The 143,660-nt window shown below is 30.7% G+C and overlaps 13 protein-coding genes and 1 pseudogene across 19 annotated transcripts in view; 7 read left to right on the top strand and 7 right to left on the bottom strand.

Moving 5' to 3' along the window:
* Nucleotides 1-3,565, bottom strand: part of LOC114189890 (Inosine triphosphate pyrophosphatase family protein) — a 4,499-nt gene extending 934 nt beyond the window's left edge. Inside the window, exons 1-7 of the mRNA XM_028078611.2 lie at nucleotides 3,462-3,565; nucleotides 3,121-3,270; nucleotides 2,562-2,626; nucleotides 2,395-2,458; nucleotides 2,292-2,301; nucleotides 881-912; nucleotides 654-766 (exon numbers count right to left, since the gene is read on the bottom strand). Of these exons, the coding sequence (XP_027934412.1) occupies nucleotides 654-766; nucleotides 881-912; nucleotides 2,292-2,301; nucleotides 2,395-2,458; nucleotides 2,562-2,626; nucleotides 3,121-3,247 (411 nt within the window). The 5' untranslated portion in view covers nucleotides 3,248-3,270; nucleotides 3,462-3,565. The remainder of the gene's footprint in view (nucleotides 1-653; nucleotides 767-880; nucleotides 913-2,291; nucleotides 2,302-2,394; nucleotides 2,459-2,561; nucleotides 2,627-3,120; nucleotides 3,271-3,461) is intronic.
* A 9,563-nt stretch (nucleotides 3,566-13,128) lies between these two features.
* LOC146884559 (uncharacterized) lies at nucleotides 13,129-15,129 on the bottom strand. Its single transcript, XM_085675597.1, has 5 exons — nucleotides 15,099-15,129; nucleotides 14,686-14,948; nucleotides 14,304-14,574; nucleotides 14,056-14,117; nucleotides 13,129-13,458 (listed from the first exon to the last, which is right to left on the bottom strand). Exons 1-5 carry the CDS (start codon nucleotides 15,127-15,129, stop codon nucleotides 13,129-13,131), a joined length of 957 nt encoding a protein of 318 aa, XP_085531723.1.
* A 21,876-nt stretch (nucleotides 15,130-37,005) lies between these two features.
* On the top strand, nucleotides 37,006-44,599 carry LOC114192566 (protein PAM71-homolog, chloroplastic). Of its 4 annotated transcripts, none has more exons than XM_028082325.2 (11): nucleotides 37,006-37,280; nucleotides 37,825-37,987; nucleotides 38,574-38,624; nucleotides 38,948-39,131; nucleotides 41,380-41,427; nucleotides 41,841-41,937; nucleotides 42,897-43,060; nucleotides 43,158-43,223; nucleotides 43,517-43,567; nucleotides 43,928-44,032; nucleotides 44,112-44,599. In XM_028082325.2, the coding sequence occupies exons 1-11, from the start codon at nucleotides 37,160-37,162 to the stop codon at nucleotides 44,175-44,177; spliced, it is 1,116 nt and encodes a 371-aa protein (XP_027938126.1). In that variant the 5' UTR covers nucleotides 37,006-37,159; the 3' UTR covers nucleotides 44,178-44,599. The 4 variants fall into 4 exon arrangements, with proteins under 4 accessions (XP_027938126.1, XP_027938128.1, XP_027938125.1 ...); XM_028082324.2 differs by having other exon boundaries at nucleotides 37,017-37,280; nucleotides 37,795-37,987; XM_028082327.2 differs by lacking the exon at nucleotides 38,574-38,624 and having other exon boundaries at nucleotides 44,112-44,573.
* Nucleotides 44,600-45,826: 1,227 nt separating this feature from the next.
* Nucleotides 45,827-49,092, bottom strand: LOC114192280 (Core-2/I-branching beta-1,6-N-acetylglucosaminyltransferase family protein). Its single transcript, XM_028081955.2, has 4 exons — nucleotides 48,164-49,092; nucleotides 47,273-47,348; nucleotides 47,026-47,141; nucleotides 45,827-46,597 (listed from the first exon to the last, which is right to left on the bottom strand). Exons 1-4 carry the CDS (start codon nucleotides 48,777-48,779, stop codon nucleotides 46,086-46,088), a joined length of 1,320 nt encoding a protein of 439 aa, XP_027937756.2. The 5' UTR covers nucleotides 48,780-49,092; the 3' UTR covers nucleotides 45,827-46,085.
* Nucleotides 49,093-55,962: 6,870 nt separating this feature from the next.
* LOC114190010 (uncharacterized) lies at nucleotides 55,963-59,423 on the top strand. Its single transcript, XM_028078749.2, has 3 exons — nucleotides 55,963-56,180; nucleotides 57,335-57,723; nucleotides 58,350-59,423. Exons 1-3 carry the CDS (start codon nucleotides 56,143-56,145, stop codon nucleotides 59,222-59,224), a joined length of 1,302 nt encoding a protein of 433 aa, XP_027934550.2. The 5' UTR covers nucleotides 55,963-56,142; the 3' UTR covers nucleotides 59,225-59,423.
* A 448-nt stretch (nucleotides 59,424-59,871) lies between these two features.
* LOC114189877 (hydroxyethylthiazole kinase family protein) lies at nucleotides 59,872-65,422 on the top strand. The gene is made up of 2 exons (XM_028078597.2): nucleotides 59,872-60,377; nucleotides 64,812-65,422. The coding sequence occupies exons 1-2, from the start codon at nucleotides 59,934-59,936 to the stop codon at nucleotides 65,202-65,204; spliced, it is 837 nt and encodes a 278-aa protein (XP_027934398.2). The 5' UTR covers nucleotides 59,872-59,933; the 3' UTR covers nucleotides 65,205-65,422.
* Nucleotides 65,423-65,542: 120 nt separating this feature from the next.
* Nucleotides 65,543-66,547, bottom strand: LOC114189878 (dirigent protein 16 pseudogene; annotated as a pseudogene).
* A 1,741-nt stretch (nucleotides 66,548-68,288) lies between these two features.
* Nucleotides 68,289-69,477, bottom strand: LOC114192244 (dirigent protein 16-like). The gene has a single exon (XM_028081903.2). The coding sequence runs from the start codon at nucleotides 69,316-69,318 to the stop codon at nucleotides 68,578-68,580; it is 741 nt and encodes a 246-aa protein (XP_027937704.1). The 5' UTR covers nucleotides 69,319-69,477; the 3' UTR covers nucleotides 68,289-68,577.
* A 1,387-nt stretch (nucleotides 69,478-70,864) lies between these two features.
* On the bottom strand, nucleotides 70,865-75,559 carry LOC114190812 (Serinc-domain containing serine and sphingolipid biosynthesis protein). 2 transcript variants are annotated; one of them, XM_028079857.2, is made up of 13 exons: nucleotides 75,325-75,559; nucleotides 74,698-74,939; nucleotides 74,100-74,176; nucleotides 73,743-73,902; nucleotides 73,377-73,401; nucleotides 73,206-73,295; nucleotides 72,916-73,087; nucleotides 72,605-72,678; nucleotides 72,302-72,371; nucleotides 72,150-72,221; nucleotides 71,878-72,011; nucleotides 71,527-71,600; nucleotides 70,865-71,352 (listed from the first exon to the last, which is right to left on the bottom strand). In XM_028079857.2, the coding sequence occupies exons 2-13, from the start codon at nucleotides 74,933-74,935 to the stop codon at nucleotides 71,261-71,263; spliced, it is 1,278 nt and encodes a 425-aa protein (XP_027935658.2). In that variant the 5' UTR covers nucleotides 74,936-74,939; nucleotides 75,325-75,559; the 3' UTR covers nucleotides 70,865-71,260. The 2 variants fall into 2 exon arrangements, with proteins under 2 accessions (XP_027935658.2, XP_027935659.2); XM_028079858.2 differs by lacking the exon at nucleotides 75,325-75,559 and having other exon boundaries at nucleotides 70,869-71,352; nucleotides 74,041-74,176; nucleotides 74,698-74,941.
* Nucleotides 75,560-84,356: 8,797 nt separating this feature from the next.
* On the top strand, nucleotides 84,357-90,189 carry ING1 (RING/FYVE/PHD zinc finger superfamily protein). The gene is made up of 7 exons (XM_028081074.2): nucleotides 84,357-84,496; nucleotides 84,610-84,681; nucleotides 87,436-87,623; nucleotides 88,096-88,159; nucleotides 88,313-88,418; nucleotides 89,667-89,829; nucleotides 89,918-90,189. Exons 1-7 carry the CDS (start codon nucleotides 84,469-84,471, stop codon nucleotides 90,026-90,028), a joined length of 732 nt encoding a protein of 243 aa, XP_027936875.1. The 5' UTR covers nucleotides 84,357-84,468; the 3' UTR covers nucleotides 90,029-90,189.
* Nucleotides 90,190-90,498: 309 nt separating this feature from the next.
* On the bottom strand, nucleotides 90,499-95,073 carry LOC114191714 (chaperonin CPN60-2, mitochondrial-like). The gene is made up of 18 exons (XM_028081072.2): nucleotides 94,860-95,073; nucleotides 94,581-94,605; nucleotides 94,302-94,433; nucleotides 93,853-94,012; nucleotides 93,588-93,763; nucleotides 93,406-93,501; nucleotides 93,097-93,201; nucleotides 92,891-92,977; nucleotides 92,720-92,809; nucleotides 92,550-92,630; nucleotides 92,398-92,466; nucleotides 92,116-92,193; nucleotides 91,900-91,995; nucleotides 91,696-91,795; nucleotides 91,514-91,617; nucleotides 91,195-91,300; nucleotides 91,007-91,085; nucleotides 90,499-90,825 (listed from the first exon to the last, which is right to left on the bottom strand). Exons 1-18 carry the CDS (start codon nucleotides 94,895-94,897, stop codon nucleotides 90,720-90,722), a joined length of 1,728 nt encoding a protein of 575 aa, XP_027936873.1. The 5' UTR covers nucleotides 94,898-95,073; the 3' UTR covers nucleotides 90,499-90,719.
* A 1,749-nt stretch (nucleotides 95,074-96,822) lies between these two features.
* LOC114189647 (NADH dehydrogenase [ubiquinone] 1 alpha subcomplex subunit 13-A) lies at nucleotides 96,823-100,175 on the top strand. Its single transcript, XM_028078274.2, has 3 exons — nucleotides 96,823-97,147; nucleotides 99,704-99,775; nucleotides 99,873-100,175. The coding sequence occupies exons 1-3, from the start codon at nucleotides 96,933-96,935 to the stop codon at nucleotides 100,015-100,017; spliced, it is 432 nt and encodes a 143-aa protein (XP_027934075.1). The 5' UTR covers nucleotides 96,823-96,932; the 3' UTR covers nucleotides 100,018-100,175.
* A 16,097-nt stretch (nucleotides 100,176-116,272) lies between these two features.
* BLI (protein BLISTER) lies at nucleotides 116,273-135,388 on the top strand. 3 transcript variants are annotated; one of them, XM_028078270.2, is made up of 14 exons: nucleotides 116,274-116,758; nucleotides 119,558-119,756; nucleotides 119,985-120,254; nucleotides 120,397-120,902; nucleotides 122,202-122,321; nucleotides 122,887-122,952; nucleotides 127,591-127,701; nucleotides 129,591-129,667; nucleotides 130,560-130,627; nucleotides 131,545-131,649; nucleotides 133,447-133,625; nucleotides 133,797-133,865; nucleotides 134,245-134,400; nucleotides 134,714-135,388. In XM_028078270.2, the coding sequence occupies exons 1-14, from the start codon at nucleotides 116,681-116,683 to the stop codon at nucleotides 134,792-134,794; spliced, it is 2,085 nt and encodes a 694-aa protein (XP_027934071.2). In that variant the 5' UTR covers nucleotides 116,274-116,680; the 3' UTR covers nucleotides 134,795-135,388. The 3 variants fall into 3 exon arrangements, with proteins under 3 accessions (XP_027934069.2, XP_027934071.2, XP_027934070.2); XM_028078269.2 differs by having other exon boundaries at nucleotides 119,558-119,813; XM_028078268.2 differs by having other exon boundaries at nucleotides 116,273-116,758; nucleotides 119,558-120,254.
* Nucleotides 135,389-136,829: 1,441 nt separating this feature from the next.
* Nucleotides 136,830-143,325, top strand: HCAR (coenzyme F420 hydrogenase family / dehydrogenase, beta subunit family). Its single transcript, XM_028078272.2, has 19 exons — nucleotides 136,830-136,988; nucleotides 137,088-137,175; nucleotides 137,505-137,589; nucleotides 137,713-137,824; nucleotides 138,338-138,422; nucleotides 138,535-138,576; nucleotides 138,659-138,737; nucleotides 139,865-139,916; nucleotides 140,014-140,076; nucleotides 140,207-140,304; nucleotides 140,505-140,540; nucleotides 140,626-140,687; nucleotides 140,826-140,853; nucleotides 141,703-141,782; nucleotides 142,111-142,180; nucleotides 142,257-142,314; nucleotides 142,492-142,556; nucleotides 142,643-142,737; nucleotides 142,947-143,325. Exons 1-19 carry the CDS (start codon nucleotides 136,913-136,915, stop codon nucleotides 143,035-143,037), a joined length of 1,365 nt encoding a protein of 454 aa, XP_027934073.2. The 5' UTR covers nucleotides 136,830-136,912; the 3' UTR covers nucleotides 143,038-143,325.
* Nucleotides 143,326-143,660: the final 335 nt, after the last annotated feature.

Here is a 143,660-nt window from a genome sequence, read left to right as displayed (position 1 = left end):
TTAAGAGAGAAACTATTACAAGTTATATCAATTATCATCTGACATAGGTCTAGGTCAGGTAAGTCATAATCGAAAAATTCGATTCCTAAAACAACAATTGTTGAGGGTATACATATCACACATATCAACCACTTTCTATCAAGTCTAAGTGAATTGATCATCATAAGTGAAACTCGTTGAATAAGTGAGAATCATTCACTAAATAAGGAAAGGGGAAACCTGTGTTTTTATTCGTTGTAATGTTCATCAAACTTGGTTTTCATGAATTAGTATTCAGACTCAACAACATATTTTTAAACTTGTATTTTAGTCAACTTTGTTCTAGTGGCAAAAAACAAAAACGACACTAAACATTAAATTTAAGCACCACCAAAGGAATTAACTTTACATATTTTTAAAAGTTTGAAAGACTAATTCATCAATTTAGGAGTATATGGACTAAAATCAAGTTTAATAAAAATGATCAGATTAAAGAAGTGTTGAAGAAAGTGCTGCTAGCATTTTTCAATTTGGAAAAGCAGTTTATGTTAGTATTTGAATCATTTATTAACCAGATGGAAATAAGGAGATTCATATTATTACAACCCCAATATTAAACTGGCAAAGAAAATATATGAATTGGTAATTATATATAAAGGGATTCAAAGAAATACCGGAGTTTTTCCAGAAAATGTGATAGGTTCACTATCTGGACCTGCCGCAAAGGAAAATACACATAAGGCAAATGCTGATTTATCATCATATGCCATTAGCAAATTGTTGAGACCTGGAAAACGAATGAGAGGAATGAGTAAAATCAAATTTTGTGGGATATCCTTATTCCTGAAAACATGAACAAAAAATTCAAAACTGATTCAAAGTTATGCAGTTTAGGTGCAACCTTCATGGCCAATCTTCTGCAGAAACCACTTGCTGCATGATACATCAATGCAATTAGACAATAATCATTAGGAAGTAAAGATAATGAATCTAAAAAATCTCACTTGCTCAATGCCGATGATTTAGAAATTAGTGTAGACACTGAAGCTTAAAAGAACTCAGATGAATATTTCTATACTCAATATTGAATGAGAATGACCTACAAGGATGAGAATATTACATAAACATTAAACAGTCAGTTCTAGTTCTAATTGATAAGCACCCAAGCACTTGGTGAACCCACCGTCAAAAGCAGTATTAAGAGGGGGTTGGGGGGAGAACTAAACACTTACCCCATAATACCCAAGTTCCTATAACAAGGTTGCAAAGGATTAACTAGATTTGCAATATCATACTTTACAACCAATAACTTCACAAAAATGTTGACTTATAGATAGTGGTGGTACAAACCGCGTGACTCATGATTAAGAGCTCTTCAAAGAGCTCAACAAATTTGTCATTTCCAAAGTAAGAATTGGAAGTGGAGCACATATTGCTATGAGAGGTATATGAACAGCTACAGTTAAGAGTCACTCAGGTTTGATTTTAATTTTTGATGTCCGTCTTATGTTCATGAGATTATTCAAAATTTGTTGCTCAACTATTGGAGAAAGGAGTGAGGATACGGAGATCAGGATACTATGGAGGAAAATTTGCTTAAGATGGTTTTGCAGTATAAAATAATGAAATATAGATGTGTGCTGGACAAATGTGAGAATACAACATACATATACCAATATCCCTTTAATGAAGATTAGAGATAAACCCTAAAAGAAAGGTTGGAGACTACTAAAGAATCCATATACACCAAATCAAGCTCCATAGACCTATAAGGATCATGCACAATGGCAAACTAGAATCTCTAAAGCCAACCCCATTTAGTGGGAATGAAATATACTCGGTACTTCATTAGAGAATAATGGTGGAAAGAAGTCACAAAATTACTGGACAGAACACAGATTTTGAGGATCTATGCCTCCCAAAGCCCAAAGGACCCAATTTCCCCAAAAATCACAAGATCATTCTCTCTCACTCACGCTATCTCAACCTACCTTCTTATTTCAACCGGTCTCAGCACGATAAGCCCAGACCAATAATACAAAATGACCTAACATATATATATATATATATATATATATATATATATATATATATAAAAAAAAAATCTATTCTCTAATATCTATCATCATCAGTTTCCTACCATAGTTGCAGCCTATTTTAAGAAACCATATGCTTGTACTTTTCTACATCAGTTCCATGCTAAAAAAATACAGTATAAATGAATAACAATAATATGAGGGCTTGAAAAATTATGACAGAATAAAGGGGTAAAGTTCACTGAGTACAATGGTTAAGGGTGAAAATGAACTTACATGTAAGGCCCTGAAAAAATGTAAAACAGTCAATCAAAATCAGTCAGGTTGTATAATAATGCCAGCTTTCGTTGCATAAAAAAAAAAACAAAATAATATCCACCTGGAAGACCCTTCAAGGCATTGAAGCAGAGGCAAGTGTCTTCAACCAACACAGGTCCATTCACCTTGGCATACATAGCAGAAAAAAGTATAAAAACAATAAAACAAAGAAAAACAACCAAAAATCACACAAGGCCAAGCATATTTGAGAAAACTATAACAAGGTACCTGAAGGGCAGCCATTCGAGCCTTCTCTTTAGAGATATCTTCAGGCTCTCCTTGCAACTCGGGCACTTCATATAAAAAGCATGGAAAAACAAACTCTAAGAAGTATTATTAAACAAGAAAAGTAACCGAACACAAAATAATGGTCTCTTTGATTCACTCACTTCTCACGTATCAGTTCTAAAAGTTGTTTTTCTAAAACATTTTCAGACTACTGACCAATCAATTCCTTAGTAAAAAATGAATAAAGTTTTGAAAATTGTTTTCAAAACAAGTGTGTCAAAACCAAAAATGTAGAAGCAGTTAAAAGATGTTTTCTCATTTTTTTTTTCTCCCACTTTTTTCTTGCCCCCTGTTTACCGCACTCTGCTATACACCTTGTTCGAGAAACTTTGTTTAGTTGCATTTTCCAAACCTAAAAACAACCTTTGAAAACAGAAATCAAACACACCCTAAATGTCTCAACCAAACAGACAACATAGACAAGTAGGGGGAAAGCATAAACAACTCAAAATTGAAAATGTAATTTAAAAGGAAAGGTAAGAGTGATTATTATTATTACAATCAATTTTGAGGGACTGGAAAGGAATGGAATTCCCCAAGATGGCACGAACTTCTTCAAGCTTTTTGGCATTTCCAGTCACAAAAGTAACAGGACGTGACAGGACCAACCCTCTTGCAGCAGCCATTTCCCTAATCTCGTTTGATTTTTCTGGAAAGTAAATCAGTGAGAAAATCAGAGAGACCCATTATAGAAAAAAAAAACATTTCTTTTTCAATTTTTCTTCATGGGCATGACAAAATAATCACAACAAAAGAGAAAAAAAAAAACTTTTGGTAATTTTCTGTTCTATTTTTGGAAGAAAAGAACCAGGAAGTAGAAGTTGAAAAGAAATTACATACTGTAAGAGTCGACTTCCCACAACCCCGGCGGCACTGAAGGGCTTGCCACTGCTGACTCTCTTTTGATTATAAACACTTTTCACAATTTTAATTTTTGTTTCCCCACTTTAATAGTAAGATTTTAAACAATATGTAATTTTGGTTTATTTTCATAATTTAAGATGTTTATACTGCGTAAACAAAAGCGTTGTCCATTTTTTAAATTATATTAATAATTAATGATATTATAATGTTATTAAGTTAATGAAAAAATAAAAATATATTTATAAAATTAAAGTAAAATATATAGAGAAAATATGAGAAAAATAATTGTTAATGAATAGTAGGAAAAAAAAGAAGAAAGAGATGAGTAAATAGTTTTATAAAAGTTTGTAAAAGTAACCGTTAATTTTTAAAAATTTAATAAATAATTAAATTGTAAAGAGTAAAGTTGAAATTATGAAATATAGACGCAAAAGAAGAAATCTCCTTTATATATAATTATAGATAACAAGTGAAAACATGTGTATCCACTTTTTTAACGTAATAATAAAAATACTTAATTTTAGTATTGGTAATTAATTAAATTTTAAAAATAATTATCAAAATGGTAAAAAAGTCTGAACAATAAATTACAAAATCAATCATTTTTATTAATAAATAAAGATAAAATACATAATTAAAAAAAATATATAATATTATAAAAATAGTATAAAAACATTAAATAACAAAATTTATAAATATATTTATAACTATTTTTTCCTGACCATATCTCCTTACTAATTTTTCTTTCATTAATTTAAATTATTTTATTTTCTAAATTTTATAATTAGTTTTTAAATTTTAATTATATGTCTGTAGTGAAATTACACTTACTTTCATTAATATCAATCGATTTATTATTTTACTTTTTAAATTGTATGATTACTTTTTAAAATTTAACTAACGATCTAGAATAAAATTATAAAAACTATTTATTTTACATATACATTACTTTTAATAATTATGATTAAAAAGCATATACATGCACTACACATATTTGTTTCCAATAATTATAAAGATCACCTATCTTTATTAGTGTTTATATTTTGTCTCATATTTTACCCTTTATATAACATTTTCTTAAAATTAAATTATATATTTATTATTTTACAACCTACCATTTTTTAAACTTTAATTATTTTTTTTCTTGATTTGATATTTTTTTAATTTAACTATTTTTTAAAACTAAAATAAGTATCAATAATTAAAAATTCCTACAAAATAAATAAAATCTACTTACAATAAAAGATAATTCATATCTTTAATGTTTACATCTTGGTTACCTATTCTACGTTTATATAATAGTTATTTTCAAATTAAATCAATTTTTTATTATATTTTATTATTATAAAAAAAGTGAATGCATATATTTTAAATAGTAATTAATAAAAAAAAAATCACTATTTTGGCATAACCAATTTTTGTTCTGATTTTACATGTTTAATAAATTATATTTTTTAACTTAAATAATTATTCATAGTAAATAAATTATACTTTAATTTTATACTTTTTGGTAACTACTTTCATAAATCTAAATAATAATTTTTAAAATTAAATAATTATTTATAGCAAAAAGCTATTTGCAACATAAAAAAATATAAAAATTATTCATTTTTGTAAAAAAAATATTATAATTTTACTCTTATGTTAAAATTAATATAAAATAAAACCTAATTAGTTAAAAATAATTTAAAATAAAATATGGACAATTAGTTTTAGAAAGAAAAAAAAAAGAACAAAATCAGGGTGATTGTTATTATGGTCATTAATACTAATGGAAACATAGATGTTGTCTTAGTTCGCATTTTTTTTTTCATATAAATTTAAATTTAAATTAATAAAAAATATGTAATTAATTTTTAAAATAATTATAAAATTAAAAATTAAAAAAAATAAAATATGTACATAAAAAATTTAAATAATTATTAAAAATAAAAATATTTTTAAAATAACAGTTAAAATTAAATCATTTATAAAATAATTAATTTTTGAAATAATAATTAAAAGTAAAACTAAAATAATAAAAAATATATAAAAAAATATCTTTTTATATATTATTATATATTTAAATGACGAAGAGATATTTTTGTAAATACACTTATGATTCACACAAAAATTCTCATTTGAGAAAGGATTTCCTCTCTTAAATTTATCTCTACAAATTCATGTAAATTTCTGAAATCAAAAGTACATGTCACTCTTTATCCATTCTTGCCGATAATAATTCTCCAAAAGCAAACACATTTTTTATGTTGTCCATTCATTGGGTGAAGATGACCTCGCCAGCTAAAGATATTCACTTCGTTAAAGTATTATAAGGATTTGGGAAGGTTAACTTGATGAACAAGCAACGATGGTGGCCAAAAAAAATTATTTAGGAATTTCACTAGATGAATTCTTGTAAAGTAAAAAAATTAAGGTTAAAATATCTTTTTTGTCTCAATTTTCGTCAATTTTGTTCAATTGGGTCCTTTTTTGCTAACACCGTTTAAATCATTAACGGCCATGAACAGTGACTGCCACGTGTCACTTTGTGGTTTTTTTAATTTTTTTAATTTTTTTTTTTAATTTTTTTTAATTTTTTTTAAATGTACACATGTCAACACAGAAGCGTGTCACGCGTCACTTTGTGGTTTTTTTGAATTTTTTATTTTATTTTATTTTGAATTTTTTTAAATGTCCACGTGTCAACCCAGTAGTGTGTCATGTGTCAAAGTCAATATTCTATATTTAATTTGGTCCCTATATTTGTTATATTTGTTCAATTAGGTCCCAATTTTTGTTAACAATAACCAATTTGGTCCCTATCGAAGATGTGACCAAATTTAATTTTTATATCAAAGTTATAATGATGTGAATTTTAATATATTATATAAAAATATTTAATAAAAAATTTGAATTTTAATATAAAAATTAAATTTGGTTTTAATTTGGAGAGGGACCAAATTGGTTAATGTTAACAAAAATTGGGACCTAATTGAACAAAAATAACAAATATAGGGACCAAATTGAATTTAAAACATTGATTTTGACACGTGACACGCTACTGGGTTGACATGTGGACATTTAAAAAAAATTAAAAAAAATTAGAAAAAATCACGAAGTGACGAAAATTGGAACCTATTTGAACACAAAACCAAAATTAGAACTTATTTGAAAAAACTACGAAAATTGGGAAAAAAAATATTTTAACCAGAAATTAATAGTTCAATACTTCCAAATTTACATTTAATTATTTTGACAAACCAAACTTAATTTTTCAATAAAATCTTAAAATATTTAATTACAAAAAACACTTACATAATCATAACCAGACAAAAACAATCAATTACACCACCACACCGGTCCAAGAAATTTCAAATTCAAATTACAAGAAAAAAAAAATACGAAAATAGATCACCTTATACAATAAACAACCTATAGCTTGATTATTCTTCCCTTTATTATGCTCTTACAAAATAAAGATGGATTTTGCAGAGAAACTAAATGTGAAAAACTTTCTTGCCGAGAATAATGCTTTGTAACTTTAAAATGTATAAAAAATATGTTTTTAAATATGAGAGAGACTTTTTTATTTCTTAAATAAATTTTGAACTAAATATAATAATCAATGATCAATAAATATAGGAGTTAATTTGTCCGTTCATTAATTCAGACCTTCAAAATATTTTTAATTAATTATAGTTTAACTTAATCAATTATTTTAAAAAATTTATGCTTTTTAAAAGAACTTGAAATAATCTCTAATATTTCAACTTAAAAGATTATATTCAAAACAGTTTTGCAAAGTTTAATCAATTAGATGCCTAACTTTGAAGAATAAGAATGTATTCTAAACTAATTAGTTTAATCAATTATTTTATATCATAAAAAATTAAAAATACTGGTCTACCTTGATATAATTGATTATTCACTTAATCAATTAATTTTCTTATAAAACAGTTTTTCTGCTCAAGATGATTAAAGAAATTAATTCAAACTTTGAAATTTTACACTACTTTAATAATAGAGAGAGAAAAAAAAAACTAGAACCTTATGTAAACAATATTAAAAAGTGCATACCTTTTTTTACTTTCAAGGGTTAAATATGTTTTTGTCACTCAAGTTTTAATGAATTTTGAAATTAATCCCTCTTTGAAACTTTATACCAATTTAGTCTTTTATCTTTTAAAATGCATAGATTTAGTCCTTCTTATTAGAATTAATTGACGAATTAATTCTATTATGTGACTCATTTGAAATATTATGATGGTCCAATTGTGATTTAATAAAATATAAGGACCTCTTAGTTATTATGGGAAGTTATAATAAAATAAAATAAAGCTCAGGCCAACTTGATGGACGTTGACTTATAAAAGGATATTAGGGTTCTGTCCCTAGTTATAAGGTTCTCTCACAATAAGCCATCAAGAAAGAGAGTGTGAGAGGAGTAACAAAGACAAATTGATAGATTGGAAAAGGAGGTTGAAGAACAGAGATTGAAGAACGCATTATTATTAGATCTCTCATGGATCAAGGTTAGTATCCTATTACATATTATGTTATGATTTATGTACATGAATGTATGTTTATGTTTATGTGCGTAAATGTGTTATTATGGTGTGATTATGTGCATGAAGATGTGAGAATCATGAATCTTAAGATCCTATAGTAGTTTTCTATAATGAAGTAGTATTGCATGGAAACTACAAAATAATTTACATGTGGTATCAGAGCATGTGTTATTAGATCTATGATTCTCCAATTATGATGTTTTCTCCCAAACTGTGTTCTCCTGAAATTATTATAAACCCTAATTATGAATTTAGGGATTTTATGAAAGTATTAATCCTAATTATGAATTAGGAATTTTATGCTATAATAAACCCTAATTATGATTTAGGGATTTATGATATTATAAACTCTACTTACGTTTTTAGGCTTTTTTTTTACATTAAGATAAACACCCTATTTAGGGATTTTGAAATTTATATTTTTTCCAATTGTATGAATCCTAAGTATAAGTTATAAGTTTTAGGGATATATTGTTAATTGAAGAATTGCATTGTTATGTTTCTTTAATGTTTTTCTTTTATGCTTTAATTGAATTCAATGGCATGATGATGAAAGATTCTGTTGGTTACGTGTCCTCCATGGGCATCAAGTTTAATGATGGATCAAACAAATATTTAATGTGCAATTGTAATGTTTGTTTCCGTTGTGCTTTAATTGCAAAATAAAAGGCTTGAATTATTATGAGAAATTCTTGAATTAAAGAAATTGAATGTTTGAATTGCAAATTCCATGAATCAATTATTGTTGGATTAATGGTTTGTTTTTCATGGATCATGTAAGGCCCCCTTTTTATTTCTGCCTTAAAAGTTAGTGGGCTGCCCTTGTAAGTGGGCCTAAGGCCGGCCCAACAGATAAAGTCATTAGGTCTTGTTGGTATCGCGCAGCGGAATGACTAAACAATGGTAAAAAATCAAGAGGGGGGGTGAATTGGATTTTTAAAATTCTTGACAGGTTTTAAAATTTTTCTCAAAATTTAATTAATTAACTTAAAGTAATAGTTACTTTAAATGCAAGTGCAGATAAATAAGGAGTTTAAGGGAAGAGAATGCACACTGATATTTATACTGGTTCGGATCAAAAGACCCTACGTCTAGTTGTTAATCTCTTAAACAAGGAGATTAACTCAATCACTATAATAATCAAAATTACAACAGATTATATGAGAGAAAAGATTAGAAAACACCTCTCTTGAACAACCACAAGAGATGAACAAAACTCCCCCTGAATCTCACAGAGGATGACCAGCTTTCCTAGCAACAGCACAGCACTCAATCTTCTAAGAACTCACTTAGAAAAAGTTACCGCTCACTCACACTAGGTTTTTCAAGCTTTCTTTAAGAATCTCACAGAGCCACACTTTGCAGTCACAGCCAAAGAACTCTGAATCTTAAAAAGGTATGTTTGAAGTTGAACTGCAGTTCCTTAAATAGAGTTTTCGAAAATTAGGTTAAGAATTGAGCCGTTATGTTCCAACTGCCAAGGATAATCGATTATCAATAGTGATAATCGATTATCACTGTAGTTTTTCTAAAAATAAGAAACCTTCTAAAAAGACGAATGCCATGCTGCTGATTCTAAGTTTAATTAAACTATTCTACAATACACTTATTTTATTTTACAAGATAACATTTGCATAATTGAACACTTTGTCTTCATTAGTGCTTGATCATCATTCAAAATCACTTGACTTCCTTCTTTTTGCCAACAATCTCCCCCTTTTTGATGATGATCAAAAATATGTTTAAGGACTTGTTGCTACCTGCAATTTAGAGACTTGCAAAGAGAATGGTTAAAATAAAATAATGTGTCTTTATCATTTAAACTTATTCTCCCCCTTTTTGATCATATGAGAAAAGGGTAGAGCTCCCCCAAAATGAAATAATGCTTGAAATAATGAAATGATACTTAATCATTTATTGATTCAGAAATGAAAAGAGACTACAAGCAGTGGTAAAACACTTTTTTTTTTTAGAAATTCTCCCCCTAAAATTCTGCACTCATGTCATCATCATGAGTGAATTCCTCATCAAACCTATGTTCTAAGTTGGAAATTCTAGTATCAATCCCCCTAATGAGTCCGACAACTTCTTCATGACGAGAGTTAGACAGAAGAAATAATTCTTCTAGTCGTTTGTTCATGTTGGCTATGTTGTCTTCTATAGAGAAAGATGAGCCAGCACCACTTGAAGAGCCAACATTTTGTGTAGCAGGAGGTATGGGATCAGTAGGAGGAAGTTCTTCATCTTCAACGTCATAGTTGGGCATATCATCTCGATGGACATAAGTATCACCAAGAGGAACAAGTTTTAGCTGTTTGAGAGAACTTTCAGCAATTTCATTTGCACGTAAGGTACTTTGACAAAGCTCCCCGGTGGTATCAACTCCTTTGTATTCGCAAATCCTTGAAATTAAGAGGGAATATGGGAGAGGATATTGTGGGTACCTCTTTGCTTTGAGCATAATGTCTAGGATTAAACTAGACCATTTTATCGGAACACGATTTAGAATCACATACATGATGAGAAGGTCAGCCTCTGAGCACTGAGCATGATTGGTTCCTCTAGGACACAAAATCCAGACAATTAAGTAATGGATGAGTCTTTCATCCATTTTTAGTCCTCCAACCAATAATTGTCTCCCAACATCTTGTGCTGGGTTGCGTAAGAAAGATTGATAGGCCAAGATTCGATTGAAGCCATCAATCCCATGGAGAATTGATTCTGCAGCATCATTGATGGGAAATTTAGCCACATTTTCCCAAATATCATTGTCGATGATAATATCCACTCCCTTCACCTTTGATAAAGCAACTTCATCTCTGATCTTGAGATTATAGTAGAACACTCATACAAGATCAGGATAGTAGTTTCCATGCATTTCCACAAATGGTCTGATGCCTTGAAAATTAAAGAGAGCAGGAAACTCAAAACCTGCAGCTGTGAACGAATTCATCTCTTCGATCTTCATCAGAGATCCAACCTTCAATGGATGCTAATCTGATGGAAGGTTGAGTTGGACATGGAGCAGTTCGTCTACGTGTTGGGATCTTTCTGCGAGATGATTCTGCCATGGTGCTGATTGCAAGAGCAAAGGATGACACGTTTAGGGTTTTGTTTGAAAAGAAAAAGGGGGTAAATGATGAGAGGAGTTTGTTTCTGCGTGAATAGTTGAAATTTGGACTCAGAATTTATAAAGAGTAGGCTCCCAACGGCTAAAATGCGAAAATCAAAGCAAATCTAGCCGTTACAACGGCTATTTTTTCGAAAATTTTTACATACGTCGTGCAATAATCGATTATCCTGAGTGATAATCGATTATTGTTTCATAATATGATTTCCAGAAATGATTTGTATGAGCAGATAATCGATTATTGTAAGTAATAATCGATTATTCCATAACGATTTTGATTATTTTGATCAGGGTCATGATAATCGATTATTCTGCTTGAAAATCGATTATTCCAGGAATTTAGAACTTATTTTGGGAGAAGATAATCGATTATCATGAGTGATAATCGATTATTGAGCGTTGATTTACGAAAATATGAAAAATGAAGATTATTGCTCTTTCAAGAGACTTCTAATATTCCTAAATCTCTCCTAAGCTCATAAAATCTATCTTTGGCTAAAGGCTTTGTGAAGATGTCTGCCAATTGATGCTTGGTGTCTACATAGTCTATCACACAATTTCCTTTACTTATGTGATCCCTTAAGAAGTGGTGTCTAATTTCTATGTGTTTTGTCCTAGAATGCATTATAGGATTCTTAGTTAAGTTTATGGCACTAGTATTGTCGCATTTTAGAGGTATATGATTTAGATAGATACTGTAATCCTCTAATTGTTGCTTCATCCATAGGATTTGAGCACAACAATTGCCAGCAACAATGTATTCAGCCTCTGTAGTTGACAAAGCCACACAGGCTTGTTTTTTGGAGTGCCAAGAAACTAATGAGCTTCCTAAGAGATGACAAGTACCACTAGTACTTTTTCTATCTATTTTACATCCACCATAATCAGCATCAGAGTACCCTATTAAACTAAGTGATGCCCCAGAAGGATACCAAAGTCCAAAAGATATAGTTCCTTTAAGATATTTTAAGATTCTTTTTACTGCTATAAGATGTGATTCCTTAGGATTAACTTGATATCTAGCACAAACGCATACAGATTGCATAATATCATGTCTACTTGCAGTAAGATATAAAAGAGATCCTATCATACCTCTAAACATGGTTTGATTTACCTCAATACCTGATTCATCTTTATCCAAATAGTAGGAAGTTGCCATAAGAGTACTTGCTGCTTTAGCACTATCCATTTCAAATTTTTTAAGTATTTCCTTACAATATTTAGATTGAGATATGAATGTCCCTTCATCCATTTGTTTAATTTGCAAACCAAGGAAGAAGTTTAATTCTCCCATCATTGACATTTCAAACTCACCCTGCATTATGCTTGCAAAACCTTCACATAGAGATTTATCAGTTGATCCAAAAATTATATCGTCAACATACAGTTGAACCAATAAAATGTGTTTATCTACTCTTTTAATAAACAAAGTTGAGTCTATTTTACCTCTTTCAAAATCATTTTCGAGCAAAAATGTGCTTAAGCGTTCATACCAAGATCTAGGTGCTTGTTTCAAACCGTAAAGTGCCTTTTTCAATTTATAAATATGATTTGGAAATTTGTAATCCTCAAAACCAGGTGGTTGTTCAACGTACACATCTTCTTTGATAAAACCATTTAGGAAAGCACTTTTGACATCCATTTGATATAATTTAAATTTCATAATAGAGACATAAGCAAGAAGTAAGCGTATAGCTTCTAACCTTGCAACAGGGGCGTATGTTTCATCACAGTCTATACCTTCTTCTTGTTGATATCCCTTTGCCACAAGCCTAGCTTTGTTCTTAGTAATATTTTCATCTTCATCCATCTTATTTCTAAAACCCATCTTGTTCCAATCACTTGAAGTGATTCATCTCTTGGAATCAACTCCCATACTTTATTTCTTTCAAATTGATTGAGCTTTTCTTGCATTGCAATGCACCATTGATCATCTTGAAGAGCTTCTTGAACATTCTTTGGTTCAATCTTTCAAAGCAATTTCATTATAATCCTTTTGGTGGATAGTGCAGTAATCACTTTCAAAGATAACTTTGAGACCTTTGTCGCATAGTTGACTAATACTGAGAAGATTGTGCTTCAGTCCTTCTACAAGTAGCACATCCTTGATCTCCAAGGTATCTCCTCCACCAACATCTCCAATTCCAATTATTTTCCCTTTGTTGTTATCTCCATATGTAACAAATCCTTGATCCTTTCTTTTGAGATTCTTGATCTTCCTTTTATCACCCGTCATGTGTCTTGAGCATCCACTGTCAAGGTACCACAATGATTTTCTAGCTTTGGAAGTTAACTACAAAATAGGAAAAAATAATTTCTTTAGGTCCCCATTAACTTTATTGGGTCCTTGGGGTTAGAGAGATATAAAAATTATCTAGCAATAGGAATCCAAGTATACTTCCCATTTGGAACATCATAGTGTTTAATATTGCATTTATTTGATGTATGCTCCTTTTTCATGCAATAAAAACAAGTAGCTAAACAAGTATTTCTATAGTGAGCAGTTCCTTTTTCTACCCACACTCTACGAGTCCTTTTATTTTTAGGAACATATTTATTTCTACTTAGATTCTTCTTCTCAAAAGCATGTTTTTCAAAAGATTTATTTTCTAAAGCATCTTTAAGTTGTTTTTCTAAAATCATTAACTCAAACATATAGCTTTTGCAAGATTCACATTCAACTGCCTCAATTTCTCTATTTTCTAAACTTAAGATTTTACTTTTCAAAACATTTTCTTCTTCTAGAGATTTTTCAAGATTGTCTTGTAATTCTTTAAAATCCTTTTTTTAATTTTTTGTGAGCAATATCTAATTTACTGGATTTAGCAAGCAATTCTTGAAAAGCATCATAAAGAGAATCATAATCATTTTCATTGTCAGAGGAGCTTACCTCACTGTCAGAGTGATCACTATTGGCCATTAAGCAAAAGTTTGTCTCTTCCTCATCGGATCCTTCAGAGTTGGATGAACTTGAGGCATTATCTTCCCACGCTATGTATGCCTTTTTCTTATAATATTTCTTGCTTTTCTTTTCATCACTCCTTTTTGAATTTGGGCAGTCTGCTTTTACATGACCAGTTTCTCCACATCCATAGCATTTAAAGTTTGAGGAGCTTCCTTGATTCTCCTTCTTATTACTCTTGAATTGATTTCTTCCTTTGGACTTCATGAACTTTGTGAACTTCTTTATCATTAGACTGAGATTCTCATCATCATCAGAATCTTCTTCCTCTTTTTGCTTTTTGCCTTTGACAACCTCGGTTTTGAATGCAATATTTTTCTTTCTTCCTTGATCTTCTTCATCATTCAGTCTTCCCAGCTCAAGCTCGTGCTCTCTCAGTTTTCCAAACAGAGCAGCCATGGTCATTATTGCAAGATTCTGTGACTCCGTGATAGCCGTCACCTTTGGCTGCTAAGCCCTATTCAAAGATTTAAGAATTTTTATGTTAAGTTCATCAATATCAAATGTTTTACCTAACCCATTGAGATGGTTGACAATGTGTGTGAACCGCTTCTGCACATCGTAGATGGTTTCTCCCTGCTGCATTCGAAACATCTCATATTCTTGTATCAAGGAGTTCTTTCTAGCTCGTTTAACATCGTCAGTTCCTTCATGAGTCACTCGAAGGATTTCCCACATCTCACGTGCACTGGTGCAAACAGAAATTCTGTAGAACTCATCAAGAGTTAGAGCAAATGATATAATGTTTCTGGCTTTAACGTCATATTGAGCTCGCCTGTTTTCATCAGCAGTCCATTGAGCAAAAGGCTTTGGTTCTTGCACTTCATTAACAATGTTAACAGGCACAAATGGTCCATTCAAAACAGCATCCCAAATACCCCTATCAACTGATTCTAAAAATATTTGCATTCTGACTTTCCAAAACGGATAGTTTTCACCCGTGAAAAGTGGAGGTCTATTGATAGACGCACCTTCAACAAAAGTTTGATTTGACCCTACCATTTTCGAAAAATTTGAATGACTATCAAAGCATGCTCTGATACCAATTGTTGGTATCGCGCAGCGGAATGACTAAACAATGGTAAAAAATCAAGAGGGGGGGTGAATTGGATTTTTAAAATTCTTGACAGGTTTTAAAATTTTTCTCAAAATTTAATTAATTAACTTAAAGTAATAGTTACTTTAAATGCAAGTGCAGATAAATAAGGAGTTTAAGGGAAGAGAATGCACACTGATATTTATACTGGTTCGGATCAAAAGACCCTACGTCTAGTTGTTAATCTCTTAAACAAGGAGATTAACTCAATCACTATAATAATCAAAATTACAACAGATTATATGAGAGAAAAGATTAGAAAACACCTCTCTTGAACAACCACAAGAGATGAACAAAACTCCCCCTGAATCTCACAGAGGATGACCAGCTTTCCTAGCAACAGCACAACACTCAATCTTTTAAGAACTCACTTAGAAAAAGTTATCGCTCACTCACACTAGGTTTTTCAAGCTTTCTTTAAGAATCTCACAGAGCCACACTTTGCAGTCACAACCAAAGAACTCTGAATCTTAAAAAGGTATGTTTGAAGTTGAACTGCAGTTCCTTAAATAGAGTTTTCGAAAATTAGGTTAAGAATTGAGCCGTTATGTTCCAACTGCCAAGGATAATCGATTATCAATAGTGATAATCGATTATCACTGTAGTTTTTCTAAAAATAAGAAACCTTCTAGAAAGACGAATGCCATGCTGCTGATTCTAAGTTTAATTAAACTATTCTACAATACACTTATTTTATTTTACAAGATAACATTTGCATAATTGAACACTTTGTCTTCATTAGTGCTTGATCATCATTCAAAATCACTTGACTTCCTTCTTTTTGCCAACAGGTCTGCCCTAAACATTTCACTTCTTCGCATTTTCAGAAAATTGTTATCCTTGCATTAGAGCCGCAGTCGTCTTCTACCTCTGCTAGGGTTTGGGGACCATCGTGAGCACGCCAGTTCGAACCCGTTTTCCTTCCTACGTAAGTGCTCCTTCTGTTTGTGTCTGTTTTCCCCCACTGTCACCCTAAGTAACTAATGTTTCCGCTGTTGGTCATGGTTCCCAGCTCTTGGAGTCGCCTCTTGAGGACTGCGTTCCGCTGTTTAGGGTCAAGCTTGTGTCGGGTCTTTTGCTAGCTTAATCCCAGGTAAGGGAAGCTAGAACCCTATTGTTCGGTATAAAAATGGTTGCTTTGATGTTATTCCGTGATTTTCGTGCTTATATGTGACTGTGAGTGTATGGTATGAGCTGATTTGTTGTTTGGGTATGAAACTGTGCTGATGGCAGAGAGGAACAGTGGCGGAGTTTGATAGACTCGCCCAGGCGAACCTGTTTCGCCTAGGCGAGAGTTATAGGGGCTCGCCTAAGTATTTCCTCACGAGGGGTCGCCCAGGCGACCCACTATACGTTTTGGGCGAGCGAACATCTTGCTTAGGCGAGGAGGGTCTCGCCTAAGCGAGAACGCGCGTAGGGTTCTCATGCTGGAAGTTGAGCTCTCGCCTAGGCGAAGGGAGCTCGCCTGAGCGAGGGTCCTCCTCGCCTGGGCGAGACCTTTCTGCATGAGTGAGATGCTGGGCGAGAAATGGGTTGGTCTGGATGTCTCTTGGATTTTAAAAAGTGAACAACATGCTTGTATGAGTTTTATCTTTAAATTTATGAACTGGATGGCCTGTATAAATGGTATGGCACATGAGTTGTGAGTTATGAGTTTTGACGTGACGGGAACATGATAATTGTATGAGATGATTCATGAAATTGGAGTGACAATTTTGGTATGAGTAACAATAAATCTTGATGGTTGGTAAACCAGTGGCATGGTTATGTTATATGGAGAAACGCCTTACTCATGATTGGGAATAACGAGTTGGTAATGATTCAACATATGAGAAATGGGATCTTGTCATGGGTTTTGGTTTGAAATCTCATGTGCAACGTATGTATACTTTCTTGGTTGTTTATGTATGTTAGTCCGTGTCAGTGCACAATTCCTTGGGGTCTCTAGGTGAGACTTTCAGGGTCGCGCTTCAGTGGTCGGGACGTAATTCCATGGCCCCTGTTAGTGGGTGTTCATGGTGGTGCCCCATCGGTATAACTAGGTAAGGATTCAAGTTAAGGTTGCATCCTGACACTCTAAGGAGCCAGTTAGTCTCACTTAGAGCGAACTGACTCTTGTGGTGAGAGTAGTAGGAGGCCTGAAATTCAGTAAGGGCTAACCTTGTGGTGAGGGAAATTCGATTCATTGTAACACTTGTAAGACACAACTCGGGTTGAGTAGCTCGGGGTTGAGCAGAGGTATCCACCACAAGTGCAAGCATCCGCTGAATCCGACCAAGTTATACGTATTCGGATGAGTCGAGTCGAGTCGTAGTGTATTGATGTAAAAGTCTTAACATGCTTGGGTGTTATATTAATATTGGATGGGAAGGTATATTTAACTGTATGAGATAAATGTTGAGTGACTCTAGCTTACCCTTTCTGTTGTTTGTTGTATGTTCTGTGGTGTGGCTTTTTCTGTTGCGATGATCATCAATTTGATTGATGGGAGCAGATGGGCGATGTTCCAGAGGTCAGCAAAGAGATGGAGATTCCGCTGCATAGTCCGCGTGGACTGGTTTTTATGTCTGCATGAGTTTATTTAGGGTTACGACCCATGTATCTGTTCGTCCTTAGATTTATGCACTCTGGTTAACTTTTCCCTCTGGTTTCTTTCGGGCATCGTGGTGTGCCATGGGTTGTATGGAGTTGAGTTTAAAACTCCCAGACCGTGCTTTTATGTTATCTTTCCCGTAACATTCCTTTAATTTTACATACTTAATTAAATGAGGTGTTACAGATCAAGTGTGGTGATATTATTGAATTGTGTTAACAATTAACGTTAATATTTTTATTATATGAATAATGTATTTTTAATTTACAATAATGTGTATGTTTTGTTATTATTAAATTAAAAATTAATGAGAATGCTATGTATGATTTATAGCAATTAAATGTATATTTATTTATTTGAGATCAAGTATGATAAATTTTGTTAGTCACCAAAGTGGCCAAAATTTTAAGTTTTTTTTTTTTATTTCAAATTATTAATGATTTTATTTCAATTACCCATGGTATGGATGCTAAATTATGAATAATTGATTTATGGGTTAATTGAAGTTCATTATTATAAGACATTTCAGGATCGTCCAAAGGTTGATTAATTGTTCTTATAATTAATGAGCATGATGGTAGATAATTTTGTATGTGTCACTAGTTTTATTTATATACCCAAAGGTAGTAGGTGATTCTAGTTGATGCATATTTTAGTTATCACTAATGTTATATAATATGATCATCATCATTATGTTTATGTTTGTGTATTAGTGGATCTCCCAAAGGAGAACATTAGTATGCATAGAATGGTTATTTATGTCTGAATCTGTATTTAGTTTAGTTTTTATAACTCAAAGCATTAATGTTAGGCATGTGATAATTGAAATCTTTATTCTGGTATCTTTATATGTTTGTTCTAGTTTTCAATGGGTCGAATTTCCCTGACTAGATTTTATGTAAATGTTTATGCGAATGAGCATAGCAAGCAACATTAAGGTTGCTCTTCCCAAAATTGATAATGTGAAAAGAGTTTAAAAAATTTGGGGAAGAGCGCTCCCAAACTGCTGATAAGTCCCTTACTGGGATATTAATGAGCACGTTGACCACCATGAAGTTTGATAGTTTGCGTACTATGCACGAGCACGTCATTGAGATGACAAATATCGTAGCAAGACTTAAGTCTCTACGAATGGAAGTGGATGAAAATTCTCTCGGGTGTTCATTATGCGAAGAATCAAGGAGCTTGAGAGAAAGTTGCAAAGAAACATGGAAAGGGTAAAGGACCATTAAAGATTGACGAGTCCTCAACCAAAATCCAGAAGAAAAAATGGCAAATGTCATTTCTGCGGAAATTCTGGACATTTCCAGAAGGACTGCATAAAGCGTAGAGCTTGGTTCGAAAAGAAAGGTGAGCATAATGCTCACATATGTTTTGAACCAAACTTAATTGAAGTTCCCTATAATGCTTGGTGGATGGATTTTGGATGTACGATTCATGTTTCTAATGTGATGTAGGGATTTTTTTTTCAACCCGAACCATAAACTCAAATGAGAAGTTCGTCTTCATGGGCAATAAAGAGAAAATTTCAATGGAAGCTGTCAGGACTTATCGTCTAATCCTCGACATTGGATATCACTTAGACCTTATGGATACTTTTATGTACCTAGTATCATTAGAAATTTAATTTCTTTGTCTAAGTTTGATATTGTTGGATAGTATTTTACGTTTGGAAATGGTTGTTTCAATTTGTTTAAGTGTACTTGTATGATTGGATCTGGTACACTTTATGATGGTTTATATAAATTGAATTTGGATAATTTATATGCTGAAACTCTTATGACCTTACATCACAATGTTGGCACTAAACGTAGTTTACTGTATGAAAGATTTGCTTGCTTGTGGCATAAGCGTTTGGGATATACTTCCAAAGAAAGAATGCAAAGATTAGTAAAGAATGAAATCCTTCCGGATTTGGATTTTACTGATCTAAATGTGTGTGACGGGATTGTATTAAAGGCAAACAAACAAAACACATAAAGAAAGGAGCCACAAGAAGCATTCAGCTTCTAGAAGTCATACACATCGATATATGTGGTACGTTTGATGTAAATTCCTTCAATAAAGAGAAGTATTTCATCACTTTTATTGATGATTTATTGCGTTATGGACATGTCTATCTACTCATACACATTATTGTAAATTAAAAATACATTATTCATATAATAAAAATATTAACGTTAATTGGTAACACAATTCAATAATATCACAAGATGAAGCCATGAAACTAGTGGGAGTGAAACTTCACGAAATGTGGTGATTAAGGAAGTTAAAGTACAAGTTCCTATAGCTAGTACTTCTTTATCAAGAGTTGTTGTTCTACATGTTGTAGAAACTCACAACAATCAAGAAGAACAACAAATTAATGATCCTAGCGTTAACAATAAGCTGATAGTAGAACAACCATAAGAAGTAGTATTAAGAAGATCTCATAGAGATAGAAAATCTGCTATTTCGAATAACTATGTGGTTTATCTACAAGAGTCATAAATGACTTAAGTATTGATAATGATCCATTTTCATTTTCAAAAGCCATTAATGGTGATAATTCTGATAAGTGATTAAATGCCATGAAAGATGAGCTTAAATCAGTGGCACAGAATGACATACGGGACCTTGTGGAATTTCCTGAAAGATGCAAGAGAGTTGGGTGTAAATGGGTCTTTAGACTAAGCGTGACTCTCAAGGTAATATTGAATGTTACAAGGCCCGACTTGTTGCCAAAGATTTTACTCAGAAAGATGGTATTAATTATAAGGAAACTTTTTTGCCTGTTTTTAGAAAAAGATTCTCTTAGAATTATCATGGCATTAGTAGCTCATTATGATCTTGAGTTGCATCAAATGAATGTTAAAATTGTCTTTCTGAATAATGATTTAGAAGAGGATGTTTATATGGGCCAACCAGTGGGATTCACCAGAGAAGGAAATGAATACATGGTGTATAAACTTAAGAGATCAATATACGGACTTAAGCAACCTTCTCGACAATAATATCTTAAGTTCAATGATACTATTGTGTCCTTTGGATTTAAGGAAAACACTATTGATCGGTGTATATATATGAAGGTTAGTGGGAGCAAGTTTATATTTTTGATTTTGTATGTTGATGATATATTGCTTACGACTGATGATCTTGGTCTATTAAGTGAGACTAAGATGTTTCTCTCTAATAACTTTGAAATGAAAGATATGGGTGAGGCATACTATGTGATAGGAATAAAAATATTTCTTGATAGATCACAAGGACTGTTAGGTTTGTCTCAGAACGCATACATTAATAAAGTTTTAGAGAGATTCAGAATGGATAAATGTTCAGCATCTCCCGTTCCAATATAGAAAGGAGACAAGTTTAGTCTCATGTAATGTCCAAAGAATGATTTGGAATGGAAAACAGATGGAAGATATCCCTTATGCATCTGTTGTTGGGAGTTTGATGTATGCCCAAACATGTACGAGGCCAAATATTAGTTTTGCGGTTGGTATCCTTGGTAGATACTAGAGTAATCCAGGACTGGAACATTGGAAAGCTGAAAAGAAAGTTTTAAGATACCTACAAGGAACAAAGAATCACATGCTTACTTATGGAAAATATGATTATCTTGAGGTGATAGTTTATACAGATTCAAACTTTGTCGGTTGTATGGATACAAGAAAGTCTACATTTGGTTATGTGTATCTTTTAGCCGGAGGAACAATTTCATGGAAAGTGTGAAGCAGTCTGTCATTGTTGCATCCACCATGGAAGCTGAATTTGTGGCATGCTTTGAGGTTACAGTTCAGGCTAATTGGTTGCGGAACTTTATTTCAAGACTTGGAGTAGTCAACAATATTGCCAAGCCGCTGAAAATTTATTGTGATAATTCCACAACAGTCTTCTCTTCTAAGAACGACAGTTATTCCAAAGGTGTTAAGCTTATGAAATTGAAATACTTTATCGTTGAAGAAGAAGTTCAGAAACATAGAGTGTCAATAGAACATATTAGCACAAATCTTATGATTGTTGACCCTTTGACAAAAGGGTTACCACCCAACTGTACGATGGCCATGTAAAAAGAATATGGACATTATGTCTACTATTGAATGTTAAATGTTGAATGTTAAAGTTATTAATGTTTATGTGACACTCTGAGCTCTTTGAGCTCTTTAATGTATAAGTTTCTAAAGTTGTGTTTTCTTCTTTATGTTTATGCATGCAAATTATGACGAAGAAAACAAATTATGTTATGTTATTATTGAAAAACATATGGCATTATGGTTGAACTCATTAAGGATTTCTCATGCTAAAGTCATATTAAGGAGAAATGGATGATACAGTAGTACATAGAAAGAATCATGTCGAGTGAATGATGTGTGACCGCCATGACTCTTATTATTTCTGTATCGTTGATTGTGAATAATGATTGAACCAATTCATGTAAGGTCCTTTAAGGCGCATTATGTTTTTGTGTTAAATCACATAATGTTATGACATCGTATGAGTCAAGTGGGAGAATGTTAGAATTAATTGACGAATTAATTCTATTATGTGACTCATTTGAAATATTATGATGGTCCAATTGTGATTTAATAAAATATAAGGACCTTTTGGTTATTATGGGAAATCATAATAAAATAAAATAAAGCTCAGTCCAACTTGATGGACGTTGGCTTATAAAAGGATATTAGGGTTCTGTCTCTGGTTATAAGGTTCTCTCGCAATAAGCCATCAAGAAAGAGAGTGTGAGAGGAGTAAAGAAGACAAAGAGATAGATTGGGAAAAGGAGGTTGAAGAACAGAGATTGAAGAACATATTATTATTAGATCTCTCATGGATCAAGGTTAGTATCCTATTACAAATTATGTTATGATTTATGTACATGAATGTGTGTTTATGTGCGTAAACGTGTGATTATGTGCATGAAGATGTGAGAATCATGAATCTTAAGATCCTATAGTAGTTTTCTATAATGAAGTAGTATTGCATGGAAACTACAAAATAATTTACACTTCTTACCAAATTTTGTTAAGTTTATTTGACATTTTAAATGCATTTTATGATAATATTTGATTTAACATTGAAGTGAAAATGTGTCAAACAGTGTAAACAATTTAAATACTATCCTGAAATGCGCTTGAAACATAAGATAAACTTAATAAAATTTGGTTAAAAGGACTAAATTCATGTATTTTTAAAGATGAAGAACTAAATTGGTCTAAAATTTTGAAGAGGGACTAATTCTAAATTTCACTGAAACTTTAGAGACTAAAAACATATTTAACCCTACTTTTTAATTGTGTTTTATCAATTTTTATTTTTAATTGTGTTTTGCCAACACATAATATATAAGGAGATGCATTGGGAAGTTATTCAATGTCTCTTAATATACAATGAGATCTCTACTTCAAATTTATATATTTTTGTTAAAAATATTGTGGCCAATATCTTTCCACCAAGAGGGATGAATTAATTATTTTGTAAATTTGGTATTTTTTTTATCTTTCAAATATATTTTTCAAAAGCTTTCTTAATCAATTAATAAAATATGCAGGAAATGTTCAATTAGGATACACTAACTTTACAATCGTCGCGATTCAAAAATACTAGAAAATAAATGATGAGAGATAATAAAAAAAATTAAGAGACAACAAATTCAATTTTTTAGGAATCTACATCTAGTTATCTGACAACCTTAGTTAAATTTTCACTATTAAAATTAAGATTCAAAGATTACAAGATGCAAATCTCTACTCCAATACTTTCATAATACAAAAAAAAAAAAAAAATTCTTTCTTTAATTTATAAAAATTTGTGTTCTAAGCTTTAAGTTGATGCAACAAACTCTTTTTCTATTTACACATTTTTGTGTTGAATGTACCAAGCTCAAGGTTTTACTTTAAAAATTGTTTGTTGGTTCTAATTTTTAAATTCTCAAACTCTTTAGAAATATTTTGAAGTTTTAAGTTTTTGAGAACTTCAATCACCTAAAAAGTATTAGATATGAAAGTTTGAGTAATAGATTGAATGTCGTTTAAATTTGTCTTTATTAATTAGAGTCATAAAATAATTGATCATATTAATTATTTTTCATGTGAGTGAAAGGAATTAAGATTTTCCCACATAGATAAAAGATTTGTTTGATTTTTGTCAATTTCTTCCGAGAAGAGATATAGAAAATTTTGACATAATATAAGTTATAAATTAACAGTCACGACATTATTTTTAACCAAAAATCTTAAATATTAATTTGTAAATAATTTTTTTGTTTGACACTCAATTTATTTATTTTTTTACTTTATAAAACTCTTATCACGGTTGATTTTCGTAGGTAGTATCATTTTGATCTTGAAATAGTGAATGATGTGATACTATTATTTGGAAGATGAAATCCGAACAACATTTAAAAAAAGAAAAACTAGAACAAAATGAAGGATATAGTAGAGAATGCTTTATTTTGAATAGTAGAACTTATCGAAGGAATAAATTGTTTGGTTAGAACATAATGTTAGGAACAACAACAATTAGCTCCCTTTGTAAGTGGAAATGGAATGCATTTGCCGAAGTCATACCCTAATAATTTGCAGTGACCATTGCAATCAGGAAATTCGGTGCATGTTCCTTTGCATATTGCTTTGTTGCTCGTCACTCCTACATGTTCACGGGTTATTCAAAATTTCAATTAACAAAAAATTATCAAAACCAAAAGTACATGAACCTGATGTTAATTTGGAAAAAAACGCATCATCAAATAAAATTATTATTGTCTCTATACCCAAAGAACAAAATTATTATTACGTGTAATTATACAAAATAAGTTCACATAAGGAATATTAATGTGCAAGATTTAAATATTAATTGAAAAATAAAAATTTACACGATTAGTCGTGTAAATTTTATAAAAGTAATCTTGCATATTTTATAATATTGTCATTAGTAACTGTTTATAAAAGTTAACGAGAGTTCTCTTATTAACTTTTATATGTCAATCCTTTGAAACTTTGCATATTTTATAATGTTGTCATTAATAACTGTTTTTTCAAAATAATAAAAATAAATAAATAAAAAACATACTGACAAGTGATATGGCAGTTAATAACTGTTTCTTCGATAAAACCTAATTGAGATCATTTTTAAAAAAAATATAACTTAATTGAAACAGAAAATTAAGCAGGATTCAACTAGAAAATTTTCAACTAAAATGAAGACTAAGCGAATAACTAAGCCAAATTTAAATTATTATACAACTTAGTTTCTAGAATAAAAACAGTATAACATGTTTTATGTACAATATTTACTGAAAAAAAATCTAATACTATTGATGGTCAAAAACTATTGATAATCATAATAATTTGTTAATAAAACAAAATTACTGACGATTTACTGATGACCAAATTCTTTTTTTATATAATAGTCATTAATAAATTTTACTTATTGAAAGAAAAATTTGTCAATAATTACCAATAACTAAAAGTTTGTCTGTAATTACCGACAATAAAAAATGTGACTATTATCTATAGTTTAAATATGTTGATAATTATCCGTTAGTAAATATTTTTTGGTGGTAATTATTGACACATTATCACTACAACCTCCTCTTCTTCTCTCTCCTCCTCCTTCTCATTTTTCTCTTCTTCTTACACACTTTTATGTAATTACAATCAATGTTTCATTAGGCTCATTAGAAAAATTAGTAATCATTTTACCAACAAATTTATCAATGGAATTACCAATGGATTTAAAAAAATTGATAATTTTATTAATGAATTTTCAAAATATAATTACTAATAGATTCATCAATGAATTTAAAAAATATTAAACTACTGACAGATTTAAAAGAAATCATTATTGGCGAATTTTACTACAATATGGTCAAAGTTAAGCAATAACTTTGAAACCAATTTCACAGACGAAATTTACCAACGAAAATATTTATTGGTAGTAAAAACTCCAAATTATCAAAAGATTTTGCTGATGAATTTTATTGATGGATTCATTACCAATAATATTTTTTTTTAGTGATTGTGACACCATGAAAGTAATAAAATAAATTTGTGTCGATGCTCATTGTTAGAAACTATAAGAAAAAAGTAATAGTGTAAGGAATTAGTAAGAATTAAAGATACCATGCAATGACAACATCGTTGGATTTATAACTTTTGGATTGTTAAGTGGATGTAACCACACAATTAAACTTACTATTTGAAATATAGAAGTTCTATAAAAGGTTAAATATGTTTGTAGTTCCTAAATTTTGACGTGAAATTGAAATTCGTCTCTATTATAAACTTTGATATATTTTGGTCTCAAAATTTTAATAATAAATGAATATAACTTTTTTTAACCCAATGATATTAGTGTTTTTTGTGACAAAAAAAAATTATATTTATTTATTTATTATTATTATTTTCTAAAATATACTTATAAAATTTAGAGACAAAATTATACAATGATATCTAATTATACTTAAAATATTAACATATATACATTTACAATATTGTATGCATCTCATATCCATATCATTTAGTACATCTTATATTTATTACACTAGAAGAGGAAAAATTGTTTGTTTATTTATAGTTTCTCCCTCATGTACTGGTTTCAAACAGGTGGAGGGAAAATATTATGGATAGGATTCAGTTGGACTGTTGCGGGTAAATAGAAGGTAACTCTGATTTGTCCTTCGATGACAATCGGTGCGTTTGGAGCAAAAAGAAAAGTAATAGTAGAGTTTCCCGTTCCTGAAATGTTACAGAATTATTTACTACATTGATCTGCCATGCATTCCCCCGAAAAATAGCCACAATGTCGGCGAAGGAGGGATCAGACATGTTGGGAGCAATCATCTATGATAAGGTTATAAAATTTTAATTTTTTGCACACACAATCATAAAATAGGGAAGTGAGACAAATATCACATAAAAAAATACAGCATATCATAATAAAATAAAATGAAAATTCTCTCAAATCCATAAAATTGAATTTTTATTATACTTTTATAAAGATTAATTTTGTAGTGACTAGTCGGGATAAATGAGCTCATGGCCAACAAAGTAACTCAAGAACATCTCATCTTGAGTAATACTAACTCGTTTAAATTCCCAAGGTCATACCTCCAACTACAATAATCAAATCTTTATTTATCATAAATTTTATTTCAATATTAAACCATATAATTATATAAATTAATAAATAGATAGGATAATGAATAATTAAAATAAATATAAATAAATAAAAAGGACAAGTACGTAACTGGAGATAAATATAAATAAGTAAATGAGAGTAAATATAAATTGAGTAAATAGGACCAGTACATAACTGGAGATGAATATAAATAAATAAATAGGAACGATAACTAAATATAAATTAGAATGAGGTTAGAGACACCTCACTTATAGAGATAAAAAACTAATTATGAACAGATAAAAATAATTAAAGTAAAAAAAATGATAGATGTCTCCTTCCCTTACCTTAGTTATTGTGAGAATTGTATCAAGGTTGTGCGGAGACTTTGATGATATATAAAATTTTTTCCTCTTTCTTTCTTCTCTCTTTCTTCTCACACACCCCGACTCTCTTCTTCTGTTTATGTTTTATTTTTCTTCTCTCCCCCTGCATTCCATCACCACCTATTTATACTACTTTAAGTAATGATTAGTGTTAGTTTTATTTGAACTAAATTTTTTCCAACACTGTGCCAATTACATGACTAACTAAATATTCATTCATGATATTTCATCTTCAGATAGACGTGCATTTATTGTTATTCTTTCCATGCTTACGTGACTTTAATACATGTGTTTCTAGACGTTCCATATATATATATATATATATATATATATATATATATATATATATATATATATATATATATATATATATATATATATATATATATATATATATATATATATATACTAATTAAATTTATTTATATATATTTTGTTATAAATAACTTTTGAATATTTTTATATCACACCCATTCATTTTATTTACGTTTCTTCTATTATTATAATAAAAATATTCTTTCTTATTAACATTCTAAAATATTTAATATATTTCTTATAAAATATTCAATTATTTATATATTTTGGATATTTATAATCTTTACATTTATATGTTCATAATTTATTATAATAGATATATTATTATTTTTAATAATATGTATATTATATATATATATATATATATATATATATATATTAATTATAAATACATACTAAAATGCTTATAAATAAAGTAATATATTATTTATTGATTTATGGATGTTACATTTTTTACGTGTTGAAGGACAGACTGCCATTAAAGTTGAACACATATCAAATATTGTAAACAACTCAAATGTCAGTCTAAAACGTAATTTGACACGTCAACAAAATTTAACTCAGTTGGATTAGGAGAATTATATCTATTCATTTCTTAAATTTAGGAATCAAACCCTATAAAAATTTGGGACAATAACAAATTTTAATTTCACATCAAAATTTAAGGACTAAATAAAAATATATTTAATCCTTTTATAAAATACATCTTTTTACTTGTATATTAATATAAAATTCCAACAATTTCAAAAGTTAAAAATTATTAACGCTGAATAAATCTATATTCCTGTCTACTTTTAACATACCAAAGAGTAAAAATAACAATAACAGTGTGAAGTAAAGAAAAATGTTAACCCAATATTTGAGAACTTCATCATATTACTTGATCAAACATTATCGTAAGTTGTACTAAGGGATTTTTATTAAAATTATACATGTTTTTCATCCTCAAATTATTTTTAAAATTGTGTTTTGTTCTTAAATTAAATTTATTTATACTTTACTTTTATATTTCATGAAAGTCAGATAAAACATCTTTCTAATAAATAACATGTGAAGCTATGAATGATGCTTTGTGTCACTTTAATAAAATACGAAAGGAAAATCTGTATAGTTTAGGGATGAAATAAATTTTGAAAATGGCTTGAGTATATAAAAGATACATTTAATCCTTATTATCATGAGTAGAGATTTACTACATGTAATTTGCTTAAGAAATGAAATAAAATTTCATAGTGAATTCATTGAGCAAGTAATGCCTTTTATTTTAAACAGAGAGAGAAATATTATTGAAGGAGATACAGAAAAATGTGAAGTAAAAGAATTATCAAACATCTTGAGAGCAACAACATCTAATTTTCCCTTTTGTTGGAAATGGAACGCATGTTCCTCTCTCGTACCCAACAAATTTGCAGTGAGCATCACACTCAGGAAACTGAGTGCATGTTCCGCGACAGAACTGTTTGCTGCTATCACCCGCGTGTTATTCAAATTTTGAGATTTAAAAAACGTTTTATAATAATATTTGAGTTAACATCAAAACGAAAAATATATTAAATAAGATAAATAATTCAAATACTATTATAAAATATATTTAAAATATTATATAAATTTAATAAAATTTAATTTAATTAAAATGATTAAATCTATACATATTTAAATATGAGAACTAAATTGGTTTAAAGTTTTAAAGAATAATTATATTCACAAAAATTGATAAAAGTGAACTGTGTTTGATAAAATTATTAACAAAAATTATAAGTTAAAATGAATGAAGAGATAAGTATATGTTCTTAAATATACCAGATGAAACTAGGAGAACAATTGTGGCTGCAAGTAGAACTTTCGTCAAAATCATGGAGATTAGTGAATAATGAGACATTTTTCGTATTTTTGTGATTTTCGCTTAATACTTTATATGATCTATCAATCTGTGTAAATTTTTGTTTCTATATATAAGAATTAAAATTGATCATATTCGACTAGTCAACTTGAAACTATATTTTCATAATAATAGTTTACCAATATAATCGAATATAATTTCTTACATATATTTAATGAAAAACTTAAATGCTATCATTTATATTTTGTAGATTGTTGTTATTCATAATAACTTGATTTGGGGTATTAATGGGTAACTTTTAAATATCAATTGAAAAATACTTTTTTTTTTGTAAAAGTCAATGTATCCTTTAAAAGGTCAATGAATCTTTTAAAATTTTGTCATTGACGAAGATTCATGCGTAATTGTATAAAATAAGTTTATTTCTGAAATATTAATTTTTGTTTTAAATATTACTTAAAAAATAAAATCCTTTATATCTTTTATTAATTTTGTAAGAGTCCTTCGAAAGATTCAGTGTATATTTTAAAACACTATTAATAAAGATTCATGTGTAATTAGATAAAAGGAATTTATTTATGAATTATTAATGTGTGTAATTTTATTTTTCTATAAAAAGAGTAGAAATTTATATGACTTTCGTTAATTATGTAAAGGGTTAAATATGTTTTTGGTCCCTCAAGTTTCAGCGAAATTTAAAATTAGTCCCTCATCAAAACTTTTGACCAATTTAGTCCTTCATCTTTCAAAATGCGTGAATTTAATCCTTTAAACCAAATTTTGTTAAGTTTATCTGACGTTTCAAACGCATTTCATGATAGTATTTAAATTATTTACATTGTTTGACACATTCTTGCTTTAATGTTAACTCAAATACTATATTTTAAAATATATTTTAAATGTTTGTTTACTTCAATCTTTTAAATTCTAATAAATCTCTTTTTTATACACTAATAAAAGTTATAATACATCATTTGATCAAAATGATACAAAGAACATAATTGATATTTTAAATGTTTGTTTACTTCAATCTTTTAAATTCTAATAAATCTTTTTTTTTATACACTAATAAAAGTTATAATATATCATTTGATCAAAATGATACAAAGAACAAATAATAATCATAATAAAAGTTTAAAATAAATTATAATTGTTTACATTTTAGATTATAATACCAAATAAAATTTCATGAGAACCAACACATTTATTAAATTTACAAACATTAATGAAACCTAGTTGATAATATTTAAAAATATTTTTTAAAAAATATAAACGAAAAACAAATATTCAAATTAAAATATATTTTAAATGTTTGTTTACTTCAATCTTTTTAATTCTAATGAATATCTTTTTTATACACTAATAAAAGTTATAATACATCATTTGATCAAAATGATACAAAGAACAAATAATAATCAAAATAAAAGTTTAAAATAAATTATAATTTTTTACATTTTAGATTATAGTACCAAATAAAATTTCATGAGAACAACACATTTATTAAATTTGCAAACATTAATGAAACCTAGTTGATAAAATTTAAGAATATTTTAAAAAAATATATAAAAGAAAAACAAATATTTAAATTAAAATATATTTTAAATGTTTGTTTACTTGAATCATTTAAATTCTAATGAATCTCTTTTTTATACACTAATAAAAGTTATAATACATTACTTAATCAAAATGATACAAAGAACAAATAATAATCATAATAATAAAATTTTAACATAGATTTTGTATCTTTTGAACTTCAATTATGTTGGATGGTGATAAAAAAATATTAATGACAATTACACTAAATCTTTTATATTGTAGTAAATAAAAGTTATTTATACAATTATAGTGAAAAAATTACAGTATGATTGATAATGAGTTAAAAAATAAAAAATAATTAAATAAAATATATTGAAATAGTATTCTACATAATGAAAATAAACAAGAAATAAAAATATTAACAAATTAACAAATGTTTACAAACAATTTGAGAGACTATTGAAAGAAATCGCACAAAAACAAATGTATAATTAAGGAGATGATAAGTTGAAAAATATCTTAGAGATTTAAGAAAACTTTTCAAATATCAAGATATATACTCAGTGGTTGAGAAATAACAAAAAATGTTTTAGTGAAATAAAAAAGTTATTCAAATGAAACAAAAACTAATAATAAGAATAATAAGTAAACGATTTTTTTATATTACCTAGTAAATAAAATGTTTGTGCTATTAAATACTTAAATTGAGAGTATTAAACATTTTCATGTGAAAGAAAAATATACATTAAATAAAAATATTAAAAAATAATAGAAATATTCAAATGTGAGACATAAAATTTTTTAATTAACATACATATTTTTAACATAATTACATAAAGGTTATGATAAGATGAAAAATATAATTGAAATGCCAATGAGTTTCATGACAAACCAAATAATTAGAATATATATATATATATATATATATATATATATATATATATATATATGGCTATTTAATTAATTAGGAATATTTTAGTAATTTAAACGGGAACGGGTAATATGGCGGAGATATGTACATCTCCATACCCATCTCCATACCCAATTGAAAAGGTCGGGGATTCCCCATACCCATACCTAGTCAATGCGGGAATTCTCCGTCAAAACGGGGACAGGTTCGGACAATACCCACGAGGACGAAAATTATGATGTATTTTCAAATTTTATTCAAACAATATAAAATCATAATTTTATAATTATTCAATTTTGAATTAAAAAATAAAATTATAATTGTTCAAGGGTTTAAAGGCAATATTTTTTCTCTCAAAACTAATTAAAAATCTATTTGGTTAAATAAAAGTGTTATTTGAGAAAGTTTGTATGAATTTTATGGATATAAAAAGTAATGTATTAGTTTTATTGAAGAAATTATTAATTACGTGATATTGTTATGCATTAGTACTTTTATTTTAACTACAAATTTTAATTTTAAGTTTATGTGCTACCATGATAACAACTATAGACTAACCTAAATGTAAATATGTTTAAAGTTGTTGTTTTTCGAAAATATTATTTAAAAATTTAAACATGACAATTATATTTTCTCACATGTCAAATAAAATAAAAAAATTTCTCCAAACTAATATTTTCTTAAAGTATTTATTATTAGTTATCAGCATTTGTGTAACATCCCAAGTTCAGCAGCTTAAAACTAATAAAAATAGGGAGTTTCATCATAGTTCCAAAACAGATAATCCAGTGTACCCAATATATCAATACAGTCTTACAAAAGGTATGACTATAAAAATATATCACTTATACACTTAAACTAAACTAATAAACTCTGTACTACCGACCACTGCTAAAGCTCCCACTAGAAACCTCCTCTTTAACACTAACATGATGGCTCTTCATCCTCCAGAAGTGCCTTTGACACTGCAACCATATCTGCTCCCACCGAATAGGTGATCATCGCAAAAGGAAACATACAACACAAGACAGGAACACAAAAAGCAAGGGTAAGCTAATCTGATTAAGGAATCATGCAGTTCAATTATAAACAGAAACCATGCAATCTTTCTCATTATCACCAGAATCATATAGACCACCACAACACATTTACATGACTCTAGACTCAATATCCGGATTATGTAAGCGACATCGGATCTCTTGGTGGCTTGCACCTACGACGGTTCCCAAACTCTGCAGAGTTTGGACACAAAGGGTTATCACCCAACCACTCCCAAGGTAAGTCCCATCACCTCTATGGCGGATCGGGTCCATAGACCAGGACCTCCTGCTACTCCTCCCGACATAATCCATCATATTCTACATGAGTCTTAATGGTTACTAGGAGCGTCAGGATACCAACCAAAACTGAGTCCTTATGTCCTTACATACACTAAAACATTCCTCTTAGAATTTCCCTTGATATCCTAATTCAACCACTTCTTCTCATATTCCAACTTCATGCAATTTCACCACACATATTACCAGTCATAACAATTCATGCATATCATAACTAAGTTCATATTTTAACATTCAAACATAGCTTCATCCATTAGAAACAAAGAAATAACACTCAACTGCAGGGGTTCTCGCCCAAGCTAGAAGGTCCCGCATAGGCAAAAAGGCTCTCTCGCTTAGGCGAGTCATTCTCGCCTGAGCGAGGCTCAAAACAGAGAACAACCCAAACTCTGGGCGAATTCTCGCTCAGGCTAAGTTGTCTCGCTTAGACGAGAGTGACTCTCGCTCAAGCGAGACTGGCTCGCCTAGGCGAGATCTCGCGCAGAAATAGGGGATGAGTTTCTGGTGTTTTCGCTCAGGCGAGAGCTGCTCGCTTAGGCAAAAATACCAGATTCCCAATCTGTTCTCACATGCAACAACAAAGAAATCTAGCACAATCCAAGCATACACTCAATTACGCAATTCAAGCACTGATACAATAATCAATCATGCAATTCAAAGTCATCAGAGTGATTTCTAGATGAAATTCAAGTAAAACAGTTAGCTTCCCTTACCTGTTATCATGTTTAGACAACTTTATAAACGTCGACGCCTTAAAAACGTCAACACCTCTAACTCCACAGGATGCTCTATCTACACATAGAAACATCACAAGAATGATCAGGACATACCGTTATGATCACTAATCAGCAGAGACTCATACTGATGATTAAAACGTCGCATGAAAGCGGAAGAGGGCCTGCATGCAACAAAAAACAGAAAAAGACTAAAAAAAAGAGCGAAAACTGAACTTACGCGAACAGAGAAACTGATCGGTCCAATTTGAAGAGCTCGCCGAGAGGATCAATCCTACAGTCTCGGTTCTTCAATCAGACGACCAGAGAGACAGAACCTCTAGAGAGAAGTCAGAGAACTCTAGAAAAGTGGTTTCTAGAGAGATGGTGTGTTTTAAAATAATGAAACTCGTTTATAACAATTTTATTTATACTAAAACCTTTTAATATTAAAATAATCGAGTCTCACTATTTTTAAACCACTATCACTTTTAAAACGCCATTTTCTAGGGTCTTACAATTTGCCTTAATGGTGTTCAATTTCCAACAATACAAGAATATAAAATTAACTTCCAAAACATTGTTCTCCATACACATTACAATAAGTTGTCTCTCCCAAGATAGAAGTTATAAGAATTTCTCAAAAATAAAATTATTATAGTATTATAAAATATAAAATTATGATATCTTTTCGATTTTTGTTCAAATAATAAAATCATAAATTTATAATTATACAATTTTGAATTAAAATAATAAAATATAAATTAAACAATTATAAAATCATAAGCTATAAAATTATAAATTAAAAAAATTTTAAAATAATAAAATGACATGTGGTGACATATCAGCAAAATGACATGACAAGATAATAATCATGTCACTCTCTTAACAGTCACATCATCCTATTAATAGAAAAGGTTAATAGTGGGAACTCAATTGAAAAAAAAAACTAATTTTATTGAGTATTCAATAGAGCACAAAAATTTATTAAACACTCATATGAAAGTTTCCAAATTTATCAAAGGCTTAAAACATAATTAAGCCTAATAATAAGTTTAGTAATAATAATAACATCTATCATATTTTTTATTTAGAAGTTAATTATCCAAATTTTATTTTAAATTAACTTTATCTATATAGATTTTATTTTACATTAGTTTTAACAATAAAGGTAAAGTTGAATCTTATGTTTTAATTTATTAAAACATTTTTTTTTTCTATTGCATCTATCAAATCATCCATAAACTCTTAAAACAAACAACACCATAATTCTCTTTCTATCCCCTTAAATTTATATATTCACTCTCCTTCAAATTCATCCTTAGAAGATGAAATCTACCAAAAGAAAAATCTCCGATGCTTAAATCAATAAGATCATAAGAAAGAATAAGAGTATAAGGATGAATATAAGAATTAAGTAAGTATTGTCTCTAAAATTATATTAATTGTGTTTATAGACCTGTTTGAATTTGACCTAAAATGTGCAAAAGATATAAAAAATAAATAAAATATATGGTTAAATACGTTTTTAGTCCCTAAGTTTTGATATAAAATTGAAATTCGTTTATGCCTTAAACTTTAATACATTTTGGTTTCTAAACTTTTAAAATGGATAGATATAATTGTTTTAATCCAACAACATTAGATTTTGTTTGACGTGTCACATTCCAGATGAGCATTTGAGTTGTTTGACATGATCCCAATTCAAGGTCAGCAGGTAACACCATTTAACATGTCCAAAAAAATTAACATCATTGGGTTAAACGTATTATATCCATGTATCAAAGTTTAGGATAAGGACCAATTTCAATCTCGCGTCCAAACTTAGGAACTAAAAACATATTTAATCCTAAAATATTAATTTTGTTCACATAATATTTATATTTCAATATAATATTATAACTTGTTTATATTTCTTCCAAATTTTGTTTAAAAAGTTGGGAAAGTAATAAGCAAGATACTCGAGTCTGCTTCAACAACCACTACGATTATCTCTCCATCTTGATACCAACATAGAGGAGTTCTGCATCTTCTATCATATAAAGTTTCATATTGGGTCATACCTATACTTGTATGATAGTTGTTATTGTTATTGTAGGTGAACTCCATCAAAGAAAAAAGTTAAACCCATGCACCTAAGTGATCCAACACGCATGTAGACTAAGACACCATGAACCACAAAAGAGGCAACAACGAACTTACCTCAAACAAAAAAATTTATCGGTTGATCTTGATTAACTTGTTGCAAGGAGCAATCCTAGTGTGTTTGATCTTCAAAAGAGTAGAAACATAGTCACTCTTAAAACACAATTTTATAGATCTTCACACTTATTCTTTGGATAAGATTATAAAGTGTTGCTTCTTGTAGATTTAAATTATTTGTTTTGATTGACTCAATGATTACATATTTGAAATAATTGTATGATAAAGTACATTTTATAAATAATCTATATCTATTTATAAAGGATATTCCATTTTGTTCTCCATATTACTATTTTCAATTTTACCTTATAATAAATAATTATTTTTAAATTAAAATAATTATTTTACTATTTTTATGATTTATTAAATTATAATTTTTTTTTATTTAATTTTTTTAAACTAATCATTTTTAAAATAAAATAAATATCTTTAATAAAAAAATTATTTATAAAATAAATAAAAAATATAAAACATTATTTATATCTATTTTTAAAATTAGAAGAAATAAACACATATACATACGCACATATTTTCATTAGTAAATATAGATAATTTAAATACAATACCAGGATAAAAATTATAAAGCATTATGATAACTAATATATAATGATTTTATCCAAATAATTTATTTATTAAATTTATTTAAAAAGCAGAATATATTATATATCAATTAATTCTAAAAAATATTCAATAATATTTTTTATCCTTATTATTTTTTAATATTATTATTATCATTCTAATTTAATACAATTAATCAAGATTTTATACACTCCAAAATTCATTACTACAATAAAGTATTAAATAATTACACAATAAATCGTGTGCATTGCACAAGCATGAATGAATGCGTGGCTACTTCATCCATAATTTCTCTCCCCGTTGCATACGTGTCAACCTTCAAGAACTCTCTTTCTTGTACCAGCCTTACCTCAACTTGTTTCCTTCAAAGTTTCTGAGTTTTGCAGAACCCAGAAATGAAACTGTAGAATCACTTTCACAGAAAATATGAGAGGGTTAGGTCCTCATGCCCCTTTGCTTTCGAGGGGAAAGCCTCCTCCTTCCTTGGCAGTGGTGGATGCGTTGCCTTCCTCTTCTCATTTCACCAGAACCACCACGCTATACCCATGTAAGTTCTAACCAACATCTAACTTCTTTTCTTACACCCCATTTCAAAAGTTTTCATTTTTATCAATTATTCGATCTTTTTTGGTGGTACTTGTTGAATGGGTTTTCTTCATGTGACAATGAACAGAATTTGCTTAGATGGGTCAAGTCCAATTTGGTGGGTCAGTTCCAAGATTTTCTTCCTTTGGGCGTTTCATAAGAAAATAATGTTTTTCCAAGTAATTATGATAACAAATTTAAGGTTTTATGCTGTGGTTTTTACTTTTTATGTTGTAGTTTGAAGTGATGTTGCCTTGTCTTCAATGCTATTACCTTTGGTAGTGAAATTGGTGAGATTAATGCTCAGTGAAAGTAGTTGTAGTTGTAGTTGTATTCCTACGTTTACCTTAATTCTAATCCTTGAAGTCTGAATCAAATCTTATGAGTGGATTTTGTGCTCTCTAACTTTTATCAGGTTAGCTACCTAGAGCTTTTTACGCAGATTATACTGTTTGTACTTATGTTTGTTGGCTTAGGGAGTGACATTATGCCTGAATTATATATAGTAAGACGCAGACAGAAATCAGGGTTGAGCTTTGCCCGTTGCACAATTCGAGCCCTAGCATCCAATATTAGTGGTGTTGAACCCGGAGATTATGGAAGCAGTAATGAGAAAGATGGCCACAATGTCTTTGAAAAGAATTCCGTAGAAGACAGTTCTTCTAAAGTGTGAGTTCCACTGTTCCACTTGATTGATTTCATTTGCTATGCAACAGATGGCCATATAGACCATCACACCATAAGATGAAGGGTAGCTCTAGGAACTTATCACAATGTAATTTTAGTTTTAGAACTTTCAGTGGTGTAATGTTCATTTGCTTTTATGATTGTGTTCTCCCTTGAAATCTCAGCTTCTATATGTGAAATTAGGCTGTAAACTTGCTATACAGATCACATATATATTTATGATTGAGGTGTGTGTGGAATTACATGCTTCAGGTCTTTTTATTTATGTACTTGATATTAGAGACTTACTGTTGAGGTTTTTTATGGACAAGGTTGCCAGCCACAATCCTAACTCCTAACATAAAGTCTGAAGTTGGTAACATGAGCTTTTGGTCAATAAACCTGGTTCCTCTCCACCACATTCTTTCTCCACCCTAATTATTTGTTATCAGTCTGATACTCAAGCATGGCCATTTTACGTTACTTTTGTTCTAACAATCTTAGATGATCCTCTGCTTCATATTAGATCAAATGAAAAGTTTGGATTTGTGCTACTATTTTTTTGAGGGAATTGCATTCCTCTGTGCAGTATAACACTTACCGATTTCTCATACCGACTTAGCCTGACGAATCTATTAAGGTGTGAAATGTATTCCTCTTGCAGATCAGATTTAAAAGATTTGTACTAAATTAAGTAAAAGTTTGAAGAGAAAATTGGCAGTATTCATATCACCATTTAAAAGATTAGTTATTTAAATCAAGCATGTGGTTGCATTCAAAGGGAAAAATTCTCCAATTTATTTTAGCAGATTGACGTTAGAGTCTAAATCCATTGTTTAGTTTTGTTGTGTGAATTAACATGTCACTGAAATCTTTTCGGTTGCTTTTTTTAAGCATACTATTACTGTGGTTGTTCATGACTCTATGATAATTCTAATGTATATATATTTTATGGGTTGGCAGTGTGAAACCTCCTACTCAGATCCCTTATCCTCTCTCTATAGCTTTTGTGCTGTTGGGATGTGCTTTTGTATTTTCACTAATTGCCTTTGTCAAAGGAGGACCTTCATCAATTTTAGCAGCAATTGCAAAGTCAGGATTCACTGCTGCATTTACATTAATATTTGTTTCTGAGATTGGAGACAAGGTATTTAACTATTACTGTTTAGACTTTCTCTTGGTTCTTTTTGTTTACATTAACTTCCCTATTGTTCGTATGTGGCAAATTATTATTTCTTAGATGTTCAATATGGTTTTTCAATTTCCAATATAACTCATGCCAAAGACTTTTCCAAATATGCTCTAAATAATTGGATTTTAAATCCAAATGCATTTTTTTTTCAAACCACCAATTTGGATATTTTAAAACCAGTTTCAAACCTAAAATAATAGTTTGGTTGAGACAGGGTTTCAGAATTAGTTTTTTCTTCAAAACCAGTTTCAAACCAAAAAGTAGTTTTTAAACCAGTTTTTTTTTTTTCTCAAAAAATAAAATAAAATAAAAAGATTATTTCAAAACAAAATTAATTTTGAACTGATTTCAAATCGGAAATGTTCTCTTTAAAAAAATTTAGTTTTAAAATACAGTTTAGCAACTCCATTCAGCTAACCGTCATGACACTTCAAATCTACCAGAGGAACCTAAAATAAGAAAGCAATTGTTTATTACACGTGATATCAATATTTTACTTGCTTCTATCACTCTGACATAAATTTGAGAAAATAGTTATGGTTCCATTTGCTGTTATTTCTATCAAAGAGGTCTAGCCCTGTTGGTTGAACAATAAAAGTAGAGAATAAACAAACTAGTACATTATCAACAAGGTTTTTGATACTCAAGTAGGTCTCAATTGAGTTAGACTATTTTGGGAAAATGACTAACCAATGATGTTTCTTATCATTAAAATAAAAAATATAATTAACTTATAAAAAAATTCATAAAAGGCAATTATAATAATAAATATATATAATTCCCTTTATTAATGTTATAAAATAACTATAAATATTTTTTATAAATGTATTGTAGGTAGTTTTTATTTAGTTTGTAGGTTTTTTTTATTATAGGTAGTTATTTTAGTTTAAAAAAATGGTTACTTTTTAATAATAAAATGGTAAGAATTTGTATACATAGGAGAAAATCTTTATTGATGTTATAGATAAAAGCTATTTTTTTGAGATATTATTCAATTTGTTTTAGATTTTATTCATTTTAATATTACAATTTTCTTATAACTATTCAAAATGGCTTTTATTAATTAGTTGAAAAATATTGAAGGTATTTTTATTATTATTATTGTTTTGTATTTACGATGTTTTTTTAATCTAATTTTTTTATTGAATAAAAAGGTGGAAAAATATTAAATGAATATGAAGCAAAAGGAATTGAAAAAGAGAACTGAAGTTAATTAATAGAGATGGTCAAACTTTTCTACTTTTTAAGATGAAATACTTATTTATTTAAATGAATTAATATTTTTTGTTAAATAATTATTATCTTATTTATTCATATTTGTAGTAACTCAGTATACTTTTTTAGAGTATAAAGCTAGAGAATATTATGATTTTGATAACGAATCAAAAAATAATATTTTTGTAAGATATAAAATATATATTGTGTTTTAGACATGGAATGGACTCTTACTATTGTGACTTGTGCTTGTCAGAATACAAGACATTAATTCACCTTCTATCTTGCTTTGTGTGTTTTGTGTTCATTCGCTCTCAGTAGATGTGTTTTCGCAACCAGTGTTGCACTCCATATCTCATTGTTCTTGAGCTCATTTTGTCATGCTGTGCACAATGCTCGTGATATTTTAAATTTGTGAAAATATTATAAATTATATTTTTGTTCCCATTGACAACATTTTCTGTATTTGCCATTGGTTCTATCCAAATATTCTTCACGGATGCCACTTAGGCACTTTTCCCTCCTATGAAAAGGAATTTCTGGTTCTATAGCTGACAAATTAAAACAAAATGAGCAAGTATATGAATAGTTTAAGTTTTTCATATACCCGGATGAGCAGATATCATATCTATCTTAATGTTCATAGACTAATATTTGGTAACATATTTTTGTTTTTTTATTAGTCATGCGTGGAATGTTTTTTGTGTTTTTAGTTTTGTAATGCTACAAACTTAACCAAATAACAAAATCTTATTCAATAGATATATTTGTTTGTCCAAATGGATTTCACTAAGTTTTCCCTCTCCTGCATCAACTTTGTTTAGAATTTTTATCATTATTGCATTGAAACTGTTTCATTGCTTTTTACCCTATGGATTTCTATAACCATGACAAGTGCAGGTTTAGTAGTGTTCTAGTCTTTTATTAAACATTTGTTACCCCTGTATGTATTCATGAACCTAAAGTTGGCATTTATTCCTTTGACCAGACATTCTTTATTGCTGCACTCTTGGCAATGCAATTTGAGAAGGGATTGGTGAGCCTTCTGACTTCTTTATTGCAATCCAATCCATCATTGATGTAATATTGTCTAGTTTTCTTTGTTATTGTTTTAATTTCTTGGCTTATATACTCCTAATTTTTAGAATTGGAATTATTCTTCTCTCTGGTTTATTTTTCCTCTCTGTTCAACAAATTCTTCTGTTTCTGGTATATTATTACATATGTCTTTACTGTTTTATTGTAAAAGGCTAGACAAACAAATTTACTCCAATTCGATTTCTTAACTTGTGTACACTAATTTGTTTGTCAATTCGGTATTGAAATAGCATTTGTTTAATCTATAATCTAGTGGTATTCAAAGTTTGTAGTTCTAATTAATTGATTATCAAGCAGTGTAATTAGCATTTCGAAACATTTATTTTAACTGAGATGTTATGTATTGACCAGGTCCTATTGGGTTCAATGGGTGCTCTTGGACTCATGTCAGTCCTGTCTGTTGTAATTGGCCGAATCTTTCAATCAGTGCCTGCTCAGTTTCAGACAAGTAAGTTGTAGCATATGGTATTTCTTTGACTTTTCAGATTTACCATATTTTAGCATGTCCATATAGTGAAGGAACTTGACTCAGCATTTTAGGCAATGCATTCTGTTTTGAATTACTGGTTTAGTGTAATCTGTTTGATAAACATAGATTAAAGTTTGCTAATGAATAGATATTGTGTATGAAATGGAGTAAGAAAATCACTATATATTGTATCTTATGCTTTTCTGAAAATTTTCATAAGCTTTATAGTTTAATAAGAACCAGTTAGTGGTTTTTGTCATTATTTTCTTTTTCACACTATGGCTTGCTTTAACTTCTCCAATTATATCCACAGATTTGTCTCTTGTTTTAAATCTGTTTTGATGTACAGAAGTCAGTACCAAATGTAATTAACTTCCTAATTTTAAATGTTATTATTCCCTATAAGGCTTGGGTAGTCCTCTCATCTTGAACCAGCTTTTGAGATTGGGCTCAGTTAATTTCTTTCACAGGCATTAGGAATGTATGTAGAATTAGCCATTGAGAACATTACACCAATAGAAAATAATCAATTTTTTTGTTCTTACGAATATTAATAGGAAGTTGTTTTAAGTCTGAGACTGGAAGCAAGTTACAATTACCTTCTTCAACATTGATATAAACTGACCTGCCATGTTGGTCCTTCTGGAGTTCCAGGACAAAAGAGCTTAAATTTAATTGATCTGCAATAAGTAGCTTTTGGGTTTTTTCAGTGTATCTCTCTGTTTTTATTAACCGCACTTTTTACATCAAATAGAAATATCTGAAGTATGTTTTTCATAATTTTACTTCGTCTTTGTCCTACTTTAATCCAACACTTTCAGTTTCATGTAATCTCTGTTCTGTAGTATTTAATTATCTTTTCACCCTGGCAGAGAGTTGATATAGATAATTTGTTATGCTAGTAACTGATGTTTGTGCTTTATGTGGTCTACCTACAGCCGTGCCAATTGGAGAATATGCAGCAGTAACCCTTCTTTTGTTTTTCGGCCTAAAAGCAATAAAAGATGCATGGGATCTTCCATCTGATGTGGCTAAGAAGGGTGATAACAGCAGTCCTGAACTTGATGAACTCGCTGAAGCAGAGGAGCTTGTGAAAGAGAAGGTTAGAAACCCATGCATGGCCAACACTATTCTACCTTCAATTTTGCAATTCAACTGTCATTTATACCCTTTAACATTTCTTTCTGAATTATCTTCAGGTATCAAAAAAACTTTCAAATCCTCTAGAGATTATATGGAAGTCATTCAGCCTCGTATTTTTTGCTGTAAGGCTCCACTTTTTCCTGTTTTATCAAGGAATAATTTAGCATAAATTTCTGATTGTAAAATCACCACTATAATGAAACAATTGTGTTGATGCATTGTGAAAATCTTACTGTATGTTGCATTTGCTCAAAATGTTCCCCCTGATCTCCATGAATACAGACAGCCTGAAATTACTTGTTATTTTATACTCCTGAATTCTGAGTCTGTATAGGTAGTCATTAATCACACTTAATTTGTGGAAGCAATTCTGTTATCCAGCATGAATTTTAATTTAGTTACTGGGACTATGTAGGAATGGGGAGATCGCTCTATGCTTGCTACTATTGCACTAGGAGCTGCTCAGGTGCACTTTTAAATTCTGTGATGACTCATAACACTTTCTGCTTTATATATGTGTGTGTGTGTGTGTATATATATATATATATATATATATATATATATATATATTTTGTTGGAAATTTAAGTGTGAGTTTAAGTCCTTCATTGAATAAGGATAAAGATTTATAAACTCATTGCCTTAAGATTTTGGGTTTGAGGTGGTATTAATTCCTTATATGTGAGATAGGCTCATATCTAACTGGTATTGTATCTCTCGGTAATCCTCTCTTGATTATATATATATATATATATATATATATATATATATATATATATATATATATATATATATATATTAACTTCAGTAATTTGTTATTTGTTTCAGTCTCCTTGGGGTGTGGCAAGTGGAGCCATTGCTGGACACCTAGTCGCGACAACTATTGCCATTCTTGGAGGAGCATTCCTTGCTAACTACATTTCTGAAAAACTGGTACAAATCATAACTTGATTGAACATGGAATGCTTGAATTTGTAGTTAAATATCTAATATTGCAATTTACTTTCATCAGGTTGGTTACTTGGGTGGAGGGCTGTTTCTAATTTTTGCTGTGGCCACCTTTTTTGGAGTTTTCTGATTCATTGTTGTCTATGCTTACACCTTTGGGGTGTGTAATCTATCATTTATGGAGTTGGAAGGAATAAGACATGCTCATAACACAGAAAGATTGCTGAGAGAACAGAGAAAAGCTCATATTTTAACTTTGTTAAATTTGTTTATCAGACATCAGGAGCAAATTGCTCACATTGTTAGAGAATAAGAAGCATAAAATGTGGCATTAGAGTGAGGTGCGAAGAGAAACTTGTGCAATTCTTTCTGGAGACTACCTTTTGTGGGGTTGTGCTTATTTGTTGTATTAATAAAAATAGTAGGAATGTGCTGATTTGTTGTATTAATAAAACTACATCACAGATTCAAAACTGTCAATCAAAACAACTCTTCTCGTGTTAGAAATGTAAGCTTTTGTACTGAATATATTTTAGTTGTCACTTGTTAGGATATTATGGATGTTCGGTTTTAGGGTTTTTGTGAATTATAGGAATGTAAATGTGTTATCTATGTTTCATGCACAATCTATAATTGGGTGAGGAAATAGAAATATAGTCACAAGTAATGTTACCGTGGCAATCTACTATGGCTTGCAATCAACTTGCGTGCATCTCTCCTCTCTACATATTTTACTTGATACATTGTCAATAACCGTTGTTATATGTCCTGCTTCTTGAAAATATTCAAACTGGTCTTTAATTTTATCTAAATTATTATAGAACAATTCAAACTGGTACAACAATGGTTAAGGTAATTAGGTTTAAACATATTGGATACATGACATAAATTTATCTTGCTTGTTTATTCCAATGTTTTATGATTTATTTGTTTTGAAAGCTTTTGGATTTTGGCATATTTTTCTTTTAATGATCCTTTTATTAAAAAAAAAACATGTGAAACTTATTTTGATAATATAAATTATTTTAAACACAATCAATTTTATATATAAATGCAACTTAACCATTTGAAAATTTTACTTATTTAAAACAATAACTAAAATTTATTTTTGTAAATTCATAAAATAATTGAATTTATTTATTCAATTTAGTTTTACAAATATATGGTATTCACATAGTGTATTTTTTAGATGAGTTCTGTTAATTTATAAAGAATTAATATATTTACTTTAATAATACTAGTGTAAACACAGGCGCTATCGCGCCTGCGTGTACGCATTTTTCGAATTATATTTATAATTGATGATATTGTAATGTTATTAAGTTAATGAACAAAATAAAAGTATATTTATAAAAATTAAAGTAAAATATATGGAGAAAATATGAAAAAAATAATTGTTAATGAATAGTATGAGAAAAAAGAAAAATGAGATAAATAAATAGTTTTATAAAAACTTGTAAAATTAACCATTAATTTTTAAAAATTTAATAAATAATTAAATTGTAAAGGGTAAAATTGGAATTATGAAATGTGGACACAAAAGAGGGAATCCCCTTTATATATAGTTATAGATTAATGACATTGCTAGTTTAAATAAAAAATACTCTACAAATTTTATTTATTTTTGTTTCAAAATTTAAATCAATCGATAAAAGAAAAATACACAATGTAGAATTAAATTAGGTTTAAAGTCCACCTCTTAACAATATAGTATATTTTAATGTAAGGTGTGGTACTCTCATATGCATGTTCTAAAGCTTTTGAATAATCCATCTAAGATTTAGTTGCAAGTAACTTGGAATTTTTGTGTACTATATCCAGCAACCAAATGTGAAGGTACATGCTATATTGGCATTCATGTTAAATCATAGAAAAGCAAAAATTTTAATCATGCTAACATAATGCATACCCATACAATACACATACCTATCTTGTGTAAAGAACCACCCAAAAAACTCCATACCCTGACCATAGAGTTTCAACAGACAAGGCACAGAAACCATTCTAGTAGTGTTAAGATGTCAGGTTGGAGTCAGGTTCATTCGTATATGCACTGGCGTGACCGGAAAATGCCATTTGCCAGCAATTCAACGATCGCCTTCTCGAGCCGTTGAGAACCTGCACCAGGTCTTAAGATCTTGGCATCACCCCAAGTTAAACAAGTGTTGTTCCCAGCCTCACCTAAGCACCATCCACCAGGAACAACTGATCTAGGTGTTCGACCCAGAAGATTTTGGTCGATGAGATCGAGCACCGGATCGTCTTTGTGGAACTTTTCAGCAAAGATGGCTCCACTCCGAATCATGTCATCAAAATCTGTGGAGTTAAGTGGTCGAAGATCATTTCTATGGCTGTCTTGGACACCATATAATAAGTTTTGGTTTATGACTGTCCTGTTAAACTGCCGAGAATTGCAGAGAACTGTGGGGAAATAGTTGGACAAGGATGAAGGTGTGTTTGCAAAATACATCAGTAGAATCCTTGGGAGGTTGTCTTCTCCCAAGATGCAGAACTCCATGAAACGGCGACTTAAGATAGAAAAAGATGAACCTGCACCTAAAGATGTTAACCCAGCAACTAGACAAAAGAATGTCTCATCTCAGATAACATTATTTTTTTGTTTCTACTTTGTTTCCAACTTTTTATGTCTTCTATAATAAATTGACACTCTGGAATAGTAAGGAACATATGAGTGCAGTCCCATGATTCCATCCAGAAAGATGTGCCTTAGAGCAAAATTAAAATCAAACAATTTTCTCATCTTCTCCTGAATACATACAATCCAATTTTGTCCTTAAAAGTAAAAACATTTGATGTTCATGTTTTCTTCTTTTCTCATGAATGTCAAGTATTCATCATCAGTATATTACCACTACAGCTCTTTTCCACTCTTGCTGTTACTGGCACACTAACTAAATAAAATGAAAAGCCAAAAATATGCAGAGACTCAAATACATTGCTCTAAAACACATTAATACCTGTGAACACGCAGTAAGCACTAGGAAGTTCTCTCTTCTGAGTAGCATAAAACATTTCAGTCCCTTCGGATAGATACAGTCCCGGATCAACAATAATAGGTTTCAATTTCCTTGCTCTACATCACCAAAACACATGGGAAACAAATTTCATTCTTGCATCACCGTATAACATCAACCGCTAATCACTACAGTTACAATGTTGAACAAACAATAACAACAACAAAATCACACAAGAACACAAACTTACTCTTTCCATCCGATATAGCTTGAATGATTCACAAAGTTCATATCCTTAGGCAGAAACGACAAAATGTGGAGAAGATCTGACACACCACAAAAGATTCATCATCAAAATATCAAACATATTGTTTTAGGCAACATATAAGAACAGCAAAACATTATTTTAGCTCCTTAAAGACAAAAATCATCATTTTCATCCCTGAAAAATGAAAATTTCAATCATTATAATCCTTTGTTTCAACATCAATTTCAACACTCCAAATTAGTAAATTGATTCACATTCTAATCTTTTCACATGTTAAAATCATGATTCCATCTTTCAAAGACTACAACAGACTATAAATCTTTCATTACCAAGAAGTAACAGTAATATGGCATTGTCAGCACGACTCTACTATATAGTTATTATGAAAGTGAACAAACTTCTCACATACACAATTTGTGGTTGAATTAGACTTTACAATCACTGCTTACTCAAAGATATAATGGCAATCACATTAGTCCAAAAGCTCCAAAATCTGAAAAACGCCATTTTCACCTCTCGAGACTAAAAAAGTCGATCCATAATCCCCTATAGCTCTACATTCAAACACCAATTCAGTCCCTAAAAACAACTAAACCAATCCAACTCTATGTTTCCAGAAGAGAAGCTCTCGAAAGCACTTTTACCTCCTAACTAAACATGTCCTCAGTCACATTGTTCCAAAAGACTAATTTCCTCGCCTCAAAATTAAAAAAATCTATCAATACAATACAATCATCTAATCTCAACATCTAAGTAGTCTCCAAAGACAACAAAATCCATACACACTTTCCTCTTTCAAAACTACCACCACCACCACATCCAAATCTTTGGGACCAAAATGGCATTTCACCCGAATTCATTCACAACCCATACCATCTTGCGTAACAAGAGGATAAGCATCGGCGCTGAGGCTAACGAACCAGTCCCAGTCCCGCGAGAGGCGGAGCAAGACGGAGGCTGCGTGGAGGCGCAGCGAGACAGGGGAGGACCCTTTGGGGTAGGAGAAATCGGGCTTCCCCACGACGTGAACGTTCTGCGCGGCCTTGAAGATGGGGTTGGACTGCACGGTGACGGCCACGAGCTCGCGCTCTGCATGAGGGGCGGAGGCGTCGAGGTGGAGGAGGTAGACGTTGAGAGGGTGGTAGGTTGCATCCAGGAGGCGGAGGATCCGTGCGGCGTCGCCCCGGGAGCCGGAGATGAGGTAGGCGACGGCGGGCGGCGGAGGGGGAGAGGGTTTGTGGGGGTCAAAGACGAGACGGTGGGCATGGGTCGGGTGGAGAAACGGGTCGGGTCCTGAGTGGGTGTGGATGGTGGAATGGGAGAGGTAGAGGATGAGTGTGAGGGAGAGTAGAGAGAGGAAAAGGAAGGTGTAGAGGAGGATGAGGGTGGGTTTGGGCTTTGGATCTCTTAGGTTGAAGAAGGTGGAGGAAAACGACGATGATGACGACGACGGTGGTTGTGGTGGTGGCGGTGAAGTTGGGTTTTGCATTTTCTGGTTCTTCTATGTGGGGTGTGTAAAAATGGTTGCTTTTTGGGTTCTTCTGGTGAGATCTCTCCCCTTTCTTCACCTTTGATATTATCAAAGGTTGGTTGGTTCAGTAGTGTTGTGGAATTTAATGTTATGAAATCAAATGTTGTTGGTTGATTCAGTTGTGTTTTTTTTTTCCAGCATCTGTGTTTTTCTGGTGTGATGAAATGAAATGGTTCAGTTGTGTGTGTTTTTTCTCAGATGTATGTTTGCTTCTAAGTGTGGGTTTTGGATTGGTTCTTTGCTTTGTTTCCTAATTCCTAATTCTATAACTTTCTGATTCTCTTTACCTTTTTGTTAAGGACATGGTCTATTTAGATGGAAAAAAAAAATCATAATAAAATTAAAAAATAAAATGAAAAAATCATATAAGTTAAAATTAATTTGTATGTAAGAAAATTTGTATAAAATAATTAATTTTAACTTCAAAGATCCATTACAATTTTAATTGAAGGGTACCTTAACTTGAAAACAACTCCATTCATGGATTCTTGGACGATGTTTTTAATGGATACTATATAGGATAATGCTTATAAGTATCCTAAGGACATAATCAATGAACATTGAATTTTGAATAACAATAAATAAATCATAATTTTAATAATTATTAATGTACTTTAAAAAACAAAATTTTTCATGAGAGTTATGTATTTTATAATTGATAATTTAGTTGATAAAAAAATAAAAAATAATTAAATAATACAATAACTATATTATGATATTATTAAAAATTAAAATATAAATAAACACACAAAAATTAACAGAGAACATAAAATAGTTTTTTTTTAATATACAATATTATGTTAATTATTTCTTTATTGAAAAACAAATGATATTTTATTTTTCTGTTAATTTAATTTTCTGTGTTCAAATATATTTTAATTTACAGTTATCTTATTATTTAATTACTATTTTTTTGTATTAAATAAATTATTAATTATAAAATAAATAATACTCATGGGTATTTTTATCATTTAAATAAAATAAAAGTATACTCATAATTAGTAAAGTTATGATTCATTAACATTACAGTTATCTATAAATTTTTACAAAATTAACTGCGTCTTAAACTGTGCATTTAGACCACTGATTACAATAACCCTATTGTATATTATTAGATTTAACAAAGATTGATATTAATACATTGGTATTTTCAAATTGCACAAAGATAACAATTTATTACAATTTTTCTCTCTCTTTAGATATATGTTTTTAAAATTGTGAGGATGTTTTTAAAGTTGTGAGGACAGGATTCAATTATGAATATTTGTAGTTTAACTATGTATTTACTTGAGAACTGAGAAAGGACAAGATTATTTATATTTGTATTATGTGTGTTTTCCAATATCATGTTCTTTGCATTTTAATTTTGAAAAAAAAGAATGTGGAAAAATTGTATTTAAAAAAAAATTGATCGAATAATTTCATTTAAATGGTGATAACAGATTAACAGTTAATGAAAGTTCACTACTTGTTTAATTAATGCATAAAAATGTAAAATGTTAAAAAAAATAGAAAACCTTCTTTTATTATTTTCATAATAAGTTAAAAGTGATAAAAAATATAATTAAAAATCAATCAGAAGTGGATAAAATTGATGGAAAATAATAACATGTCATAAAAGTATGTTTCTTTGTTCTCGAAATTATTCTGAACGTACTCTCTTAATTCTATTGACTATTTAGTAGCAAAATTAGGATATTTTATTCCTTAAATTACTATTGAAATTAAAATTAGGATGATATCATATGTGTGATTTGGTATCTAACAATGGTGTTTATTGTATCCTCATGTCATGTATATGTCAAACTTTGAAATTAGGTTGGAGTAGTTCAAAATATTCATTTCATTTTTCTTTTTATTCTTACTGGTTGAGTCTTTCTTTTCTTAGAATGTATTACGGTGAAAGAGTTTTTTTTTTTTTTATAATGTAAATTAAATGCATTTAAAATTAATTATTATTTAAATGATTAACTATATTTATGCTTTTTAAACTTTGATGTAAAATTTAAATTTCTTTATGTTTTCAATTTTGATATATTATCATCTTCAAATTTTAAAAATAATAGATATAATTTTTTAATTCAATAAAATTAAATTTATTCTACATGTTAAATTTAAAAAATGTATGATTTGGATTAAAAAAACTATGTCTATTTATTTTAAAATTTAAATATCAAACTAAATTACAAATTTGAGAAAGAAACAAATTTTAATTTAATGATAAAATTTAAAAACAAAAGAACATAAAAATAATTATAACAAATCCTATAGTTATGGTCAATTGACCAACCTTTGAAGAAATATAGGGAGGTCATGGTTCCAAAATTTTCATATCTACATAATTTAATTAATATATAATTTAAAATATATATTTTAAAATTAATATTTTTAATATATTTGATATTTTAATTTTTTTTAAAATATATATTTAATATATTTCTATTCTTTTTCTTGTTTTTCACGTTCTCAATTTTACCTTTTTAATATTTTAAAAAAATAAAACTAATTATTTTATTAACATTATCTTTTAAGTTATCAATGATTTAATTTAACCATTTTTTTTATTTGACTGTTATTATTTAAAACTTAACCATCATAAATGAAAATTAATTATAACAAAATTATAAAAATTATTTGTATTTATTTTATAATTTTAATGATAACAATAATTATAATCTTATTACTTTTTTTTATCTTGAAAAAAGTAAATACTATATTTTTAGCGGTTTATATAAATATTTTGAAATTACTCTTTTGATTTTTAATTTCGTTCAAAAATGTGAAGTTAGTTCTTCAGTTTCTTTTAGTCCCTTAACTTTCAGTTAATTTTAAAATTAGTCAATTTCGAAATTTTGAACTAATTTAATTATTCATCTTTTGAAATACGTGAATTTAGTCTTTTTAATAAACTTTTTGTTAGGTTTATTTGATGTTTTATACACGTTTCAGGATTGCATTTAAATTGTTTATATTGTTTGACACATTTTTGTTTTAATGTTAAGTCAAATATTATTATGAAATACGCTTGAAATATCAAATAAACTTAACAAAATTTGATTAAAATGATTAAATCCACATCTTTTGAAAGATGAAAGACTAAATTAATCTAAAATTTTAAAATAAACTAATTTTAAAATTAATTGAAAATTAAGAAATAAAAAACATATTTTACTCTAAATTTAATTATTCGGAATAGTTCACGGTTTATGAGTTTATGATATGGTCAGTCCTGGATTATCTACCGTCAGATTCAGGTGTGGTTGGCGTGGCCTGCATGCTATCTGTTTGTCTTTTTTTGGAGTATTTTTACTTTTAAACATCTTCTCAATCTTAAGATCAAGACGAAATTCAACCATTGCATTTCCAAAATTACCTCACATAAACAAAAGGTTCTAAGATCTAATAAAAAAGTTCAAATTAAATCAGAAATTCTCAAGTTAAAATAAAATAATTAAATAACTAAATAAATTAATATGTGGAAGAAAAAAAATGCCCACCAAACCTTATAAAGAATTATAAACAATATAATAATGATATGATACACATATAGATTTTACTGATATTTTTCGTTTCATCCGCTCTCCCTCCATCAAATAATTTAATTATGTAGTTAATTCAACAATACACATATTTAATTTAAACATTTCTTTATTGAGGAAATACATATTATTTTGGGAAGCTTAGCCACTTATGTTTTCACATTTACATAAATACTAAAAGTGAAAGAGAAATGAAAAATGTGTTTCTTATGAAACTATGTGTAGCTACCTAAAGTTATGATAATTTGGAGTTGAGTTTTTTATCTTTGATTTTTCTAGTGAGAATCATTAGCTTAAACTATATGGATAAGGTTGAATCAGCTTGACCTTGGTCGAATCAACTTGACATTTAATCTAAGTCAAATTAGTTCAACCTTCGATCTAAGTTAAATCATTTTGACCTTCACTCCAAGTCGAATTAACTAAACATTCATTCCGAGATGAATTGTGCTTCAGTTCTATGTCTCACATCACCTAGGATAATCAATGGAGTGAGTGTTAGTGACTATATAATGGGCTATAAGTCTAAGATGTTCTTTGCCCTGAGTCAAAGACACTTCAAGCTTGTATTTGACTCTTCTTATTCTTATTTCTTATACTCTTGTAATAAGAGTGTTATGAGGTTTGAGTTAAATTATTGCTTTGGAGAGTGTGGGTACTTGGGGTCAAAGGCATAAGAGAGTTGTCTATGTGTTTATTTTATTCTCTATTAATAAAACGGTTCTTGGAATTTTTTCCAACACAACTTTTAGTCGGATGACTCGCATCGACTTTTTCAGGCCGACTCATTTTGACCTTCGACCTGATCGACTCGACAAGACCTACAGTCTGGGCCAACATGCTAATACTGGGGATGTAATAAACTCACTCTGTTACGCATCTCATTACTCGTCGAATATCCATGAAAAAAAATATTCATAGGTATCCTTGAATATTCACGAATATATATATATATATATATATACACAAATAAAACTTACTAATAATCATTTCCTAAAAAAAAAACTTATGAGCGAGTAGCGGATATCCATGGGTTGAATACCATAGTACCTCTACCCGCTCCATTAGTAAACGAGTAATTAAATATCCGTACTCATTAGTCGTAGATATCCATTTAGTATTTGTTACATATTTTATCCACGATACAATTTTTTTTGTCATCCCTAGGCAAGACCTTCAATCTTGGCCTACTTAACTCGAACTTCGGTTTTGACCACTTGTCTTGACAATCAACCTGATTCGTTCTATGATCCGACTCAACTCGACCTTCAATATAAGTAGACTCAATTGAGCCTTCTGCTTAAGTCGACTATACCAACTCTTTAATTTTAGTCAACTCGACTTAATTTTCATGAGTGGAATGAGAAAGTTTAAAAATATGATAAATTCAAATTTCTTATTTTTTTTATAAGAATTGAGTTTCTTCTATTTTATTCACTTGCAATATTTTTAAAATTTTTTGAATTTTAATTTCTTCCTAATTATTTCTCAAAATAAACTATTTTATCGTAAAAAAAATTAAATTCTTCAAACAAATAAAATATCTTTTTAAATTACTTCATTCAACCTCTACATTAACACCTCAACCACAAATTAGTTGAAACGCAATCTTTATCAAAGTAACCCTTACAAACTGATATGAAATAATAGCTTGGGGTGTTCAGAATAGAACCATTTAAAAAACCGAAATGCTTAAAACTCAAAATCTTTTATTGCTAACATATCGTTTTTCAAAACTGAACAGTTTAATTTAATTTACAGTTTGGTACTTCAAAATCAACCGAAACCAAATTAAACCATAATCAACCCAAGACAAACCAAATTGAAATAAACTATTTAGATATAAACATCGAGATTTTTTTTTTAATTTGTGTAAACAAATTAACAAAGAAGTAATCTTAATTTCTTAAAAAATATATTACTTTTTTCTAAATTTAAAATATATAAGTATATTAATATATTCAGTATATAAATAAGATGGATAAAAAATATATATTTAAAAAACCCTAAAAATTGAAATTAACAAGTATAAAACAAAATTTCAATTATCTTTTTTATTATACACATAAATTATGTACTTTGATAAACCTTTAATTTTACAAAATCTATTTTATTAAAAGTCTTCTGAATATATAAATAACAGTTTTTGACAATTTACTTATTAATATTTATTTTCCATAGTATTTGAAGAAAAAAATTGTAAACTCTATCAATTTATTTTCAGAAAGGAAAAGAAAAGAAAATTCAAATAATTTAAATGATTTTTAATAACTAAAAGTGATATTTTTTATAGAATTATAATAATAAATTTTGTATATTATAATTGTAATTATTTTTTTAAACAAACTAAAAATAAAAAATAATATATCTTAGATTATAAAAATTCACCCACTAGACCTGGAAATAGTATTAATGTTTTTTATACCCATATTTATATATTATGTTGAATTTACCATACTCATTCTAAATAATAATAATAAAAAATAATGAAAAAATTAAATATATTTTTAATTTTTATTAAATTTGAAATTTGTTTGTGCAACATTTGATAGATTGTAATCTTAATTTTTAAAAATAAATTAATATAATCTATTTGGTTAATGTCTTTAGATTAAAAAACTATATTTATTTATTTTCAAATTTTGAGAAATTAATAAATTTCAATTTTAAATAAAAATTCATAAACTAAAAATATACTTAATTCAATAAAATCTTTCTCGCGGGAAAATCAATAATACTACATAGATACATAGAGGGATAAGTCTTGAGCATAATGTTGTTTACACAGAAAAAACAAAAATAAGATAATTTTGTTTACACAAGAAAACAAAAATAAGATAAGAGTTGAGCATAAATTAATTTATAGCATTTTGGGTATCTTTTTATTAAAAGCATAAAAATGGATTTCATCATGTAACGAGTGAAGTAAATTTCATTCTTTTTTAAATATGGATCCAATTAAATTCGGTTCATTTAACTGATTAGTTAAATGAGTTTAAATTAGATTGAAGGTAAGTTGATTCACAATCTATCAATAACAACACTATTAACCTTTTTTACATTATTTATTTATTTATTATAATTATTTATTATTTTTTATATAAATTCACAAAATTTAATATTTTTAAATATTTAAATGTTGTTATGTAATATTTGAATATTTAATTTATTTATTTATCAAATTATATACTTTTGATATTTAATTTTTACCTGATAAGATCAAAGAAACACTTTTGATTTTATTATTATAACAAATAAATTATAAATGAATTAATCCATTAATTCAATAAGTGATTAATCAAATGTGATTATAGAATTTTTAACTACGATTCAAATTGAAGTGACATTTTTATAAATGAGTCACATTTGTTCATCATGACACCCACTTCTTCCTATATCCTCTTCTTCCTATATCAGATGGTACACATGTTAAGATGTTCTGATAAATTTATTCCAATAATAAAATCTAATAAAAATCATATTTTTATAATTTCTTGTACTTTTATTTTAATTTTGTAATTTAATTATATAATTAAAAATATTTAAAAAATCCTCGAGATGCTCTTAATCCCTTCTCTACATAACATTGATTCCTGAAACATTCTTTTTCATTCTCAAATGGCTCATAGTCTTGAAACTCAGTAACACTGTCTCCGGCAACCTTTGTGGTACTTTTTCCTTTCATTGTTCCGCTGTGTGCCCTCCAATTTCTTTTAGTTCTGACATTTCCAATTTTCGCATATTTGTCTCAATTAATTGGCGACCTTTTTCCTCCTTCATCTATGGATCTCTCAGACACTGAACCTGTCACTCCAACTAGGTTATTTTTCACTCTTTTTCACTCTTTGTTTCCTCTTTTACTTAGTTTCTCTTTTGCACTCCCACACTTGTTAATTTGTCATTCATTTCAGTCTCTTGTTAGAAAAATATCATCTTTTTCATTTTGGGTTGCTTGCTCTGGTTTCTCTTACTGCTAAAGAATGTGTTCAGTTTTGAAATATGAACTTGGTTGAATAGACTATGATGAGAGAAGCCATGCATGGCTTTTTATTTATATTATGTTTGAATATATGTGTTATGATCCAGAAACAGTTGTTAAACTTCTGGAAGAAGAATTATAGGAGGGGAAAATCAGAAAAAAATGCATTAGATGTGATATGTTTTTTTTTATTTAACTTCTGCATGATTTAATTTAACTTTCCCATGAAATTCATTTCATTTCTTATTTCTCTCTCTTGGGAGTTGGGAGGACTTCTGTAAACTTGTCCAAACAAGCCCAGAAGGAAAAGAATGAAAAGTTTTTTTTTTTTTTTTTAACCTTCGAAGGAAGTTAAACATTCATTTTATAAAGCTTAACATCAGCTTTTAGGAAGAAAAGAAAAAAACTAATATAAGAGACCCGAAGGAGCTGCATGCAAATTAGAAGAAGTCAAGAGATCTTTACTGAAAATATAGTTTTTGTTTTTCTAACATAATTCTCAAAAACTCTTATACTTTTGAATTCATACTTACTCAAATTAACAGTTTGTTTGGTTTCATAAATATTTTTAGGCGAAATAATTAAGAAAAAAAAATGAGCATGTTTCTTTAAATTAGTTTATGTATACGTTAATTAATTGACATATTTTAGTAAAAGATGATCTCTAATTTGTGCACAAACTTATGAAGTTTATTCAAGCAAAACCTCTTGAGTCACATTTCTTCATAGTTCTTGATTATTTGTTGATTTCTCAGTTGTTGACCGGAATTGGGTTGTTCATGTCAAGTTCTGTGTTATGTGAAGATTCAGTGAAGGTCTTATAGTGGACGTAATGGTTACCATCATGTTTGAAAATTTTTGTGCTTTTATACAAGAATGTTGGGCATTGAAAAACAGTCTTGTTGTAAGGGTCGTGCTTATTTCAATTGAGTTATTTTGTAAATCACTCTTTCAATGGACTCTTAAGCAGTCGACATTGTGTTTTGTTATTGCAGTTTTAAGGATGAAAAAGAATCCTTGAAGAATGAGTCTGCAATTGGCAGCAATGCTTATAAGGATGTGGCAAAGGATAAAACCTCTGATCTTCAACCTGTGCCACCTCACTCTTCTGGTCAAGGTTTGCCATATGCACCTGAAGGGTGGCCTAATGCTGGTGATGTATGGGGCTGGAAAGTGGCGGCAAGGAGTTCCAAGGTTGGATATTTTACCGATAGATACCTTATCCCTCCACCATCTCTTCAGAAGGGTTCTCGCAGGATAGAGTTTTCAAGCAAGACTGCTATCCAGAGATATCTTCAATCAAATTTTCCTAACATGGAACCTGAAGCATTCTTCGCTTTGTTTACCTGGCAGATTCCTTCAGCTGCTCAAACCCCCACAAAAGGTTAGCCAAAACAGTTTCACAATTTTCTTTTTCAACCCTACGCTGTTATTTTCTCATTCAGCTTTTCCTGGTTTTTTCAATTGTTCTTATTTTGGTATTGTTTCTATTGGCTGTAGTTTAAGTATTTCAATTTTTTTCCTGCATAAAAAAGCCCTTCTGTTTGTCTCAGTTTACTTAGTCATAGTTGATACTTTTCCTCCATGATTATCACGAGCCCCTACATTGTTCAACATTTACTTACTCCCACCAAAATGGTTCACGACTTTTATTATTTCTTGGTGGACTTTCTTCTTTCTTCCTTCACGCTTCTCCTTGTGTGAGGGTGAGTACTAGGAGGCCAGTGATGGCTCATGTTTTGTATATTTCCTCTGTTTTTTCTTATTGTTTGGTGGGTCAGTTGTTTTTCACATTGATGAGATGATTTGGGAGCTTCTTATTTGCTAGAAAGGAGCAAAGCAAGAATCTTTTTGGTCTGAAGTTTGTGAACTAAGTCATTGTCCTCTTATCTGCTACGTAGTAACTTGACTTCTAACTCGTACCTTTGCAACTTTTGTTGCCCCTCTATCTTATGTGTTTCTCTTATTGTGATGTATATGGCCTTCTAACCTTACACTCACCGGAGACAGTACAAGATGATGATACTGGCACCCGAAGAAAGTCGAACCGGAAAACAAAAAGTAGCGGCGGCCCGGCTAAAAGAAGTGGCGGTCCGGCTAAAAGTAGGGGTCGCCCGACTAAGAAAAGCTCCGCCCTAGTTCCTGTCGGCTCCCTTGTAACACCTCTACAAGTTGCAGATTTTGATGCTTATCTTGATAACTTGGAGGACATGCTTGATATACCTGTTATTGAAACGGCAGCATCAGATCACCCTACTAATGCTACTGCATTGGATATTGAAACAATAGAGTCTTGCAAGAAGAAGCTTTCTTCCCTTCTTGCTCTAGATTTCGCTTCATTGATCAAAAGCAATGATGTTGCAGAAGTTGCTACACTTGCATCGCAGATTCGTGAAGATCCCAATCTCACTGTTGATCATCTGTTTAAGTTAAAATTGGTGGAACAAGTTCCCTTGGCTGGTGAAACCTTCCTTGAGGCCATGGGGAGCATTGAAGAGGCAGACAAAGCCATGGCTGAGCTAGAGGCAAAGAAACTCAAAATTCCCAGTCTCAAAAACGAGTACAACGATTTGAAAGAAAAACTGTCTGAGACAGAAGCTGAAATGGACATAAGTGCTTTATCTATCAAAGAAATTGATGATGAAATTCAGCAACTTCAAGCAAAACGGAACAGGATATCCGGTGCCCTTGAAACCATGCAGAAGGATAAAGATAAGATCACTTCTGAGCTATCAAACGTTGCCAACTCAATCTCAACCCTTGTTCATGAGATTCAGTCTGGAATGTCCCAGAAATCAAAATGGGATATGAAGAAAGCCAGCAACGTCCGACGTGTAGCTGAGATACAAGAAAAGTTCGTGACCTTAAGAGGGTTAACGTTTTAATCAAACACTTGTGGAGTTTCTGGTTGTGTTCAGAACTCTTTAGGATGGTAACTATCTATGGCAGTGATATATGTAATATATGTAGGTATGTTTCTAACTAAATGGGTCTGCATCTGTTGGAGGCTTTGTGATATGTGGTAACTTCTGTAGTTAAGTTAAAACTGCATAATCACTTGTTTTGCTGACCCCTTTATTTTAACTTGCCTTTCCTTATGATATCTTTTTCATTTATTTTTATTTTTATGTAGATTTAATATTTGATCAATGATATATATATATATATATATATATATATATATATATATATATATATAGTTAGAGAGTAGTTTTAATGAAAAAATTGTCTAAAATGTAGAAAACATTGTAGAAAGAAACTAAAGGTAAAGCAAAAGTTATTTTTCGATAAACACTCTTCATGGTGTTAAGAGGGTGTGTATACTTTAATTTTTAAATTTTGTAATTGATCTCACATATTAATACTTAAAATATCTTTTTTATTAATTTTTTATCATTCAAAAGTATAATATCTCTTACAGAACGAAATTTTTTAATTAACACTGGGTTAAAAGATTTAATTAAATATTTATTATTTTCTTTTTTTATCAATCACGAGTCTTGTACTTTTAGTTGATTTAAGAAAAAACTAGGTATTCACATTTTGTTTCTCTGTTTTCTTGTATTCTTCCACACACCTTCTCTATCTTTGTCTATGGACTCGAATCAAACCCAGTGGGGTTCCACGGCATGGCATCTTCTATCTCTGGTTCGTGCTCAAACCCCTCTCATCCAATGCATCACCAACTTCGTCTCCATGGACATCGTCGCCAACACGCTCCTTTCCGCCGGCGCCTCCCCCGCCATGCTCCACGCCGTCGAGGAGCTCCGTGATTTCACACCCGGCGTCCACGCCCTCTACGTCAACGTCGGCACTCTCTCCCCCTCCTGGCTTCCCGCCATGACCACCGCCGCCCAAATCTGCAACACGCACCGCACGCCCTGGGTCCTGGACCCCGTCGCCGCCAACGCCTCTGCCTTCCGCTTCGAAGCCTGCCGGGAACTGCTCCGTCTCAAGCCCACCGTCGTCAGAGGAAACGCCTCTGAGATCATCGCGCTCTCACTCGATTCCGCGGAACCCAACTCTAGCGCTTCCAAGGTAATCAATCAATACAACAATTTCATTTCTTAATATAATAATGGTTTAATTATGTCTGTGGTCCTCATTTTGGGGTCAAAATTTTAAAATGGTACTCAAATTTTTAAAAATTTTAAGTTGGTCCCTTTTTTGTTAAAGTCGACGCTGTTAGAGGAAATGTTACGTGTCAGTTCCTCGATTTTTTGAATTTTTTTTATTTTTATTTTTGAATTTTTTATTATTTTGAATTTTTTAAAAAAAATCAAAAAATTGTCACTTGTCAAGCTGTCATCATGCCACGTGGCAGTGACAAAGTGATGTGACAGTGACACGTGTCAGTATTACGCCAGGTATCATTTCCTTAGTCTCAATATGGTCCCTTTATTTTAATTTGTCTCAATTTACTCCAAAATTTTTGTAAAAATTAGCAATTTTGTCCCTTTCCAAATTGAAATCAAATTTAATTTTTATATAAATGTACACAAACATTTTCCTCAAAATTGATATTTCAGGTAAATATTTTTAATCAAATTAAATTCATTTAATTGATATTTTACATTGAACTTTATTTAAAATGGTTTATATAAGAAATTTATATTACTTTTAACCAAATTTTTTAAAGCATGGATTTATATTGAACTTTATTTAAAATGGTTTAAAAGTTGTTAATAGAAAATAATGTTAATAGAAAAAAATTTATAAATTAACTAGTTCATGTAACAATAAAACACATATAAATTTAAAATTTGGAAACAATTTGAAGTAAAGTTGAATTTGAAACATAATTTTAAATAAACTTAGTTATGTTAAAAATATATAATAAAATATTAAATTGAATAAAAATATCAAATTTAATAAAAATATTTGTATAACATTTATATAAATTAATTTTTGTTTCAATTTGAAGAGGAACAAAGTTGCTATTTTTTACAAAAATTGGGACTAAATTGAGATAAATTAAAATAAATGGACTAAATTGAGACTAAGGAAATGACACCTAGCGTTTACTGACACGTGTCACTGTCACTGCCACATCACTCTGTCACTGTCACGTGGCACAATGACAGCTTGACACGTGACAATTTTTTGATTTTTTAAAAATAATTCAAAAAAAAAAATTCAAAAAATCGAGGAACTGACACGTGACACTCCCTCTAACGGCGTCAACCTTGACTTAACGGAAAGGGCAAACGTGAGACGTTTTAACAAAAAAAGGGACCAACTCGAGACTTTTAAAAATTTGGGTACCATTTTGAGATTTTGACTCCAAAATGGGGACCAAAGACATAATTAAACCTATAATAATAAATAACAGTAAATTATTATTATTTTCATTTCTAAAATTTTTTTATATTTAAAAATAAAAAATAATTAGAAAAAGGTATAATTACTCCTATAGTATCCAATTTGGGGGTTAGTGTGTCAAATAGGTACTCGGTTTTAAAAAATTGTAAATTGCATCCCAACTTTTGAAGAAGTGCTTCAATTAGGTTCCTTTTAAACGGAGTTGACTAACGTCGTTAGTCAACGTGCCACGTGTCAGTCTGTGATTTTTTTTTTTAATTTTTTAAAATTTTTTAACCGTTTTTTTTAATTTTTGAAAGAAAAATAAAAATGTCACGTGTCAAGTCCATGTGCGTGGCATTGTCAGTGCCACATGACATCGCAATGCCACGTGTCAGTGTCACTATCAGATGTCATTGTGTTGATTTCGATTTAGTCTCCATATATGTCTTTTTGTTTCAATTTAGTACCTAAGTACGTGTATCTGATTCAATTTTGTCCCAATTTTTTTAAATAATTAAAATATTTTTGTAATCCATTTTTTATAAAATTAAAAATAATTAAGTATAAATATTTTTACAAAATTGAGTACTAATATTTATATTGTTTCTCTCAATTTCAGACCAAATTTATTATTTGTATAAATGTTATACTAATATATTTTATTAAAAACAACATATTACTTTATTAATTACTTTTTTATTAAGTATCATGTTTTGTTAATTTTTATTTTTTTTTCTAAAATAGAACAATATTATCTTTTACTAATTTTAAACCAAAATTTCTATAGGTATGAATGTTATACTAATTTTTTTTATTAAAAATGAGTTAATAAAATGACTTTTATCCCTAAACTTTAATATAAATATCAAATACTTGATTTTTGTAAAATTTTTATATTTAATTACTTTTAGTTTTATAAAAAATGGATTTTAATTATTAAAAAATATTAGGTCAAAATTAAATCAGAAAAAACATAAGTAGGTACTAAATTAAAACAAAAAAACATATATGAAGACTAAATCGAAATCAACATAATGACATCTGATAGTCATACTGACACTTGGCATTGCAATGCCATGTGACACTAACAATGCCACGTGTCACACACAGAGACTTGACACATGGGATTTTTTTTTTCAAAAAATTTTTAATAAGAAATTTTAAAATTTTAAAAAAATTAAAAAAAAAACCAAAAAAATCACATACTGACACGTGACAGTTGACTAACGGCGTTAGTCAACTCTGTCTGAAAGAGACCTAATTGAGCACTTTTTCAAAAGGTTAGGATGCAATTGACACTTTTTTAAAACCGGATACCTATTTGACACATTAGCCCCAAACTGGGTACTATACGAGTAATTATACCTTAAAAATAAAATTTTTATATTATTTAAATAAATTTATATACATAAACAAATTTTACAAACAAAAATTTAAAACAAAAAAAAAATGCGAACTGAACCGGTCCGTGTTGGACCAAAACCGGCCGACCATCTTGCCACCCCCTAAATGAAACAACGTTAATGTGGTAATACTCACTCAAGCCACACTGATTACAAGGAAAGGAGAAAAACGAGGAAAAAAATAACAAATAAAAACATTTCAAACAATTACAAATTTTTAACTACCGGTCAATTATTTTCAAAATAGAAAATTTAAAATTCTTTTAAATCTGGAGACAAGGAAATATTTTTAAATTTAAAATGACAAATTATTTTTAAAAAAGAGATACGACTTAATACGTATGTGACTTATGTGACTTATCACGAGTGTACAAATGAGTCAACTTAATTTGAATAATAACTAAAAAAATGTTTTAACTTAATTGAAACCATTATTTTGAGCCCTTATGAGTCGGTTGGTCAATTAATTTAAACATATTTTGTATATTTATCATAACATTTTAATTTTAAAAGAACAAAATTGTTAATGGAAATAATTGTAATAAAAAAATATTTTAATAGATCAGTTCGATATTTTATCTTATTCAATATTAAAATGTTATTCATTTAAGAAACTCGCTTTTTATCATCATATATTGAACCTTAACGAGTTATCGACACTCACAGAATGATATATCATATTTGAGTAATCGATATATAAGTTTGTTTCATGAAGATTAAGTAGTTCATACATTTTTACTTGTACTTCAATTTTAAAAAAATTAAAATTTGATTCTATAGAAAATATAAAACTCATTTCTAAGAAACTCTTTGTATAAATTGCTCGAATTAGAAAACATTTAAGATATCGAATCTTAAAAGGATATTCATGGTTTTGTTAAAGATTCTCTAATTAGTGTAAACTTGTTTTATGCTTACGAGTCCTATGTTTACACTTTTAACCGATAAAAAATATTGTTTCCATGGATTTTAAGTAGTCAATGATAATGGTTTTGCCTCATTGAAGTATAAACTAATTTTCATAAAAAAAAAATAGTGTGTAGCTTTTTATAATTTATGTAATTTGTTATTGGTTTATATGGTTAATTTTTACACTACAGTACATGAAAACTAAACTATATTTTTATATTTTCAATTTTATTTTTGGAATTTATAAAGACAAAAAAATTGACTAATTTTGTTGGCCCAAATTTTGTCATTTGAATTAACAAACATATTAAACTCCTTCATTATTTAGAAAAAATATACAAAAGTAAGCATATACATAATATTCTACTCTTTTCTTTTACAAATATTATGTATTATAATTGTTCTTTATTTTCAAATCGTCTAAATAACCACTTGATTTATGTAAAATGGAACTGGTGAAAGGGTTCGTGGGATTTGTTTTGAGCGTGATTGTTTCTTCTCGGTGATTATTTCTGGGGTTTAGAAGCCACAATTGGATCACGAGGGTACTGAACGAGATAATTTACTAGTGCAGGCAGCATTTCTAATAGGCTGTATCTCATAGATTATCTAATAACCTTTTTGTGGGAATAAAACATCATTTTGGTCTCAAAAAACATTGGCACCATTGGTTATTTCTGTTCCCTGATGGTATAAAAAAGAAAATATAGTAGTTGAATTTTTACAACTCAGGTATGGGTAAATTTGCTTTGTCCGGTGTTAATACATAGTTAATGATGTCAAGGGATTGATCTTTGTCTCCCTTAAATCTGAGAAAATTTGTTATTACGCTATGTAATATAGCTCCATTGTCAAGGGTGTGGACAGTGTTCACGAGTCAACGACTGCAGTTGAAGCAGCAAAGCTCTTAGCTCGGACAAGTGGTGCCATAGTTGCAGTGTCAGGAGCCACCGACATTGTGACGGATGGAAATCGAGTTGTTGGTGCTCACAATGGGGTGGCCATGATGCAGAAAGTAACAGCAACTGGGTGTTCAGTCACTGCACTGATTGCTGCCTTTGTTGCTGTTGACAAAACCCATGCTTTGGATGCGGCAGTGTCAGCATTAGCAGTATTTGGCGTTGCTGCTGAGCTAGGAATGAAGATGGCCAAAGGTCCAGCATCGTTGCGAATGCACTTGATCGATGCACTCTATGGACTTGATGAAGCTGCCTTGCATTCTCATGTTAATATCACCAGTCTGTCTTGAAAATATGAAGATCCTGCATGCCAATTGGTAACATTTGCATTGGTAGACTAGTGTATGCATATATGAACTAATAAGTGACATTTTCTTCCATTTCACGATTCATATGCAGTAACTCTCTTTCATTGTCTGAATTTTTCTTGATTATCTTTCATCATGCTTTTCTTTTTTTTCTTTGCAGCTTATGTTGACACAATACAATAGCTAATGCCTTTAGAACACAGTGATAGCTTATTACTGATTTGCTTCATTTTTTTAGTTTTACTTGTAAACTGCCATTGACTGAGTTTGAGGCATTTATTGCTACAACTAGTATTAAAAAATAAAAACTCGACCAGAAATACTTAAAACGCCACAGTGTATCATTTTCTGTAAAAAAAAAAAAAAAGAAGCAAATCAGCATATCTTTTCTTGGGAACACAACTAAGATTTGAAATACATTCTGCAAACGGTATCAAACTGACAATATAAAAGACCAATCTCAGTCATCAGTGATCAAACAGCACCCAGTTTTAGTATTTCAAATAGATAGTGATCCTCAGCAGCGTTTCTGCACCATCAGTGGAAATCTGTCCCGGTGGGATAAGAGCTCTCAATTCTGCAAAACCCCTTGCATTCTTGAACTTCCCTGTGCCCCCTAGCACAGATATTCTTGACATTGTGCTTCCTATTTTATACAGGCCATAAAAGTTCAAGCTATCACCATATTCCCCTCCTTCAAACAGGGCTGTAAAAGCCATCATCTGTCTAGTCCCATCAGCTGAACTTGCCACATATACTCCTTGAGCCTTCCCAACTAGTTGGGACCCCTCTTCAGGTTGAGAGGTTAGCATATCATCAATGACAGTAATTGTACCAAACCCTAGTCCCAGTCCATCAGGTCCTAACTGCAGCTGGGCAAGGTTTTGGTTGTTATTGTTATTGTTACCTGAGTTTGGTGCAAATGAAGTACCAGCCAATCCAGTTCCTAATGGAATACCAAAAACTCCATTGACAGTGGGGTTAGCACCGTTGGCATTGGGGATGGGAATCGCACCTTGAGGGGTGTTGAATCCTACTGGCGTTGCAAAGGGTATCTGACCACTGTATATGCTTCCCAGCAACCCTGTCACTGGTCGAGCTGTTGGGTTACTGCCCCCCAGAATGTCGTGCATGTATAGCTCAATAACATGTTCTTTCCCAGTGGCTGCAATGGGGTCAACTGCTGCAACAGTTATGGCCAAATCTGCACAGGCAAGCAAAATTCCAAGGTAAGCTGCAGTTAATGATCCCATAGCCATCTTTTTTCCAAGTGTTTCATAGGTAGATGCCATTTCTTCTATATGGTAATGAGTTTTATGAGAGGATGTGGAGTACAATGCATGGCTTAGTGTTATATAGGAGGGAACACACAGTGTGTTGGAGTGGTTGAGACATAGGTGATAATGAAGTTGTTGAGCTTAACAGGGAAGTAGATTAGTTGTGCCTTATACTCAACCAAATGAGTCAACATTTGTGTTCAATGGCATAGTTTAGATGTAACGAAAGAAAGTGCCTGTGCTATGAGGTTCATTGTGTGGGTTTCCATGGAAGAAAAATAAGAATGTGCTGTGTCACAAACCTCCCTGTTAACCTGTAGTAATTAAACATAAAAATGACAAACCATATATTTTAATTACTTTAATGTAAATTAAAATATTAGGATAGCTTTCTGTTACAAAAAAAAAAAATCTAATTCTATGTATAAAGATTAAAAACATATTTAAGCCCAACTTATATCATCTCAGGGACCAAAACAAATTAGAAACATGAAAAGTCAGAGATTTTTCCTGCTAACGAAAACTGTTAGAAATACCAGTAGCACTGTACCTCTGAATGTAAGAAAATAACCATCGATCCAAGACTGGTCGATCCAGACAAAAGGTCGAGACGAATTGATCTGGATCAGAATTCCAATAATATATTTGAAAAAATTAATATTTTTATATGTTTAGGAAAAAAAGTTTATGAGCTACTCTTGACCCGCATAGTTTTTGTGGACATTTTGATTCTATAGACCTTTTCAATGGAAGACTTTTTAGTTTTGTGGATTTTTTTGGTCTCAACCCACATGTGTCAAGGTCCAGTCTCTGGACTGAACCAAATTGACAGGTCTAGTTATCAGGCAGGCGAGTTCATCTTTAGATGAAGATGCAGTGCTTATTCAGAAATCAAGCTTCAAATACCAACACTACCATCCTCCCCTGAACTGGCCACGTTATATCCTAATCAATAGAAGTTAACCTGTGTACTCCCCCTAAATGATTGTTGACCAATTAACAATAAAAACTACTCATTAGATTTTTGGTTCAAACAAAAAAGGTGAATTATTTTCATGTAAATTAATCATGTTTATTGTTGGTTTAGGGAACAAAAGGACGTCATTGACTGGTTTCCTTCAAAATTTCAACTTCTATGGAGTTAGTTTTCCTTATGTAAGGACCACCAAAACCTATTTCAGATGGCATTCTAGTTACACCACATCTTCCCTCCATTAATAAAATAACTATAGTCATTTTTATGGTATAGAACAATATAATTATTGGATTTAATCACAATAACAGATAGTATATACCATGCAGACACTTTTGTAATTCTTATATTAGTCTAAATAATGTACTGAATTGTTTTTTTAAGTTTAATTTTAAAAAAGTGAACTAAAAAATAGTTTAGTTCACTTTTCAACAGAAAATAGTTCAATTTTTTTATTATTTAGTTTGGTTTAGTTCAATTGCCTACTCTCTTTTTTTTAGTTCAGTTTAGATTTTTTAACTTCCCTAATTCATTTATCTCTATGAAAGTTATTAATTATTTTACCTTAAGTTTATAAACTTAAATATATGTCATTTGGAAATTGGTCGAACTATACATTTCTAGAAGAAGAAACTATTATTCACACTCTATAATTTTTCTATCATATTACATGGTTTAATTTAAGAACGCCAACATCTCAACCCATCTTCAAAGTAAAAGGAGAAGGAAAAGTCTCATGCATCAAAGATGTGCATCTCAATGAAGAATATGAAGTTAACTAAAATAATAAGAAGGAAATGATATGAACTAAACATATGCAAAGTAAACAAAGTTTTGATTATCATATCATAGCCTAATTAAAACTTGATTAATTTTTTTTCATTTTAAATAATACACCTTGGTTTCATTCAATGTTACAATCTGGTGACCTGTGCCACTAGCTTTCAAGTTGTTTGCCATTCCAAAATAAGATTTAATATTGATCATTAAGTCATCCCATTAATCAATCATACTATGATCCATAGTCAACCAAATACATTGACAAAAACACAAGACCAACACTGATCACAAATGCATCCACATCACATCACCATAGTTCAGTAGTTCAATTCAAATGAACAGTGATTCTGAGAAGTGTCTCAGCACCATCAGTGGAAACTTGTCCTGGTGGGATAAGAGATCTCAGTTCAGCAAACCCTCTTGCACTCTTGAACTTCCCTGTGCCTCCTATCACAGACAATCTTGACATGGTGCTTCCTATCTTATACAAGCCATAAAAGTTCAAGCTATCACCATACTCCCCTCCTTCAAAAACTGCTGTGAATGCCATCATCTGTCTGCTCCCATCTGCTGAACTAGCCACATACACCCCTTGAGCCTTCCCAACCAGTTGTGATCCCAACTCAGGTTGAGATGTCAACACATCATCAATCACAGTTACTGTGCCAAAACCAAGCCCTAATCCATCAGGTCCTAGTTCCAATTGTGCATTGTTTTGGTTATTGTTGTTGTTGTTTGGTGCAAAGAAAGTGCCAGCCAAGCCAGTGCCTAGTGGAATGCCAGTGACTCCATTCACTGTGGGAATGGCACCATTTGCATTGGGAATGGGAATTGCACCCTGTGGGGTTTTGAACCCTACTGGGGTGGCAAAGGGCACTTGGCCACCATATATGCTGCCTAGCAGCCCTGTCACAGGACGTGCTGTAGGGTTACTGCCCCCAAGAATGTCATGCATGTACAACTCCATCACAGGTTCTGTGCCTGCCATGCTTATTGGCACAGCCATAAGTGCAAAGGGAAACAGCATTGCAACACAGAAAACTGCTGTGGATGATCCCAAAGACATGTTTTTGTGCTTAATTTGTTTGTTTTAGGAGAATAGATCGGTTATTTTGGATTGAGGGAAATGGAATTCAACTCTTGGTCTTAAATAGTACTAAGGAATCAATGTATTGTGTGTTTGTGTTGGATTAGTTGTGAGAAATGGTGGTAATGAAGTTGTTAATGCTATGACAGATTAGTTGTGCCTTAGCAAATTTGGATGAACCAATTTTAGTTTGGTTGCACTTTTGAGTGATTTTCTACGTTGAATAAAAATGTCAAAGTTAAACATTGTATAAAAAAAAACTCGTAAACTCAATGTTTCGTAATGGGTTAGACTCTGACACATTTATATATTATCTTTCCTAATGAACCTTGAAAAGAAAAACTCATTGTAAAGTAATTATGGAGTTTTTTTCTTCTTGTAAGTGTTTTCTTTTACGCACGGAAACTTCAATGTTTTAGGCTTTAAAAATTGTGAGTTGATGGTTAATTTATACGTTGTAATAGGCCATTCATAAACAATATTTTAAACTTTTTTATGCACAATATATTATACGAGTTGAAGCCCTTCATCAATATATGTATATGATCTGCAACTTTAATCGTCAGATAAATTTAAACTTCACTCAAATGACTCCATTCCCAGTAAACTGGGTTATTTTTTAGTACTATTTTTTTTTTTTTAAGTTGGATGATTAAGAAATTAAAATTTTTATTTTAAATATATGATATTATCCATTTTCATATTACATGGAATTTTTTTTTGCAAATCTGTTAAAATATTTGCAAGAAAATATTTTTTCTTGTCATTTTTTCTAAGAACCTTAATTGACAAATAATTCCTTCGTGAGTAATTATTTCTTACAAGATTATAAAATTTGTCAGTATTTTTTACAAAATTTGTTGCGAAAAGTATTTTATACAAAATATTTTACAAAAGAATTGGTAGTAATTTCTTGTAAATTTTTTTTCACAATAAAATTTGTAAGTATTTTCTACCAAAAAACTTTTAAAACAAAATTTACAGGACATATAAATATTTTTAGTAGGAAATTTGAATATTTTTAGTATGATCATTTTACGCATTTATAAATTGAAATAATTGTTAATTATCTGAAATACTGAGAAATGATATGTATTTAATTTTATCCGAAATAGTGAGAAATGATATGTATTTAGTTTCTCCTGATACTTATGTCATCAATAGCGGTTATGATAAAAATTAAGTTGAGTAACCAAAACAACAACTTTAAAATAATTTAGATATTGTAAGAGCTAATAAATAAATAAATAAATAACAGTTATATATTTTGATCCAAAAGTTATTATTCAATTTTATAATTTATTATTCAGCTGTGTATTCAAAACAAATACCAGTTATATATTTCGATCCAAAAGTTATTTATGCTTTAAAACTTTTACTTACAAGTAAAAAAAGTTCCATACATATCGTTACCAAGTAAATAAATAGCTTTTATTTATAATCTATATAAAAGCATAATTGTTGGGAGAATTTATATCAGAAGTTGTCAACCATTTTTCTTAACATAATCCTGATGTAAATTTAAATAATGAAGTCAACAAACACTTAACACAAATTGCTGCCAACTAAACCATTAGTTCTGTGGTCCACAACAGCTAAACCAATCACAACTTCTATAACATTACATCAGATCATATCATATAACCTTACTAACCATGATTTGAATTTAAATAATGTGGCTATAAGAACAAAGTGAGATATCAGAACCATGATTATATATTACATTTGAAAATGTATTTCAATCAGGTCTACCACGTAAAGCAAAATATTTTATCATTTTATTTCATTTTCCACTTTTTTGCCTTTCAACCATTAAAGAAAAAGTGGGTTGAAGAGTAAAATATACTAAGGAACAGAAAAATTTAAAAGGGAAGAATTTTCATTTTTCTTGTAAGAATGTTGATGATTTTGTGTTTGTTAATCATGGCATAACCGAGTCAACTGTCTCCTGCACAGTTCTATCATTACCCATGACTTTGTTTTGTCTCACAATTGGTGAAATCAGCATCCATACTGTTACCATCAAATAAAAAGAAAACAATTAATATGGGAATTGGAAAATATGTGAAAAATTGTACAGAAATTTATAATTTTTATGAGAAAAATTGATATTTTTATTGTGTTCTTAACATGAATGAATGTATTGAAATTTTGGAAAAGACTTTTTTGTTGCAGTAAAGCACTTACTGTAAATTGTTGCAGCAAACCACTCATTGATAACTCTGACCCATGCACTCATCCAGCCAACATCAATGCTCCACCTGGTGCATCATTCATAAAAGTGAAAGAAGATATAATCAATTAAGAGTCATATAACCGGTATGGAAAATGATTTTTTGACTACTAAATTTTGACAATTTTCTCTTATAATCTTAGGTGACATCTTCTAAATGGTTCTTCATTTTTCTATTTTCTCATTCTCAATATTCCAAAACCACTTAAAAGATGACACATCATGTTGTAAGAGAAAGTTATCAAAATTTAGTAGTCAAAACATCATTGTACGATGAGTATTATAAGATAAATTAGGTTCCTCACTTTCTGGCTGAGTTATTCAGATCCCAACTGATGAATAACATTGCAAAGTACATTGCTCCTAAGGAGAATACCAAATGAAAAAATCCATAACTGTAAGGAATATCATCTTCCTCTTCAACTATCTCTTCTGAAAACTGAAAATGACCACACAAAAAACACTTCAATATGTGGGAAAAAAAAAAAAAAAAACATCATTCAACTTGCAAGCAACGTGCTTGAGTTGTCTTGTTAGATCAAAGAATGGAGATTAAGTTCAGAAGTCCTTAAAATACCCGAAAGGATTTGGAATCAATGCCTGTGGAAAAAGCTGCTATCACTATTGCAAATATGGCAATAAGGAAGCCCTGTTAAGAAAATAACATATGCTGTAAAATTAATTTAACCTGGTTTATAAATTTAACGAAGATAGACTGAAAAAACTTACAATTATAGTTATCCAATCGGTGTTTCCTTTGTCTTGATTCTTTGTCTGACATGTTGCATTTGCAGGCTCACTGAAACTCCATGATGGAGATCTATAAGTATACCATCTCTAGAAGGAATTTCCAAATATAATACATGATTTCAAGTTCACACTGAATCAAGCTACCACATACATAATCAAATTGAACCCTTTTTAGAAGAATCAAAGTAATGATGATTATGGAATCAGCCACACATATGAGTATATTACACTCCAAATAAGAACCACATTTTGATGTGAAAAAATGCTATTCAGAATGTTTACCTTCTCAATGCACACCAACAAAGAAAAACAATGTAAGAAGCCATAATCCCTGAAGATAAAAGACCTCTATTAACCTGTAATAATTCAACATATAAATGATAAGCCATATGTTTCAATTATTTTAATGGAAATCAAAATATTAGGTCGCTCTGTCAGAAAAAAAAAATCTCATTGTATATATAAACATTAAAAACATGTTTTAACCCAACTAATATATATTCTCTGAGGGATAAAGAAAGAAATTAGAAACATGAAAAGTGAGAGACTTTTTCTGCTAATGCAGACTGTGAGAAATTGCAGTAGCAGTGTACCTTTGAATGTAAGGAAACAACCATAATTGCAGCTAGTAGAATTGCTGTCCATGTGATGAAAAATAGATTGAGAGAACATGAAGCTCTTGGAGCATATGTTTTGTACAGATACACAATTCCACATATAGAGACAACATAAAACAATGTTGACATCAAAACTCCAAAGGACCACCTGTCACAAAAACACTATTATATACATTATATATATCTCTTATTTGAAAACATGTAAAAATTGATTTTTGAAGTTTTGCTATGAATTTTTGCAACAATAATAGTGTGTAGCTAGCTACCTCTGCATCCTTTCTTCATCTGGAATCCAGTAATTATTCCACCAAATGATAAATTGGATGACACTCACAAGTTGTAGAAGAAGAAAAACTCTGTGTGAACATGAACAACCACATGCATGTAAATAACAACCTTGTATTGGTAAGAGAAAAAGTGAAAGATTTGAAGCTTACCCTGCACCAATACGAGCTACCTCACCTGCAAGATTGTGAATATGTTAACATTCTTATATGATGGAATTTTTGTTTTCTTTTGAGATTCATTAGGAGAGAGATTATATAAATATGTGACATGATCCCAATCAACATAAAGAATTAACACCACCTTTTTCGTGGTATGGTATTTAACTTTGTCATTTCTACTCCTAGATTATTCGGAACATTATCAATGATGTTCAAGGAAAAGGTAAAGAAAGAGAGGAATTATCCTTTCTGAAAAATTATATTGTACTCAAAGCTACTTGAATGATAACCCCAGTTTAGAAGCATTGTTGTTAGTAATGTGTGACAATCAAAATTATGAAAAAGCAAGAAACTTACCATATATTTGAACAAGTTCTGAAGGGAAAAAGAATGGGAGTGCCATTGATACAAGCAGTATAATAAACTTCACTTCCCAGTAGCCAGAATGCCATAAATTCCAACTTTCATGTAATTTTCTTGTTTTGACTGTTGTGAGAAACATAACTGAGAAAAATATCTATTTCATTGTTAAGGAAGATAGTTCTTGTTATAAATCATCATTGTAGCATGTTCTGTTGGCAGAAGATACTAGATTACTACATAGTAAGTTAATGAATAAAAATTTCTTCGTTTAGAGGGTTATATCCAGAGATACAGTAGTAGCAGTATATAATGATTGGTGAGGGAGCAGAAACTCTGATAACTGAAAGATACATAGCATCCTAAACTCACGCGAAGAACTCCCAGTGCATGAATACATTCTTCTCCTTCTTTTCCACAAGCTTTCATATCTGTACAAATTACAACAGTATCAACAACAACAATGAGTGACAAAATGACCCTAACATCTTTCACTTTCAAGATCTCCAGGTTCATGAAAAATGATTAATGGATAAATCTTCATCATTAATAAATTGGAGTACATAACGTTTTGCAACAAGTGTGTTTATTTTAAGATTTTTCTGGGAGATATAAAATCATTTCCATGACCCTCCTGATCAACTTTGAAGTAACTATTTAAACACGGCTCTGATACCACTGACGAATCTATCGAAAAAAGAATTCATTACGGTGACATAACACAAATGAGAGGTGAGTTCATATAAAGGATTAAAACTGTTTTCCATCAAAACCTTATTGGTTTATGAGTTTTCTATTGTATATTGTATTCAACTTTCTCATTTGTACTGGTAAGACTTAGACTCGTATTTGAAACCCAACATCAATATATGTTATAGGTTAATGTACAAAATTTCTGATAGCCTGAGACTAGACTGGAGAATGGAAATGGATAGATAGAAAATTGACTTACGAAGAATAAATGGCAGAACACCTTGTCCATAGTCACGGAAAAACCAGGCAATAAAATTAATTATCAAGAATATAATGCCAAAATAATAGCGAGCTCTCAGTGATTTCTTTCTTCCCTCTGCATAATCAACCCTGTTTAACTCCAAAGAAGCAATCACCTGTACCTGAAGCACACTCTGTGAATCCCTCAGATTAGCATGTGCTGCTGTTGCTTCAGTTGTCACTTCAGAGGCACTCATAATTCTACAACCAAACCAAAAAACTTGATCAACCACCATCAACAACACTTATCAAACAATGGCAATGTCACATACAACATTGTTTCAAATTTTCCCAACTATCAAAATGTGTGGTAAAACATTAGCCAAATGTTGCACTAGACACTAGATTTAAGTTAAAAGATAGTGAAGTGTGCTCAAAAGAAGGAAACACCCAACAAAAATGCTCATCTTACAAACTACTAAAGAAGAACAAAGCCAACTTAATGATGCTCACACAAGAAACATTTTCAATAGTTAACTCAAGGAAAAAAGAAAAAACTCTGATTTCAAGAAGATCATGGAGTAAAAGTTATGAACTAAATGCAGGAAATGCCTGTTATTGCATGAACCAACTACAAAGTTCTCACCTTATTTTGCTTAAGAGTGCAATCTCAGAAGCAAGACAACACCAGAAATGGAGAAATAGACAAAGGGTGTTGTTGATCCTACTTGTTAAAAGAAAATGCAAAGTTTGAGCTACAGAAAACAGAAGCAGCAGGTTGAGAAGTGTATTTGAAGACAGAAGAAAGGTGAGTGATGAGTAGTATCTTGAAACTTGTGTTTTCACACCCGTTGCAATGGCTTCATTGAAGCAATTTTGTTGGTGTCCTCATTTGACATGTTGTCATACTTTTACACATCAAATATTTCTTTTGTCTTTTCTTTTTGACTTCTGCATCAATATTCTAGTAAATCTTCACATTTTGGTGCAGCTCACTTGTGTAGAAGTTTCCTCTGCTTTCCATGATATTATTTTATACAAGTTTGCAGAAAAAAATAAAACCAGCAAAAAAATATAACGGAAAAAGTCACATAATTTTAATTCATTTTCATGTCTAAAATCACTCACTAAGAAATAGTAACAAGAAACAAGTAAGAATGACTAAAGTTGCATTATTTTTTCCTTAAAAAAAAATCACTGCTCCCAAGAAATATAATGTTTAAGAAATCTAAGTACCTTCTACAAGTAGAAAACGCCAGCTGTTTGATGAAGTTCTTATGCTAGCTCAAACTTTTATTATAAGACTCACTCAATTGCTGTGTTTTAAACTTGATAGCAGCTAAAACAAGAAATTATTGGGTGGTTTAGAACTATGACCCTGCTATGGTCCCAACCAATACACCTATTTAGTTTATGATAAAAGTTAAGAACATTCAATTACATGTCATGTAGTTATAGCCAGCAATTTTATGTGACATGTATTGAAATTTTTTATTTATGATCAAAGTTAATAATAACATTTAATTATATGTCATATGTGCAGATTATTTGGGATCATGGTAATATATGATCATCTAATCATTTTTGTACTAAACAGATTTCAGGAATCTATATTTAATATCCTAATAATATGGATATACACCTTATTTGTATAGTTGTTAAAATTGCAACCAAAGTTTATATGACTTATACACTAAGATGATTAATATATGAATAAAACTATATGATCATTTTCTTTTAGTATTTACATTCAAAAATTATCAATAAATTTGTCTATAAAAGAATAAAAATTCCTTTTTAGCTCTTTAATACAAAAGAAGGGTGATAGTTAACTCATTTTTGTTGAAGATTCTACATATAGTAGAGCTAAGATATATTCAGATAAAAATTTACTTTATAAATAAATTTTGTTAAGGTAAATTAGACTTAAAATCTACTCTTTAGTATCATATCACAATCATTCAAAATATATCTTAACTACATTTGTCTAGAATTAGACTTATTTCTTAAAAATCTTGAAAAGAAATCTTAATTTAACTTATTTTTGTAAAATCAATTTGATAAGTAGATGTTTGTATTTATTTATATTATACAATCTTGTTATGTTTTTAGACATCATGAAATGTGTAACAAATTAATTTATACTTTTTTATATGGATTAAACCAATTTTTTTATTAACTATTCCTTTAATATTTAAATACTAAATTGTTGAATTATTTGAAAGTTTGAAGTTATGATCTAGATGGAAATGTGGCACATGCATGATTGTTAAAAAGATTGGAGAAAAATGAGATGGGAAAAGGTTAGTTTGAATTAAAAGAGTTTTGGACATTAAAAATAGAAATTGGAATATAGACAAAGAAGGTGAAGACAAAAATGGGTAGCCACATGAAGACCTTTTGTAGCATTCCCTATATGATTGAGAAAAATAGGTGGACCCAATCCAAACACGCCCTAACGCGTATTCATTAGGGATTAGTAACCGTTGAATGTATCTTTCGCGTGCTAAATTTCATTTATATTTACTTAAGTTCTTAAGCTTCCAAAACAAATAAAAACTTTAATCAAATTTTATGTAAGTTTTAAGATGTATTATATCAGATTGATTTTATCCACATATAGGCACATGAAAGAGTATATCTACTTATGATGTCGATATATATAATAAGATCACTTATTTTTTAAAAGAATTTAAAGGTTTAACTTTTACTTGGGTATCAACATTTATAAATTTATAAGGTGTTTAAATATTCATTAAGTTAAAAATGAAAATTATATTAAAAGTGTAAAAGAAAAGCTATCAAGTTCTAAAATTTTAAGTGATGAATAGGACCCTTTGTATTAGTGATGACATCCACATAAAGGTTACTCTTCATTCATTATTCTCCCTTCTCTTCTTCTATCTATTACTAGTTTTATTTTAGGATTAAATATGTTATTGATCACTTAACTTTCAGTAAATCTTGGAATTAGTTCATTTCAAAACTTTTGATCAATTTAGTTCTTCATCTTTTGAAATAAGTGGATTTAGTCTTTTTAATCAAATTTTGTTAGGTTTATTTGATGTTTCGTATGTAGTTAAGGATTGTATTTGAATTGTTTATACTATTTGACACATTTTTGTTTTAATGTTAAATCAAATACTATTATAAAACGCGCTTGAAATGTCAAATAAACTTAACAAAATTTGATTAAAATGACTAAATTCACGTATTTCGAAAGATAAAAGGCTAAATTGGTCCAAAGTTTTGAAATGGACTAATTCCAAAATTTACTGAGAGTTAAGGGACCAAAAACATATTTAACCATTTTATTTTATAACATGTTCCAACTAAGAATAGGGATGGTAAATAAACATGTCTCCATTTAAATTATTAAAATATTCACAGTTAACTAATAACCTTATATATATATATATATATATATATATATATATATATATATATATATATATATATATATATACTAGCGTAAACACAGGTGCTATCGTGCTTGTGTGTATGTATTTTTTTAAATATGCATGATATTATATTAATAGATGGTGATATTAAAATGTTATTAAGTTAATATGCAAAACACATTTTATATTTATTAAAAACAAAATGAAATGAATGAGAAAATAATTGTTGATGAATAGGAAAAAAAACAAATGAGAGAAAATATATAGTTTTATAGAAAACATGTAAACATAATTGTTAATTTTTAAAAATTTAACAAATAATTATATTATAAAGGGTAAAATTGGAATTAAGAAATATATAGATATTATATATAGTTATAGATATATTACTACAAACTTTTTATTTTTTATTTCTTCAAATTGTTTGGTTTGTCATGAAATTCATTCGCGTCTCCAATATATATTTCATCTCATCGTAATCTTTATGCAATTATGTTCAAATGATGTATGTCAATTAAATATTTTTTATGTCTCACATATGAATATTTCTATTCTTTTTTAATATCTTTATTTATTATATATTTTCCTTTCACATGGAATGTTTAATACTCTCAATTTAATTGTTTAATAGCATAAATATTTCATTTACTAGGTAATATAAATGATTTATCTTCTTTACTAAATTATTATTAATTTGTGATTCATTTAAAGAATTTTTTTGTTTTGCTAAAACAATTTTTGTTATTTCTCAACGATTGACTGTGTTGATATTTTTCATCTTATAATACCATTAATTATACATTTGTTTTCTTTTGTGTGATTTCATTCAATAGTCTCTCAAATTGTTTGTAAGACACACATTTAATAATTTTTTGTTTATTTTTATCATGTAGAATACTATTTTGATATATTTTATGTAATTATTTTTTATTTTCTAACTCATTATCAATCATGTTGTAACTTTGTCACTATAATTTTATAAATAAATTTTATTTACTATAATATTAAAAATTAATGTAATTGACATCATTTTTTTATCATCATCCAACATATATGGAAGTTCAAAAGATACAAGATGTACGTTAAAATTTTATTACAATTAGTATAATATTTTTTCTTTGCGTGATTTTGATCAAATGATGTATTATAACTTTTATTATTGTATACAAAAAGATATTCATTAGAATTTAAAAGAGTGAAGTAAACATACATTTAAAATATATTTTAATTTGAATATTTGTTTTCTTTCATATTTTTTTAAATTTTATCAACTAGGTTCCATTTATGTTTACAAATTTAATAAGTGTTTTGGTTTTCATTTAATTTTATTTGGTATTCTAGTTTGAAATGCATACAATTATAATTTTTTTCTAAATATTTGATATCGAAGAAATAACTATCCTCTTAATATTGAATATTTGATGATATTATGTTTTCTTTACCGTAATTTTTTATTATTTTATACAAATTAATTAATTAATATTACAACAAGAATTCATTAAACTAGGACTAGAGGAATCACATTGGATTTGAAGTTCTTAGTTATAGGCTGCAGGAATGGGCCTACATCTACCTTAGAGTACTTCCAAGACATTGATTAATTTGTATAGTATAGACAAAATCACTACTGGTGTAGTAGAACATGTGATGAAAATCAAGCATGGCCTCCATTTCACTTAATTTATATAATATATACTACTATCAATATTTTCATACAAAAATCCTAAAAATAAACTACCAATATACTTGTTAAATCCTTATAAATACAATAACTCTTTATTCGATTTACAATTGATTTTGTGCACTTACCAATAGGTTACACAAGTTGATAACTCTTTTAAAACTTGATATTGTGTGATGTTGGGGCTTTTAGGGCTTAAGCTCAATGGACTTAAAATTCTCAGCCAAAGTTTACCCATATCAATGAATCTGACCACTAGTAAGTTTACCCATATCAATGAATCTGACCACTAGTAGAGTCAAAATCATCTCATTTCAGTCTCTATTATAAATTCACTACATGATACAACCATGACAGTATTCCCACCCTAGGAATCACTACTTCCTCCTTCCATTCAATTCATATCAATCATAACAAAAACTACCATATTTAAACTATTTATATAATTTCATATTAGTATATTCTCACTCAACGAAAACATGTCTCACTTAGCGAGTGTTCCCTAAAAGGAACTCGCCTAGTGACCATACTGCTCGCCCAATAAGAAGGCTACCTTGATGCTTTCCGATTTTGCTTAAAACCTTCTCGTTCAGCGGCATACATGCTCACTCAACGAGAGAGTCATAGTGAGACTCTTGCGCTCAGCAAGGCAAGTGCATACCTTGCTCTAATGTTTTCAGCAATTTTAGACTCGCCCAATCAAGCTTTGACTCACTCACCGAGTATACCCAATGGGATTGCTTTTGATAAGCTCGCCCAACGGAGAATGACTCGCTCTATGAATCAAAACGTTCGAGCTCTCTGACTAGCAAATTATGCATTCTTGTTTAGTGAGCATCGAGCCATATGCTCGTCTAGTGAGTTTGCATAATTATGTAGTTCAATTCTACTAACAATGTATTCCTGACCAATTTGTCAAAGCTTTTTAATCATTTCCCCTAGAAACATGCATAATTTACTTATCAAACAACCTTAAACAAATTCAATAAAGTCACACAACTAATTCACATGTACCATCAAGACAAACAACTCAAAAATCACTTGTTAGGCAATCAATTCATCAAGGCACTTTATACATGCAATTTATTATTCTAAAACAAATTTCACACATCCAATTCATCACAAATCATCACCATATCATTCATGATTCATCAATCATGAGTATAATTTAATTTCAAACTAGCTACCCTTGCCTATTATAGAAACTCCCTATTTCTCTATAGGTACTCCTAAAGCTCTAAATCACACAAATCCTCTAACTACCTACACAAACATCATATCAAATAACTAAGTCTATCACTAGGATCAAAATTCAGCATAGATTCACTTTGCGCATATTTAAGGCACATGCATGTTGGGCTGATGAAAATAATGCATCTTAAAAAGTCTTAAATCACCTAGGATATAAGCAAGAGAGTGGGGATAATAGTTATATAATGGACTCTGTGTTTATGGTGTTTCTAGTCCTTGTAAAAAATATTTTAAGCTTGTATTTGACTTTTCTTATACTCTTGTAGTATAGTGTTGTGAGATATAGTTAAATTCTTGCTTTAAGGGGTGTGGGTGCACTTGGGGTCAAATGACATGAAAAAGTTGTTTATGTGTTGTACAAATTTTCAGATATTATTATTCTCTAGTTGTCATTAGACATTTTATCTAATTTTGGAGTTTCCATGTTATATTTTTATGTTTCTTATGTTAATCTTATTTCTCTCTATAGGTAAAGTGATTCTCGAAGGTAAAAGATGATGATGTTCTTCATGATGACACGTTTTTTCTATCAATACATGGTCATCCTAGCCAAATGTACCTCAAAATGCTAAGATATCTCTAAAATAAAATAAAAATGAACTCGTCATATTTTCAATTCTAATCAAACAAATATGAAGAACTCTCTACAGTGATTTCACTAGTAGTTTTTTTATTATCAAAAGAATTAACGATTTGATCAGAAACCTAGAAAAAAGATAGAAGATGTTCTAAAAAAATTTTTAAGAGAAAAAAATAATTTTATAAAATGAAACTCGATTATTATAAAATTATTTATAATTCAATATTTTAGTAAAAAAATAATCGATCATCATTTTTAGAAAAATATATATACCACTTTTTATCCTCTTTTCTAGATCTCAAAGTTGAGAATAATTTAAATAAAAATTGTATAAATTAGTTTATGTTTTAATTTATTAACTATTTTATACTTTTTTTTTTAACTATGAATTTAGTTTGAATGACATGAACATACATGATAAAACTCTAATTTATTCAAAATGAAAAAAAAAATCAAAATAATTGTAGAAACCTCAATTAAGTCTGTATATTTTTTTTATTTGCATAAAAACTTTAAGTTTCCTTGCTGTATACTTTGCCGTAATTCTTCAACACAATTAACTTATTTGTAAAGAATTTGAATATATGTTGAAGTTAGGTATGAGTCAGAAAACTTGCAACTGAGGAGTTTATTTGTGAAACCACCCAAAGTATGTTTGGTGAGAGTTGATAAGAATTAATTTCAAAAATATGTTTATGAAAAGTAAAAAGTCCAAAGGTAGCAAGTATTTTGATTAATTTAAGAAATAAGAAGGAAGAAGGTGAAGATGAAATCATTAATCTTTTCTTATGTGTTATTATTTTTACCTATTTTTACTAAAATTATAACTTTAAGTCATTTTATTTTTCTTTATTAAATTATAACTTTAACTCATATTTGACAATAATAAAAAAAAAGCAATAAATCTTAATATTTTAATAGAGAAAGAATAGTTATATATAACACTTTTTATTTTTATTTTTATTATTTTTATTTTTCAATTCCATCATATATTTTTTTGTTAAATCGAGTTAATCTAATTTTTCTCATTAAATTAATAATGATAATTAATCTATAAGAATTTAATGGATAATGTGTAATGACTAAAAAAAATGATACATGTGTCATGTATTATATTATTATAATTATTATCTTTGAAAAAAATTAATCGGAATATGAGACAAAATTAATATATATATATATATATATATATATTAATTTTATTTACTCTAAATATAATGATAAAAATAAGTTAAAAATAATATTTACCCAGTAATACTTATACATGTATAAGAATACAGAAGATTTGTCTGTCAAAATCTATTACGTATATGGAAAATCAATTATAAAAGATACTTGTCTTTCACTTTTGATTCAACATATAAAACATAAACATTGTATCAAATCTATTTTTACTAGAATGTATTTAAAAATTAATCTAATTTTAAGAAAATCTTGTAATAATTTGTAGTATTTAGTATATTTTGATTATCTAAATTATGTAATTTTATATTCAATTCCTGACAAATATTTCTCGTCCATAATATTTTGTTATCTATGATAAAATATTAGTATTCAGAATACTATCTAAACTAAACAACAACAACAAATTATTAGGATTAAAATTAAAAAGTATAGAGACAAAAATACAAAATATAACAATTTATAAATAACTATAACCATATTTTAATAAAAATTATGTTATAGTATTTTCCATACTTATCATCAAAAACATTATTGTCTTTATTAAATAACGAATCATTATCAATTATATCCTCATACAAGAAAATAATAGCATTGACTAAATTATTTTTAGATAATTTTTACTAATTAATCAACTTTTTCTATATAATTTTTCAATACTGTTTTTATAAAAATATATATGTTTTTAAATTATATTACTTTTATATTTTTAATTAATTATTTATAAAAATAGTAAAAATATATAAATTATAAAATTATATTAATTCTTAAATTTATATTATTTTGACCTACACAATATGTAAAGAAAATCATTTGGTAACTTCTTTTTATCTTCCTGAAATTGGATGATTTTATTCTTTAATAAATAAAAATAATTTCATTTCATTTTATAAAATAATAATTGTATACTTTTCTTATTTCAAGATAATTAAATAATTTTTCTTTCAAAAAAAAATGATTACATATTTTTTAAAATACTATTTTTTATAAAACTATACATATACACATTAAATTGTATTATCTCTTTTTATTAATTAATTAGTCATAGAAATAATAGAATTATATATATTTTTAAGGAATAAAAAAATTGTGAATATACAATATGCTTTTACCAAGTATAATAAAAATATAAATATGAGTTCATTATAGGTTTATATGTTTTGGTTAGTTATCTACATCATTCTTAAATTTTCTTTTCATGTACATAGTAATTTGTTTTTTATTTGTTTCACTATTTTTTTTAAATTTATATCTTAAATTAAAAAAAAAAAACTTTTTTTTAATGTAACTTTTTTTCAAGTTAAAATAAGTATTTATAGTAAAAAATATCCATAAAATAAATAAAAATTACCTAGAATAAAATTATAACAATTATTTATATTCATATTTTTATAATTATAATAATTACATTTTTATTATAAGAAGAAAAAAAACTAAACACAAATACGAATATCATGGATGTATTTTTATTTCTATATAATTAAAATGTTAATTCTTACAATAATTACCTAACCAATATTTGGAATTAATTTAATTAATTGCAACAATTGAATGTATAAATCCAATCCTTAAAATTAAAATAATGAAGATTCTTAAAAGTCGTGACTCAAAAGAGTGAGGCAGAATTTACATTTAATATTTTTTTCATCTTAAACTAAAATTGAAGTTATCCCCTCAGCCCTGTTGCAAACCCTAATGTCGTTCCTTGAGGAATTTCAAGCCAGTAATTCCTTCCTCTATCTCTCACCATTTCTCTTTTGGATTTTTAGGGTTTGATTGTGTTTGTGCTTTCAATTTCGCAACAACAAACGTCTTTTGTTCTGTGTTCTTCTGTAGATTTGGATTCACTGCCTGTTATACTTCAAAAGAAGTATGCGTTGTTACGTGACTTGGATAAGAGCTTACAGGGTAATTGTAGTGTTATAATTCTATTTATTTATGCACTTCTCATGTATGTGCTTATTAAAGAGTCTGCATTTTTTTCTTCTTTAGTTTAATTTTAATGTGCTGGCAGTGAACGAAAAAATCGATTCACACTTAAACAATGAGAAACAATGAGAAATCAAATCATGCCAAGTACAAATGGTGAAGTAGTTGTAAAAATCAATAAACATGTCATACTTGATAATTGTGATTGAATGGGAGATAATATGACTATTTACTCTTTCTTTCCCTTTATCCCATGATGACAAGTAAAAACTCTATTTTCAAGCAATGCTACGTAGGTTGGTGGCTTTTATGTCATTCTATGTACCTGAGACTGAATGCACTTGTCTATTAGGATGTGATTATTGACCGATAAAAATATAGAACTTAGGAGGGAAATATAATGAAATTGAGAGACATAACTAGAAGTGGAGGAAAGATAAAAGAATAGAGAGGATATTGGGCAAGAGGAGAGAAACAAAAGCACAAAACATCCTACCTTATTTGTGAGCAGCTATCAAACATAATTCATTAATATAATTTTCTTATTTATCTTCACATATCAATATCCCAAAATGAAGATTTTGTCCTCAAAGGTTGAACATCTCAAACATTGGGAATTGCTGCTGAAACTTGAATAGATGAATACATGTAGCCTCCTCTTCAAGCAAAACCACACTAGAGCACCAAATATTGTGATGATAAGAATCTTCTTCCTTTTCATATGTTTGTTGGGATCTTTTCAGGAAGAAGACACTATGCATGGCTGTAACTTGTAGGCATCTGGACCTACCATTTCCAAAGGGTATTGACATCACTTGCATTAGGAGTGATGAAATGTTGGGTTTATTTGAGTTTTTGGAAAGATGTAACTGTAGGAAACTGGACCTACATTTTCCAGAATCCTATAGGGCCTCTAGTACCTAAGAGCAAGATTGAGCTTTAGGGACCCTTTGGAAAACATGGCGAGAAAAGGGACAAGAAGAAGAGTAGAACAGAAGAATATAGAAGATACAGAGAAAGAAGAGAGAAACTGAGAGATCATAGAATTTATGCAGTGCACTCTTGTCAGAATTAACATCAATTTGCTTTTACCAAGTAGCTATGAACTAATAGTAACTAACATCATTTTCTTATTTTTATTTAGATATCAGATGATGGTTGAATTTCCCAAAGAATTTGTATTGTCATCCGTACATAGTTGATTTCAGTAAACCGTGGAATGTGGTCACCAGGATTCAAAAACTTGTTTTCGAGATCATTGTTGCACATTCTCTCTTGCTAAAGTAAGCGGGATACTAGGTTGATATCAATCATTTGGTATAGTATATGAATCCTTGCATAGACAAATCTGGAAGCATAGTTATTATTCGGAGATAGTAGCACATAGTGATTATAGCATGATAGTGTGATAGCAGATAGTGGGATAATCACTATTATGAGGATTGTAGATACAGGCTGAATAATTACATTAAATACATATAAATGCTAAAATAACAAAATATATGCATGATGAAAAATATATTTATAATTAATAATCAGAAGCTACATTCTTAAGCTAAATACACAAATCAATAAGAACTGAAATAAAGAAATTTACAAGTATAAGCCTCCTAGTGGGTGATGCTACAGCTGCTTAAAGAGTGACTGATTATAAAAAAGACATTCAAAATAGAACCCAAACAAAGAACAAAAGGGGCGAGTGGCAGAACAGAACAAGAGACAAATAAAAAAGAAGGGTGTGCAACAGAACAGGGGCAGAGGGAGGATACAGACCTTTAGTAGAACTTTTGTGAGAACTGAAAGAAGTAGAGGATGAGCACACAATTGACATAACAGAGTGCATGCAAAATTGAGAAGTGGGAGTGGCTGGAAACAACAACAGAAAGGATTGGAGTTTTTTAGTGGTTTGTCTCAAAATAGATGGTATGAGAGAGAAGGGAATGTTGTGTGAATAAAGCTTTCAACAGAGTTCCGGGCAAGGTTCTGTACCGATCAAAGTGGTGCCACTATAATGCTGAGCGAAATGCTACAATTATAATGTTAAACATTGGTTAGACTAGAATTTTTAACTTCCAATGGTAATTTCAGTCCATTATGATAAGTTTGTGTTTGGAATTTTGAAGACCTTATGGTCCAATCAATGTTATTGTTAGAGAACTCACGTCAACTAAAGAAATGACCAAATTATAGTGTATAAGTAGTGCAAATCTTATTTTGCAAGTCAATTTTTCTGAAGTTGGATTAGGTTTAAAATCCAATTTATAGGATGGTTTCGCAACATATGCTAATAAAGTTTGTTAGACTTATTCTGTTACTTGCTATTACACCACTCACAAATATCTAATCCTTTGGGATATTTAGTCCTCAGCATGAGCGGGTGTGTTGGAGATCTTATATTGACTAAAGACAAAATAAAAAATGTAGTATACAAGTGGGTTGCAAACCTATTTGTGAGGTTGCGATAAGCTTAAAGTTCGCACTCTACATTTACAATATGTTATATGTTCATGATCTTGCTGGTGATTACTCATAAATATGATTACGTATTAGATATTAAATTAAAGATACAGAGTACTATTTTTCATATTTATGATCAATATCTACAATGCCCATTCTTGTATTGATAAAGGAAAAAGAAGAAAAGCGTAGTTGTGTGTGTCTGTTTCTACTCTTATCATATCACATCTGAGGTCTTTTTCCACTCAACATAAGCATTGTGATGTGTGTAAACAGATATTCAAAGGCAAAATGAACAGCGTTGTGAACATGAAATTGAAGATATTAGGCGGGGAGTTAGGTCTGGAAACATTACACCTGATACTTCAGTTATTAGATTCTCTGATGAAGCGCTTGATGAGCAAAAGCATAGTATCAGGGTTGCTGATGAAAAAGTAGCCTTGGCTGTCCAGGCATATGATTTGGTAGTCCACATTTCTCTTGTTATGTTCATTTTTAAGACCTTCGTTAATGCTTGTCTTTGAATATATCAGCCTGGACTTTGATATTGCGTTCTTTTTGTAATACCTACTGTGATATAACTAGATCAAAAGATTGTATTTATGCAACCCTGCTATCTGTATTTTTGTTTCTTTACTAGTTTCTTTTTTCTTTTCTGGGTTGTCAAAGATTTTAGTTACACTCAAGTGTTCATTGCCTGTGAAACAGTTATACAAACATGGTTTGTGTATATTATTTTCCTTTTATTACACACTTCATTTGGCTTAAGATCTTGGGAGTTGGGTAAAGAGTTATATATGCAAGTATTATCGTTTGGTAAGAGAAATCCAGTTCAGGAATAGATATTGGGATAAATTTGCAGTGAAGTTAGTGGAAACTGGTTTCGTACTTTAATTTCATGAATTTAGTAATTACATATTCATCATTTTGTTGCAGGTAGACACACACATACAATACCTTGATCAGTATCTTAAAAAGTTTGATGAGGAGCTTCGACGTGGTACTGCACTTCCTACCTTTTTTGTGCAGCTCATAATCTGTATTGTAAATGTTATTAATAGTCTTTTTATGTGATATAGTTGAAGTATATGGTGTTTGATGACAAACTAATTCTATTTGTTAATAAAACCTAATTTTATATGATTAATGACAGAAAGAGAAAATGCTGCAATAGCTGGAGTGCCTGCTTCAGGACCAGAGGGTAATACAAAATCTGGAAGGGGTAATGAAAGTGGGACTGGTAGAGGAGGGCGAAAAAAGTATGTAACTCTTCTAGAAATCATTTTAATCGATTTTGTAATAGCTTATAAATTATCCTTTTTGCTTTTTGACTGTCACACATGCATTTCCTAAATAAGAATCCTGCCTTTATGGTACTGTTTTGTGCTGAACTCCAGAATTACTTCTCGAGTACAAATTCGGGGTTTCCACCTAACAATATCATACCTCAGTTCCTCTAATGTCTGTACCCAAATTAATATAAAATAACTTATAACTGTCACGTCATAATAACCTATAACTGCCTAATCCGAAATTGATGCAAAAATAACTTCCTATTGCAAATTATAAGGGCCTGAATCAGATTTGGTCCTATCAATGACTCCCGGTAAACCACCTTGTCCTCAAGGCCTAAAATAAGGAAACTACTCCTTGCTGATCAGCACTGAATTTGGTTTCATGAATTCAAGACCTTTGAATTATCTTTCTCCCCCCTAAAATAGAATCCCAAATGGCTTGCCAGTGGCCACATTGAAAACAATAACCTTCTTCCCTTTTTTGAACGTACTCTTGACAGGGAAGATGCTTAGTGCCATGATACTAAATATATTTTTTCTTAATTATTAGCAACAGTGCCTGTACCTGCTCCCAGTCTCTACTTTACGCTTGGTGAAGAATAGAATGTTTTTGTTACTTGAATTCAATTTGTGATACCTAAAAGCATCGAGTCAGAGAAGTTAATGAATAGGCAGATGTCAATTTTGCTGTAAGAAATGTATGATGTTCTCCTGCTATCATCCCATGTTTATATGCCTTTTCTTCATTTAATACTTTCACGACATTTGACATTATGCTATACTTCCTTGTTGTTATGTGCTTGTACATCGCTGTCCGGATACCTTACTGTCATCAATCATAGCATCTCTATATGTAGTTGAACCTCAATTAATCCTAAGTACCAAGTATATGAAAGTTCTAGATCCTCAAAATACTACTTATTTTGGAAGCCAAATTTATTTTCAGAAATGTTTTTCATAATGAAAAATCTTTATGATGTAATAAAATATCGGAATTTATTTTTATAATTCCTAATATCTAATCAATATCGGAAATGATCAACAGCAGCAGATTTCATTTTACTCTCAAAACAGCATTTTCCCTAAAACATTTAATATAATGACGAGTGGTAATAATAATTTTAGCTTTCTCTTTTTGTTCTCCTGTTTTCCGATTACGAAGAGCTTACAAAAAAGTTACAAGCTGATGCATATTTTGAATTAACTCTCCAGAACACGCCAAACCACATTGGTCACAGCGGCGGCAACAGAAGCACAGACCACAGCAAAGCCAACTGGCATGGATTTAGATTTACCTGTTGATCCAAATGAACCCACATACTGCTTTTGTAATCAAGTTAGCTATGGAGCAATGGTTGCATGTGATAACCCCAACGTAGGTGTTTATTTTTTCCAAATACATTTTTTGTCCATTTTACCTACAATGCTTACACATCATTTCCTTGATCTATTTAAATTTACAGTGCAAAATAGAGTGGTTTCATTTCGGTTGTGTTGGTCTGAAAGAGCAACCAAAAGGAAAATGGTACTGTTCAAATTGCGCAACAACAAAAAATCGGCGTAGAGGCAAATGAGGCTGAGAGAAGAATAAGAATAAGCTTAAAAAACGATACAGCGTGTGTATATCTGAATATCTCTAGAAGGGTGTTATTTATTAGGGAAATTTTGAAACAGTTCATTTCCAATGACTTATATGTATGGTGTATGTCAATGTATTAAGAATTGGTTTGGCACATATTTCAGACCTATCTGTTCCTTTACTGTTCCCCAGGTCATGGAATTCTGCACTAATGATAAAATCCAAACTAAACAGAATAAAGCACATCTCGATCATCAGGAGACAATAAAAGTGAAAACCGTAACCAGATGGGAAACAAACTTAGTTCTACTTTTCGTTCAGATGACCATGATTCATCGAGGTACTTATGTCAAATCGTTACATTGTAAAAACTATAGCTAGGTCGGATAAAAGATAAATTATGACGATTGTTTCCAGTTTCGGATATTGGTGCTAAATATGATCGATCGGAAGATCAAGAATACCTTAAACAAACAACTTTCCCGGAACAATACCTTGATTTGGGAGGTAAAAATTGTTACAAATAAATGTCTTTTAATTTGAATTATTGCAGTCAATTTTACTTACCTACATCTCGTTCTCTCACTATGATTACAGTGATGCCTTCACAAATAATTCAGCTAAAAAAAGGTTGTAATCAGCACCAATTCTTTGTCTTCAGGTGCGATCAAATCAATCGAAGCCGGTTAATAACCCATGCCACCCATTCCACCGGCCATAGCTGGGGTATCTTTATCATCCTTAGGAAGTTCAGACACGACAGCTTCAGTTGTTGTCATCAAAGATGATACACTGCAGAAAAAGGGTCATAAACATTAAGCAATCTACATAACAACAAAAAAGTACACATGACACCATTTTAAAAACCCAGAGTAGAAATGTATCAATATAAATCTAGAAGTTATAACCAAGTACATCACAAACAAATAGTTAAAATGCATCAATATCAACATAAAATTACAGAATATCCTACCTTGCTGCATCAACCAAGGCTGTCCTAATCACCTTCAATGGGTCAATGATTCCGGATTTAACCATATCCACATACTCGCCTAATTACGGAACAGAAAAACAAAAATAAAAATGCATCAGCAAAATCAGTCTCTCTGCTGACGAGGAATGAAAACACAACCAGGGAAAATGAAATAAAAGAACACTAACCCTTGGCAGCATCATATCCTAGATCATTATCACCTTGTTCCAATAGTTTACCAACAACAACCGCACCCTCAACTCCCGCATTTGATGCAATTGTGAGCACAGGTGTCTGCATTATATTTGGGGACAAGCAATATAGAATGACAACCCATATTAGCAATTTCAGTTAAAAGTCTTTAACAACATGGATCTTAGGAATATAAACTCATACAGTAGAATGAACACTAGGATGAGAAAAAAATCTTGGAGCAAGTTTTGCTTGCACAAGTGTCAGAATCAAAAATGTAATATGAGGAGCAGAAGAGCAATTCAAAAAACAAACCTTTAAAGCGTTTTGGATAATCTGGACGCCAATCTTCTGATCAAAGTTAGCAGTTTGAAGTTTATCCAACTCTTTTGATGCATATAGAAGAGCAACACCGCCACCTGAAGTATCAGAACAAATTGAGGTCAGATCTGATTCATGATTGTAAAACTAATCAACTGTATGCACTGATATTTTACCAGGTACTATGCCCTCTTCAACAGCAGCCTTAGTTGCATTCAAGGCATCTGTCACTCTATCCTTCTTTTCACCAACTTCAGCTTCGCTGGCTCCTCCAATCTGTAGTAAGTTATTTCTCAAATGTTACTCTTGTCAACGTAGAACCTCAGTGGGATTTTCACAACGGACAAACCATTAAAACAAAATGAAAAAAGTAGGTATACCTTGAGCACTGCAACACCACCAGAAAGCTTGGCTAATCTTTCTTGTAATTTTTCCTTGTCATAATCTGAGGTGCTATTTTCAATTGCTGACCTAATCTGTTTGTCAAAAAAAGTCATCACAAACAAATCAGATGTGGCATTAAATCTGACATGTTGACGGAACATAGAATACATGTATAATGGGGAAACCAAATCTATAAATAAACTCAGTCAAACCTGTTCGCATCTTTCCTCAATTGCTTTCTTGTCACCAGCTCCATCAAGAATGACAGTGTCATCCTTAGAAATTGTTATCTGCAACAATGAGAACCTAAGTGAGTTGCCCATACTAACCCTATGTACTTCCATCATAAGAACAGAGAACACAACAAAAATATATTCCAATATCAAACAAGAGAGTTGCTACAGGAAATTCAACATCCTCAACCAGAACCAGTAAACAACATTAAAAGTTCTACAGTGCCTTCAAATGTTTTACAAATAAAGCTAAATTCTTACTTTTTTGCAAGTGCCAAGCATATCCAAATCCACTTTTTCAAGCTTCAAGCCAAGTTCTTCAGTGATAAGCTATTGGGATACAGAAAAGGTATCATTAGTAAGTTAACAAAATAAATTTTAATGCAGCAGTAACCTCAAAACAGTAAACTTACTGCTCCTCCTGTTAGAACTGCAAGATCTTGAAGACCGGACTTCCTATTTTCACCAAAACCAGGGGCTTTAATTGCACATACCTACAAGCAAAGCTTCATATATAAGCTCAACTCCACAAAATTAACAATACAAAGTTTTAGGAACCTACAGCCAAGCAGGCAATACAAACCTTAATTCCAGCCCGAAGCTTATTTAGAATAAGTGTTGCAAGTGCATCACTTTCAACATCCTCAGCAACAATCAATAATGGTCTTTGTCTCTGGAAAAGAGAGTAGGTGTCAACAGCCAATATCAATATTTTAAAAGTCAGATGCAAAAGAAAGGGAATGGCACTTCTCACCTTCAAAGCTAACTCTAAAACTTTAACTACAGCATTTATACTTGAGATTTTCTTCTCATGGATTAGAATGAGGGGATCCTCAAGTTCCTACAGGAACAAGACATGCATGGTAAGTATATATAAAACAAAGATTCATGAGCAAGGGATATCAAAAACTGCCATAAATAGTCTAATGTTGTGAATTACATAGATAAGAAAGAACATACACATTTCTGGTTCTTATCATTTGTTATGAAATAAGGAGATATGTAGCCCCTGTCAAGCTTCATTCCTTCAACAACTTCCAACTCATTATATAAAGTTTTGCCATCCTGAAATAGTTCCATGATCAAGGCTTATAATAAGCTAAAAATATGAAAGGAGTAAAAATTCAAAACAACTAAACAACGCTCACTTATTTCCACAGAGAAAAGTAAAACAGCAAAAATAAAAATAAAAATAAAAATAAAAATCTTTCTACAAGTAAAACAGGCATATAAAACACCAATAAATAGCATGATCAGATTAGAACTTACTGAAATGGTGATAACTCCCTCTTTGCCAACTTTCTCCATAGCTTTGGCAATCAGCTCACCAATTTCTCGCTCTCCATTAGCAGATATTGTACCAACCTGACAATTCAAATTCAAAACTTAAGTCCATATTAGCATCCCCTGCAATGTGCAAGGAAAGATTCTAACAAAGAGGTTCCACAAACCTGTGCTATTTCTTCGGATGTGCTAATCATGCGAGCTCTGCTTTTCAAGTTTGTTACAACAGCGTCAACAGCCATACTTATACCACGCCTCAGGTCCATTGCATTCATTCCAGCTGCAACTGATTTGCAGCCCTCGGTAAATATGGCTCGTGTAAGGACCGTGGCACATGTGGTTCCTGCAAAACAATTAAAATGCTCCCTCATTATTCAGTCATGGTAAAATTGAAATTACTAAATAATAAAAGCGTTAGATATATCAGCTTACCATCACCAGCCACATCATTAGTAGCATTAGCAACCTGCTTTACGAGACTGGCACCGATATTCTTCACTTTATCATTGAATTCAATGCTCTTTGCAACAGTTACTCCATCTTTAGTTACTTTAGGGCCACCGAAACTTTGCTCAATTACCACATTACGCCCCTTAAAGAGAATAAATTCAACATTAATCAACTATTGAACAATGGCAATACCTCAAAACAGACTAGCATTAATGTCGTTCATTCTTTTGTAAAATACTGGTTTTGTCCCTCGAAAGCAAAAAGTTGACTTCTTAAACAAATGAGATTGCAGCCACAATAATACATAAGTGACAATCCTTCTACACTTACCCCTTACTCTACCTCCTTCACAAATATTAACACTCCCCCATCAACAATGATTTTAAGAAAACAACAAACTCAAGAAGCAATCAAACAATCCCCTCGGTTACCTTGGGACCCATGGTTACTTTGACAGCATCTGCAAGTTCTTCAACACCCTTAAGCATCAGAGCCCGAGCCTCCACACCAAATTTAATGTCCTTAGCCGCATAATTTCGCCTCCAGCTCAACGTACTTCCAACCTAAATCATGCAGCAAAAGAGAACAGACAAACAAAACAGAAAAGACTAAGGATTCACTCACACAAATCTCCAAAAATAAAATCTCAAATTTCAAATGCCAGCGTTACAATACTATAAAAAAGTGTCATTAAAGAACTAGAATTCCACCTGTTTGCTGCCACTCCTAGCAATTCTGCAACCAAAGAAACAGCAATTCAAAGTCAAAAAAACCCAATCAATCCCAATCAAGTGTTAGCCTCCAAACCCACAACGTAGCACCCAACATGTAAGAATCAAACACACAATACCCAGTGAGGTAATGATTAAAAAAAATCAAATTTTGATCCATTTTGCAAGATTTTCTGTGACCCAAAGGAACATTTTGACTTCCAAACAACACAGGAATAAAAAAGAACAAACAGAAGCAAGAGTGGATAAGAGGGTGACCTTGCTTTGGAGGCGAGGCTAGAAGCAAAGCGATACATGATGGGAATATGAAAAATTAAGAGAGAAAGTAAAGAAAATGCAGCAATGGAGCACCTAGTGCAAAGGCAAAGTGAGAAATGGAGAGTGTGCGTGGGGTTTATGAGAATAAAGAGGAGGGTCTGGAAGAAGCGGCTTCTTGTACTAGGGTTTAAGCCACCAACCCCCACACCATCTTCATAGTTCATGATTTTATTTTATTTTTTTGAATAATTAAACTGAAATATTAAAAAAAAAAAAAACACCAGTGTTTGTATGTTTGCATGGCACAAAACACAGGTTAATCATTTTTCACATTAATTCAAAAGTATACTAATAAAAATAATAATGATATTTAAAATGTTGATTTTGAAAATATTTTAATATGATAAATGATTTTTCATCTTTTGTCTTCAAATAATCATTATTGATAAAAAAAATATACATGATCCTAGAATTCAATACCAACTTGGGAATAAATATGAAAAATGAAGTGGTTGTAAAACTCATTTCCACTAAAAGAAATATTTCTCTTTTTAAAAAACAATACATAACATATTAAAGTGAGAAATAAATTAAATTATAAACAAAATATGAAATATAATTTTAATTTCTTAAGTTAACTCTTTATTATCCAATATAGTTACAAAGTTATTGTAAAAGTTTTTCTTATATATAATATATTGCACATAAAAAAATATATGAACATTGGATTCAGTTTGAAATTATAATTATAATTATCTTAAAATTTGTAATATAAATAAAAAGATTGATGACCGCTTAATTTTATATTATATTCTAACGATATGAAATATAACAATAACACAATACAATAAATTCTTTTAATCAATATACTATGTAATAAGATGAATTTTTTTAAGAAGGTTCCTACATCAGATTAAATCAGATCATAATCTAAAGATGTTTCACGCTTATGAATGTCAATATAACAAATAACATTAGGTAGATTAGAAAAAAATATATATTGGAAGAGAAGATTTTTATATATGACTATGGAACCTTTTATATATATATATATATATATATATATATATATATATATATATATATATATATATATATATATATATATATATTCAATTTTCCTTAATAAAACATATAACATATAAGTATTTTACGATTCTTCTGCAAAAATAGTTAAAATATACATTTTGAAATCTTCATTTTTAAAAATAAAAAGTAAAGAATGTGAAACAAATATGTCATAAAAATGTTAAAAATTTGGAAACAAGTATATATGAAATTAAATATAGTTTTTTTTTTTCACTTAATCAAACACACTGTCTAGTTTCTCTTATATCTAATAGTAATATAATTATCAAAATAAACAGAATTTAAAAAAAAAATACCCATAAGCAAGTCAAACTTTAATGCATGACTTTATTTATTTGTTTTTTTTTTATAATTTTTGAAGAACCTGTGTTTGTAAGTATATAAATCATGCATTAAATTTTCAACAGTGACATGTAAGTTGAAGTGCAATAGTAATTATAAAGGAAGGATTTGATTTTTAATATGAATATAAAATTGATATTTTATCGATCAGATGAGAAAATAGTTAAAAAATATTTTTCCAATTATTTTATTTTTTAATAAATTTTAAAGAATTACAGAGTATCCGCAATAGAAAAAATTCCTGAAGACTCATAAAGCAAGAAGGTTTTTCCTTCCTGCATTTCGAAATTTAAAATGAAAATCTTAAACTAGAAAATAAAATTAGAATTTTGAAGTATATAAGGGTGCAGGCTAAAATTGTGGAGGTGCAGGAAGAATCTCTCCAAATGGAAGAAGTGGGCCTATTGTACGTTGTGGGCTGGGATAAGGTCCAACAAAATGGAATACGTTGTAAGACTATCCACTTCAGATTCGGACCCGAATGTAAAACCCGAATCCGTTTCAGTTCCCCTTTACACACACTGAAACAACAGAGAGAAGAGAGACAAAGCAAGTGCGAGTGCGTGAACTCAATTGTTGATTGTTATTACTGTTTCTTATATTCCACACAAGGAGCGTCCGAAGAGAGGAGATCGGAAAAAGATGACGGAGGCCCATATAAGGAACAAGCCAGGGATGGTGAGCGTGAAGGACATGCCGGTTCTCCAGGACGGTCCACCGCCGGGCGGGTTCGCACCGGTCCGGTTCGCTCGCCGCATCCCTAACAAGGGCCCAAGCGCCGTCGCCATCTTCCTCGCTGCCTTCGGAACATTCTCTTGGGGCATGTACCAGGTCGGCCAGGGCAACAAGATCCGAAGGTTCTTCTCTTCTCTTTTCCATCGTTTTTTTCTTCTTTTTGATTTAATTCTCTATTTTCGAAATCTTTCTAGCAATTGAAGTTTTTACATTCTGTATCAGGAGTGAATTCCATTCTGTATTCACCTGTTTTTTAATGTAATCAAGAAATCATCTTAGGTTTCCTCATTCTAATTTCGTAATATTATTTCGTTAATTTTATTTGTCGTTACTTTTGTGATTCCTTCTCCTATTTGTGTTTATATTTGAATAGATGCCTGAACTATTTGGCTTGTTTAGAATGTTTGCCGTATCATGATCAAAGTTTAGCTTTTGAGAGAAACTTGTTTAGTTTCTCCTTCTACTGGTGTTAATGGATAAACTAGTCCAAACAAAACCTTTTTAGTGTTTTTGTGTCATTTTATAATTGTGCATCCTATTGCCAATTACATATTCTCAATTCTAGTATTCAGTTATTGTTGGCTGTTGTTCTGTCTTTTTTTATTTGCCCGTGATTCTTTAACAGCGTATATTAATACAGAAATTTATATTTTTAAATCTTACAATTTGAAGTGTTGTCGACAAATTCTGGGATTTAATTGAGCGTTTTGAGCTTGTGATCTGTTATTCGAGACTATTATGAATCATTTGACTTGTAGATTTAATTGTGGCGTTGGATTATTACTCTAGGAATCTGCTTCTTTGCTAGGAATCTAGATTTATTCACTGTAGTTGAATTTGAGTGAAATTATGTCAACTAATTGCCTCGTTGTTGAGGACCATCCTTGCAATTGACGTTTTTCATTCTGTATGAGCAGTGATTCGATTTTGTATTGACTTTAGTCTTGTAGTTATTATCTCTGATTTCATTATATTATTATTTTTTTTTATTACTTGTGGCTGTTATCTTTTTTTTTTACAACAAGGCGACTTGGGATACTACCTGACCTAATAGTTTAAATTAATAGGTGTTTAAAGTTTTAGTGCTTTTCGTAAAGCAATTTAGAACACCAGGAATAACTTCTATGAAAGTGTTTAAGTGTCTCACCATAAGCTTTGGTCTTCCTTGATTCTTTGGCAAAGTCACCACCAAATAGTCCAATTCCACTTTTATAAACGAAAACCTTAGTTAAATGTTGCACATCTTTACTTCACCCCAGCCTCTTGATTTAATCATACAACCCATGGTAACCTCCAAATCACATTCCAATTTCGCGTTGGAATAGAAGAACTATAGATAGAGGCCATTGGTAGCATCATTGTATTTACTTTCATTGTTATTGAAAGACTTCATAGTTGTTTCCTTGGTCTTCTCCATTGCTTCATGGATATTGCCAATAGTTGTTTTTCTTTCCACATCTACAAGATGTAGTACATGAGCAAGCGGAACTTTGACTTTGAGAGTAAAAACCACATGATTGCAAATGCGGAGGCAGCAATGATGGGCCTCAGGGACATTGAGAACAATTGTTAATTTATGAATCATAAAGGGAGAGATTTTTCGTTGTTCTGACTTGTATGTTTAATTATGATGTCGAGTTGTTAAATGTTACTACTGGAATTTGCATCTTTCCTTGATATCAAACTGGATACCTTGGAATGTGCATTTCTTTAATATATTTGAATGAATATTCTGTTAACTAATGACCCTAACCAAACATTTTTGGTTTGTTTGATTCCTCTGTGATTTGGTTGTTTCCTTGATTTCCACCTTGTATTTTCTTAACAATCCGGTTGATTATAACTTATATGCAAGCCATGTATTCGAAAAATGATTTATTCAATCTAGTTAGAATTAAATAATCAAGGATTCATTTTTACCAAAAATAGTTTGACCGTGGAAAATGTCTTCAGTCGAGATAAGCTTCTTGAACTAAATGAATACATAAAAGTACTCGCACAAGAAATATTTTCAGGTGAGAACATTGTATTCAGGAAAATTGAAAATGCTTTTCCCTTTTGAAGGGTTGTTCCAGTTGACCATAAAAAAAATTTACACTCTTATTAATTATTCTTAAGAAAATGGGTTGGATCGATTCAAAATTTGTCTGGAAAGTAGAAAAACAAAGCAGTCTGTATTTTCCTGTGTAAGTTAATTTTTTATTGGAATATTGTTTCTCTTGCGTCTTTTTTTTGGAAAAAGGATTTAGACAAAAGACAACTCTTTTAGTGCTCTTGGTGTTATTTTTCTTATAAAATTGGAGTTTCTGATTAGTAACGAGAGGTGAGGTGATCCCCAATTTTGATTTGAAAAAAGTATCAAAAGAGCCTACTTTATTACTCCTAGATTTTGTCCATGAAAAGAAATGTATTTTTGTGCATATTCTTGGATATTTCCTTCTCACCGTGAGTCTCTGATTTCACTGTTTTTTATTCTTCGTTTATGATTGGTTTTGGCTATTGGGGGATGTGATTCTGCAAAATAATATATATATATATATATATATATATATATATATATATATATATATATATATATATATATATATATCCGTTCAAGGAAGAACCAGACCACGTAGGTTTGCTTTCAGTTCCTACTCAAAAACTAAAACTGATGTATAATGTTTCACTTCCTATAGGGCACTGAAGGAAGAAAAGTATTCTGCCCGCCGATCCATACTCCCTGTGCTACAGGCTGAGGAGGATGAGAGGTATTTGAGACTCTTTCACCAATTTTGTATCGTCACATAGACAGCTACTGTTGTGCTAGCAATTTAAATCTCCATTATTTTTTGTTTCCTTCTCTAGATTTGTTAAAGAGTGGCATAAATACCTCGAGTATGAGGCAGAAGTGATGAAGGATGTGCCTGGTTGGAAGGTTGGTGAAAGTGTGTACAATTCTGGGAGATGGGTGCCCCCAGCAAGTGGTGAGTTGCGTCCTGATATCTGGTGATGTTTTTTCAGCCATCTCCATCCGAATTTGTGCTGCTTCTTGCATGTTCGTAGCATTCTGGTACTTTTGTCCAGTCTCTAAAATAAATTTGTATCTGGAATATTTGTGACTTCTTTGCGAAATTTTAAAACAAGAATGCATTTTGAATTTGTTCTTCATGTTGACAATAGCACTTAATATCAGATGTATGTCAGTATAAGAATGCACATCCTTGGCATTACAAACTGTGCACTTTTTTCGTAACTTTGGGAAGAAGAAGAACTCTCAAACCCAAAAAGAGAGAAATGGTGAAATTTTTAACAGTTTTTAAACAGCTTTGCCAATGATGTAGGGGATTAGAGAATGCTCCCATCTTAGCTCTGATTTCTAGAACAATAAAGCACAAACTTAATTGGAGGAAAGAAGGGTTAATTCCAACTATTTGGAAAAATTTTATGTTCCTTGTTTCATATTTCCTTAGTCATTAGTTTTAAGTGATTAAGTGAGCACGGAATGGCGACACTACTATAAAGAAGCGGTGCCTAACTCTGGACACTGAAATATGTGTGATTAGAAGTTTGAGGCTGATTGTTTTGAGGAATCAGAATCGAAGTGAGAGCCTTGAATCATATCATATGTTGTAGGTCTCTGATATTGGCAAGTTTTCAAAAGAAAAGGTGAAAAGGGTAGAGGCAAAAATTAGGGATGTAGAAAACAACACATTTGGTTCCGTTATATTTACTAGCATCACAGGTATTCCCTACAGATAAATTAAATTTAATGAAGAAGCTTCGTAGATATTTAGTCTAAAATTTTATACCCAAGCACGTGCAGAAGTTCAATCACATGATTTAGAATCAAGTTGTCCATGAAATTAGATGGCGTTTGAATGATGAATATTACCCATGTAACTTATTTTTTTACCTATAGCAATCTACTATGAAAACGTTATTTTGCTACTTGTCATTTGCAATTATTTTTCTCAGTTAAATTGTTTTTATTACATAGGATCAAATATTATAAAGGCATATCATTTTTTTTAATTATGAGAAGATTAGTCGATTGTAAAGAGATTTTGAGTAGTTACCTTTTTTTTATTCTACGTGAGCGTTCCAGGATCTTAGTTTCTTTTTTATCTTTTGTTTTCTTTATTTTTTACATCGATGATATTTATTATAAATTATTCTCTTGTAATTTAAATATTATTAAAGTTAAAACAGAAAAAAAATTATATACCATAAATATGTTGTAGTGTCTTTTTATATTGAAACAATATCAATAAAAGAGCTTACGTTGAATAGGCAAAAACTAAATGTATATGCGTAAAAATTGGAGAATATCTTAAAAAATTCAACGTGTTTGTGTGTGTGTGCTGATTTTTTAATTTATATTTGTAGATAATTCTACGTATTTGAATTAATTAAAAAAAGATAAGAAGAAAATTACTCAATAAAGCTTGAATGATTAAATCTAAAATAATTTTTAAATTGAAACCAACTTTATACGATATGTTTATTTTGTTTGAAATATATTAGTTTGCTCAAATTTAGAAAAAAAATATTTTATAATTTCGGTTTGTGTTCTATTTTATTAGTTTTTTCTATATTTTAACTAATTTAGGTACTAGGTACCGGTGTTAGGATACATACTAGTTTACTTGTAATTCTCACATTAATCGAAGATTTACGGATAATATTTCTGCTATTTTGATTGTAGTTATGTTCTCTATCACTTTCGAACTACTAGTTGAAATTATGTTTGTTTTAAGCAGTGCTTGGTTAATTATTTCAACTTAAACTTACTCTACAGTGAAAATTAAAATAAGAAATTTGAAGGTAATGTTCTTTCTTAATTTTATAGTTTGCAAAACATGATCTTATATTTAAGTGAAAAACAATGGTGCAAGGTGTTATTGGTTCTTGCCGTTAAAAATGAATGAAAATGAGATGTAACACGATTCGTATCGCATTTTTTCATTAAATTTTTTTAATATTATTAAAAAGAAGAAAACCTTAAATTGAATAAATATTAATTTAATGACCATCATTAGTAGGAGTGAAACTAAAATTAAATATTTTGAATAAGATTTGGAATCAAATATGATAGATAGAAGAGAAAAAGAATAACTTAGAAATAATAAGAATTAGTTTTGATGATAGTACTTTTATTAACAATATGGTTATATCTACTACCTTAATTTTATTTCTTTGAAAATTTTAAAGATTGACCAGTTTAGAAAAGATCCGTTCTAACTACTGAAATTTATCTTCTCAAAACGAGAAAATGTATGTAGTCAAAAAAGAAAAATTTAATCTTATACATTCCAGTTTTGGACAATCTAAATTAAGAGTATATATATATATATATATATATATATATATATATATATATATATATATATATATATATATATATATATATATATATATATATATATATATATATATATAAAATGCAAACTCTAAACACTAAACGAGTTTTAAGAAGTGTTAGGTGTCCTGTCACCCTGTTATCATTAATTTTATTTATTTACTTAGGTCTTATATTTTTTTTAGTTACTCATTTGTTTTATTTGTTTATTTTATTTTATTTATCATTTATATTAATTTATATTTTGTTATTATATTTATTTATAATATTTTAATTCATATATGCTTGTTTATTTAAAGTTCTAACATTGATTTTTATTTTAATTTGTACTATTTTAAAAGATAATTGTTTTATAATTCTCTCTCTATATATATATCTTAAAAGTGAATACTTTTTTTACTTAGTGAATTTAATAAGAAAAAGTTATTTATACATTTTATTGTTAATTTATACTCTTTTTGTTTGTTTAGATGATTAATATATTATTCGTTAAGAAAAATCACATATTTTAGTCATCATATTTCATGATTTTTAAAAATGTCAAATATTATGTTAGTTATGAAAGATTTTATTTTTTTTACGCAAATACCACCGTTCTCATCTAATTTTACTTACATAGGATATTGAATACAAATTTTACATAGCAGCACAGTTTTGGAGTCATGCTGGAAATTCGGTCCAGGGATCCAAATTTTGTGCAGTATTGGCTTCTTTTTTTTTTTTTTTCTCGGTCTGAATTTGGTTTTCAGGAACCGAATTCTGTATTTGGGTATTTTTTTCTGTTTTTTTTTTTTAAACGATGGAGAAAGATGTTAAAAAATTTAAAATATATTTAGTATTGTATGTTAATTATTTTAGGTGTTATTTAGAAAAATAAATGTAAATTTATTTTAAAAGTTTATTTTTTATTTGTGTAATATTATTTTATTTTAATTGATGTTTGGAAATAAAATTGTACAAATTATAATATAAGTAACAAAAGTAAAAATAATTATTGTATAAATATTGAAATTTTTTATTTTTAATTTTTGGTAATTTATAAAAATTGTATATTAAAAGGTTAGAAAAATAATTTAATTTATATACTTTGTTTTTTTATATGACAAGATTGTAGTAATTTTGAATGCAGAAATGTTTTTTGAAAACAAATAAATTCCAGAATATAGTTTGATTAAAAAATCTTAAACATATTGTTTTGAAAATGAAGGGAATGAATATGGACCACATTTATTAAATTTTGGTACAAATAAAAAATTTATCATTACATTGAATATAGTTGTAGTAAAAAAAATTAAAAAAGAAATAACAAATTACAAAAAATGGTATAAGTATATTTAATAAAATACATTTACGGGAAAGAAGTAAAAAAAACAATCATTGCAAATTTGTGAAAAATAATTAAAAATGCACCATTGAATTGAATCAATGCTAAATTTATTGAATGCAAATAATGGTAAAACATAAATTTAGTGGTTGGATGTGGATCATCTAAGTCCAGGGTTGTTAGAAAAATGATTTCTTGTGTGTCATTATGTTCTACAATAACAACTTTCTTTATTGTCTTCCTTCTCTAATGTCCATCGTAGTCTTAATTATACTTGATTTAGTATGACATATCTCGCTTCTTTTTGTGGCACGATGAGACCATACCTATGGCCCTTGGTATGGTGGTCAATATTTTTCATGCCTTAACTCGCCAAACAAATTGTCATATACTTTCATGATGACATCCAACCTATAATGGGGACTAATGTACATGCTGAAGTTGTGATGTGCATGTTTGCAAGCTGAAATAACATGAGAACAGGGTAGATGAACTTTTTGAAACTTTCCACAATCACACCACCTTTCATCTAACCTGACTACAAATTTTTCTAATGGACGTACTTCTCTGGGATTTACCATCTTCTCTACTTTGAATCTTGTGGTATTTTTATCAAATTCAACGACCATGTGTGTGTTTGACTTAGAGTCCACATCTTGTAGGAAGTTGGTCACATATTCAAAGTACATATGATTGGCACTCACCATTGCAGTTATTTGTCTGCCTCTTTTCATGAAGTAGGTGTTGCACCTAGTGTACGTGGCCAATATTGTGGAAGAAATTGACAAATTTCTTGTCTTCTTCAGGACATAATTTATTACTTTAGCTAGATTTGTTGTTACATTACCCCACCTTCTTCCTTGATCGTATGCAAGACAACACTCCTCCCTTGGAATTTTGTTAACCCATGATGCTGCTTATGGGTTGTCTTCCCTAGTGATGTTGTAGTAGTAGTTGTAGCGTGGCTTGGTCAGTGTGTACGCTACAAATATAATTTTAAAAACAAATTAGTTACCAATAATGAGGTGAATAATTAACAGCCAAAAAAATGAAAAAGACAAATTTTTACATGTAATAACTTACCCATGTTGATGAGATCTTTTTTCAGAGTTATACTCTTAAATCTTTTTGTAAAATTTTGTACAATGTGTCGAATACAAAACATTGACACGCAATTCCTTTCAGTCCAGCCACTACTCAGTTTGTTGAATATTGCACTGATTGAGTTGTGGCGGTCCGATATTAAGCATAAATTTTGTTGAGGCATAAAATGCTTCCTAAGGTTTTGAAGGAAAAAAAAGTTTGAGTCGTTTCACCCTCTACTATAGCAAATGCAATGGGGGGAAATGTTGTTTCTCCCATCTTGTGCAACAGCTACTACAAGGTGCCCCTATAAGAAGGTTTCGCAACTTGCACTATTGGTTTGCAATATGGGAAGACATCAATGCATGATTTGAATGTCCAAAAAACTCTTCCAAAGTGTTATTGGTTTTATAGGACCTCCTCCCCATGTGTAATTGAACTCGTTTTCAACTTGTATACAAACTCAGGCAAATAAGTTTACATGGCTTGTAGTAGGCAAAGACAATCAGTTGTACGATTGTTTCCAATTTTCGTACACATCTTCAATTGCTTGTTGTTTCGCCAACCATGTCTTTTTATAGGTTGTGTTATACACCATAGAGGTATGGATGGAAGAAATTATTGTTGCAATTGGTGTGAACGAGTTTGAGTCCACCATTTATCTTACATGTTGGGAAATTATTCTTTAGTTGAGGTGTTGTGGTCTTATGTTAGGAGTTATGTGGCACATGTGTGCACACCTTCAACCTTTATGATTTCCCATACTTGGTCCCTTGCACGTAATATTGTTTGATATTTTCAAGAACACACCTATTGTACACATTGCACACTCAACCTCGTTGTGTTTGAGTGTGTGATTTTATAGGTGCAATGGTTTGTTATATGGTACATGTTTAAAGCATCTAGCAATTGTTCCATAGTTTGGAAGCCCATTCCTTGGGTAAGTGTACCAACATCGTGCTCAAAGTTGTCATGCAACATTTTGTAGGGGACATATGTATACGTGTGTTGTTGTTGTATAGGGTGGACATTTAAGTTTTGGTCATGGTCATTAAGTTGATCAAAAAGTATTTTGTCATCATTTTCACTAAACGGATCTAAGGACGTTGTAGGTAGGCATAGGTTTTCAACTTCTACGGTAGTTTGAGGAGAGAACCTTTGGGTGTTGTGATGTGCAGGTGATTGAAAAATATTTGAGGTAAAAAGACAAATTAGTAGTTCCGTATATGACTATATATCATTTCCTCATTCCCCTAGGTAGGTAGTGTTAAGGTCAAATGGTTCTTGTGTGGCTTCGATGTTTGGTTGTGGATGATGTGCATCAAAATGTGTTAAAGAATTTGGTTTAGAAGGTCTGGTACCCGAGTTGTAGGTGGTGCAAATTTCAATAGATGTAACAGTTGAGGTGGCCTGTATCATGTCGAAAGTGTCATTCATGTCCTCGTCATCTTGTATATGAGTGGTTGTGTACGTGACAAGTTGGCCCCAAACTTTAGTACGAATTTTGAAGGAAAAAAATATGTTTTGTTCGTTCAAGTTTGACCTAAATTTGTAAATGGTCCCTAGTCGAAACATGATCATTGTTTGGTCCATGTACTTTCAAAATCATTGTTTTTAGTCTCAGTTTTTGGAAGGTGTTAAAAATAACAAATGGCATGTCACATGTTATTTATTTATTTTTTTATAAAAAAAAAACTAACATCGGTCTAGCCAACACTTTTCACGAAAAGTAAAAAAAAAATATGGTTTTGGTCACTGAAGTTTAAATTTAATTTGAAAATTGTTCCTGGTTGAAACTTGGTTGAGCGGGATTGTTTTGGTTTGAGAGCCCTTGGCATAATTTCTTCCCTAATTTTCCTGTTTCTTGCTTTCTCCTTTGCTCCTTTTAAGTTTTTTCCTCTTTCTACTCTACTTTACCTGAAATTTACAAAAAACAGGGAACAAATGACTTCTTTTGAACAAAAAATTGGAATGTGACTAAAGCTCATTTTACTTAAATCAGGAGAATCAAAATAAAATGAACACAAGTTAAAAGCATAAGTGTCAAACTTTTGTATGAATCTTTACTGAATTTTGGCACTTATCAGTCTTTAACAAAAATAGTAAACAAAAAAAAATGAATATTAATTTTAATAAATAATAGGGTAAGTGAGTTAGGGATTTATACTATTGGTGAGAAGTTTCTTACAAGTTAAATTGTAAGGATGAAATCATGTCATAAAACATTATTATGTCATGTAGGAGAGTTTTAAGAATTAGTAGATACTTTCAATGAATTGTTCATAGAAAGAAAAAAAAGAGACAAACCTAGTAATAAGTATATACGTTTAGAAAAATGCATTAATTGATAATCAATGTTATTAATCTGTACACTAATCTATATATGGGGATTTTTATTTTTTGTGTCTATCTTTGTTTTTTAATTTTACTCTTTAAATAAATATTTTTAAATGAAAATAATTATTTTATCAGTTTTAATGATAATTTATTTAAATTTAACCATTTTTTATTTGATTGTTTTTTTAAACTTGACAATTTTGTAATTATAAAACTGTTTACAAAATATATTAAAACTATTTACATTAAAAGTTATAAAAATTATTTTAATTTTATAATAATAATTTTATAATTTTTTATTATCATAACAAAAATTGTAAAAAAGAGAGAATAAAGATAAAAAGTTATTCATCCTAAGTGTTCATTTTATGTTACTTTAACTCATATGTTAGTTATTCATTTCATTAAAAGACATTCAAAAAATACAAATATAGTGTTACTCTCGCTTAACTTAATTTTTTTAATGTATATATTTATTAGTTTACAGCTATAACTTTAGTTTTTTAAAAAAAAGTTGTTTTTTTATCAAAGATAAATAAGGGTATTATAAATGAAGGAATGAATTTCATTCGATTAATTACTTTTATATTTTTATAATATATAGATTGAATATATTTGTTTGTCAACACTGTAGATATAGATAAATTATTTTCTCAAATTAATTTAGAGTATCACCGATAAGAAAATAAAATTAACACCAGACATGTTACATAATAGGTTGAGTTTCCCTAAAATGAATGATTTATTACAAATTTAAAGAATTAATTATGTTTTGAGTTTTCAATGAATTTGAAAATTTGCGATTTAGTTTTTATCTATCACTTCTTTTGTGTGATTTATTGAGTCTTTATAATACTAAAACTTTTTCATTGAGTTAGATACTAGTTTTAATAGTATAACATGATAATTAAATTAATTTTTCGTTTTATTTAAATGACACCACATAATACTAAAAGTAAAGATGACAAGGGCGGGACAATGATGAATTTTGTTATTCCATACCTATGTCTTGTAGAAAAAATTGATCTTCATCCTTATGTCCAAATCCAACGGATATCAAATTTTTGTTTCATTTCCATCCTTATCGGGTAATAGGTATCAAATTTTTGTCTCATCTCATCCTTACCAGAGAACAAGTATAATCTTGTACCCATGCTCGTACCCGTTTCTTACTACTTCAATATTAATTTTAATTAATTTTGATAAAATATAAAAAAATTACGGTAAAAGAGATATAAATTAACAAATATTCAATATTAGAAGGATGATTGTTTCTTCGATATCAAATACTTTGAAATAAATTAAAATTGTTTACATTTTAAATTAGAATACCAAATAAATTTCATAAGAACCAAAATATTTATTAAATTTGCAAACATTAATGAAACCTACTTGATAAAATTTAAAACTATTTTTAAAAAAATATAAAGGAAAACAAATATGCAAATTAAAATATATTTAAAATGTTTGTTTACTTTAATTTTTTAAATTGTAATGAATCTTTTTTGTACACTAATAAAGATTATAATACATCACTTGATCAAAATAACGTAAGGAACAAATAACAAACATAATAATAAAATTTTGACATAGATATTTGTACCTTTTGAACTCCAATATATGTTTGATAGTGATAAAAAAATATTCATGTCAATTACATTAAATTTTTATATTATAGTAAATAAAAATTATTTATACAGTTATAGTAAAAAAATTACAGTATAATTGATAATGAGTTAAAAAATAAAAAATAAATAGATAAAATATATCAAAATAGTATTCTACATTATGATGAAAATAAACAACAAATAAAAATATTAAAAAATTAACAAATGTGTGTCTTAGAAACAATTTGAGAGACTATTGAAAGAAATTGCACAAAAGGAAATCAAAATGTATAATTAAGGGTATGATAAGATGAAAACCACCTTAGAGATCTACGAAAACTTTTCAAATATTAACATACATACTCAATGGTATAAATAAATAAAATTGTTTTATGGAAACAAAAAAATAGTTCTTCAAATAAAACAAAAATGAATAATAATAAGTAAATATTTTTTTTTATATTACTTAGTAAATGAAATGTTTATGCTATTAAACATTTAAATTGAGAGTATTAAACATTATCACGTGAAAGAAAAATATTAATAAATAAAAATATTAAAAAATAATAGAAATATTCAAACGTGAGACATAATTTTTTTTTAATTGACATACATCATTTTAACATAATTACATAAATGTTATGATAAAATGAAAAATATATTAGAGATGCAAATGAGTATCATGACAAACCAGATAATTAGAAGAAATTAAAAATAGAATATATATATATATATATATATATATATTACTCAATTGATTGTGATTATTTTATTAATTTAAACGGAAACGAGTATTATACGTCATTTTAACATAATTAAATAAATGTTATGATAAAATGAAAAATATATTAGAGATGCGATGCGAATGAGTATCATGACAAACCAGATATTTAGAAGAAATAAAAAATAAAAGTATATATATATATATATGGTTACTTAATTAATTGTAAATATTTTATTAATTTAAATGAGAACGAGTATTATGACGGGGATGTGTACACATCTCCATACCTAATTGAAAAAGTTAGGGATTTTTTATACCCATACTCAGTCAATACGAAAATTCTCTTAAAATGAGGACAAGTTCGGACAATATCACGATAACAGATTTATTTGCCATCTCTAACTAAAAGATTTTAATAATAAAGATCTCTTTAAAATATTGTCTGTATTTAACAAAAAATATTTTTAAAACAAATTAAAATTAAAAAATTAAAAAAATATAAAATTAAAAGAATTTTTTATATAACTATAAATATAAAACTAGGTAATAATAACATTATGAAATATAAAATTAAAAATATAATTTCACAATTTAATTTTCACAATTTTTTAATTATCTAATTTTACAAATAATATTTTTGTATTCTATAATTTGGTAATTTTAGATTTTTATAATTATAAAATTTTATAGTTTTTAAATTTATAATGAATTAATTATAAAATATAAAAAATATTAACAATAAAATTAGACAATTAAAAAAATAAAAAACTTATGAAACTTAAATTATAATTTATATTTAATAATTTTATAATTTTATTGTTATTTAATTTTATATTTTATAATTTAATATGTAAGGCCCCTTTATTTTTTTTTTCTGCCCTAAAGATTAGTGGGCTGTCATGTATTCTTGAGGGTGACCCGAACCACGGGAGTGGGAAGGGCTCTCCGCTCAAGGAAGCTTTCGCCCAAATTCCTAGGCCCATATCAGATCACGAGGAGGATCGGTCCGGTGGCCTATGAGATAGCTTTACCCCCACAGTTGGCGAACCTTCATCCGGTGTTTCATGTGTCACAGCTGAGGAAGTATGTATTCGACCCGGCCCACGTGTTGGAGGCTGAGGATATACAAATCAAGGAGGATCTCACAGTGGAAGTACCACCCATCGCTCTTGAGGATAACAAGGTTGAAGAACGTCGTGGGAAGACCGTGAGTCTTGTTAAAGTTATCTAGGATCGGAGAACGGGCGACTCAACTTGGGAATTAGAGGAGGACATGAGAAAATCACATCCACATTTGTTTGCCTGGTGAGTCTTTATTTTCGAGGTCGAAAATTTTCTTGTTGGGGAGAATGTAAGGCCCCTTTATTTTTTTTTTCTGCCCTAAAGATTAGTGGGCTGCCATTGTAAGTGGGCCTAAGGCCGGCCCAACGCATAAAGTTCTTAGGTCTACCCTAATTCCACACTCACTTTCACTCTTGCAGAAATCAGCAGCCGTCGCCTTCCGCACTAGAGCTCTGCTAGGGTTTGTCCTTGTCTCGAACCAGTTCGTCCCAAGAGCTCAACTAACGATTTCTACTCCACTTCTTAGGTCCGTCACTCGAGCTGCTGTGCTCCGGAGTCCAGTGCCGAGGTCTGTACGAACCCATTTCCAGGTACGGGAAGTTAGGGTTTCAGTCTTTTGGTGTTGTCTTGGCTGTTCTTGAGTGAGTTACTGATTGCATGGATAAATCCTTCGTTTTGGTGTGATTAAATGCGTTGTATGCTTGGTTGGTTCGATATACATGGTTGTTGTAGTGAAGAACAGTGGCGAGACCTGTTAATCTCGCCCAAGCGAGTCAATCTCGCCTACGCGAGATGAAACAGGGAGCTCGCCTAGGGCTATTGCACGAAAAGTCGCCCAGGCGACTCGCTCAACTTTTGAGCGAGCAGGCAACTCGCCCAGGCGAGAGGGATCTCGCTTAAGCGAGATCCCGCGTTGCTCATGCTCCCGTTTTTGTGCTCTCGCCTAGGCGAGGGGGAGGCTCGCCTGAGCGAGAGCCCTCAGCCTGAGCGAGATGCTGGGCGAGACAATGCTGTGATTCAGATGTTTGATGGTTCCCGAGTGATCTATCTTGGTTGAGTATGATTGTGTGATGATGGACATGTATATAATAGAATATTTTGCATGTTTGGCATGAGTTATAAACGACGTATGACGGGTCGGGTATGATATTGACATGTGAAATGAATGAATGGGTTGGAACTAAAGGAATACGTGATTAATATGAGATGAGACCCTAGATTCATGGGGTGGTGATGATCAGAGGTATGGATTCGAAATCTGACGCGTATGAGGAATTAATCTCAGGGGTTGGTATGGAAATGTAAATATGATTTTAATATTCTCTTATTTCTGAATTATGAGTGTTGGTCCGTGTCAGCGTGTAAATTCCTTGGGGTCTCTAGGCGAGACCTCCGGGGTCGCGCTTCAGTGGTCGGGACGTAATTCCATGGCCCCTGTTAGTGGGTGTTCATGGTGGTGCCCCATCTGTATAACTAGGTAAGGATTCAAGGTAAGGTTGCATCCTGACGCTCCGAGGAGCCAGTTAGTCTCACTTAGAGCGGACTGACTCTGGTGGTGGGAGTAGCAGGAGGCCTGAAACTCATTAAGGGCTAACCTTGTGGTGGGAGAGATTTTGATTCATCGTAACACTGGTAACACATGGCTCAGGATCGAGCAGCTCAGGGTCGAGCAGAGGTATCCACCACAAGTGCAAGCATCCGCTGAATCCGACTGAGTTATACGTATCCGGATGAGTCGAGTCGAGTCGTAATGTATTGAATGAAGAGTCATAACATGTTTGGTTGCTATGTGGATGAGATGATAAAAATATATTTGATTGCATGTTGAATATGTTGTTGGCTCTAGCTTACCCGTTTTGTTGCATGGTTGTGATGTATGTGGCTGTTCTTTCTTGCGATGATCATCAACTTGGTTGATGCGAGCAGATGGGCGAGGCTCTCGTGGTCAACCAGGGAATGACGACTCCGCTACTTAGCTACCTGGGCTAGATCTTGAACGTCTTTCTTTCATGTTTCTTTAGGGCTATGGCCCCTGTATTCGTGGTTATTAGATTGTAAACTTTTAGTTAAACAACTATCCTGCTTTTGTTGGTGTCGCAACCGGAATCGCGAGGGGAGGGCGAATCGAAAAAAGAAATGGGTTTAAAAAAGATTTAGGAGTCGCCACCATAGTTATTCTGGAAAACTATGGAAAACCATAAAGATAAGACAAGTCTGCGAAAAACCATATTTTGGATTCGGGAGTCGGTTACACGTAGGGAAGGTGTTAGCACCCTATCGCGCCCGCCCAAGGGCGGTACCTTTAATTAAAAAATGCAAAGTTGATGTGGTTTTCAAAATATTAACTTTTCCCAAAAAATAATAAGACAAAAAAAACTAAAAAGAAACAAAAATAATTTTTTTTGTTTTTTGGGCCCGACAAGAATTGACCTTGGTCCTACGTATTCTCATTAAAAATGAGAAATCAGGGTTACGTAGTTCTTAAAAAGATATCTTGTTTAAAAACGTTGATGTTTTTGTATTTTGAAATTTTATATATTTTTTGGTGTTTTTGAATTATTTGAAAACATGTGTCATACGATGCGAGCGATCGGGCAGACACAAAAAGGGAAAGAAAATTATTTTAGTATTTTTTTAAATTATTTGGAAGAAAGTGTCACACGACGCGGGTGGTCAGACAGACACAATAAAAATGAAAGAGAACCATTTTTTTGATTTTTTCTATATTTTAATTTTTATAATGTTCAAATATAATTGTTTTCTTTTTTTTTAAATAAAATAAATAAAAATAAATAAATAAATAAGTAAATTTATAAAAGGATGAAAATATTTAAGATGGATAAAAGTGGAAAACAAAAAAGTAAGGGTGCACGAGTAATTGGTGGGGTGCACAAAGCAAATACAACAACAAACTCAAAAACAAAAGACAAAGGCATGGGGTGCAGGAGTATCACATGTGAGAGGTGCGTGAAGTAACATGTGGGGTGCGTGCAATAAATAAAGGAATGTGTTAAGGAAACGCAAAACAGAGGTGTAAGAATTAAAAAAGGGGTGTACACGAAGAAAAGAAAAGAGAAAGGTGTGGTTAAGGTAAAAGAGGGGGTGCGTGTGGTAACTCAAAGCCTGCAGCTCCCCTTTTTTTCCAGAAAACCCTAACAAAAGGGTTCCTCCCCTCACATGGCAGCCGCTTCTCCTTGACACCACCACGACTCCGACCTCTGACCTCTGGGACCGCGCCTGCACCGCCTGACTCACCGGTGACGATGCCGACCACCGTCGCAAGCCCCGCCGGCGACGACGTCGTTATTCGATCCGCCTCGCGTGAGGTACCTCTGCGCCAACATACGGCCAGCTTGCCGGCGGCGTCAATCGACGCCGGAGACGTCGCTCTCGTTCTCGGCAGCGGCGTCCACCACAGACGTTGACGGCGAGAACCCCGAGACGCTCGACCTTCACTCTCCCTCTCTCAGACTCGACTCGCGCTGCTCTCGCGACACCCAGGGTCGCTGCGATTTCGGTTCAAAGCTCCGAACCGCCGGCGGCCTCGCCGCCGGCGATGGTTTCTACTCCTTTGCCTATCTCTGTGCTATGATTGGATGCGACTGATCGGAGAAAATGAGACTAGAATGAGGTTTTGATCCGATGCAGTATTGGATTGCATGGGTGAGGGCTGTGATTCTGATTTTTGTGCAGGTGGATGAACTTGAAGGTGAGTCAAGACAGATGTTGGCTCGTTCGTGTGCTAGTTGTGTGTTGGTGAAAACGAGTATGTGACAGTGATGATGACAAATGAATGTGATTCTGGTTGTTTTTGGCAGTCTTGCAGGTGAAGGTGATGAGAGAAAGATGATGTGGCGAGACAGATTGAGATTGAGGATGAGGTTATTTTCCAGCATTCACTCGGACAACAGTAACATCGAAACAAGAACATATCTTAACAGATAAAATAAAAATAAAATAAAAGAAATTGTGCTCTGGTCTTTATTGTTGCAATGGGAATAAACAAAAGAATAACCATGTTCATTTCAAACCATCCATACATTTATGAACATCAATATCAAATTAACATAAGCTCTAATTCATACACCCATGAACATCAACAACAACATCAAGTCACGGTAACATAAACTAAAGAGGAGTTAATAACACTTCCCGTGAAAATAAAACTTAATGCACTCACAGCTTTGTTTCCGTTTCCAAATTTGACTCCTTCTCTCCCTCACTGATTTCTAGTGCCCTCTCCCCTCTCTGTAGTAATTCAAAAAAAACCCCTCCTCTCATGAATATTCCCCTTTTTATTATGTAACCCTCTGCACCTTCCAATTTTGAAATTTGGGACCAGACTGAGAGCAGATGTTGCTTCCTGCTCCTTCAGCCATCATGACCATGCCACATACCTTTCCCAATACAAAACCATGATAGTATAGCATGCTTGGGTATGACAAAAGAGAGGCTTTACGTTACCTTTTTCTTTCCCCTTTCCCTTCTCTATGTTTTTTTCCTTTTTTTTTCTTTTTATATTTTTTTTATTAAACTATTTTTTTATTAAACTAGGATGAGAGACCGTAAAACAAAAAAGGAGCTGTAATAATAGAAAGAAAAAAAAAGTAATAATCAAAATAATAAGCCCAAATAAACAAATAAATAAATAAAACAAAACAAAAATAAAATATATAAAATAATAATAATAATAAAATAAATAGATAATTATTTTTCTCAAACCAAAACATATTTTTTCTTTTCTTAATTATTTATTTATTTATTCTTCTCAATTGAACTTTAATTAATTAATTAATTAATTATTTTATTTTATCATTGTTACCCGGACGAAATTGGGTGTTGACAGCTGGCATCGTGGTGTGCCTAATTTTGTAGGGGTGAGGTTGAGAACCCTAGGACTGCGTTGTTATGCTGTTATCACGTGACGTTTCCTTTAATTTCGTTTAATAATTAAATGGGACGTTACATAATATACTTTTTATATTTTAATTTTTAATTTTAATTCATTTTTAAGAATAATTTTCGTTAAATTCAATAAATCTTTGACAAGTAATTAACTATTATATAACAACATTTAAGTAAATAGTAATTGCCACACAATTAACGGTAAAATCTAATTACAGAAACTTAACTTTAAAATTTTGAGAACTTAATAAATTATCAAAATTTAATAAGGACTTAATTGATAATTTTTGAATTTATCGATAATTCAAAACGTAATTATGGCAAATTTAAAATACAAAGCTAAGTTTACAAATTAAATTAGATTTTCCTATTAAAATAACAATGAAACATTTTCTTTAAATAGTTTTGGTAAATTACATCTTAAAAACATTCTTAAAGTTTAACCATATTTCATGAATAAAACCATTTATAAAACTATTTTTAAAATATTTAATTAAATAATCATAAATAAGTATTTATGTCATTCCTTTTTAATATAATAAATATTTATTTTAATGTATTTTTTTTTTTAATATTTGAAATAAATGAACACATTACGTATTACTTTAATTATTTTAATTATTTAAAATAAAATTAAAACTTTTGTATTGATTTTTTATTATTATATTAAAAGTAAAATATATTATATTAAACCCATTATTTATTTCAACAATTATTTTTATGAATTAAAAAATATAAACAATTTTCCTCTTACATTAGAAAAATGGATTGAGTGAAATGGCATGGACACATGTCCTCTTTTGGTGATTCCCAGCGACGCACCCAAATTAGTTCAAACCCTCCATCACCTGCCTCCATCTTCTCAAATAATAAAAACGTTGCAAACCAGAGCCAAAAAAAAAAAAACAAAAATATAAAGCCAAAAATACAAAGAAAATCCAAATCCAAAACCAAGAGAGAGACCCAAATCTCTCTCTCCGATCAGATCGGACACCCTCCGCGAAACGCAATACACCGCACGCAATTTCGATTCCTTTGTTCCTCCCAAACTTTCTTTTCTCAAATTTTCAAATTATTTTCCCATTTTTATGAATTCCTTTCATTACACCGTTATTGTTCATCAGTTCCGCGATCTGGGAAATTCCTTCTGATGCTAGGGTTTGGGGCTGCTTGATTCGGATCCATTGCGAGGGTGATGGCGATTTGCGCGTTGAGGTTTTGAATTTGTGCGTTTTTCTTTTTCGTTATAGATCGTTTGTTCTTGGTTCTTTAATGGCATCGGCTCAGGTGCTGCCTAACTCCTCCGCGTCGTCGCGGAAGCAAGAACATCTTGAAGCTGGCAAGAAAAGGGTATGGATTTGTTTGTTTGGTTGATTTGGGTTTGCTGTTTCGTTTTTGTCCTGATTGTGGACTTGTTGGAGATTGAGATTGAGAAATGTGTTGTTGATTTGCTTAATTCCGTGTTTCCGTTGCTATAATGTTGCGCATTTGTGCACGTGGGAGTAATGTGGGTGGTTCGGTATAGGGTTTTAATTTTTGTGGTTCGACTTGGATGCAGTTTTTTTATTTTTGCTTGTCATGAACGTTTTGTAGCTCTTGGATTATTGTACTGATTGTGATTGGGATGGTAAGGGGAAGGGAATAGTGAAATGATTGGAGGGGAGCTGAAAGGAACTGGAATTTGTGATCTTCAATGACGCATTACTTGTCAGTCTTTCAAGGTAGTTGAGGGGCAGGAAATAACGAGGGTGGTTGTTTCTGAGTATATGCAAGAGGAGGGTCTGTTGGATGGAGCTTGGTGATCTAGTAGCTTCTTGCTTGAGGATCCGTTTTTTGGGTTTACAAAGCTTATGATATTTTTTAGGCTGCTACGGTTTTAAATTATAGTCATGGTTCAGTCATGTGACTTGATATTGGTGGAAATTCTAGACAAATGTGGCTGCTATTGTGGTGGTGGATATTCCAACCAAAAACCATGACATTACAGCCAAAGCTGTGGTGGTAGGCCATTTCCTTAAAACCGTGGTTGCTATCGTTTGTTTTGGGGATGGTATAATTGTTGATTTGGTCCCCCAATTTTTTGAGTTGGATCGATTTGGTTCCCGAATTTTTGGAAGGTTCAATTTGGTCCCCGAGTTTTTGGAAGGTTTAATTTGGTACCCTTATTTTTTAAAGTGGTTCAGTTTAGTACCTCCGGTTATAATCTAGTTAACGCTGTTTGTATAGTGGTGAGTTGTCATTGCACAATGGAAACGTGGGTGAAGTTGTTAATCGGGTTGGCTTGTTTGTTGGGTGTACTTAACATCATTTTAGTCTCTATTGATGTTTCCTTGATCAAGTGTATTCAGGATGGTATTAAAATTAGTCTTTTAATTTGTTGCACAGAGACAACTCATCATTATACAAACAGTGTTAACTGGAATATAACGGGAGTTACTAAACTGATCCACTTTCAAAAACAAGGGTATCAAATTGAATCTTCTAAAAATTCGGGGACCAAATTGAATAAACTCAAAAAATTGGGGTACCAAATCAATAATTATACCTTTTGGGGATAGTGAGAATAATCTTGTGAGAGTCACTTTTTCTCCCTTCTTGGGATTTAGTTATCCTTCCTTTTGTATGTTACTCATACATTATTGCATTAATCTCCGTCACACTTATGCTTTTTGTTTAGGACTTGACTACTTGATATGTACTAGCTAGTTTCATTGGTGGCCAGGTCTGTTTCTTTTACCATCAGCTTATTTTGCATCGACTCTTGGGTTTGATTTGCATCATACAACCAGGATTTGCATCATACTGATCCTTCTTCCCGGTTCCCTTTTTGAAGAGTCCTATTTTAAAATAATCTTCAGTAGTCATAAATAATTCAAGCATATAATAATTTATCATGAGCATTTGGGGAGTGATAAATTTACCATGTAAAAGAATAAACTTGTTAGTTTATCATACAACCAGGGAAGCCATTTACCTAATAGTAATATTGTATATTGATAAATTTTCCATGAATGATGCCTTTTACTTCCAGAGTAGTCAATAGCAGACTACAGCAGCCTTGTGGTGTCATGGCCATGGCAACCACTATGTTGGCCCAAAGACAGAACTTCTTAAGACGTGAATTCTTGGGATTTTGCTCTTTTATTTATGGATATTTTTATTCTTGAGCATCTATATATATATATATATACACACACACACACACACATGTAGTATAAACTATTTAAATTATATCTGGAATTCCATAATAGTGGTCTTCCTGCCATAACAGATTAGGTAGGTTGGCCATTCTGTGCAGCTACTTGGGATTAATAACTGTTTTTCATATGTCTAAAGAAGATTTTCCTTTAGGTGCTAAATGCCTCAAGTTATGTTTTTATGTTGTCTTAAATGTTGGACTTTGCATGATTTGTAACGTATATCTCAGTAAATCTTGATTTAGTTAATCTAATTCTAGTCCCTTTATGTAGTTATTCTGAAGTGATTCAGTCGTTTATTAGGTTTAGAATATAATTTCCTTTTGGAATGTTATTGAAATCAGCTGTCATACTATAGAAGTGTTCATTACTTCTCTTAATCTCAGAATTCTCAGTTAATTACATTAAGGTTCTTTGAATGAAAAGGGGCGTTCTTTGTTTCTAACTTTTACTTAAAGGTTCTATAGTGGGCATGTCACTGTGATAGTTCTGCATAATGTACCCTTTTTGTCAAGAACCCAGTATCTCTACTTACAATTGTTTGGTGAAGATTTATGAATATGCTTTTTTATATTTGACACCTTGCCTTAAGCAATAGCCCTCTGGGCTTGAAGTGTTGGCAATTCATAGGTCTACCTTAGTCTGTGTTGAAATTTAACTTGTAATTAAATGAATTGGGCTAGGTTACAAGGAACAAACTGTAGATTGCATGATCATTAGAGGCTTTGAGACCTTGTCAAGAAATACATCACGCCTAAGCTCAACAGGAAGACACAGATGAATGATCTATAGATTCCATATATTTTCAATGCAATTTGATTACTCATTTCATTATTAGTTCTAAGTTACTGTGTTGTGCTACTTTGTAGTTTGTACTACTTCTGAAAAACTATTCTCTTTTGTGCTTTTCATTTTGTCAATCTCAAATATTTTGGATTTTTGGGTCTTGCAGCTGGAGGAGTTTCGTAAAAAGAAAGCTGCAGAGCGAGCCAAGAAGACTTCAAACTCTAGCCAAGTTCACAATTCTGATGATAACTTGAATAAAAAACAATCTTCTGAAGTTGAAAATGTACGCATTAACCAGTTTGATGGAGTTACGACATCTGATGGTGTGGGAGGAGCTGTTACTGACAGTTCAACTTTGGGGATTGGTAATGACAAGACTCAGAATTTGTTTAGCCAAAGTAGTAATCAAGGGTCTTTGGTTGGTAAAACTTCTTTTGTGAGGAATGATCTTAGTACACCTCCTACAAATTTGGTGGAGGCAAATTCCAATACTGATGAATATAATAGATATAATGCTTTAGTTATTGCATCTACAGATTTTAGACAAAACAATGTGACAAATAATGTGAATGATATGTATGGAATTCCATCAGGGGCAACAAACCACCAAAGTGTTCCTCTACACCCGCAAGAAAGTCAAGAATTTGATAGTAATGCTAGTCAATTTAGTTTACATGGGATGAATGATGACCAGTCAAACAAGAGTAACAGCTCGTTGAAGGATTATGCGGTTACTGATAATCTCACTTCACATTTTCCTTCAAAAAGCATACCTCAAAACTCTGTTGATGCTCTACAGCAAATCAAGCTGACAAATTCTAGCACTTTAGATAGTGGCTACTCACATAATTCGCTTTCTGGAGGTAATAGTTTACTTTTCATTTTGCTTTTATAGTTTCAAATTTTTGTAATTTGTTTCTTGTTTACCTTTTTCATGCATACAACCTGACAATCACATAGTGCTCTTTGCCGACATAGTTGTGCATAATATATGTTTTATTTCAGGTTTCAGTGAGTCTTTCAGCTCCAAGTTTAGTAGCTCTGATAATAATCTGCCTAGTCTTCATGGTGCAACTATGCCAAAATTTCATTCCACAGGTTTCGAAGCAAGAAGTTCCTCTTATAATACACAAATACTTCCATTGCCAGTGGAATCTAGTTCTAGGAGGTCACGCCCATCTTTTCTTGATTCTCTAAATGTCTCCAGGACTTCTTTGGGCTCTCCATTTCTTCAATCAGAGCAAAGTTCCTCTGTGTCCAATCATTTAGAATCAAGCAGCAATGATATACCAGGCTCTACTTATTTCCCTAAGCCACTGGAAGAGTCTAAAAGTGTGCCGCTTTTCCCAAATTTTAAGACTGAGAATGTTCATAGTTCACTTGAGCATTTAGCCCCTTCTGTTGTTGATAATGATAATCTTGGTACTCTGTTAAGTGCTAAGGAAAATGGCATGGAGAAGAATGCATATTACTCATCTTCAAAAAATGAAGACTTTGCTGCTTTAGAACAGGTGATTTGTGCTAGTTATAGTCATGATATTACTTTCTTGGAGCCTGTTATATGATGGATTACTGCTTTACTTTGTTGATGCTTTTTTTGATGAGTTAGTATAAAAAAAGTGATTTTGTTCTGTTTATTGTTTTCTGCTTAATTTACCAGCTACAAATGTCTGTTTGTACAAGCATCTGGTTGATGGGAATATGTTTGATATGCTAAATATGAGCTAACATGTGCCTACTTTTTATTAGAGTTGGAGAAATTTTTATGATTTTGTGCTTAAATTGTGAAAGAAATGTCAGTAGGTTAGAACTAAGATATTTCCGTACGTGATTGTGATATTTATGTTTGTCTAGTTTATACCAATGGAATGTGGATAGAAATCATCCATCATATTGGTTCATCCATTCAAGCAGCAGGATATTAGTTATTAGTCTGTTATTTGTGGTAACTATATCCAAGTTAGTTCCATTAACGGATTGGAGGTAGTTTAATTATTATGAGTGTTAGAAGCTAAATTGTCATGTAGTGGCAAATTGATTATAAAACAGTTCTCTGTTAGAAACTTCAGGATGACATTTAGGTGTTGCAAATAACTGCTTTAGAAAACAGTTTGTACTAGAAACTTTAAGTGATAGTTATATGTTCAAAATAACCCTATTGTACGTGGTCTTTCCATCTGATAGTAGGTTTTGTAATTACCCAGTGTGAAGTTATTTTGAGTTTGTGGTCAGAGAATACTTTGGTTGGAGACTTTTGTCTCTGGGACAGCAAACTCTAGTGCTGTCTTGTGTCTGATATTATAACTTATTATTTTATTAATTGGTCTTGTATCTGTCATACACTAGGGGTGTAACCTCACTATTTACTAGTGTAGGGTTCTACTTTTGATATGTCAACTATGAGTTGATTCTTTCTTTGGTTTGTGGGTCTAAAGGTATTTTATCTGAGTGATGAACTTGCAACAATGAAATGATGCATATTGGTTGTACAAGCAGCATTAGAAGCTCAATTTATTTGTATCTTATCTTTTGTGCTTTAGTTTATTCTTTCTTCTGTGGGTACTCGTACATTCTGCTTTGCATATTTGTTTGGTCTGTAGGTCTTTTCTATGTCTCTCAACTTGCAAAAGTTTGTAATTGTGATGCTTTAACTGAATTTGTAAATTGTAATTTTTTTAGTCGGTATTGAAATTATTCCAGTGAAAATGCACTCATGTTATAGACATCTTAATTTTCCACTCCTTTATTATTATATGGGAAAAAATAAAGGTTATATTTGTTTATATTTTTGTTCTCTTTTTATTTTGCAGTATATTGAAGATCTAACAAAAGAGAAGTTTTCCTTGCAACGTGCTCTTGAGGCTTCTCAAGTTTTAGCCGAGTCACTAGCTGCTGAAAATTCAACTCTAACCGATAATTATAATCAACAGGTTTGCCCATGTATTGCAGTATATAATTTTGAGGAATATTCAAGTTTGACACTGTTGCTGTTTTTAATTTCTTTGACGTTGTTTTCTAATCTATTTTTCTCTTAAAACCTAAACTACTGGTAAGTGACAACTTTATTAGTTACTATAGTTATAAAACATGCCTCGGTGTTTCAGAACTACCGGTCATTGCGCATATTATGATATTTCTTTTGGTGCTATTTAATTTTAATAATTTAATATGAAGAGCAACAGGTTTCCAGTAATTGGAGGCACTTGTACTGTACTCCTTTTATATTAGATCAAACATCTGAAAATTTTGGCCTGTGATTGTGTGTGTGAAGGAACTTAATTAGTTGTTGTAGTGTAAATGTCTCTTGCTTTTTGGTCTTTCAATTGTGGGTGTATAAAGGAACTTAATTAGGCTGGTGTAGTTTTTTTAGTCGGCGGGTTAGTTTCTTACCGTATTTTGAATTTAACTTGGTGCATCAAGTTTACTTGTGGTAAGATAGTTGTTTGTAAGGATATGAAGCAGTCACAACAATTTTTTGTTTCCTTGTTTTTGTAGAGAAGTGTTGTCAACCAATTAAAATCAGATATGGAGAAGTTACAAGAAGATATCAAAGCCCAACTGGTTTGTATCAACACTACCTTTTTGCCATTTAGTTGCATAATTTTTTGGCTGTGCTGGTAGCTTTGCAAATTCATTTGCGCACTTGCTTATATTTATATTACTAGATCATATATTGGAAATATTTTTATAAATTTAATTATTATTACAATGTTGTAGTTATTATAAGTTAAATATTAAAAAATATTTTATATATCAATCAAGTTGCTCATAGTCTTTTGAACTGCAATATTAGGGGGCTTAAGCTTGATTGAAATAGTATACTTAGCCTCATATAAAACTTGATGCAAAGATAATCAAGCATCTAATTAAGCGATGCGCACAGAGCTTGTTGAATTGAGCTTCTTATTGAGCTCATTGTGATTCCTTCCCATGTCTTCAGTAAGTAGAAAGTTTATGGTTGGATTAATTGGATGGCTCTTTGTATCAATTTGTCTGGATTATGAATGATATAATTTGGTAAACACGATAGCTGTTTTCACTTTCTTGATACCCTTCCATTTCACTTTATATCCTTGGTTTCCTGAAATGGTGCACCACTAAGGCTTATTTGGGTAGCCACAAATTTAGGAAATGTGCTAAAACAACAAAAGTTGTTCATGATCATCAATTACCTTTTGTTTATACAATCTTTTTCAGCGCTTTCCACAATCTTTTTTCTTATTTATTAAGTATATGTGATTATCAGTATTGTTAATAATTGATGGCATGGCGGCTTATGGTGGAAGCCATGGCAGACCAAATAAAATTAGCACATGTTTGTGTGTGTATATTACACATTAAGAAAGCTATATGGAATAAACTGAATAAAGAATATTTAAAGAATAAGCTAACAAAGCAGAATTGAAAAAATTGGCAGTATAATTATTGAAAGCAAATAATTATAAAGCAGTATAAATATAAGAAAAAGAAGCATAGACTTTAAAAAGAATTGGATAAAACATAATTTAGAAGGAAGAGTTAAAAAGAGGTATAAATATTAAAAAAACAGAATTGAAAAGAATTATTATCTAAAGAAGATAAATAATTAATATAAATAATGAAAAATAAAAATATTCCCATAAAGAAATAAAAAACCAAAAAGGCCCTGAAAGTTGTTCCTGAAAGATTTCTAAGAAAGGAGGACAGAGGTTGCCTGCCCCCGGGGTGGGGCATTGATAAAGCTTTTAAGAGTATTTGACTAAATGTTTGGATGCTTATGGGTTATGAAGGTAGTAAGAAAAAGTTTGTGACTGTTCCCTAATGTTTTAGGTTTTAAATCCTATTTTAGACCAAGTATAGGTCAGAACAGATGGCCTTTTTAAAGCCTTTTCCACCCTTTTATGCCATGGGTGTCGCTCACATTGTTGCCAACATTTAAAACCTGCTATATATGGCGATTTGTTGAAAAAGCACCATTGGTGCCAATCATGGTTTGTATGTAACAACACTTTGTCTGTTTTTAATCTTGTGCAGTTTATCTGTAAAATACTGATATTGGGTTCCTGTTTGCATTTTTCAAATCTACATATATGGTCATTGTTAGAATAATGTATATTATCTTCTAAACAAAAGTTGTTGTGTTGTTCTGTATGTATCCTTGGTTTTTTTTTTTTTTTTCGATTATCCTCGGGATTTTTTTTTCTTTCCTTAAGCTTTTGTTGTCAGCCACTGATCCTTGTCAATATATGAATCTGAAGCAGTAGAGAGAGATCTAAGTTAAGAATTCTCAAGCTCGTTCTCTCGTATATTGTTTTTTAAGTTGGTATTAGAGCAGGTCAGTCCCGATCTGCCTGTCTTGTCCAGTGAGAAAGTGTTTTCCCCTGCTGCCTTTGATTTAAGCAGTAGAGTGATCTGAAATGCCTCTGTGAGGGAAGCCCAACCTGATTGGTCATAAAGACTTGTTCTCCCTCATGTTCCATCACATACTGTTTCTCTATGCAGCTCAGTCAGAGGTGTCTTGCTCACTCACAGCATTCCTAACTGGAACACCGTTGTGCTGCCTCCATGAGTTTTGTCAACTTCTTCTGTCATTGTTCCAACCCTTACCTTAGCTTTTCGAATTGTTCATGTGTAGGTTTTCTTTAACAATAAGCAAGTTCTCCTTTGTTTTCTAAGTGTTTTTTTTTCGGGGTTTCTACTACAGCTGTGGAACATTTATCTGCTGGACTTGGCACTCTTTTCTTGGTCTCCAAAAATTATTTTGGAAAAGCTGAATGTTAAATTTTTTTATCTTGGTTTGCTTCTGTTGAACTTTGGTTTCTTTGCTAAGGTTTTCATGATCACTTGGAAAAAAAAAAGAGTGTGGCATCATCAAATGTTGAACAATGGAAGAAGTTGAGGTTCCAACTTTGTACACTATTGTGGCAATCTGTGATTGAATACAGTGGAACCCTAAGAACACCCAAAACATATAAATCCTCTGGGAAGCATGTTCAAAACATCTTTGCAAATGACATTTAGAGATTTTATGAGTCTGCTCATAATTTGGAATATCTTAAATGGATCATGATATAACATCTTTTATTACTTTTTATTGAGGAACTAAAAATGTTCTTAGTAGCTAACTCATTGGAAGAAATCAAGTTAAAGTTGGGTAAGTTACATATTGTGAATACTCTTCGTGCAATGAATCAAGATTTTGATCATATTCGGGATCAAATCCTAACCAGTCAAGAAGTCTCATCAATGAAGAACTTAACAACATTTCTACTCTTATTGTGTTCTTATTTTAAAATTTAGAAATCCTCATGAGTATGCTAAAGCTTCTCCCATAGTCTCTAATCATGGAAGTGAGTTAGTGGCAATTGAGGAGGGCATGGTGGCTGAGGATGTCATCGATGCTCTTATTGTAATAGAATGTATCATACTCATGACAATTGTTACATGTTGCATGGCTTTCCTAAGAAGACATCAAATATCTGCAAATCTTAAAGAGACGAATCAAAGTTTTTTGGTGAAGAATATTGGAGGTTAAAATCCGATAGCCGAGCACAAACTTCTACACACCCTTGTTTGTCCACAATCTACATCTCACAATACATGGAAAGTCAAAATCCATGGATAATTAACTTAGGTGCTCCTGAACATGTTTCTGGTAACACTTCAACAAAATGGTATATAAGAGAGAAAAAATATATGCTTGGTTGAAGCTGTACATACCGTATTACTTGGTAGTAATATACTAGTTCATCAATGAGTGATGCTATTTTTACAACTTGTTTTCTTATCAATAGAAGGTCTTCTTTGTCCCTTGATGATAAAATTCATTATGCTTCTATGTTTCCAAATGAATCTCTTTTTCATGATACTCCTCATGTATTTGGTTTGTTTTATACATGACTTGTCTCTAGATCTTGACAAACTATAGGCAAGAGCCATCAAATGTGTCATCCTAGGATATTATTGTCTTCAAAAATGGTATTGTTGTTATTCTTCTGAAACAAAAAGGTACTATGTGCCTGCAAGTTTCACTTTTTTGTTGAAGAGACATCTTTCTTCCCTTCTCTTCACAAAGTTGATTCTATCCAACATGTCTCTCCCATTCCGACAGTGGTTGAACCCTTGTTTTTTCCTGCTCATGATAACTCTCCAAGTTCCTATGCTACTTCAAACCCTCTAAAGTCATTGTAGTTTCCTATCATCACTTATCAACATTGGCAACAAGTGGCAAATTCTTGAACATAGTCATACATGGGGATTAGTTCTTTTGTCACTTGGGAAGAAGCCAATTGGTTGGAGATACGTTTATGCCATTAATGTTAGCTAAATGGTGAGGTTGATCGCTTGCAAGCTCAAATGGTGGCCAGAGGCTATACTCAGATATATGGTCTGGATCACATTTGTACTTTTTCTCATGTAGCTAAAATGACTATTGTTCCGCTCTTCTATGCTATTGTAACTCTTAGGCATTGGTGTCTTCATCAATTGGATATTAAGAATTCTTTCCTTCATGGTGATTTTGAGGAGGATATCTACATGGAGTAACCTACAGGATAGTTTTGTTGCTTTTAAAGGGAGTTTGAATTGATTTGCATCTATGGTCTCAAGTAATCTTCACATGCTTGGTTTGGAAACTTTAATCATATTATTCAAACTTTTGGCTGAAATGTAGTGACAAATTCCTTGAGAGGAGCTTGGATTTAATTTATATGTTCCAAGCTTGGAACGCACAATTTTTATGCTCTAATTTGAAGGGAGTGTTAGAGTGGTTTATATTATATTTCCAGCAAGAACTATTGCGGTGTAAGCTTGGAACATACAATTTGTATATAGCTTGAAGGGAGTGTTAGAATAGTTTATATTGTCTTTCAAGCAAGAATTGCTGCACTGTATCTATTTGAAACCTAGTAGTATCCTAGGGGCTTTTCTTGTTTTGTCATCTTTCCTTAATTTCTGCAAAAGCCTGTTTAAGCTACCAATCCAATATATAAATCTGAATCAGTAAAAAGATCTAAGTTAAAATCCCTCGAGCTCTTTTTCTCGTATATTCTTTTTTAAGTGTCTTCAATGATTTTTGCAGTGTGGTGTTTTTCCCGAAATCTAAGATTGTTGTGGTCCTATTTTGGAGCTAAAGGTTTTAGGGCATTAAGCTTGGTTTAACTTCTGCCACATTATTGTTGATTGTCTTTGGTTGAAAATAGACTGGTTTCGTGTCAACAGGCTGAGCTTGAGGCTTTCAAGAGTGAATATACAAATGCTCAACTAGAATGTAATGCAGCTGATGAGCGTGCAAAATTATTAGCATCTGAAGTTATTGGTTTAGAGGAGAAGGTACTGATTTTTCTTGGTATGTTTGCCTTTTGTTCTTTTCAGGATAAAATATAATTTCTCCCATATTTTATCTGAAATCCTGTTGTTAACTTCACTTATTTTGAAATTTTTTAATCTTCATCATGTTGGCATTTTCTGATATTTGATTAACTACTCTACTGTCATCTGAAATTAATTGATGACTAAAAGGTTATGCAAAACAGATAGAAATGATAAATTAAGAAATAGTGTTATTGATATATCTTCTAATGATTTGTTGAAGGAATTATCATGAAATGAATCATATCAATGAAACTAATAAGTTAACTATTTTGACTTTCTCATTATGCTTCTATCGTTAGATACACGACATATTCAAAATTCTCTTAACATACCGAAGGATAACATGTATGTGGGTGGAATGTTCTTGATCAAAAACCTTTTTGTTGTAGGCATGTATCCCATTGTGGAAATTCCGTAGAATCTAGAGACCCAAACTATTCTAGGAACCAGTTGAAATAGCATGGGAAATTTTTTAATTCCAAGAAGAGCCAAGCTGACCTGATACTGACATTGGAATTGCTTGCAACACAACAACACCACTACTTTTTAGTGAGGGTGTTTGTTGTGCACCAGCTTGGTTTTGCACAATATTGGTTGTGCACGCTGGTGGATTCTGTTCTAGCAATTGGGTATTTGGGTACTTACCTCGGTTCTAGAAATGATGTTCATTTGTGAAAGTTTCAATCTTAATTTATAACAGTGGGGTAAAAACTCCTTTGGACTGTTTGCCATGTTATAAAATGTGTTTTGTTGCCACTCAATTAATCAGACGACTTTGTCCCCTTTTCATTCAGTCAAAGGAGCCAAATGCCCTATTTTTGTGTGCACAAGCTGGAAAAATGCATCTTTTCTCTGTGCTTGGATAAAACTCCTTGGTGACGCCATCAATCACAATCTCGAGCCAACCCAGATGTGTTGCAGCCCCATCCCTGTTCAATTTTCTGCTGCTTTTGTGTTGTCTGTGCAGTCTGTTCTTCCTTTTTGTTTCTTTCCCTTTCTTTGTTGTTTTTGAGTTGTTTTTTTTTAAGATTATTTTTTATTGCTAATGATGAATATGTTTTTAATTTTAAGTAAATTTGTAATTTTTAAACTTATATATATGTCTAATATATATATGATTCTTAAACTAATATACGCACACATAATTGAACTTTAAAAGTAATTTCATACAAGTTTTGAAGATTCTATTTTGCATTTTGCTATCTACGTATGTTCCTTATTCTTTGAATATAAATTTATATTAGAGGTTCATTCTTGTTTTATGTTTTGAACTCATGTTCAGTGTCAACCCTTCATCTTATCCTAGGAAGGGTCTGAGTTTAATGATCCAATAATTTTTTTATGGAGACTTCAAAAGAGAAAAGTATAATAGCTTGGATTATTTGTAGCACATATCAGAAAAAAATTGATTTTGTACTGTGGAAAAATTTACATATAATATAACTACGAATATTTGTATCTTAGACAACAGAGATGTAAAGCCATTGATGAACTTCCTCTGAAAAATTGAATGTTTTTAGGAGAACTGATATCTGATTTGTTAAGAAGCCTTTATAACGGAAGGGTAACTCCATTTTTTAGAATTTATAATTAAATTAACTTTCAATACAAGTAAAGTGGACCAGTGCACTGTCCGGGCTTGAAGTGCTAAACGGTTCACTTGTTTAAAAAGAGTTCAACATCCATATTTCAATGTGTGCAGAGTGGTTATGTAATGTCTATCCCCTAAATCATGGGGTGCAAATGTCAATGTTCCAATTTAACTCATGTAGGTAGTTTTTTGTGTATAGATATAAAAAATATATTAGATTATAGCTTTAATCTGTTGTGTTCAACAAACGTGTCAGGCACTCAGACTAAGATCCAGTGAGCTAAAGCTGGAGAAGCAGTTGCAAAATGCACAAGCTGAAATTTCTTCATACAGGTACTTTTGAGGTTTTAAATATCCTTCAAATGAACTATAGATGGCAAGATTTTTATTTGTTGAATATTCAATCATTGATTCCTGCCAAAAAGATAGCACTAATATGAAGGGTATTTGTGTTAGGAAGTCTGGTCTTATATTTAATCTTGCAATTGTGGTTTTTGATATCCAAATTTGATGGTATTTTGTCGTATCTCTGAATATTTTAAATCATTGGACAAGCTCAAAGCATAGTTAGTTAAAGAAATTTGAGGTCATTGGTGAATAGCTGAAGTGGCGCTAGGATGTTAGTTAGAGCCAAAGAATGAAAGAAAAAAAAGCGACGCCATTCCTTATCCTTCATTTTCTGCCTAAGCCTTTAAGAAATCTGTTCTTACACCACATTTCATGCATGTTTGGGTAATTGGTGCAGAGTTACTGGAGTGGGCTTTATTTCTGAAGAAATAAGCAAAAGAAATCTCATACTTGGTTTTCCCTCCCATGCTTATGTTTCTTGCATGGAGATTTCTTTTCCTGGAAGTTCTTACTTTTTCTGGTAAAATATGAAAATGTAATTTCCTAGTGTTTTAAGAGAATTTTATGGAATTATTTGGGAGAATCACCCACATTTAATTTTTGGTGGTTGAGAAAATACAATTGAAATTACCTTTCACTGAATTTAATTTTGTTTTTGGCACTAATCTAACATTGGGTTGGCAGCCAGACATTGAAGCTTTTATTGTATAGATACCTTTTTCTACATTTTTTAGTTTAAATATAATTGACCTCATTCTGATGGAATTTGACTTTATGTCAGCTCCTCATATCCTTTTTATTTTGTTGTTTCTTAGGCATTTTAAAATATTTTTCTTGTTTCATCTAGGGCAATAACTGTTCATAATAAATATTGCAGAAAGAAAATTTCTAGCCTAGATAAAGACCGCCATGATTTGCAGTCCACTATTGATGCTCTACAAGAAGGTAATCGGACTTTAGCTGTTTTTTATTCTTCATTTCAATTTGACGAATTTTGATGTTTTATTTGAAGTTTAACTTTTATTTATTATTGGCCATCCGGATTTTGTTTAATGTTGGCGCCTATAATTATTTGAAGCTTATAAACTGACAATGAGAATAGAAAATAGAAAACAAATGTTTTTGGATTGTAGATATGACGCCTCTCTCTAGCTTACAGTCATACAAACAGATAATATTCATTATCCAAATTCCAATAATCTGAGTACTTTGCTTTTAGTCTTTAGGTTTTATATTATTGAAAATAATGCTGATCTTATGTGCTTGTAGAGACAAATGTTACACAATTACTATTGTCCGTAGTTAGGTTCACTTGGTGGTTACCTATCAAAAAAACCGTTTATCCTTAGTTTTAACTTTGCGACATTGTCAAGTCTGATATCTATAACTCTATGTGTATTTTTTTATTTTCTTGAGCTGTTGTTTCTGAAACAAATACTATCTTTTGCATGGAAGTCTTAACGCATGCCTACTTTGATATTTTCTGGACTTAAATTGTTGATGGTTTTTACATTTATTGTTTTTTCTGTTAGGAAATCTATCATAGTGCATATTGCAGAATTATTTTTATGCTTATCTCTTTTAACTGTTTATCTTTTTCTGGATATATTAGAGTTAAGTGAATTTATCTGTTGGACCTTTTCTTTTTATTGGTGTATATCATGTGATTAATTCATTTTGTCCTTTTGAATTACTTGTCTTTTCCTTATGAAGACAAAAATATTGGAGATGTGGTAAAAAAATCCTAGTAAACCATTCATTGCAACCTCTTAATACGAATCAAATGCAAACAAATTTTGTTTAAGTTGAAATATTGTGAACTCAGAAACCCGTGTTCTTTCTTTGCTGTTACCCTGATACAGAAAAGAAGCTGCTGCTTTCTAAGATGCGAAAGGTTTCAACGACTGGAAAGTCTATCGAGAGTCAAACTAGTAAAAGGGATATTTCTACATCCACAGAGGATTTAGGTTTGTTTGCCTTAGTTAGCGCTATTACTTTTGTCTGTTTTTGGTATTCTTTATGGTTTTCAATTTACATATGCTGTGTATTCGGCATCAATTGGGCAATTTTGCATACTAATCTTCAACTGAAGCCTTTTTCTTTGTTCCCTTATTCTTAAGTAGGAATAAGAGAATGAAATGCTTAGTACCCACTAATAAAATATGCTTAAAACAGAAAAAAGTGTAAGGTCTATAAAAGTTCTTACGTAGGCAATCATGTGAATATTTGATGTAATATACTTAGCTTAGGTTCATTTTATTTTATTATGTTATTATACTTGAAGATTTAGAGTTTGCTGGAAAGACTTGAGTGAATATCTATGCTCAGCAGCAATATGCATACATATATATGTATGTATAGAGGGGAGGGATCCACCTACTCTTGGAGTAAATTTAGAATGTTGCTCTTAATTTGGACTATTTATTTGATTTCAAATCAATGGTTTAGATTAAATAACTAAAACTCATCACGTGACCCATCTTTCACAAGTAAGCTTTTGTCTTCTCATCTTAAACCAGTTGTCCCCTATCATAAAACTCTCCGAGCATTTTACTTCAGGGGACTGACCACAAGAGAACAACTTCAGTATGGCTTCATTGCACTGTCGCAAGTGCAGCAAACTGTTGCTGTGGCGCCACAGTGCCACCATCTCGCTCTGATCCTATCCACACTCTTAACCATCCCAACACAGGGTTTGATATTAAATTCTTCAACACTTGAAGAATTTGGCGGTATAGCCTCTTCAAAGGAAGTTCCTGTATCTGTATGCATAACATTAACTAGAAATGTTATCAAATATATGTTATCATTAAGCAAGACAAGTTCTGCACGAAGTTACATTATTTCAATAATAAGAACTTCCAAAAATACATTTCTTGTGTTATAAATTATTTACAAAAACTAGAAATAAACAGTGTTCAGAATCATATCATATTAGGCATGAACACCATAAATTAGAGTATTTTAAAAAAGCATCAATTAGTGAAAGAGACATGATTTCAACATTTAGTTAACATTATAAAATGCTAAATTGTGGTCATGTGCTACTATGAGATATGACATTAGCCGGTGTGGTGAGCTGGGTGGCATTAGCGGCAAACAAGTATGACAAAGCTCTCGTCCTTCATCGTAAGTCGCATTTTAAGTGCTAAATTTGGACTGTTAACGTAAAGTAAAACATGTTCCAAATTAAAAGTGACTGGTCTTACTTATTGTTGCACTAAGTGTACTTTAATATATAAATATATATTATGGATGATAGGACGATCAGTTGAGACTAGGAGAACCTGCACCTATGTAAAGACTTTTCAGACTACATAAGCTGTACAAGACTATTTTTCTGACAGCTGATACAACTAGTCTTTTCTCAACAGTAGTTTACTAAAATGATAATAATATCAGCACTCCCCACCCATCCCGCTTTTCCCTTATTGCAAGAATATCTAATACACGGGTAACGTAACCAAGATCTGGTATCCGATTTTTCCAGCATATATAATCATGTGTTCTTTCTTATATTTTTACGGTGAATGTAACATTTGTTGGTATTTGCTCTTTTTGGTTAAAGTCACGAAAGATTAATAACGATTTCTTTTGGATCATATGCTCGTCTTCATTCAAGGATTTTTGTTTGAGTCATGAGTCATGACTGGCTGGCAACTGATACTGATTAGCAACTGATACTGATTAAAGTACTTGCTATTGCTTTTAGTATTTTACTGGATTAGTATATCGTTATGTTTATATATCTATATTTAATGCAGCAAGTGAAGACCCAGCTTCTAACTCTTCTAACCCCGAAATCAATGATAATGCTGCTGAGGCCTCTAGTTCATCGTCCTTAGTTCCTGAAACTAGACGCTCATCTCTTGGCGTTTCTTCTGTTAATATTCCTCATGATCAAATGAGAATGATTGAGAACATTAATGCACTTATTTCTGAGGTAGGGTTCGGTCTGTTGAGAATTCGGTGGGTGGCATATACCGCGCCTCTTTTCTGTTTACTATTTAGAGAATTTCTTTTGCCATCCGTATTGCTTTCCATATTTTTCTAGAGTAGTGTGAAACTGTTATCAAACAAGCCCACATTAACCTGTCTACCTTTTTATGTGTAGCTGTCATTAGAGAAAGAAGAATTGATAAGAGTCTTGACATTGGAATCATCTGAGTGTTCCAGGATGAAGGTACTTCAATTAGAATGCATTGTATTAAATGTAGAAAAAATAATTTTAAAATAGGAGATGTTATACGCGGAATAGCTCGTTATTTTACTTAAATACTTGTAATCTTATAGTTGAACTGCTAGCGTCCTAAATCAAAAGGATAAACGACATCCTTAGAATGTGAAACATAATAATTCGTGAAATCTAAATTATTTAAATTCAAATTACAGATTTAGGAATATATTTGCAACACTAATAAAAATGTGGGAGCTGCTTCTCTAAAGTTAGTTAAATTATAGAAAATTTCCTTGCCTTAGTTTGTCACATTGTGGTCTGTTTTGTTATTTTGGTTGTCTTAGTCTAACCTGGTAATATATGTTGTTTCTTTTCCTGGTTGAAGGAAATAAACAAGGAGTTGTCCCGAAAACTTGAGGTCCAGACACAAAGATTAGAGCTTTTGACTGCTCAAAGCATGGTCCATGAAAATATTTCTACTAAGCAACCAGATTCCCGCAGTGTGTATGAGAACATCCCATATGCAGATGAGGGTGACGAGGTAACCTATGCTAATTTTTACTGTAGTTTGGTCATGTGATCATATCGTCTGCATGTCTAGTGTGCAACGTAATTTATACATCATCGTTTTTATTTTGAGGTTTTGATGACGAATCCCAGAATACTATTTTATAACTGAAAGCTTCACTACTTGCGAGTAGTGCAGATATCTATATGAAACATTAGAGACCTGGTTTATGTTGTTAGTTAGAAGTAGTGGGTTTGTGCTGGAACCATATGAAGCAGTTAAGATTATAGAGATTAGAAAACTTGAAAATGAAGAAAAAGGAATTGATGTGATTTTGTGGTACTAGGTTGTGGAAAGGGTGTTGGGATGGATTATGAAGCTGTTTCCTGGAGGACCTTCAAAAAGGAGAACCAGCAAACTTCTTTGATGGGATTTACATCGGACTTGTATTCGTTGTCACCAAAGTCTTACTCAACTGTTTGGATGAATCATGAAGCTGTTTCCCAGTTGCCACCAAGGTAAAAGGAATCAGCACATTTCAACAACCCCAGATCCATGAGTAACATGTCGACAAAAGTCTACCGAGTTGCTTTTTGTTCTTGTAACCTCCTCAACAGGGTGGAGGTCGCGATCTGTAAATTTTGAGTGAATTATACAACAAATTCTTGAAAAGAGTTGACTTTCTCTGAGCTGCTGCTTATTGATCGGTGGTGAACTGGCTGCAATTATTTTGGAAGATGGTAATAAAATCTGTTGTGCCGTTTTATCTCTTTGATTGACAAATTTTGTGGGTATAATAGTTGGGGTATGAAAGAGACTGTACTAAGAAGCTTAGTGAGAGAGACAGATGAGTTGTTAGAGAAAAATGAGATGTGAGAACATTTGTTGAATGTATATGCTAGATAGAAGTGCAAACAGAAGATTATTATATTGACATGTAATTGGAGTCTGTATTTTCAGTGCTTCACCTCACTTATGAACATTATATTTCCTTAGTATATACAGTGAACTTCATTTACTAGTTATTGCTTCAACAGTTTCAGTTGGATTGTCTAATTAATTACCTTCAAAACTCAAGCATTGAAATGAGGAATGTTACAGATTTTCTTACTTTTTTTTTTTCTTTCTAAAACTCTGCTGATTGAGTGAAAATTGTTGAAGTACTCCAATTTTAGGGTATTCTCCTTGTTTCAAGGAGACTAATTCAAATTCGGGATTTTAAACAATTTTAATAAAGTGCCTACGAGTGTATGAGAGAAGGTACCTGAAAATTTCTATTTTCTAATCAACATTGACGAAAGGCACCAGAAGAACGTAGAATTGGAATTCATTTTTAGTATCTCCGATTACTTGTTAGAATATTTCATATTCATCATGAAATAAAACTCCCAGAAGCAATTTACAATTTATTCCAGAAATGTTCTTTTAAAAAGTGTGAAGAGAAATTTCGCTTTATTATTTTGTAGTTCCGGAAAGCTTTCCGAATTGTCTTTCCAGTCTCCGCCCACCAACTGAAGTGAAAGCCATTAAAGAATTAATCAATTGTTAAAAAATAAAATAACAAGATTTAACTGTACGCTATTATAGTTATTTTTTAAGATTATTATCATTATCAGGGAGGAGTATTCGTTTGAGATTTTAGAGGATATTTTTACATAACGAAGTCCTGTAGATTATTTGCTATCACAATTTCATATTTATTTTTTATTATTTAAAATATTTTTTTAATAGCATCTTAAATGAATGTGAATCCGAATAATAAAATAAGTATATGTAAAATTTAAAATTAGAACAGAATTGCATTTTTTTAATCTAGAAACTAAAATTAGAAAAAAAAGAGAGGCCAAAATAAAATAAATACTAACAAAAACCTACATTGTAAATTAGGAAAAATGAAAATATCCATAAAAGAGTGTAACACACTAAAGAAATGAAAAAGAAAATCCTTTTTTCTAAGTAATAGAAATCTTTACGTATACGCAAATGTGCGCCCTCTCCAATCACTGTCAGGACACGGATATGTTTAACTAAATATTTTTATAGCACCGATTGGAAAAATGAAAATAATTAAATTATACTTTCTAAATCTTTCAATTTTCATATAATATATACTTCCCCATTTGAAAACAACTGAAGTTTAAAGTTTTGGAAATAATTTTAAATTTTCTGTCTTAGTTTTCAATAATATTTTAATTATATTTAGATGAATTATGTCAATATTTGTAAATAATGCATTTATTAAAAATATAAAATTATTTAAATAAATAAAATTTATTGTTACTTCTATTAGAAAAAACAAAATACTCAAACTACAATCATCTTAAAATATATTAAGTATTACTAAAAAAAAAAAAATATCTTAAAATATACTAAGTATTACTACAAAAAAATAAAATAAAATGAAGAAAAATTGTTAGATATTTGTTTGTACGTGGCATGTTGGGGCCACATCATTATGAACTAGTGGAGCAGAAGCTACAACAATGCACAATCTAAGTCACCTTTGTCACTAATCAAATCTCAGTTCTTCCACTTCAACTCAGCTATGTCTATCTTATCTCTCCATGCCAACCTCTCCTCTCTACCAATTTCCCTCTCCATTTGTTCTTCTTCGTCCAAAGGTTTCATCCTCACAACAACCCTTGAATTTCTCTAATATACTTTATCTCATTCTCTTCTCACCCATCTCTTGTTTCCTTTACTTCCATTTTGGGAATCAGATACAGATAGTTCTTTGAGAAAGGATTGGAGGAAAAAGTCCAAACCTATCCCACCAGGTGGCATCTACCCAGCAAAAGATCATTGCAGGTATATACTTACATACTTTGTGTTTGTGTGAATGTGTTAGTTATCCCCATTTCTATTCAGAATAGAAAAAGGGTATGTATTTGAAAGAGTAAAGAAGTTTACACATAATTCAAGCATAAATCATTTTTGTATAATGAAAAATGATTGACTTATACTATAATTATCTTTAAAGTCATAGATTTCTGTTAACAGACTATTACATTGAGAGTGCATAACCATGAACTCTTTTATTCATTAAGTTATGGAACATGTTGTAGTTGCCACATAACTTTCCATGTGATTAGTTCTCATGGTTTGGTTTTGTTATTGTTATTGTTCTTTTGGGACAGTCGTTGTGGGTTGTGTGATACATATTACATTGCCCATGTCAAGAATGCATGTGCTTTCTTGGGAGATGGAATGTCCAGGATTGAAGTAAGTCTCTTTCTTTCCTCTGTTGCTTATATATCTGCAATGCATAAGCTAGGTGCCACCCTTTGTTTTAGTCTTGTAAAAATATTTTGCCTAACTAAAGTTGCTTATTGTTTTCCCTTTCAGAGACTGGAACCCGTTGTTCATGGTAGAGGAAGGAAAACTGATAACATGGATGAGACCTACTTAGGGGTATATGAGGAACTTTTATATGCTCGGAAACTTCTCCCTGTGGAAGGTATTTTTTCTAAGTTGGGAACAGAAGATTCTTTCTCATTTTGGTGTCTTTGTTACTTATGCATTCTTCTGAGTTTGGTGTTGTCAGTTTTGAGGGTCTTCGAACAGAAGATTCTTTCTCATAATGTCATTGACCTTATCATATATAGTAAATAAAGTCATGTGAAACAAATTTGACTAATTGACGAACTGAATCGTAATGTAAATTAAACAAAGGGTCTAAATGATTGCATAATTTGGAGACCAATTTGAATGCTGATTCTATATTTTATGCTTCTGTGGAAAGCCAAGAAGTTATGACTCATGAGGATGTTTATTCTTTATATATATTAACCGATTTCCACAAAAATAAAAAAAAGATGAAAAGAACACTGTTTAACACATTGATATGGACATATATAAAAAATTCTCCTTATTTGGCATTTGCATATTAACAAAAGTTCTGTTTATTTCCCACTGATTTAGACCAGGTTTCTTGACTAAGTTTTACATATAAAATTCTTTCTGTTTATAGGAGCTCAATGGACTGGTATAGTAACAACCATCGCAATAGAGATGCTTACATCAGGCATGGTCGAGGCTGTCATTTGTGTACAAAGGTGATAGAACATAATTTCAATTCTAGATGGGTAAATAAGATGCTAAATTTTTTATTGCTGAAACTGACATTTTCTCTGTTAATGCCTTTGATGTAACTTTGTTTTATTATAGTGATCCCGATGACAGATTCGGTCCAAGACCTGTTTTAGCAAGGTCTGCATTTTCTTAATGTCCTATCATGATATTAAGTAGTTTTCTTTCTAAAACACTGTTTATTTCTTCAAATTTCTTGTAGGACACCTGAAGAAGTGTTGGCTGCTAAAGGTGTCAAGCCAACGTTATCACCTAACCTCAATACCCTGGCTCTTGTTGAGGTGTGCAAAATATCTTATTGGGAAAGAATTTTTCATGATCTAAGTTGAATAAATCTTTTATACAATTTTCTGTTGCGTATTGTACTAAATTATTTAGAAAATCAACTTATCTATTAATATGAAAAGCCATCATCTAGGCTAGTAAATGAATGGGATTGCAGTACTAGGGAATGTCGAATGTTGAGAACATAATGCTAAACAATATATGGGAATGAGAAGCAAGGGCATTTTGATTTTTGTTCTTCAAAATATAAGAGATATTGAGAGATACAAATGAGGAAAGTATTAAGAATCTTCTTTGTGAGATTCAGTATATTTTCCTCATTTTATGCACCTTGGCTTTGGAGATAATTGAATCCATTCTAGTGTTTTGAGACCATTACATTTAATTTCAAGACGGGTATTCGATTTCTCCTTTGTGGTTTTACTGTTCTCTTTGTTCTTGTTTATTTGACATTGTTAAGAAGTAAACTTTAAGTCTAACTTAACCTCACACAACCGTTTGTAAGCTGAGGTTTGCACCCACTTATATATTATGAAATTGTCTTATCTCTAATTGATGTGAGACTTCCAACACATCCCCTCACGCCGAGGTGTATACATCTGGTGCGTGGGGCTAGACATTAATGGGTGGTCCGATAGCGGCCCAATAGAAACACAAATCTTGCTAGGATAGGCTTTAACCAATGACTCTGATACCATGTTAAGAAGTAGACTTTAAGTCTAAGCTGAGGTTTGCACCCACTTATATACTATGAAATTGTCTTATCTTTAGTCGATCAGAGACTTGCAACAAAATTGCCCAAGAGCATCTGGTTCTTCAAAAATTTATTCTTTGCTTTGAACGGTGGCAACCTATATTTCTGCCTCTTATATGAGAGAGATCTCTAAACTAGTTGTTTATTCAAGAGTGCCTTAGATATATAAAAGAAAATTTTAACTTTGAGAAAGTTCCGTGAGATGTTGTGTGATACAAATAAAAGCCAACCTTTGAACTGCCCATGATAAACTTTACATATAGCTTATTTGGTTCCTTAATTTCAGCTGTTATAAAATTTATCGGTTGTATTCTTCAGAGGAAAGCTTTTATATTCATAGTTATTCTTTCTGAATTATCATTATGATAGGCTGCTGGTGTCAAACGTCTTCTTTTCTGCGGTGTAGGTTGCCAGGTGCAAGGTATCACTACTACAAAGATTTACTTTTTGCAGTTTTTCATCATTTTCTCCATTGTGACTTGTAATGTTGTAATGCAGAATAATTTCTTCGATTGCAGCATTAAGATCTGTGGAGCATCACTTAAATTTGGATAAGCTCTATGTTTTAGGCACAAATTGTGGTATGGAAAAGGTCTAGTGTTTTGCTATATATCCCTTTAAATCATTAGTTTAATATTTATAAAATCAGAAATATCAGTTATTTCTTAATGCATCTGTTTAATTTTGTAAATTCTTGCGCTCTTTCTGCAGTGGACAACGGTACTAGGGAAGGGCTGGATAAGTTTCTAAAAGCTGCGAGTGAATCACCAGAAACAGTTCTACATTATGAGTTTATGCAAGATTACAAGGTTTTCTGCATAAAAGTCCTTTCTGGTTTAGAGCAGTTATGGACAAATAAACGTTTTGGTTTTGAAATGGAAAATAAATTGATAATTTATGATTGTAAGAACCACCAATTGATTTATTTAGAACAGTGCTTTATCATAACATCTTTGTGTATTACAATTTATTTTATGTTCCTAAGTTGCTTTTTCAAACATTCTGGCAGGTTCACTTGAAGCATTTGGATGGTCATATAGAAGAGGTATATAATATCCCTTTATTGTACTTTGTTCATTGTGTTTCTGAAGCATGAAACTTTGTTCAGTTTAAAAGTTTATCCCATACAGGTTCCTTATTTCTGTCTGCCAGCAAATGATTTGGTGGATGTTATTGCCCCATCTTGTTACAGGTAATTCTTATTTTACTTTGCGTAATATGATGGCATGAAATTTATATACAGGAATCAATATTTTGTTTATACTTCAATTTCTTATTTATTCTTTCATTATATGTTGCACTAAGTTGTCAAACTTTTTTTTCCTTGCAGCTGTTTTGACTATACAAATGCTTTAGCTGTAAGTCTGCCTTATCTGCTTCACCATGTTGTCTTTTTGACAAACATATTTTAATTTAACTTAGGAGGATTATGTTAATATCTTCTAAGTGTTTATAAAGTTGTATTTTAATTTAACTTAGGAGGATTATGTTAATATCTTCTAAGTGTTTATAAAGTTGTCTACGTACCAAATTCTTTCACCATATATTGTTTAATCACTTCCCATGATGCTAAAATGTTTCAACTTTTTTCTTGTTTGTAAAATATTATGTCAAAATTGGTTTTGGTTAATTATTCCTTAAATATTAAGACATAATAACTTGCCATCTTATACTAAGCCATAATAAACTTGATTAAATATTCGGTTTGTATTAAGGATTACATATGTGACTACTTTTGTACTCTTGATTACAAGTTCCCTTTTATTGCCTTAAATTTGATCTGAAATTGTATTTTAAGATGACAATATAGTCTAACAATGAGCTTACTTATGACAACTTATTGATTGGATCTTATATTTTATCTAAGCATTTATTTATTTATTTATATTGTAGGATAGACTTGAAAAGAATATCTCTTCATTCTTAAAAAATCACATGCTTTTTTCATCCTGTTGTAAGAATCAATTTTTCATGCTTGATACACATGCAATTGATCTTGTTAATATATAACTAGAAGCTCCAAGAAAAAAAAACTTCCATTTACTTTCTATTTTATGTGAGTGTGAAATATGAAGAAGTATTGTTTATTGCCAATTTTGCCATGTGATATATCCTCATTAGGCTTGTTTTGCTTGATGTTCACACTGTTTGTGCATCCTTTTTCATATTAAGAAACTTTGAATCAAGAATAGAAAAATAATTTTCAGGACATGGTGGTTGGATATATGGGCGTGCCAAAATATTCTGGAATCAGTATGCCACAACATCCACAATATGTTACAGTCAGGTAACTCGATGGACTAAAATATGCAAGTGTCTCTTTCTTTTTTTTTACTTTTTTTCACAATACCATTTTATCCATATATGTTCTTCATATTTCAGAAATGTTTATTTGCCAACTCATGCATTACCTTTTTTGAAGGGTTGAGCCTTATATATTTTTGTTAAAGGAATTTTGGAGTCTTGTATGAGTGGGTTAACCGTTTCATAACAATGGTATCTGAGTCTCGTAACGAATCCAACCTATTGAAGGAAGGAAGTTTGTTAAAAGAATTTTGAGGTCTTTGTATGAATAGGTTAATCTTTTCGTAACAATTTTTCTGTTGATATGACAGGAATGAGCGTGGAAGAGAGATGTTGAGTCTTGTGGAGAACTTACTAGAGATTAGTCCAACAATTAGTTCTGTAAATACTTTTCCATATAAGCATATTATTTTTATTTTATAATAAAGAAGAGTATGATTTTTTCCATTTGATTCAGGGGGATAGGCGACCATTTGTCATGGAGACTGTTAAGGCTGATGATGAAGCTAAGTTAGGTATATAACATGTGCTTTGTGATAAAAATGGATTTTATGGATTCATCTATATAATTAACATAGAATATGACAGTTATTACATTATCTTAGGCTTAGAGTTTCTCTTCTCTGTTTTTATCAGTACTACTGTATATACTTTCAGAGTTGATTACTTCTTTCTTTGAAATTGTTGATCAGGAAGAGGTCCTTCTCAACCTGCCCCAAAATTTGTTGGAAATATTCTGGCTTTTATACTAAACCTGGTAAAAGATTCATAGCAAATTATCCATTTATACTTGTATATTATGCATGACATAACAAAGTTTTTGGCTTTGGCTTTTATGTTCAGATTGGTCCTAAGGGTCTTGAATTTGCACGTTATTCACTTGATTATCACACCATTCGCAACTATCTACACGTGAATCGTTTGTGGGGCAAGGAAAGGTATGTAGAGTATTCATTAAACTTAATTAACATAATTAGTATGAATTGATCATAATGATTTGACTGTATTTTTTAGATTTTTTTCTCTAATTTTGATCACACGGAATTGATTTGTACAGATTCTGAGATTCTTTTTCCTTAATCCTTTGAAGTTAGGATAATTTATGGATATGAAGTTTGTTTATATTGTTGAAATGTAATGTTTGCAGGGCTGATAGGCACATGCCCACATATGCTAAGAAAATTGTGGATCTTTACAACCAGAACGGTCAAATTGAGAAGATGATTTCTAACAAGTGATTCTGACACTGTCATGGATAACTTCAAAGCTCATAACATTGAATTCATGAAAATGATCACCAGATCATAACATACTCTATATTTGGCTAAAGAAGTGATTTGCAGTTTGAACAGCACTGAGTTCATACAAAGATCAGGATAGAGTATTGAGAACAGTTTTTTCTTTGTTACTTTTTGTGGCATCATATCAAACTTATAACTCCAAATTCTAAAATGTTTTGTTCCTAAATCACAGATTGTAAATCAGTGCTTTTCAAGCAATGTTAATAATTATTTTACCAATTTAAACCATTTGAATTTTTTAGTCTAAAAAATATGTTATCATTGGAAACAATCTTTGCTTAAGAGAAGGATCATCATGAAAGGGTTAGTTTACTCAGGTTGGTTTCATTCATTTAAATCTGGAGCTTCTGTTGAAATGATTAAAGTTTTAAAAGGTTAATACTCCTATGTTTTTATGTTGTTACTCCTATATATACACTATTTTTTTATGTAAAGTTGGTGTGTAGAAGTTAAGAAATATAATATATTTTTGAGATAAATATGTTTTTTTTTCCTTAACTTTGAGTGAATTTTAAAATTAGTCAATTTTGAAACTTTAGATCAATTTAGTCCTTCAACTC

Source organism: Vigna unguiculata, chromosome 7 (genome assembly GCF_037176805.1).
Source record: "Vigna unguiculata cultivar grain cowpea cultivar isolate G323 ecotype 2 chromosome 7, ASM3717680v1, whole genome shotgun sequence".
Lineage (NCBI taxonomy): Eukaryota > Viridiplantae > Streptophyta > Magnoliopsida > Fabales > Fabaceae > Vigna > Vigna unguiculata.
The sequence above is the reverse complement of the archived record's forward strand: the minus strand, read 5'-3'. Positions and strand labels throughout refer to the sequence as shown.

Bases quoted from the DNA above. Each gene is read 5' to 3' on its own strand.
- LOC114190812 (XM_028079857.2), bottom strand. From the start codon at position 74,935: ATGAGTGCCTCTGAAGTGACAACTGAAGCAACAGCAGCACATGCTAAT. The intron at 74,177-74,697 runs GTAAGTCAATTT...TAATTTGTACAG, and splicing joins TGTTCTGCCATTTATTCTTC to ATATGAAAGCTTGTGGAAAA. The intron at 73,296-73,376 runs GTAAGCTTCAAA...ATGTTCACACAG, and splicing joins GTAGCTCGTATTGGTGCAGG to AGTTTTTCTTCTTCTACAAC.
- BLI (XM_028078268.2), top strand. From the start codon at position 116,681: ATGGCATCGGCTCAGGTGCTGCCTAACTCCTCCGCGTCGTCGCGGAAG. The intron at 120,903-122,201 runs GTGATTTGTGCT...TTTATTTTGCAG, and splicing joins ACTTTGCTGCTTTAGAACAG to TATATTGAAGATCTAACAAA. The intron at 122,322-122,886 runs GTTTGCCCATGT...TTGTTTTTGTAG, and splicing joins CCGATAATTATAATCAACAG to AGAAGTGTTGTCAACCAATT.
- LOC114192244 (XM_028081903.2), bottom strand. From the start codon at position 69,318: ATGTCTTTGGGATCATCCACAGCAGTTTTCTGTGTTGCAATGCTGTTT.
- LOC114191714 (XM_028081072.2), bottom strand. From the start codon at position 94,897: ATGTATCGCTTTGCTTCTAGCCTCGCCTCCAAAGCAAG. The intron at 94,013-94,301 runs GTAACCGAGGGG...ATTCTCTTTAAG, and splicing joins AAGTAACCATGGGTCCCAAG to GGGCGTAATGTGGTAATTGA. The intron at 91,086-91,194 runs GTTAGTGTTCTT...TTCCGTAATTAG, and splicing joins AGGATATGATGCTGCCAAGG to GCGAGTATGTGGATATGGTT.
- LOC146884559 (XM_085675597.1), bottom strand. From the start codon at position 15,129: ATGGTAGGGTCAAATCAAACTTTTGTTGAAG. The intron at 14,949-15,098 runs GTGCGTCTATCA...TTGTTAATGAAG, and splicing joins AAATCAAACTTTTGTTGAAG to TGCAAGAACCAAAGCCTTTT. The intron at 13,459-14,055 runs GTAAGCTCCTCT...CCTATTTTGTAG, and splicing joins GTGATCACTCTGACAGTGAG to TTAACTTCCAAAGCTAGAAA.
- LOC114189647 (XM_028078274.2), top strand. From the start codon at position 96,933: ATGACGGAGGCCCATATAAGGAACAAGCCAGGGATGGTGAGCGTGAAG. The intron at 97,148-99,703 runs GTTCTTCTCTTC...CACTTCCTATAG, and splicing joins CAGGGCAACAAGATCCGAAG to GGCACTGAAGGAAGAAAAGT. The intron at 99,776-99,872 runs GTATTTGAGACT...TTCCTTCTCTAG, and splicing joins CAGGCTGAGGAGGATGAGAG to ATTTGTTAAAGAGTGGCATA.
- LOC114192280 (XM_028081955.2), bottom strand. From the start codon at position 48,779: ATGCAAAACCCAACTTCACCGCCACCACCACAACCACCGTCGTCGTCA. The intron at 47,349-48,163 runs GTATGGGTTGTG...GTGGTGTGTCAG, and splicing joins TCCTCTTGTTACGCAAGATG to ATCTTCTCCACATTTTGTCG. The intron at 46,598-47,025 runs GTATTAATGTGT...CTTTAGGTGCAG, and splicing joins TGCTTACTGCGTGTTCACAG to GTTCATCTTTTTCTATCTTA.
- LOC114190010 (XM_028078749.2), top strand. From the start codon at position 56,143: ATGGATCTCTCAGACACTGAACCTGTCACTCCAACTAG. The intron at 56,181-57,334 runs GTTATTTTTCAC...TTGTTATTGCAG, and splicing joins GAACCTGTCACTCCAACTAG to TTTTAAGGATGAAAAAGAAT. The intron at 57,724-58,349 runs GTTAGCCAAAAC...CACCGGAGACAG, and splicing joins TGCTCAAACCCCCACAAAAG to TACAAGATGATGATACTGGC.
- LOC114189877 (XM_028078597.2), top strand. From the start codon at position 59,934: ATGGACTCGAATCAAACCCAGTGGGGTTCCACGGCATGGCATCTTCTA. The intron at 60,378-64,811 runs GTAATCAATCAA...TCCATTGTCAAG, and splicing joins CCAACTCTAGCGCTTCCAAG to GGTGTGGACAGTGTTCACGA.
- ING1 (XM_028081074.2), top strand. From the start codon at position 84,469: ATGTCGTTCCTTGAGGAATTTCAAGCCA. The intron at 87,624-88,095 runs GTAGTCCACATT...ATTTTGTTGCAG, and splicing joins CTGTCCAGGCATATGATTTG to GTAGACACACACATACAATA. The intron at 88,419-89,666 runs GTATGTAACTCT...TTAACTCTCCAG, and splicing joins GGTAGAGGAGGGCGAAAAAA to AACACGCCAAACCACATTGG.
- HCAR (XM_028078272.2), top strand. From the start codon at position 136,913: ATGTCTATCTTATCTCTCCATGCCAACCTCTCCTCTCTACCAATTTCC. The intron at 140,688-140,825 runs GTAATTCTTATT...TTTTCCTTGCAG, and splicing joins ATTGCCCCATCTTGTTACAG to CTGTTTTGACTATACAAATG. The intron at 142,181-142,256 runs GTAAATACTTTT...CATTTGATTCAG, and splicing joins TTAGTCCAACAATTAGTTCT to GGGGATAGGCGACCATTTGT.
- LOC114192566 (XM_028082324.2), top strand. From the start codon at position 37,160: ATGAGAGGGTTAGGTCCTCATGCCCCTTTGCTTTCGAGGGGAAAGCCT. The intron at 41,938-42,896 runs GTAAGTTGTAGC...GTCTACCTACAG, and splicing joins GCCTGCTCAGTTTCAGACAA to CCGTGCCAATTGGAGAATAT. The intron at 43,568-43,927 runs GTGCACTTTTAA...TATTTGTTTCAG, and splicing joins TTGCACTAGGAGCTGCTCAG to TCTCCTTGGGGTGTGGCAAG.